This window comes from Anomalospiza imberbis, chromosome 7, assembly GCF_031753505.1.
Source record: "Anomalospiza imberbis isolate Cuckoo-Finch-1a 21T00152 chromosome 7, ASM3175350v1, whole genome shotgun sequence".
Lineage (NCBI taxonomy): Eukaryota > Metazoa > Chordata > Aves > Passeriformes > Viduidae > Anomalospiza > Anomalospiza imberbis.
Window position 1 is genome coordinate 2,966,075 of NC_089687.1, and position 144,179 is coordinate 3,110,253.

Below are 144,179 nucleotides of genomic sequence, written 5' to 3' on the forward strand. Positions count from 1 at the left end.
CTTTAACAGATCCCTCCAGTGATGACTTCACAAATAATGATTTAAAACTATTAATAGTAACAACACGAAGAGATCAATAGCTGTTCAGACCTAAAAGTCTAATTTTTTCCCAGCTGAGGGAGAGGTTGGAAGGTACCCCATGGTTTGACAGGCTGACACAAAAAACACAGTAGGTATCATTTTCAGAACAATGCACATTTTTAATTTATGAATGTTCTTTTATAAACTTGTATGTACAGTCACTTTTTTTTCCTCCAGTGCTACATAATTATAACTTGTAAAATGTAAATATTTATGAATTCACAGGATGTTCGCTGGAAGAGAAGAATGTTATACTTGCAGATTTTTCTTGTACTTGCAGGATTCACATAATATTATTTGCCATGATGATGTACTGAAAAATGCAAAAAAATATAATATTCTACATTTGACTTTTCTGAAAAATACCATCTGGTGTTATTTTTTGAGAGTTGAAGATCAGCTCTCTAATTGCTTATAGTTAGAGATAGACATTACTACATTTATTGACAATTTTATTCTCTACAATAATCTTACATTTAAATAGTGACTTTGTTCCTGAAGGATGCCAAAGTGATTAAACTGATATTCAAACTCTTTGGATAGCATCACCCACCACTAAAATGCAGCCATCTCTGGGGTGAGATATTGCAGCTGTTTAACAGCACTCAGCAGCACTGCAGAACAGCTTTGGAAATGAAAAATTCTGATAAAAACTGGGACTTTAGGTAGGCAAAATAATTCTCCAAATTGGTGTTTGGCTAGGATGTTAGTGCTCACGTGCCCATGCTTGGAAAATGATATTGGATCCTTAATATCCATAATTACTCAGGACCTTGGGTGAGCCGTTCCTATCGGAGAGGTCATTGCCCAAGTGAAGCCCAGCACTGGTCTGGAGGGATTTTGGGACGCTTATTTGGACTCTTTTGGATTTTTCCTGACTGTGTGGAAGAGATCAGCTCTGGTGAAGCCCTCTTTGTGCAGAAGAATTCCACTGTGGTGTCTGTGCAGGCTTGGAAGCTCTAAGTGGATCTAAATTGCTGGTCAGATAACTTTGATTAGGAAAATGGATCTTGGAATATTTTATCTGAGTTTCACCACACTTCAGAAGTGTGTGGGATAGCAGCTGAACTCATGTTAAGTACGTGAAGATAATTGTCAATATCTTTGCTCTGTTGGCCACCTCAGCTTTCACAACTTTCAGGAGACAGTGGTTGTGATGTACTTACCCATCACGTCACCTTCTCATCCTGGGCTGGCTGTTTTCATTTCAGCTGGTGTATCCAAGCTGGGCAAACGTTTCGGGAAATATTTCCTCCACAGAGTTTCACTAGAAGTGTTGCTGCCATGAGACTTCCATCACACTCCTGCTGCTCGTGAGTTAAACGGACAGCACTGGAAATGTGAGCTGTCAATCTGGGTGTAACAATACATTTAGCTTGAGCACATCATCCACGTTGAAAGAAAACACTTGTCAAAGTTACAAACAAGCAGCTCCTGGGTAAGTCATCCTCCTCCACCAAAGCTTCTGTGCTCGGGTATGCCAAGAGCTCCTCCTCACCCACAGCTGCCAACCACAGTGTATTTTTGCACTGCTCTTCTGTTTATCATCTCCAGCGCTTGTTGATGTGCAATTGCATCCAACCACGTGCCCCAGGAATGCTCTGTCTCGTTATCCAGTTGTCAGGGATGATCAGGATATCCTGCCTCTGGATTTCTCTGATTCACGTGTGGCAAACCTCGAGCTGAGCTTTGTCTCTCTGGAGATGTCTCGTGGAGGAGCGTCGTGGAATCATCACTCCTCATCAGATGGACAAATTCCCCTTCACCTATTTGAAATTTTTCCAATTTCTCTTCTAACTTCTTGGTTTTAGCATCTTTCTGAATAGACTCCAGACCGCATAAAGTAAGTTTTTCTCTAGACTGCATAGCAAAAAACAATAAAAATTCCCACTGTCACTGTGAATAAGTAGGGGTAGTATGGGACATGGCAGGAAAATATCCTCTCAGGAACAGTCTTGAGCATTGAAAACCACCAAGATGCCCTGCTAAAAACATACCTTTTAGCATTTTTGTTAATTTTACTTATTTACTTATAAACACACTAAAACATAAAAGTATAAGAAGACACCATCAAGATATATGGAGGAAAAAATAGTATCTTATTCTGAGCCATTTTTTGTTGAATTTTTGGAAATTCTTGGGGAGGGTTTGAGGGTTCATGTCCCAGATCCCTGCTTGGTGCTGCAGAAAGGTTCTGCAAAACCAAGGAGGAAAACTCTGGGGTAAAAACACGATCAGGGGATCCACGTTTGGGGCAAAAGTTGTCTAAAAAGTTCCTATTTTCTTTTCTGTAGTAGGAACCAGTCTGAGTAATTAACTATTCTTTGCTTTTGGTGTCTTTGGTGTATTACCAGCCTGACATCTGCTCTGGGCTGGAGGGATTTTGAAGGAAAAAGAAATTTCACTGGTGGCTTCTGGAGTCTGTGTCCCTGCTTGGCTTTGTACAGCATCTGCCATAATTCACTCCAGGATGCCTAAACCATAGTAATAAAATAATAAATAACTTCTACAACTAATCCAATATAACTTCCTTTTTTCTCTTCTCTTTTCTGTCTTCAGCTGCTCTTACTCCTTTATAATTACCAGTTAAATTTGTGTAAAAGGAGCATTTTATCCTGCAACTAGAAAATAGGCAGGCCTGTACAAAATTTTTTGTTTGTTTTCTAACAATTAAAAATAGACCTTTCTAATGTTTGTTTCATTACTACTTAAAAAAAGAATATTTGGAGCTATCAAAATTAAACCATAATTTCTGGGTAAAGAGAAGATGTCATTCCACTCAAAATGAAGGTCATCATTTATGATGGGATAGTGTTTTGGAAAGCTTTTTCCACAAGTATTTGAATAATATTTTGAGTGAGTTGTCATTTTAAATGGAAAAAAAAATCTTCCCATATGATATAAAATTTTTTGCACTTCTACACGCTGAAAAAAAAAAATCTGAAGCCCTGGGGAAGTTTTGGGATCATAGCTGTATTTGGGGATATGACATTGTCAAGCTCCAGATGTCGCACTCTAGATTTTCAGGACACAAGTAGAAGACCAGGATGCCCACCAGGAGCCAAATGATGACCTTTGGTGCTTATTTTACAGATGAATATTAATGTGGAATTCAACTATCAATATCACACTGTGGAGAAGATTATTCCCAATGAGCTGAGACATTATGGTGAGGTTTGAAAGAGGTTTTTGTCATTTAAAAACTATTATTTTGCCTTAATATTGTTCTACAATAACAGAAACATTTTAATATGGAAATTAGGAGTTAATGTAAAGACAAAGAATATTTTAAGTTTTTCTATGTTACAAAAAGAAAATCTGGAAACTGCTCTGCCTTGACAGAGAACGAGAAAGTCACTTCCATTCTGTATCTCTTAATGAAATTGCAAAAATACCCAGTGTTTAGATTAGACTTGATCCTGCATGGATGTATTGAAAAATCTATAGAATAATTTGATAAAAAAGGAAGAATGAGTCACCTCTAGGGGTAAAAAACCCTCATGAGCACTTTAAACAAATTGAGTACTTAGAATATAGGAAAAAAAATTGGTATTATAATTTCATTAAAACATAGTGGGTTTGCTTTTAAAGGGCAAAGCAACAAAAAATATAATGAAGTTTGCCAGAAGCAAAGGTCTACAGGTGGTTTCAGAATTTCAGCTATTTTTAAAAAATACTAAAAATACTTCTGCATTCTTATGAATACATCTACTAAAATGTCACCTCAGGAATGAATTTCTAAAATAAGATATCCTACAGATAAAGGTGTTCCCCAAAGTGAGAAGTTTTAGAAGTTGTTAAAACCAACATGTTGTTGGGTGAAGAAAATCTTTGTGCAATCAGATTTTACAGATGTAGAGGAAGGAAATGGGAGATGTTTTAAGAAACATTTTCAGAGGGTCAGTAAACTTCCCATAAGCCTGAGAGATACTTGTTTCTTTTAAAACTTTTTTCTAATGGTAACACTTAAATTAATTACATTATTTGAGTCTGGAAAAGTGAGCAAATGCTGGAGCTGGAGCTAGGTAAATGATTTTCTTCACAGTGTTGGGTTTCAGTGAGAGGTAAATGGATCCAGCACACCTAAAGGTTCACTGATGCAGGACCTGACGTGACAGAGGTGGATGGAGGGACTTGCCTGTGGAGCAGAACCTGCTCCTTCTGGAGGTGCTCTAATCTTACATTTAAATCAGCCAGGAAATATCATCCCAAGGCTGAGGTGAGCACAGGGATGAAGCATGAACTGAAATCCCAGCACACCTACAACTCAGATTTATTCTTATGCAGGTTGAGTGATCGTTCACCTACACCAATTTTATTTCTGGATGTACTCACAGAGATGTGTTTGAACCAAAAAGCAGCGTAGGCATAAAAAATGTGGAACAGATTTAAACAGTTCACAAACAAAGTAGAAATCTTTTAGCCATTTGAAAGATGATGCTCCCAAATAAAAAAAATGGCTCTAAGGTGAACAAGGAGCAGTTTAGGAAAGCAATTATAAACTGAATTTGATAGTGTAATGGATTTGATGACCCAGAAGATCCCTTTTGGTTTTGTTGCCTATGAAAATTGTAATAGATGAAGTAAGTCTGGTAACTATCTGACATGCTTTTAGAGATTGGTGTTTGCATTAATAGAAATATAAATGTTTTGTGCAATATGTGTACTTAGAAATTTCACATCAGTGTAAGTGGTGCTGGGGGGGGGGGGGGTCTTCCATGATTAGAATATACAAATTAACAACACATATAATATAGGTAAAATCCAACACCAAATCCTGGCATTTCTGCCACTACAGTGTCTGCACTGATTCATGGGGAACTGCCTGTAAACTCAGAATTATCCAGATTCAGTGTGTTTTCTTGCCTAAGGGTTACTAGTTAGGGTACTTCTCAGATCAGTGGAGGTGCTAGAAACGCTTAAGGGCTTTGTTATACTGGTGTAAATTGCTAAACTGAAACCCAAATTTGAACTCTGAAGTGTTTTCCTAATGTATTGTGCTGCTACAAATCTGGACAGGGAGACTGCTGTCAGCTGAAATAAATAAAAGTGTAGTGGAAAAGCAAGATGCTGATGCAGTTACAAAGCGTGCCTCTAGTTTAAATCTCACCCTATGACCTGCATGGGTGGCAGTTGCTGTCAGTTCTGAAATGCAGATGAGTATTTCCCTCCCTGCAGGTGCACAGGGAGTGGGGAATTTAGGGTGCCTGTGGGTAGCTCCAGATGGCAAACATCTTACTGCTTTGCTGTACCTCCACCTTTCTGCTAGGTCTTTTTAGGTTTTAAGCACCTGTTGGCGCTTTTTAGGGGTTAGGGCCATATCCATGGCTTGATTTGATAACACAGTGTCAGTGTTTCAGAATCTGGTTTTGAATGGCTTTTCCACTGTGCTCTGCTTTTCTGTTTAAACGAGGAACAGGGGTTTGATTGTTCATCTCTTTTTGGAAATTTTTGAAATTGTTTACCTTACAAGAAGGTTGGAGAGGGACTTTTGGCAATGGTCAAAAGTAGTGACAGGACAAGGGGGAATGGCCTTATGCTGAAGGAGGATAGGGTTAGATGGAATATTAGGAAGAAATTCTTCCCTGCGAGGGTGGGGAGACTCTGGTACAGGGTGCCCAGAGAAGCTGTGGCTGCCCCTGGATCCCCAGGAGTGTCCAAGGCCTTGGAGCAGCCTGGGATACTGGAAGGTGTCCCTTTCCATGGCAGGGGGTGGAACGAGGTGATCTTAAAGGTCCCTTCCAACCTAAACCATATCATGTTCCTCTGATAATTCTGTGATATCTGCACGGTTGGGTCACTGAAGTTGAACCTGTGGCTGGGGAGAGCCCCATTGAGCTCAGTGCTCCTTGTGTGCAGCAGTAGCACTGCCTGGGTGGACTTTATACAGGGAAGCAGAGTGACATTCAATATTTAGTTTTCATATTCTGGCTTCCTTTGCATGTGACCACCACCTAACTCAAAGGCTCCTTACTGGAGTCTTAAAATCAGAACAATGGAAGGCAATAAAACAATATAAGAAAAGCTAGAGTCTAATTATAATAATGGTTTTCAAGGTTCACTTTCACTGTTAGTCATTACATTGTTCTGTGGTATTTTTTCACATATGAAGAGGATGTCTTGGAAATTGTTTGAAGTTTGGAAGATTTGAGACACTTCAGAAACACTTCAGTGAGAGTTATAGGTAAACATAAAAGCACTAAGATGCCCAATTCTCTGCTGTGGGAGCTGTTTATACCTGTAATGGTGTAGCATCCTCATTTCAGTGAGGCTTCATTTGGTTTCTCACTGCATCAGGATCAGCTAAACTGTGCATATCTGTTTAACTCATTATTTGTATTGTTGTACAAAGTTGGATTTATTCACACGCTGTTGGCTTTGAAAGCAAAAATCCAGCCCAGTATCACTGAGGTCCCGTGTGTGGCTTATGGAATTACATATTCTGCCTTTTGAGAGTGTAAAATTATAGTTGTGTAAAATCACCTAGCAGTTCTTCATCCCGAGTTGCATTTTATTACCAATTTCAGATATAGCCATGAGGTAACAGCTAAAAAGGTCACAGTGCAAATACATGTGCAGAATTTAAATGAGGACTTATTCTTTCTCCAATAAACACACACCGGATGCAAAGGAGGAATTGGAACGTTTTCAGAAGGCAGCTCGGGCCAATCCAGCTCTCATCAGGGACCATTTCAAAGATTAGTTTCTGATGTCCACACAAGCATATTGTGTGAGCCTGTTTTTAGATAATGGGCCGTTCCTGTGCTCTGCCATCCCCTCCGAAAGCGTTGCGGCTGCACAGGTCTGATTGCTGGATTTTGCAGCGTCCTGTGAGAGCTGCAAAAGCCTCGGCAGCCCGAGCGGACTGGCTGCCTCTGGAAAGTGAGCCTGTAAAGCTTGCTTTCCTTTTGGGAAAGGAAACATATCTGCATATTGCCCAGATTTCCAATGACCTGCCCCAGGACTGAACAGATTCAATGGAATCTTTGGGAAGGGAAACGTTCCCTGAAATGAAACCTCAGGTGATCTGGTTTCTATTCTCAGCTCCGACACTCGCGGGTTTTTTGTCAGCCTTGATAAGTGATTTAGCTGTGCCTTTCCCCTCGTCTTGGGATAACAGGAGCATTGTAAAGCCAAAATCAATACTGCTGGTGAAATGCTGAGGGTCACACTTGCACAAAGGCCCACACAAGTGTGGATGTGCTGTTTAAGACATGAAAGACTGGGCAGTTAAGCCCTCCACTGGGATCTGGTGTCCTTAACCCAGATCCTGAGGATGGGGGTAGAGAACAACCATCAGAACATGAGATTTGCTTTAGCAAACCATGTAGAGCCCTTTTTGGGGGGGGTCATACCAGACAGATATAGGGAAGAAGGTCTCCCTACCCTGGTAGGACTCATAATCTTTCTGGCTGGTGAGTAGGACATGGCAAAGGCTTTTCCCAAAGGCTGTTAGCACAACGTGGTTTTCTCAATAAGTATTAACAAGAATAGGCTGGAAGAGAGGTGAGAAAAATCCCACTTTGCTCCCCCTCCTGTTCTTGGGTTGGGTATCTTGGGAGTGTTTGGCTGAGTCTGCTGGTGCTGTAGAGATGTTGCAGGAAACCCTCAGAGCTGCATGTTCGCAGAATTACAGAATTGTTTGTGTTGGAAAAGCCCTGTAAGACTGAGTCCAACTCCTTCCCCAGCACTGCCAATGCCACCACTGACCCATGTCCCCAAGTGCCACGTCTGCATATCTTTAAATCCCTCCGGGAATGGGAAGTCCACCACTGCTCTGGGCAGTCTGTGCCAGGACTTGACAACCTTTTTGGTAAAAAAAATTTCCCTAGTATCCATTCTAAACCTCTCCTGGTGTGCAACTTGAAGCCATTTAGTCTTGTCCTAGAGCTTGTTGCTCGATGGGGGAGTTCAGCTTTTACAAAAGTTTAAATGCTCCAGTGGCCACATGTTGGTTGTGGGCCTTCTCCATCAGATCTCCATGGCCAACTCAAGGTCCCTGAGGGAATGTTTCAAAGACTGAGACTTTAGAGTAGACAATAATGGAATTTTAATTGGAAGGGACATAAAATTATAAACTAGTTCAACTGCCTGACCACTTAAGGGCTGCCGAAGAGTTAAAGCATATTTTTAAGTGTTATCCAAGTGCCTCTTAAACACTGACCACCATGGAACATCTTTAAGATCCTTCTCAAACTTTCTTTAAGTTTGACCTGGAGATTAATTTCCAAAAGCCCAAACCTGTGGCTGTGAGAATCTCTGTTTTGTAAGCTGTCTGTTCCAGTTCCTCAAAGCTGAGTGACTGCTTTATTGGGACGACGTGTCAGTCCTGATTACATTTGCATGTTGGTTTAAACATAACACTACATGCCAGAGCTTCCTAACTGGATGTGATGCAGCATCAAAGTGATGTTTCATGCTCTGGGAACTTTAAGAAGTCATTGAAGGGAGAAAAGAGAGATGCCTATGGGAGAGATGACAGAAATTTGGTGTTGATTCTCCACGTATCAAGGTAAATAGTAAAACATATGCTGACTGAGTTGGAAGCAAGATGGGCTCACAATGACTCTGACAAGGTATGTGGTGCCTTAGGATTTGTCACCCCTAAACTTCTGGGATGTCCTTCTACTGTTTTTTAGAATTGCCCGTTTCTTGTAAATACATAGTAGAATAATAACTCCTGGTGTTTTATTTATAAAAATGCTGGTGGAGGTATTTATTATAAATGAAATTAATTTTGAATTAGCCTCCTTTTCTGTTCAGCAATGATTTTTGCAAACAATGCTCTGCTCTTATTATTCACTGTGTAACGTGGAAGGACACAGCTTATGTCTCCTCTGTCTCCCCTTGCCACTGTTTCTTCAAATCCTTCCAAGCAAGGACGGAATATTTGGCAGAAATTGCTCTAATATCACTGAATCCACCTTATCTTCTCCAGACTGCTTTTTTGAAGGCCTGGAATAGTCTGTGAAATTTATGGAGTGGTGGTAACACAGGCTGGGTGAAGGTCTGCTGCTGCATATAGGCAGAGTGGGTTATTCCTCAAAACATCTTGGATTGTCTGCCAAAAAACGGGTACCCTACACCTCTGTTCTCAATCTCTAATGTGCAATAAACCCTTCAGATTTTCTATGAGCTTTGTGAATACAAAGCTTGTAAAACTATCCAACATTTTACCTTATAGAAAACCATGGAAAATTACGTGTTCCCTGTGTTAGAGCTGAGTGGACAGCAGTAAATAAGGTTTGGGGACATGGGCGAATACAAAATACCAGTATCTGATGATGTGTAAAGGGTCTTTAACTAAAATTTGTCCAATGCCATGACAAAAAGTGGATTCAGCCAGCCAGGGCAGGCAAGCTGTGGAGAAAGAAAAGGTACAGAGAGGAGAGAGGGCAAGACTCCAGCAGACAGTCACTTTCATTAATTGTGGATTATTTCATTCCTGATTTTGCTTTTCTTTTTTTTTTTTTTTTTAATTTTTCAACATCTGCCTGTTGTATTGAATTAGTGGACACTTTCCAAGACTCAAGGTAAATGTTTGACCTAATAAAACCCTATTTTTCTTCTCTAATCTGGCAAAAGTAGCACTTACTGTTTGAATTCATGTTTGGATTCAAATATAAATCTAATTCAGAAATCAGTCTCTGTTACACACCCCACATTTTTTTTTTCATCAGAACAAATGTTTTCATACTCTCTGTTGTAAATACCATGATTGGCTTTATGCTTTGCTACAAAAAGGGGCCAAATTCTGGCTCATTATTACTGTGTCCATTAGATCACAACTTTGGAAACCACATTTATTAACATCAAGCATACGAGTCAAGCCATAGGATCACCCCTGAAATCAGCACTGGACTGAAAAGTTTGTGCAAAGAGGAAATTAAAGTGAAAGCTTTATATCCAGGTTTAGGTCAGAAGTTTGTGGTTGCCTCATTCTGGCAGATCAACAGCATCCTTCAGGAATGAGAGGGGATCACTGGAGTACGAGTTGAAAACATGAGCCGTCCCGTTGGATTTCTGTGCAAGATGACTGAAATGCTGTCAGGGACTCGGGGAGAGGATGGGGTTTGGAAAGGGGAGAGTGGGATACAAGATCCCTGTGAAAAGTGTGTTTTTATCAGTGCAGGCTCTGCTCTGTCTTTAGGAGCTTCTTATTATCAGAGAAACTGCCGGTGGTCATGGACTTTCAGTCTATGAAAAGCTGAGGCTAATCTGTAACTAAGGAGAGACCAAGGAACCAGAGATATTCCAGAAGTTACTGCGTGTGGATTCATGGAAATGTTGGCATATCCTAGAGAGGGACAAATTTCTACTGAAGGGTGCCCTTGGATGGCTCACAGATCTTCCTTCCCAGGAACAACTCTCATGGTGAGATCTGTGTGCTGGGTGTGCCACTGCCTGCTTCACCACAGTCCGGAACAACACAGCATGGAATCATCAGCTTGGAAAAAAGCTCCAAGACCACCAAGTCCAACCTTCAGCTGAACACCCCCACGGCACCACGTCCCAAACTGCCACATCCACTCGTTTCTTGAGCACTTCCAGGAATGGCAACTCCACCACCTCCCTGGGCAGCCTGTGCCAGTGCTGAGGTACTCTTCCACTGGAAAAGTTTTCTCCTTGTGTCCAACCTGAGCCTTCCCTGGTGCAGCCTAAGGTTATTTCACCTTGTCCTGTCCCTGGTAGCCTGGGAGGAAAGGCCAATCCCCACCTTGCCCCAGCCTCCAGCATCCCCTGATGTACAATCCCACACACGGGATTTGTGTGTGTGTGTAAACACACGCTTGATGTTTTTCTCCATTCTCATCACATGTTTCATTCAATAGACTTATTAATCAACCATAAGAAATGAGTTAAGATGTTGAAACAGTCATGGCCTTTGTTCTGTGTCAGTTTTGTTGGCTTAGCTGACATATAGCTACAAGGCATGACGGATCAAAGTAATTAAAGTTCCAATCATTTACCTTTCTATGTTCAGTGTCAAGACAGCTCGCCTTCACCCCGGGTTCAGAGCATTTTCATATTTTTTTAACATGTTAGAGCTGTGCCATTTGCCTTGCTGTACTTAAGCATTTGACAGCATTTCCATTATAAAGTTTATATACGAAGGCTTGAGATTCCCTCTGGATTCCAACTTTGCACATAGAATTGCAGACTACAGGCAATCCAAAATGAATCCAGTAGCTTGGGGATTATTTTTGTTGTTTGTTTCTTTTTTGTTTGTTTGATTTTTGTTGTTCATTTACTTTAAGGTAACATAGGTTTTTACCATCAGAGAACAAAAAAATTGCCTGTTCTGTTTCACTTAGTTTCAAGGTACATTTTTGTGTTTATGAAACTTTAATGGAACTTATTTTTGTTCCTGTCATGAAATACGTTAGGCAATTAGTTCTAATCTTTAGTCCTCCATCATACACATTAACTGATGGTAACTAAGAAATCACATGTGTCAGATGCAAAAACAATATATTTTCATTTTAAAAAAGATTGTTTTGCAGCAATTGCACCAGAAATATGGATAAAGAGGAAATATTGTGCTGGACACATCCCAGTCAGATGTGCCAAGCAGGGATTTGACACCCCGTGCACTGACTCCATCCCTCCACCTGTGAAAGCCATCCTCCAGGCACTTTCAGGCTTGAAATTTGCAGAAATCCTTTGCAAAAAGTAAGTAATAATTCTCACACTTAAAGTGTACCTTGGATTGCAGAATCAGTGTTTGAGTTGTGCTTTTTCTTATTCTTTTTAAGTTAATTTTTATAGGAAGTCCCTTCAAGATGAAGTTTAAATAGTCCACACTGGATTTCTCACAACTAATTTAATGCCATCTTCCAGTCAGCACAGCTAGTTCAAGACCCCTCTCTTCCATCATTTGAAGCTCTGGAACATTAAACACTGTCTTGTGTTGTAGTTTGAATATGAGATTACTTAACTAGCAGTGAATATCTCTGTAATATATCTGCTCTACAAAGGGAGCTCACGTTTGGATGTTGCCTGGAATATTAATATTTTATGGAAAATTATATAGAAAGCCATTCATTAACCAGCTATTTTTTCCTTTGTGCAAAATTTAAAAAAAATTGATTCTAAACTCCAGTTCAGCAACTAAACCAGTGATTTTATTTGAAGAGAAGCACTAAAGAGCTGGCATTAAGAACATTTAACTCTGGTTTTGCATTTTAAAAGTATGCTAATATCGTGAAGGATCAAATTGCCAGAATATTTTTATGAAATCAGATTTTTTTTTCTCAAAGTTTATAGAGTAAAGTTGGGTATAAATAGGAAGAAATCAATTAATTCTTTTGAGCTAATTCACAGATTTGAGTAAATTCTGTGCCCCATGGAAGTTTTGCTTTGATTTAAATGCTGTCCAGGTATAATCTCCTGGATTTGGCACACTTTCATTACATGTTCTAGTGCAGAAACTTCTCTTGTGGACCTGTACAATTTCTTCCAATATTTTCTTACATGGGTGTGCATTTTTTGAGTGCAGTGTTATGAAGTGGTGTGTATGTACATGTATTTCAAACAGGTTTGATATTTGAATGTATTATTATTTTTAGGCCAGGCTATCATTACTCAGTAAAATAGGTTGTTAATTTGGTATAAAATAAAGGAAGTAAAATCCCCACATGATTCCTTGATTCAGGCTTCCTACCCAGTGAGTAATAGCGGAGCAACCTGATAGCAAAGTAGGAGTTTTGCATTTAAATAGCCTCTAGTAAGGATATAAATAATAAGGATACGTTTGTTATGCACAAACAGAGCTGGAATTTGTCTGTATTAAAAGTGATCTTTGTGGCCTTCTCTGATTTTCAATTTCTGTCGCTGTGGAAAGTTAATCCAGATGATACATTGATAAGGTCTTTGCTAATAGAATAGATAATTTCTGGGTCACTGAGGTTGGAAAAGCCCTCCAAGCCCATGGAGTCCCAGCTGTCCCCACCTTGTCCCCAGCTCAGAGCTCTGAGTGCCACATCCAGGAATTCCTTCGACACCCCCAGGGATGGGGACTCCAAACCTCCCTGGGCAGCCCCTTCCAAGACCTGACCACCCTTTCCATGGAGAAATTCCTCCTGATGTTCAACCTAAAACTCACCTGGTGCAGTCTGAGGCCATTTCTCTCATCCTGTCCCAGTTCCTGGCTGCCCGCTCCTGTCAGGGACTCGTGGAGGTCTCCCTTGAACCTCCTTTTCTCCAGCTCCTTCAGCTGCTCCTCATGGGACTAACCCTCCAGACCCTTCCCAACCCTCAGAAATAACCCATTCCTAATATCACACATTGCTAATGACTGACATCAGCTGGGCATTTTTATCCTGAAAAATAATAAGTGCACGAATCAGTAGGAAATATTCGGATGTAACCAAATTGTACAACGCAGGGGCAGAGTGATGAGGCAGAAAGGTCTGTGAATGTCAGGCTGAAGGAAAACTCAAGGAAATGTCAGCTCTGTTCCCACTGTGACCCTGGCCTGCTGCCTGCCCTCGAGCAACTTATATCAGGAGTCTGTATCTCAGTGGGATCACACGGTGCAAGACGTGGCTTGTTGTAAATGCTGGTGAGCTCAATGGGAAGAATGATGATGTCTGACTTAGTTCAAAAAGCTGAATGATTTCTTTATTATTATTATTATGTTATAATACATTAGTATACTTTATAAAAGAGGATACTAAAAATTATATGTTAATTTCTCTTACTATTACATCTAACCGCTAACAACTTGTGAACCTGTTCTCCAGAGTTTAGACACAGGTGGATCCTATTGGCCATCAGGCCTAAACAATCTACTATGATCTAAGTGCTCACTCTAGATAAACCACTCTCTAAACAAATTTTACAAGAGAAAAATAAGGAGTAGAAATAGAAATTGTTTTCTCTTTCATTTCTCTCTGTGCACCTCAATGAAAAATCCTGAGAGAGAGAAAAATGTGCTTGCCACAGTGGCTTCCTTGGAGAAGTGTTTTAAGATTGACAAATGAAAACCTACTACATAATGCACTACCAAATGTGATTATTATTGAGTTACCAGTTACCGTTATTGAGTTATTAACTTGGCAAAAATGTGTCTGGAGCAAAAAGGGCAGCCAGATAAAAGCAAATGCTGATAAAGTTTCTGCTCTTCCCTCCGTGTAGACATGAGATGGTGAAGGAAAGAAAATATTCATGTGTTGCCTGAGGCCAACAGGGAAATAGAAATGCTTCCCAAAATGAAAAACCAAAAAACAAATGCAAGCAAAAAATTCCTAATATTTTATATTTGTCTAAGAACTCCTGAACTCCTTTTAGACAGGTATATTCTTTCTTGGGGCAAATGACTTAATTTAAATTAATGTTATATGAGCTATAAAAATATTGTTTCAGGTCTCTTGGCCTTTTCAAATGAAAATTGAACCTTCTAAGTTCATTCTCCATAACATATTAAACCTACTTTTAGTGTCAAGAATGTCTAGGAAAGAATGTTTTATTCACCTGTAAGAAAGTTTGATATTCAAACCTTGAAGAAAACACTGCAAAATATTCTATATGGCAGCAGTGTGCTCCAGTAAAATATAAACATTGCTAAAAATTATTCAGTGATTTTGAAGACAGGAAAGCTAGAAAATGAAAAGAGCAGAAATAAATATCTGCTGCTAATCCTTAAGGCTGAAAAATAAATCTTTGTAAGTAACAAAAACTTTGTAACTGTGATATTCTTTCATTTTTGATGAAAATAATGAGTAAAAGGCAGTTGATATCTTTAGATTAAGAGCATATATACCTGTTTCTTTTGAAAATGATGCAAATCTGTCTTGAAAAACAGAAGTGGTTTCATAAATGGTGTTATAAATGATACTGTGAGTTGCTTTCTTTTTATTCCAAGTGTTCTTTGTGGCTCCAATCTATCCTACACCACAACTTCATTGCAGTGAGTGAGGAGTGACTCACATATGTTGAGTGTTTTTATTAGGAATTTGTTTTGATTAGGGTTGCAGTTGATTCCTCAAGCCAACTGCCTACATAAAGAAAAAGCATTAACTGTAGGGATCAGATTGATTAGTGAACATTCCTGTCTGGTAGCATAAGGAAAGACATCAAGGAGGTGGAAAAGAAAGACGTGGATCAGCAGTCAAAGAGGAGGCAGCAAAAGAGAGGTCACTTAATGCACCCCTGCCTCCAGGTAAGATCAACAGTACCTATGTCGGTCCCAACAGATGTTTGCTTAATTCTTTTTAAATGCCTGCAGTAACAGAGATTTCCAAACTTCCTCGTAATATTATTTCAGTTGGGAACTATCCTAACAGTCCAGAAGTTTTGCCTGACTCCTTCTCTTACCTTTATTTTTTCTGCAATTTTGTTTTCTCTTATATTCATAAGAAGTATGGAAAAGTCACTCCAGTGGCACCACAGATACCTTTCATTATTTCTGAAAATTGCTACTGCATCTTCTGGGTGAAACAGTTCCTCTCCTTGCCATTCATTGTTTTTCCATTAAGAGTGACCATAGAAGCTCTACAAAGCAAAATTTCTTCCTCCTTGTTAGATACAGAAAGTTGTTCATGTTTATCCCTCATCTTATTCAGATTCCAAAAGAAGCCCCAGGAGATCTCACGAAACGACATTCTCACCTTTACCTGAAGAGGTTACCTATGATTGTGTTCTGATTATGGTTAATATTGGTTAGTATGCAAATTTGAGGGTAAAATTGGTTTTAGAATCTCTGCCCAGAGAAGCTGTGGCTGTCCCTGGTTCCCTAGAAGTGTCCAAGGCCAGGCTGGACAGGGCTTGGAGCAACCTGGGACAGTGGAAGGTGTCCCTGGCCTTGGCAGGGGTGGGATGAGAGGGGCTGTGAGGTCTCTTTTAACCCAAACCAGTCTGGAATTGTATGATTCTATGAAATAGTTTCAGTAGCAGCCAGGATTTGGGTTACAGATCACTGATTGATTATATGTATATAAATTTAGCTAAAGATACTTGTCAGTGACTGAACTGAACTGCAGAAAATTGCAGCCAAAAATGACAGAGTGGAACATTGCACTCAACTCAGTTGCTCAGTTGTTACAAACTTAACTTCAGCATTTGTGTAGATCACAACTTACACCAATATTAGCCTATTTCATTAATTGAAGGTGAAAGCCACTGTTTATTGGCACAAATGTTTTTCTACCATCTAAACAAATAACTTTTGGTATCTTTAGGCTCTTTACTTTGTTTCTCACAGTCAGCTATATATTAGTATGTCAAGGCAAACCATGCCACTTTCCAGGTCTCACAGTGTTTTTTCTTCAGTTGTAATTTAAAAGTTTGAATATTCAGCTGCACGTATGACCACGTGAAAATATTAAGCACTAAAATTGTTCCAAAGGTGGAGCTAATCCTGTGTGTCACACAATGTACAGATAATAGGGGTCAGAAATTACACTTAAAAAAAGCAAGTGTTCTTCAAGGTGAAATATTTCTGCAAACCTATAGGAGGTTTCACAGACAAGTGAAAGTCATTTGGAATAATTTCACCCAAACTGCTGCAAGAGATAATTAATAATCTTTAGTTTACAGGCTGCTTTATGAAGGGGACAGTCCTATCAAAGTTTGCTTTGCTTTTGTATGATGCAAACCACACAAAGTTTGCTACCAGGAGATGCCAAACTTCTCCAGGATAGAAATCTCTTACTTCCAGAATATCACTGTTGGTTTTCCCAGCTTTACAGAGATGGGGTAACTGAGAGGCATTTCAAAAGATTTTATTCCATTATCAGTCTCGATGAAGGGTGAGACACAAGAGATGTAAAACTCAACTCCATTCCATCAGAAGCCACCCTATTTCCTGGGTACAATCCCTTATAAATGGTTTTCAGCCCTTTAGATTTTCCCACACAATGCTGCTAATACTTCTAACACCAAACACCTATAATTTTTCCCCACGTGGTCCTGCTACAATGCATCTTTCACAGTCCTAATTCTCTAAACTACCTGGTCATGGTGTGAAAATTGTTGGAACCTGTTTCTAGTTCAATCTCTCTCTCTCAACAATGCCACCTCTACTCCATTCCTTCCTCAGTCAGCACACCTTATCTCAGAGTTTCCACACAGGTGTCCAAGGCTGTGTGAGCTTTCAGTCAGGTTTGGAGAATCCTTTACAGCTCCATTTCCCACATCACCCCACATAATATTTCCTAAACAATCCATAAATAATTCTCTTGTGAAGAATTATGGGCAAAATTGACCCTGGTGGAAATCTCAACTGTACAAAAATCTCCTGCAAGAAAACCTGTGGTGGTTTTGGGAGGAGAGAATATTTTATAAGGAGGGCTCAGCAGGAAAGCCAAAGGCTGTGCTCAGGTGTAGGATGACCAGGAAGAACTCAACTGACAGATTCCCACGTTTCAGCTCCCAAGGGATTCACTAACCCCTCGATGACCCCTGCATCCATGGGATACACAATAGCAGGAGCAGAAATCTCAGCTGCCCTATCCTCAGATGTTCTCCTGGGACACCGTAGATCTTCTTCATGGAGACAGGACCCATTTTCAGGTCATTGCACCAACCCCAAAGTTAGCTTTTTTTTTTTTTTCTCCCCTGCATTATCAGATTTTAATTAAGGCACAAATAAGACTCTTCTCCTCTTTTCCAGAATGGCTGTTTTTATTGGGTGTTTAAAGCTTTATTTACACAGCTCCATTTCTGACCTGTACCTCAGCCCTAGACCTGGAGGACAATCAAATTGATTTTCAGCTAATTGCTTCTATTTCATTTGTGGTGTTTCATTTCTAAAATGTCACAATGTTCTGTCATTTTTCTTGGTTTTTATTTATTTATTTAGTGAATTTATGCAAAAAGTAACCAATTCTTTATTCTTTAAAATTCCTAAATTTTACCTTCAGGATCAACGAATAAAGTAAGCGAATATTCAATTTATTTGGAATTAGTCTCTTGTCATCCTTGACAGAAACCTTGAGGCTTTAATAATTTTCCTCCTGAAAATATACACATACGCTTTTTCTTTCAAATGCCATTTTATTTTGGGACATAGCTTCTCTGGAATTATATTATTCACTAGGATGCAATGTATTCCTTAAGAAAAGAAAAATAATCCCAATAATTTTCTTAGAGGAGTGATTATAGATTTTATTTTTAACAACAAAATATTGTTACAACTCAATTAGGAAGGATAAATATCCATAATATTTAGTGATATATAAAGCAGATACAATATATTGCTTTTCTCCTGTTACAGGTTAGGCCGTTTTTGGTGAACTCACATTTAAGGAGTTCTGGATTCAGGAAAATTTCATTTCAAGGTATGATTCCCATTCCTTCGTCTCTTTCAGCTTTTCATCTGGTTTTCTTGAAATGATAAGGTAAAATCTCTGAATTTTCTTCCTCATAAAAAAAATCTCTTATTAGTCTAACATATATTTCTGATTTTACATTTTCAAGGGCTTTTGAGCAAAAAAGTATTCTTTTCAGTTCTTTAAAATATAGCTGGAAAACTGTATTTATTTGGCAATATTGCTGTTTTCTTCTTCCCATTGCCATCCTACTTATTTCCACTTAATTTTAGACAAGCACATAACACAGAACAGAGGGGAGAAGAAATATTTTTGGCTGAAGACATTGGAGTAAATCACAGCTCTTGTGAGAAAATGTCATGAATATCTACGTAGAACAGACAGAACTTAGATTTTATGAGACAGAGATAGGGAGAAAAGTGCAAGGATTCAATTTATCTGCATCTGAATGATAAAGAACTGGCTGAACCCTTCTGGTATTGAAATCTAGGCTTTTGGAGAGAGTATTTTTAATTTTTTAAGATAATGCTTTGGTCACTAAACGATTTGTTAATCTAATTCAGAAGGAGCCATTGCAGAGATAGTTTGACCTGCACTTATAGACTATAGGGCTCCCTAAATTAATTCCCTCTCAAAAAAAATAGTTTATTTAAAAAAAAACAAGCATACCTTTAATTTGAACATGTGTTGATGGTAAACCTACAATGCTGCTAAGCTGTCACAAAAATGTTGTTACTTTAACTTTAAAAAAAAATATTTTTACCTTATTCACATAAAGCAAATGTCATTATTTTTCTTTGTTTACCTACATTACCCAAATATTTTCAATCTTCTGTAACTATAATTAATTGCAAATAAAACAAATTATAGCTGTGTAAGGAGCACTCAGGGCATGCTTTTAGGAGGACATCACTGTGCCAAGAGTAGTGTTTGACAGAGTAGTTTACTAATAGTTTGCAACTTAACGTTTATGAAACACGGTGAAGTTAGGAAGTCCAGTTTGAGAACTGGTAAAGCACAATCTTCAGGAACTGGGAAATTGGGATTTGTTTGTCTCAGTCCTACCCTGGCTTCTCTAATTGCCTTTTAATGTGGGATAGAGCGATTTTTTTTTCCCCCTATATGGTAGGAATGGGAAAATCCAGCACACATTTAGTCTAGGTGCCTGGAATATATTCATTTGAGTATTGTGCCCATTCAGCCCTCCATTTCCACTTGGATAGATTACCAACTTTTTGTGGAAATAGTTCTGTTTTGCCTTTTTTTTTTCCTCTTTTCCCCCAAAGGACAGAAAATAAGGGCTGTGAGACCTCCAGTGCTCTGCAAAGGGAGAGTGTTGGGGTGTTCTCAGGGGCTGAAAGGAAGCTCTGAGCACTGAGGGAACAGAAGGGCTGAGACACTATCACCATCCCAGATACCTCACTAAGCTGGATAATTTGTCCATCACGAGACAAGTCTGACTTAGGGAGAGGATTCGTGGGGCTAACGCTGCAGGCACTGCTTGCTGACACATCTCCTGTGTCATCACTGCATTGTTTTTCCCCTCCCTGCTGCAAGGTGCTGGAGTGGTCCAGCTCTCCCTGTGCTGCCCCTACAGAGCTTCCTGCTGTTCTGCAGCAGATCCTACAAGAGCTGGGCTTATCCTGAAGAAGCTCCACAGAGAAGCAAACACCACCCCCTCCCTACTAGTTTCAGTGGGAATAATAGTGAGTACCACACTGATTTCACATCTGTTTCCTTAATGATTTTCCTTGGAAAAGGAGATTTATTTCACTGTGGCATCTCACCTAAAAGCAGGTTGCCTATTCCATTTATTTGCCTGACCTACACATGGATCTGTGCTGCAGCTGGAAAGTTCTCCGTCTTCCTCAGGAAGAATCCTAATTTTTATGTCAGTGGGTTCTGTCTTATACCCAAGCTAACCTTGGAATTCTATTCCCTTTCTCTGTTTTCCAGCAGAATGTCCACCAACCAGTAGCTTAAAATCTCCTTTTCCACCACACCAGGCAGAAAACTCGTGGGTGTAAGAAAATGTTTTTGACTGATGTTGAAGATTTGTGCTTTCCAGAAATACCTTGGGTTAATAGCCTGCTGTACATAACCACTCATTCTTATATGAGTGAGTCTTTGTTCCCTGCATTTGCCATGGGCATTCTGGTGCTTCAACTTTATCTCTGACATATCACTGAGAGTGTGTTCTTTCGCTGGCAGGTTTGAAAAAATGCAAACTAACCACCAACAGCCCACAAACCAAAAGCAGAAACTCCTCTAACGTGTGTATCGCCTCAGCTGTTTTAACATAAGTGTGTGAATTCCATTTTAATGCTCATTAAGAGTTTTGCCAGTTCCAGGTCTGTGGCATCTTTTTAGATTAAATATTATTTGCTCATTTAATTAATACAGTACTCTGTACTCTGAACTTTTTAACTAAAAAGCGTTAGCAAATAAGTTGGCTTTTCTCTGCTTCCTGGATGCTACAACTGCTCATAGTTTTCTCCTCTAAGGTTTCTCTTGCATCCTTTTGGCTCTCTTTGAAGTGGATGGAATGGTTTTAATGTTGACCCAAACTGAATTGGTTACAGGAGATAAGAAAAACATTTTAATATAAATAGTGCATAGACAGAGATGATAAAGACAATTTCAGGCATATAGAAAAGGCAGACAAGGAAACTGAAATCAAGCAATTTCTGCATGAGTCTGGTAGATGACTGATTTCACACGCTTTTCAGCAGAGGAATGTGGATGTTCATGAAAACTTGATCAAGAGCCATATCCAAAAGAGCATTTGCATATCTGAAATAGAGTGTACAAAGATTTTTAAAGGCCTACATCCAAGATTGTCATCCAAAACTGCCTTTGTTCAGACACACTTAAGCCTGGAAGCACTGCTGAACTTGGGGGGGAAAAGGAATTCTCAGTGAGAAGCTGCTGACCTGTCCCAGCCAGCTGTGGGGACTGTGTCCCATGGGGACATCTGTGCTTGGCACTTGTCACACAGAACAGCTCCTAATTACTTTCACAAGGGAAAATCACTAGAGAAATGAGACAGTGAGTGTGCTGCTCCTCACCTGAACCACAGCAACTGCTGAGGAGGAGTGGAAATGTGGTTTTATATGATATCTTCTGTGTATTGAGGCTCTAAGAGGCTGCACTCAGCAATTATTGATGAGCAGGAGCAAGGAAAGCAGGCTCCAGAAGCTGAGGGGTTTGAGTGAAACCAGTTCAAAGGAAGTAAGTGCTCCGTTGTCTGAGGAAGCAGTGGAGCGAGGAGGTTGTGTTCAATAAAACATTGGGTGCTGAGGATGGGATGCATGGAATTAAAGCACTGAAGGATTCAGATTAGATGGGAATTAGCTGCTGTTAGGAAGGAGTGCAAACTTTTAAAGTCATATAGAAACTGCCTGGTCGCAGCTGACGTAGTCTAAAAGTTGATTTTCAGCCTTATGAATCATCTCATTGGTGGTTTGGATGAGGATTAGGTGGGATGGAGCTGGGATTTGTAACTGATCGTGGGTTCATGGAAACAGCAAACCATGGTGGTTTTTTTTTTTTTTTTCTGGAAATTATCTAGGTTTTTCCAGGTTTTTGATCTTAAGGAAGCTCAGGAATCATACAGATCCAAAACCATCATTCATTTGGCTTTATCCTGTGCTGGGCATCCCCTGGAAGCAGGCAGCCCTGGATCCTGGAGACCCAAACCATTCCAGTGTGCCTTTCCCCAAGGAAAGTGGGTTTCAATGGCTGATTTTTCACATGGCTTCTCCAGGCCATCCCAGATGCTGTTTATTTGCAGCAGATGGAAGAAAAGGGTATTTGAACAGGTCAACATGATTCCAAGTTGGTTCCCACCTTCCCATTTGCAGGAATTTCCCTGCAGTCAGGAGGAATTGTTCCCTGGGAGGGTGGGCAGGCCCTGAGAAGCCCCTGGATCCCTGGAGTGTCCAAGGCCGGATCGGACACTGGGGCTTGGAGCAAACCAAACCGTTCCCAACCCAAACCATTCTGTTTTTCTGTGAATCTCTTTGTTTTGTAGTGTCTCCTGCAGTTACTGCCTCAGAACTTAACTCCCAAGAACTGGAAAACTGAAGGGAATCTGTAGCACTCTTGCAGATTTGTTTCACTTGGATTTAAACCTCATTCCTTTGCCATACAGCCAGCACGAGGCAAGCTCTCTCTGGGATGATCATTTAATCAGGAAAACCCTAACAATTATTTTAGGTTTTTTTGCACTGTCCATGTAAAACCAAGGGATAAAGTTACTCGTGCATTTAAAAACGGGCCGCTTTTGATTTTACTTTCTCCATTTTTTTTTCTTCCATGTAATTCTTTTCTGATTGGTCAGGGAGGGTAGAGTTTGGGTCTAGAAAAATATTTAGTATGTGGTCAATACAGCTGCTGAACTTATTGTTCTTTTTATCTCAAAACTGAGGATTAAAATGAAGAAAAACCTTGCATGGCAAGCTTAAAAATTCCAATCAGAGCTGTGTATATTCCACGTGGCTGCATGTACTGGAGTTAGATGAGGCCTTGTCTGCCATCTCACAGCTCCTGACAGCATTGCAGATCTGGTTTTTAGTGGAAATTCTGAAAACTTGTGAAATCTCGTATTTGTCCTTTTTCTTTTTTTTTTTTCTTTCTTTTTTTTTTTTTTTTTTTGCCTCTGCTGCTAAGTCATTATTCTCTCATCTCTCAAAAAACATATCATCCAATTTCAGAAGCAGACTTCATATCCATTTTTCCGAGGAGGGATAGACAGTTTTGATTGCATTTTGTGTTATAAACAGCAAAGTGACTGTAGAAATGGCTGGACTTATTGCACTGAAAACCCCTCTGTGCTGAGGGCACTGTTTGCATGAAAAGCCTTCTCTGTGTAATGTGAAAGTTTCTACGAATGAGAACTGCACAGTAGTAGTAGTTAGGGCTTTATTACTTAGTTCTAATTTGTATTGATGGCCTAAAAAAAGTAGCATGCTTTGCAGTTCTATGAAAGAAAAGATTATAAATGGAGATTAATTATAATTTTGCTAGCTCAGTACTTGTAAAACTAAAGCAATTTATATTCTTTCTCTTAATGATCTCCATTCCTGATTGCAGTAATGTAATCTAATTGTGATTATGATAGTATCTGAATCATGTGGGCCTCTATGTGATTGGAACTACTCTTTGCATTAAAAAGTAATTTTGGAGTAATGATGAAAAGTTACTGTGGAAAATTGGCAAGTAATATATTTTACTCTGTATCTTAAGTTTCTGCTTTCATTTTTGATTATATCTTATAGCAAGGATAAGTATGATACTATATCAAGGATTTATTACATCAAAGACTTATCAATGATAACTCTGAGTATTGAGGATAAGCATGATATTATTGGAATAGCACAGATATGGTCGAGGCAAGAAATTGAGGTTTTGAGATACTGGGCTGGGGTTTGTGGAGAGGAAGGGTAGATGGAGGAGGAGCCCTATCAGTATTCCTGGGAGATGAGTGTCTTCAGAGGGAAATGCTGCCAGTATTTTGGCTGACATAGCAATGTCAGTGCTGATAAAAGTTAGGCACAATAAAGGTAGTCAGGTGGCTTTCTGAAGGCTTCTTTGAACTTTTAGGTCTTTGCTTACAGATGAGAGAGGCCTTCAAGAGAGTCAGAACTTTGATAAAATGGCTTTTAATTACTCCTTTATTGACTGCGAGAAGGTAGAACGAGGGAGGGAATACTCACGTCTCTAAAGCCAACACAGGATTGCCTCCAGTTCCTTGTGGGCCTTATTGAATTGTCTTTCAGAAACTATTTGAATTAATTCAAGGGTTTGAGCCAAGGGTAATAAAGGGTGTTGAACTGGAGAGGTATGAAAGATCCAGTGATCTTGACATCATTTGATTTAAAGTATTTGTTGAGGAGCAAAAAGCAATGCAAGCCTTACAGCAGGCTGACTTTCAGGGAGTGCAGAGTGTGCTAAGGAATTTTTATCAGGATTTTATTATAATGTATGGTAAATCTACTGAAGAAAATTGGAATATATTTCAGAAACAGTTGGAGGACATTTGAAATTCATCCTGGCTTAAGTCTAAAGAAGGATAAAGGTAACAATGCCCAATGTGGCTGAGTAGTGTTGTATAGTAAAGAGTAAGATAAGCAGTAAGCACAAGGTGTTGAAAAAAAAAAAAAAAAAGCCAAGTCTGGTAAGGTGGAGCAGTTGAAAGGCTACAGAAAATAAGCAGAAGCAAACTGAAAGGCTAATTAGAAAAGCAAAGAGAAAATGCTGAATGCTAACAGCAGAAAAAAAAAATGTAGTTGAGATGATAATAATATCCTGTGAATATACTCCAGCAAACTGAAAGGAAAAATAGATCCAAAAATCACTGTAGTGTGGACAAAGGCATGGCGGATTTGTTCAGCAGGTTTTATTTTTGTGTGTGAATACACAGAGGCAGATGGGTGGATGGCTGGGCAGATGGAGAGCTGCTGAACAAAGGAGGAGGAGTGCTTTTCCTTTCTGTGGCAACACGTGCAGCCTCACCTGAGGAACTGACAAAAACACGACAGATATCACAATACCCAGCTCAAAATCGTTTAATGTGGTGTGATTGGCAATAAGGGGTGCAAAAAAAGTCACTCTGATTTCCAAGAGTCAGTGAAACTTTGAAGAAAACCAGAGCTGTGGGTAGCATTGCTTATGGCCATAGCCACAAAATCCATCAGGGTAGCCCAGAACTCTGAAAAAAAAGTGTGAGCAGAAGGAAGGGTGGATATATTCCAGTGCAGGAAATGAATTTGTGGAGAAATTATAACTCTTAAAAAACAAAACAATTGAATTTCTACCCTCATCACTAACTCAATCAAAACAGAAACACTTATAATGTATTGTCATTAGGAAATAGTTGGCTTCTGATTGTGTTAGTGTGAATTATAACATCAGTATTTTCTCACCCTTCACATGAGACTGAAAATGGAATGAAGGTTTTTTAAATGCCTCTCAGTTGCCCCATCTCTGGGTCAGAAAAGGATATAAATATTAACTTAGTCATGTAACTGATTGAGTCTCGGATCATTTGCTCCTGGGACTGTATTTGGGCCAGGGTTGTGGCACCACCAGTGCCCTTTCTGACATTAAATCTTTGGAGGTGAAGCACCAGAGGTCTCCTGGCACGGGATGGGCTGCAGTTCCCTCTCCTGCAGCACAGCATGCAGCTCATGTGAAAATAAAAGGCAAGCTGCAGATATTCCCTGTCCCTTTTTTCCTTTCAGAGGGAGTTCCAGCACTCCCCTCGAGTTAAAAATATCCCAGCTCTCTCCTGACTTCTGTCTCAAACTTGTAATTACATCTCGCTGCTGTTTGCTTCTGCTAAAGCTTTGCGCAGCAAAGGTTGGGGTAACCCTGCAGCTCGAGTTTGGCTGGAAAAAAACAAACGCACAGACGAGTTGTTTTCTCCAGAAAGAGTCTATTTCTTTGCAGAAGTGAGTTTTTAATAGGCAGGATCACTGTGAATTCCCCCCGACGCAGTGATTTTTGCTCCCCCTGCTGTCACGACAGCAGCAGATTAACCAACCCTTTTGCCCACTCAGACGTGTGTTGATAATGTGGATGCACAGGATGCTTTTGTTAAAATAACAAACTCTTGCAGCAAAGGGAGGAGGGAACAGTGCAGTATTTATATAAAAAGCCAGCCCAGGGAATATTCTACTTTTAAGACTTGTGTGCTGAGCGAAAAACTACAATAATTGATCAACTTGAAAGATTATTTGCTCCTCTGAAAGGAGAGCACCAAACAAGTGAGAGTTACTGAAAAAATAAATAATGGGTTACATTGCTAAAGCTCATTGTGTCTGGGAATGCTTAAATCCAGGCTGTGGAATAACTTGGAATTCCTGCCCTGAAATTATTACTTAGACTGAGCCCTTTTCAGAGGTGTTGCTGCAATAAGATTTTTTTTTTCCTTTCCAGGGATCAAATCTGCTTTTTTTTCCAAAATTAATTTATTTACCTGGTTCTGAAACGCTCCTGGAGATGCCTGTGAGGCTGTGGGGTGGCCCCAGTGTGGGAGGTGCAGCCTCTGACCCACCTGCCCACCAGGAACCAAATTTTTGGGAGTTGAAGCCTCGATCTGCAAAGGGATTTTCATTTCCTGCAGTTAGCAGTCCTGCCTTTTGCTGCAACCACCTGTGTAATTTAAAGAATGGGGTGTGCACTAAATATATAGATATTAATGACCTAAAGTTGTATTATACAGAAGTACTATATTAGTTATTATATATTGCTATATACTGAATAGTATACCAATAGTATAATGTATATATGTGCACAGTAGAGATATATATTCCATATATAATATGTTTATATTATATTATTATATTATTATATTATTATATTATGTTATGCTATATTATGTTATATTATATTACATTATATTCTATTTATGTATACTATATATGCTATGATACATACTATATATAGATATTATATAGAATATATAGTGTACATATACACACTATAAATACAGTATATGCTTTAACATATACTATTATAAACATAAAAAGTATAAATGTATATATACTTATTTTATACTTATTATATATATGCACACTATTTATAGTATATATATACATACTATATAGAGATATATACCATAAATATAGAATATATATACACTACCTATAATATATAGTGTAAAGTATATATGATGTATATATATGGAAAAGTAGATATGTTTTATAAGTTTATATACTAATATATACTATATTAATATAGTATATGTTATATAGGTATATACAGGTATATATGAAAACATAGAGATTGAATAGATATACGTTTTTATGTTTTTACATTTATTGATCTGTCTTTATACTTTTATATCTATCTATCTGCATATATCTACACATTTATTTATTTTTCAGCAGAAAATCTTTATTCTCTTTGCAACCCAATTTCCCTGACTAGCTGCCCACTGATTTTTGAGGTTTGTGCGGCATTCCCATGAATTATTTTCCCGGTGCAGAGCGTTCCCAGGGCGTGGGGGGCACCATCCCATTGTCCCCAGCCAAGGCGAGCGGGGACCACCTGGTCACCAGGAGCATCCCTGCTTCCGAGGGGTGACCCAGCCAGCCTCTATTTCTCAAATAAAAGGAGAAGTGAGGTTCTGGGCAGGAGGCAGGAAGGTTTTTCAGGAAGGTTTTTCTGTCGCGGGAAGTTCCGCGGGCGCCTGCCGGACACTGAGCGCTTTGTGCGGGCCTGGGGCCGGCTGTCTGCCCGCTCCCTTAAGGGAACTTGACAGATCTTAAAAAAAAATCAATTTTAAGCTCACATGCCCCAGTGGGTGCCAAAGCCACTTCAGAGAGGCTGAGAGATGGCTGAGTCGACAGGATTTGACTCCCCGAGGTAGAAAGGTGACAAACTCCATCATGAGAAAGGGGCAGCTCGGGGCCTCCAAGGCCGAACCTGCTCCCAGGATCCGGGGCCCAGAGTTGTATTGAACCTATTTATCTCTTTCATGGGCCCAAGGTACCACGGGGAAAGAAAAGTTGTTCAAAAAAACGCTGGCAGAATTCAAGGGTGTAAATGATGAATTACTTTTCATCAGCTGAAAGGAAACATACTCCGGAACAATACTGAAAGGGAGCAGGAGCATCTGACCTCCTGCTTCAGAGCAGCCAATATCTTCATTCAAGAAGACAACCATGAAATTACACAGAAAATGGGATTGTCATGAACAGCCCCTTGAAATCTCAGTATACAGTCATTACTGCATGGGAAAAAGCCTTCATCCACACATCATAACTTGTAACAGACAAGGGAGGAAAAAAAAAACCCACCCTGAAAACCGGCCTTGGAGTTACCAGTAGGAATGTAGAAAATATTTGTTGATTCAAACTTTTCCCCTCTAGTCTCCCAGATCACTGTAAACAGACATAACAACGTTCCAACCCCGGCGTAAGCCCGGCTTTCTGGCCACAGACAGCTCATTGGAACTGTTTTGTAAATCAGAAGAAAGGAAGAGAGAAGGAAAGGCAGTCTATCACTTTATTTGTATTATCTGTCTTTGGTGATTGATTTATCATTTAAGTGCTTTGAGAAGAGAGTCCAGAAACCGTTGTCCAATTAGTGCTGCCCTCTGAAACCATGTACTATAAATATTCGTAATTATCAGAATCGCAAAAGAATCTTCATCAGAGCTCCACAGTCAGGGTAACAACTGATTTTCTGGGTTTGCCTTGCAAAGTTTATATTTATCCAAATTAGGCAGAGAATAAAAAGCAAAAAAGAGGCTGTTGCTTTATATGAGAATGAAACCAATCACAGAGAATGAGCAGCCAGGAATATGGGGATAAAAATAACACATTTAACTGTTTATTTCTTGATTCTTGTAGATTTCTACATTGACTTTAATTAAGCTAGCCCTGGGCTAGTGGGCACGGAGAGGGGTGGGTTTTTTTATTCCTCTTTTATTTTTTTAATTCCTCATTAGGCTGTTTTTTCCTTGGCTCTTGTGGCTTTAATGACTAGTCCCATTAAATAGGTCAATGGGCTGCTTTTATTTCAAGTTTTATATAGACTCATATTCCACTGAATCTTAAACGTGGAACACCCAAAGCCTTTCTAGGCAAGTTCCTACATTCCTGCAGATAAAGATGCATTTATTTCTCTTTTCCCTTCCCTCCACAGCAGCTGACCTTTCACTGTGATGCAGCTGGGGAAAGATCTGGAAGGTTGGCACCATTCTGGGCCAGCCACGTGCAAAAATAACTCCCAGGTAAGTGCTTGGCTGAGGTTTCCTCTTCCATCTCTGTGGGCAGCAAGGAGATGGAAGAGGAGTGGGAGCACCTGCATTCCCTTCCATCACCTTCCCTGACCTTTCCCTTTCTCTCTTTCCCTCTGTGGGCAGGAGCAGGGGACAATGGATGAAGCCAACCTGAAGAGAGCAGGGGACTGCCTGGAACAAGGGTGGTGCACAAAAAGGCCATCAGGACATCAAGGACGTCACCCAGGGATGAGTGTCCTCTCCTGGGGGCCTGGACCAGCCCTTTGCAGGACTCAGACCAAAGCAAAGAGAAATATGAAAGGGAAGTTGCTTTGTGAAAGCATCAGAACAACTTTTTATCTGGGAAAAAGAACAAGGTATTTCTGGTCTGAGAAAGGGAGAGGTCTGAGAGTGGGGAGGGAGAAAATCATCTGAACTAATAATTTCTTTGCTCATTGTAAAGAATGAAAATGTTTAAGTGACTTTGCCTGATGTCAGTCTAGAACAAAAATTGATGCTCCAGCATTGCCCACGAGATGCCCCCAGCTCTATTTCTCTGTTTCCTGTGTTATTCTGTAACCCTACAACACGATTTTCTGTGTGTAGGTGTTTTGGAAACATATCTAGGAAGCTGGTACTCTTCTGGACAGAGGTCTCCATGGAATTCCTCCTTCTGAGACACGAGGCTGGTGCCATGGGTTTCTCTGCAGCAGAGCAGGGTTTCTCTTGGAAGTATTTCACATGCAAGAGAGAATCAACATGGTTGACATCTCTAAATGCTCCCAGCCTGCCTGAGCTGCTGTACCACAACCATATTAATCCAGCAAATGTCCTATACTGGGAATTATAACTCTTCATCTTCTCCCGAGTCTTTATCAGGTGCTTGAAATGCATTTTTTTCATGCAGTCTTTTAGCGAAGTAGCCCATTCTAGCACTGGATTGGCAGCACAAAATAACAAATGTCACTAATGTGTCAGATAAAAACCTGGCAGAAAGGTGCCTGGGAAAAATTGTGGGCTTCATTGGTTGCCACAGGTAGAAACACAGCACTGGTGCAGCAAATTAGGTGATTATTAGCTACTTAAAGATTCAAATTCAGACAGCCCTTCAGACACAATTTAGACCATTATTTTAAGTGCAAACTGGGCTAAAAATAATTGGATTCTCAGCTCATACTTCCTAATCCTGTACTCAAGCCTTCTAAGTGGAGAATGAATCAGCCCATTTGGAGTTGTGAGTCCCAGGCTGGAGGTGTCTGTGTCTCTGCTGCCCCTGAAAGGAGCCCGTGCAGACTTTCCTCCCCAGTCTGGAGACTTTCCTCCCCAGCTCAGTGCCTCAAGCAAGGGGAGATGGATCTTATCATCAGGCTGCAATTTGTAGAGTAATTAGGACCTTGACTGTGACAACCTTTAGCCTGTCAGCAGTTGTGGTTTAGCTCATAGTTAAAATGACAGTGGAAACTCTATTGCAGCTACTCTAAATATATCCATATTTTAACTAGATGAGGTGATATGTGGGTTTGCAGTGATTTGTTTAGATATACAGGGGAGTGTCAAAGGACTCTTTAAACTGGGGCTGAATCCATTTGATTGTCTGAAAGGTGATTTTGATTGCCTTTTCCTCCTTTAGAGCTGGATGGTGATGAGAGCAGCTTTCCTGCAATGGGAAAGCAGGGAACCCCCAAAGTACAATCAAGGAGTGGGTACAAACCTGTCACATTCTCTATTCCACATCAAAAGATGCCTTTTATTCAGATTTAACAAATTAGGCAGGTAGGGCTAATCAAGCAATTTGACCACTGAACAATTTTTAATGCTCCAACAAACTGACTTCAAACTACACAAAGGTTGTGCAGCTGAAATCTAAACTCCTTTTATATACATAGATATTTTTCTGTCATGCCTACATTTCAGCACACTTTTAAGGATTTGTCATTATCCTAATTATAATTAAGCCACTTGAAATAAATTCAGAGATAGTAAACAGTGTAAAAATATCTAAATAGGAGAGTTGGTCCATTGATTTTATGGCTAAGTTATCACCTCATGTATAAAGCTACAATTGATAAACAATACCTTTAATTCAGCAGTCAAAATGATGCTATTAACTTGGAGAACAGATGAAAAAAAATGCTAATGTGAATACCTCTGTTTCTAAGCGGAGTGACAAGCATCACTGTTCCATACGAGCCAATCCAAGGGCAGATTGAAATTTTGGCACACAAATCAGTGGTGGAGAGGAGGAATTTCCTTCTCATTGGGAACGCTGGGTTGTTCCTCCTGGAGCAGGGAGTTTTCTATCAAAATCACAATATCTAAAGTATTAACACCAGAGGCAATTAATGGGATTTCCAAGAGTGTCTGGGCCCTGGATGCCAGTCGAGTTTCTAGGTGATTTTTAAATGATGTCTAGAACCCATCTGCATCCTTTGGCACCCACAGCCCTTCAAACTGTTGGGTTTAGATGTCTGCCTTGATTTGTGATGGATCTAGTCTGGAGCAAAACTAATTGTGACTGACAGCACAAAAAGACAGGTGCAGAATTGAAGCACAGGTCTAAAGCCCTGGGCTCGTGGAGCTGATGGACTTTTAGTGTATTTTTAATGTTTCACTGGCTCCTTAATTAAATAAAAATATTTTAGATAGAGCAGCAGAAATCAACTTCTTTGACTGATATGAATCCTGTTTACTCTCCAACTCTGAACTCAGCAGGTTAAGTAATTGGGAGACAGAAAAGTTCCTATATTTCTATTTCCAGCTGGTGGTACACAAAAGGCAGGAAGTTATCTCATTAATGGGGCACCAGCTTTATGCAAATTATAGTAACAAAAAGGCTTCCCTTCATACTTTTCATAAATTACCTAATAAAGTAGGAATAAATGGCCATATTCAAGAGCCTTTGTTGTATTTTTAGCACAAGACTCTTTCTGTTACTGCAAATATGACTAAATGCGCCTTGTTCAAAAGGGGTGTTTATGAAATAAGGCCACTCAAAAGCTTTTATTCCTTAACAGCCTTCAGTTACTTTTATGGCACAAAATTAACATAATTAGTCACAGAGAATAGATGACATAAGCAGCGTGCCATGCACAAAAGGGGAAACCAGTATCTAAGGAAGGTATTTTGAGAGATCAAAAATTTTCAAAGTGCTCAATACTAGAAGGTCCTTTTTATTTGTGCACAGCCTTAAGATACTTTCTTACTCCGTGAAATTCCCATAATGAGATGCAGCAGACAGATGACATTAGCGATGAGCCATTAGAAAGAGGTCAGTTTCCTCTGAAAGATAGTCACTGTTCCTGCTCGTCATTAATTTGCAGCTTCAAAGCAGCGAGCATATGATAGTCTGGCATGTTAAGCAAGTTGCAGTTATCTTTAAATAACCATTTTTTTCCAGTTATTAGAAGCTAAAGTTTTTAAACTTCTGACTGAAAGCAAAATTAAAGCACGCAGCAGTGTAAAAAGGCTACGGAGAGATTAGAAAAAGGAAATCAAATGTGTTTTAGAAATGAAGTTAGCTTTTCCCCAGGGAAAGGCTGCCTTAACTTTTAGTCTGAGAATTTGGGGTTGCATATCGACCTCAGAGACTTGATTGCTTGCTGGTAGAGGACAGAAACTCACTATTTTTAGCTGTTATCTCCTTGCTGGTTAACACGTCCCGATGTAAATGGCAGAAATGCACAAGCATGGAAATAACATTTACCAGAAGCAAAGATACCTGAGTTTCTTGAGCAAGGTGAGAGAAGGTAAATGTATCTGCTGTGCTTGTGATTTGGTGGGAGCTTTGGTTACACCTCTGCTTTGGCAGTGAAGTATATTTGGATATTAGGAAAAGCTCGGGAGGCTCAGATTGTGTCTTTTCCATGAATTCTTAGGTGCAGTGCAACAGGCAGGAGGCAACTCCAACGTTGGTGGAAAAGGTCTTGTCACACCTCTTAATCGTGTCCCCTGTCCTGATGGGCATTAAAACCCCCTTCTGTTTGGGTGAATTACCCAATCATGTTGAGGCATAAACCCACTGAATCATATTCTAATTTATAATAATGTTCATAGGGCCAATTAATACTTCTGATTTCCTCAAACCCACGTTGACTCCAGTAACTCTGGCACAGCATGAATCCACTGGCAGTGCTCTCCTCTATTCAGCGTTGTCCAGGCAGCAGGACCAATTCTTGGCTTGAAGAATCAGCCAGGATTGCTTAAACCAGAACCATTCTGAAGCTTCACCCCTGGCAGACTTGGCACTAAGCATGAAGTGAAGACCAGAAATGAAAGGTATTGTTGGTTGCTCAGACTTCAGATCCTCGAGTTTTGTCATTTTCAAGACCTGTGCCTGCCATTATCAATGATTTCTATCAATACCAGTCTACTAAAAGCAATTTTGGAAGATGGATACAAAGGGGATGTAGTGAAGATTAAAACTGAAAGCTACAAGTTATTCCCTGAGATTCCTGTGGTAAAAGGAAACCAATGGAAAGGAAAGGAATACAGGAAAAGTAGATGCTGGTAATTTCTATATGCCACATTCCAGAATGGATTATATCTGCTTTAACTAATAAGAATCTATAGAACAGAATGAGAGAATTATGAATTAGATGTTCTTGTTAAGGTCTAGTTCAGTTTTAATTAAAACACGAGCAATATGTATGTGCATTTGTGCACACAAATTCTGGGTTATATATCACAAACACACACACAAACCAATATATAAAATGCAGACACCCTTGTTCATTATACCTAAAGTTTTGCTTTAAACACAGAGCTTTATACATTATTTTAAACATATTTTTAACACATGTTAATAATATTCATGCTGCTGCTTTGAAAAATCTGCGAGATGTGGTTAATGAAGAGAAACTGCAGCATAAATTGCATGTAAAATATGCAATCCACAACAACATATTTTTTCTCAAGCTGCAGTTTTTTTACATTAAGCATCTTTTAGCTTGTTTAAATTTATTCCCTATTGTTTATAAAGAGCATCATCAGCCACCACTGCTTGAAACAACTGCAAGTAGTAAACCAGGCAATCTTCTTACTTTAATAAGATTCCTTGGTTAAAAATAGATTTTAAGTCTATCTCACATTAAAGGGTGTAAATCCTAATGAAATTGCACAAAATGTTTCCATTTTCAAGAGATGTTTTCCATACAGTGAAATACTTTTTTTTTTAATTATTATTTTTCCCTGAAATTTCACCAAGGAAAATAGCCAGAAGTTTTTTGGGTTTTTTTTGTTTGCATTTTTATTCCTTTTGTATTTTATCCAGACTCTTCTATAGAAGAGTTGTTGCCCTATAGAGCAAACAATTCTAATTGCCTTTCCTTTATTTTTTCCCTTGAAATTCTGATTTTCTATATATTTATCATTCCCACTCTTAGTCTGTCTCCAATTTGTCCACATCTTTTTTGACCTGGGTATTTCATGACTGTTTATAGCACTACGGGTGGATCAAGTATTATCAAGATCAAGGAATGCAGAAAGATATTCTACATTATTTCCAGTTGTATCCATAGGCTTCCTGAGGTTTTTCTGCATCCTTTTTCTATAGTAGCATAACATTTAAGATTCTGATTTTTGAAACTGTCTTACAGTGCTGTTGCCTTACCAGAACATCCCCAGTTCTTCATTTAACACCCTGGTAATTCCTAACTAACCATAAAAGGTGTATTTTTCCTTCTTTAATTAAATGGGAATTTTAAATCTTTTCTCCAATTTGATGTGGCATTTTGAATTTTAATCCTACAATTTAATGTTCTGCTGTGTCCAGCTCTGGGGTCCTCAGCACAGGAAAAACATGGATCTGCTGGTGAGGTTTCCAAGGAGGGACAAGGAGATGATTAGAGGGGTGAAACACCTCTGCTGAGGAAAAGCTGAGCGGGATAAATGGGATATTGGGAAGGAATTCTTCCCTTTGAGGGCACCAATCACCCAGAGGAGCCGTGGCTGCAATGTCCAAGGCTGGACTGGGTTTGGAGCACCCTGGGATGGTGGAAGATGTCCCTGTTTATTGTAAATTACTTTTTAGGCCCCTTCTAACCCACACCATCTGGGGATTCCATGTACTGGAATTCCACTCTGCTTGGAGAGTGGGTGAGGAGTTTTCAATTGCAGTTTCTACTTTTGGTGTCCAGAAATCCGTTCAATCCTTCTCATCCACAAGAGATGAGACAGTAGTTGGAAATCAATCCAGGCTTTTACAGCCTACAAGATTGGCCTACCACAAGGAACTGTTTTCCTTTATTATTGTTTTTTTTTATTAACAAAATTGCTGGCGATCACAAGTCTATAATTTATATCAGAATGCTATTGTGGTATAACCTCCAAAAGCACACATGAAGACAGGGAACCTGACTCAAATAATTTGGTGAAAAACTAGACACAATATTGAGCATGACAAGGAATGAGTGGTGTCTTAGATTTGTAGATCAACCTGTCAATCATGTTATATTCATATCATGTATCAAGATTTCTATTCATTTTAACAGGTCTCAATTATTTTAAGATATGGGCCAATAAATGAATACATGTTCATCTCTCAGGGAAGCTGATTTCTTACTGCCACCATGGGAGTCACAGATATGGAAAAACGGGAAAAAATGGCCTTGGACCAGACGTGATGTAAGTATGGATGAGGGGAGGAGTGGCAGGGAGAGGATGGATGTCACCTGAGGGGTGGCATTGCTGAAGGAACAACGGAAAATAAAGAAGGAGAGGTGCAATGCACTGAAGGTAAAGCTGGAAGAGGGTGTAAGGATAGGCAGAAAGGGATGGTCAGCACCCAGGGTTTACCCAGGTGACACAGAAAAGGAGAAAGAGCCAATCCCATGGGTGAGAATGTCACTGAAAATTTCATTGAATTGACCTGGAAGCCTGAAAATATAAATTGGTAGAGAAGCATAAGCAATTTTATTTCTGTTGGTTTTAGCTCATAACATTGTTGTTCGTTTCCATGTCTCTATTAACACAAACCATTGATTTTCCAAATCCATATCAAATTTATGTTTCACCCACACACCTCAAACTTGGTGAAAATGCAGTTGCTGAATGAATAATTTCAGATTTGAGTTGAGGCCTATCCAGTGTGAAATTTTACTGTGATTTTCCATTACTTCTTTCAGTGATTCTCTGTTTGAACTTGTGCTTGCTTTTTCTTCCAGGTGTGAGTTTCACTGTATTAACATTACTCCAAGGAACAACAAACTGCACCACCTTACTTAGCCACAGATTTTTTGGTTCTGCAAACTGATCTCTTGTTGCATTTGCTATTTCACTTGCTCATTTATTTGGAATCTTTAAAATTCATTGGGACATCCCTGAATCTTGTAGCTATTAGCATAGAACCATGGAATGATTTTGGATGGAAAACACCTTAAAACTCATGCCATACCAAGCCCCTGCCATGGGCAGGGACACCTTCCACTGTGCCAGGCTGCTCCAACCTGGCCTTGGACACTTCCAGGGATCCAGAGGCAGCCACAGCTTCTCTGGGCAACCTGTGCCAAGGCCTTACCACCTTCATAGGGTGGAATTTCGTCCTAATATCCAGTCTAAACCTACTCTTTGTCAGTTTGAAGCCATTTCCCCTTTCCTGTCCCTCCAGCCCGTTGTAAATTGTCTCTCCCCGCCTTTCTTGCAGTCTCCCTTCAGGTCCTGGCAGGCCACAGTGAGGTCACCCCAAAGCTTCTCTTTCCCAGGCTGAACAATCCCAGCTCTCCCAGCCTTTTTTCCCAGCAGAGCTGCTCCATCCCTCTGCCCATCCTGGTGCCTCCTCTGGATGTTCCAGCAGCTCCAGGTCCCTCCTGTGCTGGGGAAACCCAGAGCTGGATTACTGCTCAGCTCCACATCCAGCAAGGCAATTTGCTGCCCTCCAGAAATGGAGATACAGCTGATTTTCAGGTTTTAAGCCAGACCTTAGGCTCTGCACCTCCCTCAGGATCATATTTGAGCTGTTTTGGCCATTTTTTACTATTTTTAACCATATTTTGGAGTTATAAAGTAACACTGTCAGCTTCCAAAAATAATGCTTTGTGAAGGAAAGAAAATTAGTCTTATTTTTTTCATCTCAGTTAAGGAAGGGAATGAGTGTTAAAAGCCACAATTCATAAATTGGTGGAAAACATTGTTCCCAAGTGTCCCAACTTTGGGCTTTAGCTCAGTAAAGCACATGCCCAGCTGTGAGTAAGTTTATGTTTTAATGGGCCTTGGCATCAAGCACCACCTGAGCAGGTCAGAATTCCACGTTTCCCCCACTCATGGTGGAGTTTGGTGCTACGGCAGAAAACAAAAGAATTGGAAGAAGATTCCTATTAATTCTGGCTGCTCTAATGCAAAACCGGGTTTCATTTTTAGACTTCTATTTTCCACTTTAATTATATAAATCTGAACATACTTTCGAGATTATGAAATAAGAGCCGGGAAGCCAGTTATTTTTCATCATTTATTTTTAAAGCAAATTTATCTTTGAATTGTCATCTGTTAAAATTCCTGAGAAGCAGACCACAAATGAGTACAATATGAACATGATTTTCCATGCCAGCCCAATTCGAGTAAAAGATGTAAAGATTTTTTTTTTTTCTTTTTTAGGTTTTCCTTTGAACACAAAGTGTGACCAGCTCCACCTCAACAAGCCTTGGGTCCCTTTCCAAGTTTACAGTGTGTATGTGCACACTTGCACATGTACATACAAATAATACCAAACTAAGCCATGTATTGGCAACATAAACTCAATTAAATCTTCAGTTTAATGGATTCTGAAACCTTGAAATGCTCTGCAAAGGGAACAGCAATGGGAACACAGGAAAGAGCTAAAAAATGCTGTCTTGGAAATCACACAGAGGAGGATCCTAAGTGCTTCCTTTCCTTTGTGGTAATGGTCTAACATTAAATGTTTTGATAAGAAAAACTTGAAATTCTGTTTCATATTTTGGATTTCTAAGAATTTTAGATTTCTGGGAATTTCTGGGTACTTTGCTTTGTGCCTATAGGGTCCTTTTCTTTCTGAAAGCCCTCCCAGCTATTTTTTTTTTTTTTTATTCTCTCAAGTTCTGGTCATCAACATGTCACGTATCAAGTCCTGATTGTCCTATGTGGACAAGTCCTTTCTTCTGAAGGTGCTGAAAACTGAAAAGCTGGGAAATTCCATCCTCAAAACTGGTTCCTTAACTAGAAACTTGATGGACGCTTTGGTTAAGAATGGAAATATTTGTCTTCACTTGTTGTTCACTTTATTCTGCTGAAGAGCTTTGGAGTCAACCTCTTTTAGCCAAGTTTATCATGTCCAGGCTTTGGTTATGAACACAACCACGAGGCTCTTTTACTACACAGATTGTCAGTAATAGCTGTGTAAAATATCTATTTTTAATAATCCTTTCTGCATTAATAAGGCAAACCTACAGGTATCTCACCTGGATAAGAATCCTCAAATGCAAGTTCAGTTATCCTGGAATTTTGCTTGGCCCAGGCAAAAGGTTTCCTCTTCTTTGGGTCTGCTTTAACCTAATTCTGTGCAATAATATGATCTTTCTAGTCAAGTGTGTCTTCTCCAAGGATACTTTGCTTCTTTTCAGGCCATTTAAAATGCTTTTTCTTTCTCTCTGACAGAGAAAGAATGATTGTAACTATAAAGTATAGCCTCCTTCTTCCTTTGTAACTTGCAAATTTGGCATCTAAACTATGCCAAAAATGATTGCTTTTGGAGGCTTTGGTGAAGAATTCTGACTGTGATATAAAGAGGAAGGAATATAAGAAAAACAAACATTTATCACTCTGCAATTTGCATACCATGCTTAGCTCAGCTATGATTTAAATCAGCACATAAAGCCCCAAAATTGGTCTTTGAACAGCAAAGTTGAGCTTAACTGCAGCAATGCTGTAAGCATTGTTAGGATATATTGGAACAAAAGGACTTAACATTCATTCTTGGCTTCTCTTTCAAATTTATTAATTTCTCGGTATATTTTTGCATGAACTCTGATGGACTGAGCCATCCATATCTATCTACAAAGGTTTACAGCGCCAACTGAGTGCTTTGAAAAGGTTTCAGTGTTTATTTAGTTGCTCTTTAGTTTATCTCTGCTGCTAAGTATCTTCCCTTGAAGCCAGAATCCATATTTTCAGGTCTCCATCTATCCAACCTTTTGGGACAAAGTAAAGTTCCTGAAAGCTTAAGCCCAATGTACTGCAGCACAATTATGAATTGAACAGGGAAAGGAAATTGGAAGGAGCAACTGAAGATATTTTACTCTTATGAATTAGTACACAAATACAGATTTATAGCCTGCATGTGTGTTTTGTTTTGGCTGATGGCTGTAACTAAGGACACCTGTAAGCCAGGGGAAAAGGGAGAGAATGAAAACTAAAGGGAGGGGAAATGTAATGATATGCGGCATTTCAGAGCTGATTTGGAGACTGTTACGTGAGCCTTAAAAATTTGTTTTTCTTCTCCTGGAAAACCTGTATCGTTTAGCTAGTGTGTCTTGGTGTAAAGTATGAAATGTAATGATTTTTTTAAAAATTCTTACAGCGTTTCCAAAGGAAATGTTGAGCTAAGTGTAGAATTTGTGGAATCAGTTAGCTTATAAATAATGATCCTTTATGCTGGCATTGGGAAATCCATGTTCCCACAGCTAGTTCAATAAAGCAATTAATATCAATGAATGCTGAAGAAAGCAAATCTCCGTTCACTTTTGTCTGGATTAGTTAATATAAGAAAAATCCCATCCCTCTCCTGGAGTATCTAACCTTCTCCTAGGAAGACATCCTAATGAAAGGTAAACAAAATGTGCTGCTTGACATGTGTTTGCCATTCCTCCCTGTTCCTCACGTCACACACTTTCTCTCTTACAAGACAATTCACATTTTTTTCCTCTGGAAGTCTTCACTGCGGTTATTTTGTTTCATGCATCCCTCTGTGCCAAACCTGTCTTGTCATCCTCCCTCGGCGTTCCTGCTGGTGTTTCTAGGCTATTCCTGCTCAGCTGAATTTCATTAAAGAGGGACTTCACCTCCAGAACTCACAGATAATGTGTCTCAAGCACACACAGAGCTCAAATCCGCCACGTAGAGAATTCCTGGTTTACTTGGCACCGCATTCAATCCAGGGGCAAGTGCTTCTCGTCACTCAGGGCATATTTCTGTAGCCCATGTAAAACTGTCCACTAAAGGAGAAGGAAGGTCTGTCGAGGGAATGGGTGTGGTTTCACTGACCTCATCCCACAGCCACGAATTTGTGCATTCAGGCTTTGGAGATGAAAATTTTTGATAAAACAGAGTCGTAAAACCGCCCTGAACTTTCCCTGCATTTGGCTCCGTTATCTGAGATTTCACACACAAGCAGTAAAAAAAAAAAAAAGAAAAAAGAGCTTAAAAGATTTTTATCTCAGAGCAGCCAAGAAGTGTGGTAATAAGGTAAAGGTTGAGAAGCGTTGTTGGCATAAGAAATCCCCTCCTTCCCCTGGATTTATAACACACCCAGTTTAGTAAGGACTGGCGCTGCCGAGCATTTTCTGACAGTGTTGGGATAATATATTGCAAAAGGCAGAGTGGCCAAGTCTCACACCTGAGGAGCAAGACACACTTCATCCTGCCCATAGAGAAACCTAAATCAAACCTTAACGTTACTACAACGCAATTACTCCTCTCCTAGGAGCTCCAACTGCTCAGGGTTGATGTGTAAAACTTGTGATTTTGCTATACTGGAAGAGTTTATTAACCCCTTAAATATTTGAATGGCCTCTGCTTTTGGAGGGCTAGGCTTTAAAGTTTACTAGAAGCGTTTCAAAGGGAAGCAATAGAGTGTGATGCCATGGGTGTGAGGCCAAAGCAGCTTTGGAATGGAGTTTAATTTTTTTAAAAGTAAATAAAACAATATGTGGAGCTGTGGGTTGCTTTTCCCGTCATCAGTGAGTGCTGTGAGACCTCCACCACTTCAATAAGGAATTTTGTTTAATGAGGAAATAGACTTTCAACGTTTGGGAGATTCTGTGGAAGGCTGGGGTTGCTCTTTCGCAGAATCACTGAATGATTAGGGTTGGGAAAGACCGTCAAGATCATCAAGTCCAAGCTGTGACAGATCCCCACCAGAGTAATGAGTGCCATATCCAGTCATTCCTTGAAGACCTCCAGGGATGGGAACTCCACCACATTTTCCATTTTGCATTCCTCTTTCCATATGTGAAACTCTGTATCTTGCCACAATCACTTCTCCTTGCTGTTATTAATAAAAACCCTCTGTTTTTATAAAAAATCCTATACATAGGTGTATAAAGGTGTATAAAAATACACAATAGAAGGAAAATTTTGGTGTGAGATGTGGCAGAGTCTCAAGAAAGGAGCATGGAGTGTGAGTATGTAATGCTGCTACTTTTGCATGCTGCCTTTTTCTTCACATATACTCTTTCAAGAGATCATATTTCACTCCACACATATTCCAGAATCTCTCTCTCTAGTTCTTATCATGACTTTAATAGTTCATTTCCATTCCATACTCTGCGTTGTGTTACTTTTCTCATGTACCCTGTTTGATACCTCCAGTGAAAGCAGAAGAGGAAAAACAGAGACACTGAGTTCAAGCCTCATGTTCCGTTTATTATTATGACTGTGGGAAGTTTAACTCCAAAAAGAACATTATATCAGGAGATAAGAAATAGAAGCAGACATAATAAGGCAAGAGTTAAAATGAAAAACTGGTAACTGTTGTTGTAGTTTTGGGGTATCATTCACATGAAGACTGATACAGCTGCTCAATAATTTAATTCTTCTATTTCTTCATAGAATTGGTGGAGTTTTCTGTTTGTTTGATTTATTTTTTTATTTTTTACAACATTAGTATTGCAGAATATTAGAATAGGGAACACAAGATTCAAACCCTTACAATATTTGCTTCTGATTTGGTCAAACCCAATAAAAATTTCAGTCTGTCATCCTGAACAGGAATATTTCATTTCATATCAGTTGACAGTCTGATGGGCTGGCTTATGGTGATCCTTTTACAGACTTGTAGCTGAAGTTCCTCAGCCTTCCCTTTCCTGGTAAAAGCTAAAATTTGATGTTGGGTTATAACTTTTTATGATGATCAGCCCAGCAGAGTTATTTTATCGTAGAATGGAGGTTCTGTTATTTCAGGGCAACTTAGTCGTGTCTGACATGTTAGTCTACAGGAAAAAGCTGGGTCATGAAACTGCCATCAGATTTTCAGTGATTTTCTCCTGACAGCTCCAGGGAGACGTTTAACGTGGCCTCTCCTTTCCTGCTGCATAGAGAATTAAACACATTCTTCTCTCATGGACATGGACATGGTGTGTCCTCTCTGGCATGGCCAGGTGAGCAAGATCACCCATCTTGGACAGGCAACTCTGCGTGGTCTCTAAGAGCTCAGCTGAGGTATCTTTTAGGAACTGGCTGATTATTTGCATCTTTTGAGCCACATCTGACAGAACTGATGATTTAGGGCAGGCAAAAATGCTCCAAGTGCTGGAAAAGTCCTGAGGTTCTCCTTTGGCAAACCAGGAGTAACCTCCTTAATGCTGCACAGGACAGTGAAGGGTATGAATGTAGCTCAGTTTGCCAACTCTTGACTTGAGACATGTCTCAAAAAAGATTCTTATTTCTTTTAGCCAGCAGGCATTTGCATTTCCAACCCTGCTGGAAATCAGGGAACAGGTTTGGCTGGAGTGCAGACAGAAACAAACACCATGTACCATTTTCTCCTTGCCCTGTGACAGCTCTGGTGAAAACTGCAGCTCCTGCCTTATGGAACGAGTTTAATCTCAAGCAGAAAAGAACAAGGAAAAAAAAAAAAAAACTTTTAAAATTGCTGTAAAGCACCTTAAAAAAAGTATCCTGCTGCACTAAACATATTTTTAATGATTCATTTATGCTGATTTCAGATAAAAATGTGCCATTAGAAGTAAAAGAACCTCCTGCAGATAATACAGGTAGCCACAAACTTTGGCTGTCCTCTAATTCCCAAACACTTATCCCCACATACACTTCCTTTTCCCTGACTCTCATCAGCTGGAAAAGTCATTATCTGAAGGGAGAGCTTTGCATCTGTCAGCTGGGAAAGTGATTACTTAAATTGATAGCAATAGCAGTTGTTTTAGTTTGAAATAGACATTTCAAACATTCATTTTTCTTTTTCTTTTTTTTTTTTTTTAATTTTTTTTTTTTTTTTTGCAGGAGGGAGGGGGAAGTTATTATTATTTGGTCATTTTATTGTTGTGAACATCAAAGCATTAAACATGAACATCTCAGCTTCTTGCTGACACTCAGATGGGCAAGCTTTGGAGATAAACTGGCCTGGGCAAAATAGATGGGAATGACTTTTGGAGAGTGTACTTTGAATTTGAGCAATCACATCAATAACAGAAAGTGGTATTTTTGCTGCCCTTTCCTTCATGCCCCCTCTTTAAATTGTCTCTTCTCCACCATTTTTTATCCTGACATACAGGTGGGAATCAAATACCATCCTGGGGACCCTCTCCTTGTCCTTTAAATACCTCAGAGTCAAAACTGGTAAGAACTGGGAGCACCCTAATTAAGTTGAGTTGATTGCAAATTGATGTTTCCTTACAGGAATTGAAGCCACCTCCCCCCTCCCATGCCCAAATCATCTTTTCAGTTCTGTGAATTGCCTTTAATTGCTACAAAGGACATAATAAATATCTGGTTCTTCCAAAAAGTTATTGGAAGTCTCAAAGTCTCCAAGTTTTCTTTAAAAATGTAGGCCAGCTCCAAAATGCTCAAAAGTGTGACTTCATTGAATGCTCTTAACATCCATATTTAGTTCCCAAATAAGTAGCCTAATTTTCCGTAACACTGTGCAATCAGTAAGTCTCATTGACCTCACTGAGTGTCTGCCTTCTCAGCAATTCCAAAAAAGAAAGCAGTTTATTTAGAAGTCAAATATACTCAGAGAGTCTTCACTTGTTCATATTTTCTAAAGAATGTATTTTTTAAAAATGTATTGAGCTTTCTGTGTTCATGTGTTCTTTGAGGGGCAGAGATAGGATGAATACTTTTTATGTGTTTATCTTCAGACACTTTTATATTATTTTATTCTAAAAGGATATTAATCTTTTATTAGATTTGAATAACATGAGAAGATTGAGATGTCTTGGGCTGTGTTGGAAATAAAACAGTTGTGTCCTCTATCTTCTTGTGGATTTGGCTTGGAAAATGCTTCATGTGGAAATTTCCACCCTCTTATTTCATATGGTTTCAGAATTCAAATGATGGAGCAACCTGGCTTTGGACTCCAATGTTGTCTGAATGTCTGATCCTTTGAGTTTTGTTATTTTGACTCTTATCTCCCATATTTTTATAACCTGAATAACTTGTTGTCAGTTCATTATTGAATGAACCATTTATTATCCTGAGACCTGCTATACAAACACAGTTAACAATCCTGTTATTTATCCTGTGAAATCTCACAAACTGTTATGAGTATTTTATTAAACATGAGGCATCGCAATAAATCTCATGATGGATCTAATTCACAACAAAAAATGAACCATGCAAAGTTCAGAATATATTCCTGTAATACTTTTTCCAGACAGGAGACCTGAATTTTAACTCCTCCTGGCAATCAAAGGGTGACAGAGTTATCTGGTATTTAAACTTGTGTGCTGGGGTTTTTGTTTCACTAATACTTGTCAAACTTCACACTTAATGAGTCCTCCCTCCCTCCTATATTTCTTGTTAAAGGTCTGTTTAAGGTTTTTGGTTTGGTTTTTTTTTCCATTAGAACCATGGTGAATTTTCATTAAAACAATAAAGAAAAGCTTTTCAAAAGTGAACTGCCCAGGCTCAGAGCCAGCACTGGTGGAACTCATGAAAGATGATGGTGCAGACTGGAAGGTTGGCTGCCCTGGTGCTCATTTTGCAATTCCAGTGTCTTCTTCTGTCTCCTTTCACACATCTCTCCAAGTTTCAACTGTTTCACTAGGAAAAACATTCAACAGCTTTAACATACACTGAACCAACCACTTCCCTTCCATTTTGGTCGATTTTTATTTTATGGTCTCTAGAAGATTGTATACAATTACCTATAAAATGCTAAGACATCTCTTCAGTTTTTCTCTGATTGTTTCATTCTTACTGCAAGTATTTTTATGACAACAGGAGTGGACAATTCTGATGTGCTGCTGTAAATTTCCCTAATGAGTCTCCTCTTCTACAGCCTTTCATCTTTCCCATATTTCCCCCTCATCCAAAGAATTCCAGGGTGATACCAAGCCAGGACACTTATATTTGTGTCCTCTTTTCACAAGTGATTTCCTTGAATGTAAGAGCTGGAGCTGGAATGGAAGATCTGGAGAACGTGGAATGTGGAAACACACAGCATCATGAAGCACCTGCTTATTTTACACTTAGAATTTGCTGCAGAAACCAGTTTGTCAATCCCTCTTGCATGTGCTGCTTGTAAAACCTCTTTGTATGTTTGTTATTACTATTAAAAATCATAGTTTTGTGTGGTGGAAGAATCATTTTAGGGCAAGGAGTGGGGGGTGGTGCAAGGAGCTCTTTTATAAAAACATGATCTAGGGTGAAGTTAAATCAGATGAGACAACATCACATCTGAGAGCCATTTATTGGGAAGGAAAAGGGAGCTGCCCTACTACTGAGGAAGGGTAGAGAAGAGAGAGAAAGAGGAAGGAAAATGCAGAAGGACACATGAGGCTCAGAGGGCAGCAGTGTCCACCAGCACCCGGCCAGAGGGTGAGTGAGGAGTGGCAGTACAGAAAGGACAAGACACAAAAGCTGCTCTGGTTAGAGACAAAAAATCCCACAAGACTCAAAAATCCCTGTATCTCGTGCTGCAGTTACTTCTGTACCCCCTGGCCCCTCCCAAAGTCCTCCTCCTGGCAGGAGAGCATTGTGGTTGCACTGCAATCCATCGGTGCAGAACTTTTTCCATCTGATTGGAGAAGCTCTCCAGAAGGTCCTTGGTGTTCTTCTGCTGGCTCCTTGTCCCATGCAAGACATGAAATGTTTGCCAGCAAAGCCTTCCCAGAGCCAGGGCTTTCTCCATCCTCTGGAGAGGATTCTTTACAGGATTCTTTACAGCCCTGGCTGCCTCCTGTACCTGGCACATGTGCATCCCTCCCATCCATGCCCCTGACAAGAGGTGTTGAGACACATCAGAATTACCCCAGTTCACCTGGTGTGACAGGTGTGCCCCATCCCGGCAGCTTTTTAAGCCCTCCAGTGCCAAGAAATGGGAACCCAGCTTTTAAAGCCTGTTTTCACCCAGGGGATGTCGCAGAAAAATGGAGATCACAGGCTGTCCCTAATGTATCAGGAGGTACTTCAATGTCTCTGGGTCATGAAGAGATTATATTGCCTATCATAAACAAATTGAATATTTCTAGTAAATTCAAAATCACATTTAAATAGAAACAGCTTTAGGAGGAAGAGCAAGGAGATGCTGCAGGTAAGAAAAAATTTATTTATGTGACTCCTCAATAATTTATTGGTTACCTGCATCCATATGGTTTGGGTTGGATTCTTTTTAGGCTATCAGGTGAACATAAACATAATTGCCTAGCTTGTATTCTCTTTCTTCTGGTGGTACCTGAATGTTGATTGAGTTCTATGCTTTAATGAAAATCCTTCCTTTCCTGGACTCTTTACTACTCTTCAAGTGTTAGAGAAGAAGTTAGAGAGTAAGTATTTTTTCATAGTAGTTCTTTCACTATAAGGATTTCATAGTAGTTTTTCATACACCACAAGGAAACTCCTTAATTTTACCAGTTCAGATGTATACATTTTATATAATCTAAACTTTTTGGAAGATAATAAACTGAGCAGGAATAGCAGACTGGACTGGGGATTAATTGAAAGGGCATCACATCCAGCTACTTTAAACTGAGGGACAGAAAGCAAACAGGCTTTCCCACCTCAACAGTTTTGACAAGTGGTAAAGTGCAAAAATGGACCAAAAAAAGTGTTTCTTTTTCATGTATATCTAGACTTCAAAGCTTAATCGTTGTCTGTGTGACTTAAATCCACATTTACTGGCTGATCTCTGCAATTTATGAGCCTCTGCTATAGTTCAGGACTGCAGACATGCTCAGGGAGGGCAGGGCCAGGAATTTTGATGGACATGGCATGGAAGGGTTGGCAAATGCTGTGTAATGAAGTGATTACAGCATCTCGGACATATTCTGATTAATAAGACAAAATTCAGTTGCCCAAACGAAAATCAGTCCTGACCAGACAAGAAAACTGCATGAGAGTGTTCTTTCTATCAGTTCAAATAGAAATTGCCCTGTGATCACTGTGAGTTTGCAGAAGATAACTCCTGTTCCATGTGGCATCACTGCTCTTGGCATCTCACCACGAAATGCAGTCCTGGACTCGGGCCAGATTAAACAGCTGAGTAGCTCTGCCTTTAGATCCAGAGGCACAGGAGAGCAGGAAAATAATTCTCCAATGTCAAAATCTATTTTCTTACTTTTAGCAGTAGCTAACATTTTGTGATATATATACACAAGCCCATATAACAAAACAGTTTGTTTTATGAGGCTACAAGGACATATGTGGGAAAAGAAATACGGTGCATTTTAAAAATTCCTAGCAATGGAGATTATTCATACTTTATGTGGTGTTGGAAGTTAATGTTTGTGATCTTTGTTGCTGTTATACTGTGCAAAATGAGCGTTGGTGTAATTTAAGTAACCATGGATCAGAGACATCCACTGACTCCCAGAATTTCTGATTTTCATCATCTCTAGTTCTACCACAAGAAGGCTGTGGGGATTGAGACTTTGTTCTGGGTTTTGGGGAGGTACTTCGAAACACTTCTTGCCTTGATGTTTTGAGGGAGGTTCAGAAGACTAAGGGACTTGGTAAAGCCACCAGTGCAATAATTTGCCAAGAAATTTTCCAAAATCTTCATTTTGCAGTGATTGTCACCCCACAGAAAGTTCACTTTTTAAAAAATTCAAATTAGTTGAGAAGCAAGTTGAGGTTTTTATTGAACCAGGCTACAGCTTCAGAACTTTCACATTTCCCTAAATTTTTTTTTTCCTTTGCAGTAGTAGATAGTGCTCAGGTGCAAGAAGGTTGCCTCCAATGGACGAGGGCCACGTAGACGTACAAAACTTTGAATTTTATTTCCTACCCTATATTCTGGGGTGAACTGAAGCTGCACCCATGAAGTTTATTTGTTACAAAACTTTGAAGGTTATTTTTCTGCCTCATTTTCTGGGGTGAACTGAAGCTGCACCCATGAGCTGCCCCTGAACATTCAGAAGGTCTGAGTTTCCCATGGACTGGCAAAACCTGTAGCCACAGGAGTATCTGAAGTAAGTTCTCAATGACAAATCAAATGGAGAAAAATGTTGTCTGGTGTGCTAAAATAATACAGGCAGCCAGTAATGCCTGCTAAGTCATGCACTGCATTAAAACCCTACCAAAAAAAAAAAAAAAAATTCAAGACAGTTATAAAATAATTGGGAGGTTCTCTCTCTTCCTGTGAAGATCATCAGTATACAGTAAGTCTCTTAAAGACCAGTGTTTAAATTATTAAGGCTGCCAGTTTAATGAAAAAGTAACAGCTTAATTCAATAATTCATGATAACAATTTGAGGCAAAGCACACAAAATATTTTTAGCGTGTGTCTCAAGAACAGTTAGACACAGGATCAAAACATGCAGTGTTGCACACAGTATGTTCTTATCTGTTAGGTCTAGTAGAGGGAATAAACATTTTTTCCTGATGAGAAAATCAAAGTTTTGTGCCATTTCAGTGAAGTCAAGTTGACACCTGCAGAGAAGCGAGTCATGACATTTTAGCTGACTGGGTTTCCCCCTCCTTCCTCCAGTTGTGGTTTGTTTCTTCATTTTATTTACCCTGATAGACAGAAGAAAAATGTGGAGATGAGGATTTGGCGTATTTTCTAATTTTTTTTTTTTCCTTGTTCTTTTATTTTTTCCCTTCATTAAATAAGTAGCCCATACATTCTGGACTAGGACAGTTCTACTGAGGAGGAAAACACTTAAACATATTAATATTAAAACAGTGTCCCTCTTGTTGCCCCCCCCTCACCCCCCCCCCAGATTGCTCAAACTTTGCTACATTTATCAAGATAATAAGCTTCAGATTTCATAATAGATCTATTTTCATGTCATCCTGGCATAGACCTGCCTGACTGAGCCAGGAAGATCCTTAAAAAAATATGAATTTAGGATCAATAATATTTATAGCTCCATTTATAAAGCTGAAGTCAAAGGCATGGATAATGCAGAATTTATTAAAGGAAATTACACTGGGGATTTTGTTTACTGGCCTCTAATCCTACCTCGAATTTTTAGCATCTCATTTTGTCAGGAAAACATAAGTTGCAGGTGTTCATAAATGTAAACTGGCACATAAAGAAGCTCACAAATTTTATCTGTTGTGACCTAATATTGCAGTATAGGGTGCTCTTCAACGGTGTTTTTCCTGGCTGCATATTATTTTTGTTAACTCTGGGTACCATTAAAGTCTATGATAAAGTTATTGTAATGGAATTGAAATACATTTTATTACACCAATATAAGTTCCATTTATTGTGCAATGTGACAGTGCTTAATAATTTTATATTACAAGCGTAATTATGACATCAAATTAGTAATTTTCACAAAGTACTTGCATTAGACACTCATATGATACGATGCAGTGTATTTTAATTCTCTGGGGTGCCTGAAAACACACATTTTAGCAGGGAAAAAGCAGAAATGTAAAAGGAAGCACCTCATGACTCCTTTGAGCAATTTCCTAAATTTTACCCAATTTTCTAATTAGGTAAATTTCCTAAGGATATTTACCTTCCACTGGGATACAGGTATTATCAAGATTGTTTTTAGATTCCAATACACTGTTGATAAAACCAGGAAGTTACTGAAGTCTAAAAATCGTGATAAATCTTCCTCCTTGGTGATCATGCCAAAGGTCCCCAAAGCCACTGCCTTGTTATTCTGAGCAGCCTCTTGGTTTGATAAATTCCACTGGACCAATAAGGCTGTTCCTGGTGGATAGGGTGGTGGGAAGGATTAGAAACTCCAGCTCAGAGTGGGAAATTGGGAGCTAGTGGAGCAGCAGAGCCCTCTTGTCAAAAGGAATGAGTTTGTGTCCCAGGGAAATGAAATTCCCTCCAAGGTAGAGCACAGCGGACTTGTCTGTGCTGAGCCACACTGGTTTTGAGGCAGGAGCTCAAGATTTGTATCCAAGTGATGTAACTGTGGAATCTTTGGGGTTTTTTTTCCCCTCTCCTTGGGGTATTTGCATGGAATTAATTTTCTATTCAGGTGCTGAAAACTTTTGCATTGCAAATTCGTCTGAGGGTTTGGCTTTTATCTGCTAAAATAAATGACAGAATGCAATGAAGGTTCACGAGCATCTTAATAAACCCTTAAGAGTCTGCCTCAAATACCAGTTTTCTACACTAGAAAGCTCATCAATATCTAGACAGGCATGCAAACAGCGAGGAGGCCAGTCCATTAATGAAATGTTAATGACTGAATTAGACCTGTAATAACAGAAGTAGAATGCACTGCTGTGAGTCCATTAACATCAGCAGACCCTGCTGGGAAACAAGTAAACACAACATACAAAGGGAAAACTTGTGCTAATAAACAGTTTTTGTGCAGTAAAGGTGCTCGGAAGCTCAAGCTGTAAATCCCATTCATTGCTGTTTTAGTGGAGATTTTTTTGGAAAAGTTTATCCACAAGCCACATACCCAATATACATTTCACAGTGACTTAAAAAGAAAATGCTCCACGGCAAAGTTCTTGCCCTGAAAATTAGCCAAAGACTGATGCCATATATCCTGACAAACATTCCTGTTGTGATCTGTGGTAAGAATAAGCAGTTCAATGGCAAGTGCAGCTTCATTTTTGTCTTTAGGGAGAATTTCTTCCCTGTGAGGGTGCTGAGGCTGTGGCACAGGCTGCCCAGAGAAGCTGTGCCTGCCCCATCCCTGTAAGTTTTCCAGGCCATGTTGGATGGGGCTTGGAGCAACTTGGGATAATGGAAGGTGTCCCTGCCCATGGAATGAGGTGGCACTAGATGATCTTTAATGTTTCTTCCAAGCAAACCATTCCATACCTCTTTCTGCAGTCAGTCCAGGTGGGTAGCAGGGAGCAGCAGTTGTCACCTGATGGATGGCTGACTCAAGTGAAATGGAGTTTATGGGCCCTCTCTGAGGCCCTCGTAGCCATCACAGAAACTGCTGCTGCTGGCACTAATTAGGAGCACTGTTAAGACTTTATCTTGTGCCTTAAAAGTTGATTGTGCTTTGCAGAAGGTGTTAACCCCAGCAAAGGGGATGGGAAATACAACACTGCCAGTGGCTTTGTGGGTGACCCTGTAACCCTCCATGTGAGAGTTCTTGCCTTGGGATGTAGGAATTAATGACTTGACTTTTTGGAATGAGAGCTTCTCCTTTCCTCTTCCAAAATATATTACCTTTTAAATTTTTTTCAGTAAAAGTGATATAAAAATAGTTGAATTCTGGTCTTGAAAACCTCAGCAATTTCCTTACATAGGAAAATCCAACATGTGTGGATCTTATCTAAACGTCTTCCTTTTTGGTAAGATCTAGAAATGTACATGAAGCTAAATATCCTCTTCCTGCTCCTGGAAACCTCAGCCTCCCAAGGGGCTGTTTTTCTCCCATTGCCCTCACCTGTGTGCAGGGGTTTGATTTGTATTCTACTCTGTAGTAATACAAGTATTTTCCCTGAATTTGCCAATGCCATTAGAAAGGATCCACTGTGGTGTTTCCAAGGAGGACTTACTGCACTGAGGACAGCTGGCTCTCTTTGGAAACTCCTTAATTTTACCACTTTGAATGTTACATTTTCAATCATCTAAACTTTTTGGAAGATAATGCACTGAACAGGGATAGCAGACTGGACTGGGGATTAATTGAAAGGACATCACATCCAGCTACTTTAAACTGAAGGACAGAAAGCAAACAGGCTTTCCCACCTCAACAGTTTTGACAAGTGGTAAAGTGCAAAAATGAAGATGGGGAATATCAGTTCCCAGATCCCAAGGCTGGCACAGACTCCGTGTGTCACCTTGAGTGAACCAACTGCACTCTGCGCTTTGGGTCTCTACCCCTAAATTAGGAGTATTTTTACCTCACTATCCTACAGGGTTGCCTTGAGAGTAAAACCATCAAAGAAAACCACACTGGGGGGCACATACACCCTAAAATTGAAATTACATACATTATTATCTTCCTGTTAGTACCATTTAAATTTAAATTTGGGCAACTCTGTGTCTGAGTCCATGGTGGCCTTTTGGTTTTATGGCCCTGTCTTTGTTTCCTAGGACTGTATAGAGGAAACTAATTTATTTAGAAGGAATGCAGTGATCTGATTATGTGCATTGAATTAAAAAATACAGTATCTGAATACTGAAAGAAATGGTAGAATTAACTGTAAATGATGTGAACCACAAGCTACTCTTCTCTCTGCACAAAAGGACTGAGCTAAGCTGGACTTTTGAACCACCTTGCCAAATAAAAGTACCAACTTTTTCTTTTCAGAAAAAGCAAATTTTGATAGGACAATTTAAGCAAGTTGCACTGTGTATAGTTGACTTGTCATTTTTTGCCATTTTTACTTGTGTCCTGAAGCATTTATCATCTTTCTTGCAATACAAAGTTTTAAGTCATTACTAATACAGGATGGTGCATGGGATGCTTTGCCTATGTGAACGTCTGGGCAAAGTGAGGAACTTTCAAAACAAACTTTAGTTATATTTTTTTGCTTTGTAATCCTCAAGTGAGTCACACCAATTTCAAATTAGATGTGATACAGAGGGAAGGGAAATAGCAACACAGATGTAAGGTAATGTAACAGGCTAAAAGGAATAATTAGGAAAGAGTTTGTAGCTAATGGAGATGAATTAAAGAAAAAAAAAAGTCTATGTTTTCCCATAGACACAAGGAAAATCTGTTCTCGAGAAGGGCTTTGGCCAGCTGTGTGAAGTGAGGACAGAGGTTTAAAAATTAGGTGGAAGGAGGGGAGGGTATGTGAAAAGCAGAAGTTTTTGAAGTAGGTAGAGGTGTTTGAGAAGCCAGATCTGGAATGGAACGAAGATCAAGAATCTTGAATGCAGTGTGGGAAAGGCAGAGGAGATCAGCAAAACGGAGAAGGTGTGGTGAGGCTACCTTGGCTTTTCAAGGATGATCAGTGGCTGCAGTTTTATCCAGAGTGTTGTAGACATTTGAGGTGAAGGGATGAGGGCAGCCATCGGAACCACAGCTGGAAACCTCTGGAACAAGAATTTTTATCTTTGGGTACAGACAGAAAGGACTGGAGAGGTGCATGTGGGAATTCAGCACCCAGGGGCTCCTGGCCCTGTTGCAACATCTCACTTCACCTCTCACCTCTGAAGAGCTGGCTTAATTTTCTAAACCCACCTGCTTCTGAGGGTTGTGTAGTGAATATAAAGAATTGATTACAGCCTGTTCAGAAAGAAATTACATTTGGGTTTCCTTCTTTCCTTTGTCCAGGAGTTCCTTGATGCTGCTGGGAGCCTCCCTGGTAAACCACCCTGCCCTGAAATCCCCACTGAGTAAAGACTGTTGCTTTTTGCCCACTTTTGACATACTTCAGAGAGTATAACGATTTCAGCAGATGCATTTATTTGTCTGACTTTGCTGCCTGGTGTCACACAGTGAGGTCTTCTGAGGTATTAACTATCACTTTAAATTCTTCTCGCTTTGAGTTATCCCATCCAGTATATAATTTGAACAGGTTTTTGTATAATTATTTCTCTCAATAATTGCCATTATACAATTGCTATAGCTGCCAGTTTTGTTTTTCTCTCCTGCCAGAGAACAGCAGAAATGTATTACACGTTTGTGTAACTTATGATCTTGGAGTCATGTTTAAAATGCATGGAATATTTTTCATCTTCTGTTTGAGGCAATACCTCATCTGGGATCATATCTCACAGTGTAAGTTTACACTGAGTAAATGGATGCCTTGTACTGCATACAGTGAAAGAGAAAAGGATGGAAGAAATAAATAAAATCTAAATTTTAAAGGCTTTGGAAGGCCAGTGAATATTAATGGCTACAGGTAGTGACCTGGCACATCTGGACAGTCGTGCAGAGACGTTTGTGTATGGTCTCCTTTTCCCTCTTAAATAAATTGGATTTGGCCATCACTGCAGCCCTTCGTTGTTGTTTTTTGATGAGGATTCTAGGAAATTGGTTTGCTGGCACGTGTGGTTTACTGGCAGGGAGAGCAAACGAATTTGCAGGCACAAGTGCTCCTAGTGGATATCTAATTCCAGAAGTTGTGCTCTCCAAGAAAAAGTTCCTTAGCTTTGAGTTTTCTGTGTGTGTTTGGTTTTACCGCCAGGGTAGATGAGAATAGGGAATAGGTAGGATGAAGGAAAGGGCTGGGAGACTTTTAAAGTATTTTAAAGTCTGGGAGAAGAAGATTTTTGGTATCTAATCCACCTGTAAAAAGCCAATGCTCAGCTGGGTACACAGAAGTCAGGAGGGGGACCCTTGTAAGGGACAGTGAAATAACAAAATGATGGCGCACTGTTCTAAATGAATCCGTGCTGCTTTTTAAAAACTGATTTATGGCTATCTCCTGACGAGGGTAATTAGAGATAAAACAGTTTAATCTCATGAGTCATGCTGAAATTTTCTTTCAGTGACACTTAAAATTGGAATGCAAAACAAAAGAGAGAGAAAGGGAAAAAAAAAAAAACAAACAGAGAATATTTGGTGTATGTAGGTATGAACATTTTAAAGAGATTGGGACCAGGATGCAAGTTTGCATAATGACAAACAATTAATAATTGCAGGTAGCACAGGATGATTGGAGGAGAGCAATCAGGTCCTCTGTGTCCATTTTTTATGTCAGGCATGTGGGAACTTGGGCACCAAACTCTTCTTTGCCTTTTAGAGTTTTAAGGCAGCAAACAGGCTGAGTGTGCAGATGCATTTGATTACTGCTGGTCATCATAACATGAGCAGCACCGTGATTTATTAGAATGGCTGTTGACTGGGATTCCAAGAAAAGGTAATTGTTTCAGAATTATCCCCACAATTAATTTCACATGTGTGAAGTCCATTAACTGCAACTCCAGGCCACGGGATCCATGGGATGTAAATGTTCACAGCAAGAGCTGAGGTGTGGGGTGGGAAGGACAGGCCTCCTAATTTCAGGGGAATCTGAGTGTGGATTGGGTTTTTTCTGGCTCTTTCTGACTTCCTCCAAACCCATAACTGATTATTCCATCCCTCTGAAATTCCAGTGTGCATCAGTGGATGGAAATGCTGATGAAATGGAAACATCAGTGATGCAAAGGTGCTCAGACTGTGCCAACAGTAGCTCTTGAACATGGTAGGACATGTTTTAACACATTATCATCATTGATCCTTAGTCATCCTTCTGTTTTAATGCTGCTGGTGCTGTTGCTTGACAGTGGAACAGGGATAAGGTGTCAGACTATTGTAAGAAATCTCTGTTAGCAGATCTGCTGCCTGTACTATACCATGAAATGGCCACAAACACCATGTGCCAAAGCCCAGCAGTTTGCACCCTCAGCAAAGATAAAATACATGTTATGACTCGTGATACAATGAATTTTGAGCAGAATTAATCCTTACTCAATCATTCAGCAATGAGAAATATTGAGTTGTTTTTCTTAAGGATTAGGAAAATTCTTTTGGAAGGAGACAAACATTTGTCCCTGCTGGAAGCTCCTTCAGCTGTAATGCATCATTGTGCCTGACCAGCCCTAGAAACCTTGGAAAGACAAAATATGTACAAGCTGGTTGTTAAGCATATGTGATATGTTTTTGCCTCGTCACCTGGCAACGAAAAGGTTTTTCTAAACAAATTTCACACATTGCCAAAATTCCAACTTTTTTGAAACACATAAGCTGTTTATTTTTTATTTATTTCTTTCCCCTTTGTCAAACGCAACCCAAGGTACATCTCTCTCAGAAGAGCAAATGTTAGTATTTCTACTAGGGAAGGAAATAACTTTTGTAAATTTAATTCACTCAGTGTTACATACTTCATGTAACAGCACTGGGACTGTATGAAAAGATAGAAAAATTGCTGTCTGTGGGGTGATTCATAGTCTGTCCTACAAGTGTTTTAAAATTAACAAACAAATCGACACCAAGAAACCTTTGATTGACCTGAATTCAGCAAATGAGCATAAAATTAAAAGAAACCAGCCTGGCTGACTATAAAATTTAAATAACAAATAAATAATAAAAGCTATGAGGATAGTGAAGGGGAAGCTGTATGATGAGTAGCTGAAATCACTTGGTCTGTTCACCTTGAGAAGAGTGAGGGAAGCCCTGTCCCAATCTTCAGCTTCCTCAGGAGGTGAAGAGGAAGAGCAGACACTGATCTCTTTTCTCTGGTGACCAGTGACAGCATCCAAGGGAATGGCTGGGGCTGTGCCAGGGGAGGGTTAGGCTGGATATCAGGAAAGGCTCTTCCCCCAGAGGGTGCTGGGCACTGCCCAGGCTCCCCAGGGAATGGGCATGGCCCTGAGGCTGACAGACCTCCAGGAGTGTTTGGACAGCGCTGCCAGGGATGCCAGAGTGAGATTCTGGGGTGTCTGTGCAGGGCCATGTTGAACTTGCTGATCCTTGTGGGTCCCTTCCAATTCAGGATATTCCATGATTCATAATTTCTGTATCTATATATTGTTTTGAAGGAATATGAAGAGAGGTGAAAGTTAATGGTTTTGTGCGTTGCAGAACATTTAGCCTAGAAATGATCAAATCACTGTCTGACACAACTCAAAGTGTTTAGGTTGGAGGGTGAAAAAAACCCACTGAGATGGCATTTCTTAGTTTGAATGAAAGGTTTTAAGGACAGTATTTCAAATTGCAGTGGAAAAGCTGCATTGCTGCGCACGGGCAGGCTTTAATAACCTCATACATTTGGGTGCCTCCTTAATCTGCCAGTTGTTTTCTCTAGGTCTGCTGTTGGTCATCAATGTATTTATCTTCTGCCATCTTCCTCCCCTGTGCGTGGCAGGGTCAATGCTGATCCAAGCCAGTGCTGATGGGATTCTAGCCCATTACCACGATGAGGGGGGCTGGGATTTGGGTGCACAATGGGGTGTGACACCTCTGAGTGAGGGGAGGCAGCTCCTTGTAAATGACAGCGCTCCGGTAATGACACGTGGAGTTTGGGAGCCAGTGCTGCTGAGGAGATCTCTTAGATGGGAGGTAGAAAGGTGGCGTCCGGGAGATAAAGATGGATGATTTCCATGTGGTTCATGCAGGATTTCACCAGTTCCATGCCACCACTACTGGCACCAGCATGACAAAAATGATTGCTTGTCACTGGTTGGGTGCTCCACAATGTAGCCACAAGCACTGTTGGCATTGTGCTGCAAGGAAAGGTGTTGAGATTTTTAATTACATTAATGGTGAACTAAAAAGTGCCTGTGTTTCTAGTGCCATGAAGAGTGCATAAAAGGGCTGTAAAATGCTAAAAAAATGGCAGGCTCCTCGCTGAAGGATGCAGCACGTCGTAATAATGCGGCGCGTTTCGAAAAGATCTGTATTTTTTCAAAGGCAAACATCAAACAGAAGGAAAAAGGTTATGTCACCTTCACCCTCACAGTACTGTCATTTATATGCTATCAGCTCATTAAATTCACATTAAGATACTCCATGGGACTTTAGGAGCTATTAGTGCACCTAAAATGGCATAACAAAATCTCAGTTCACTTTAAGAGAGATGGCATTGCGACATTTTGTATTTCATCACTGAATTATTATAGTCTCAGATGCATTCTGCTGTGATGGTAATGGAAGGAGGAATACTAGAGAGGAAAGCTGTCCATTTGTTTATCCCCAGGGAGAGAAAAAAGAAAGTTTGATAAAAAACTAGAGTGAAAGTAAAGCATTAACAATTTAACCCCTGTAGCAATGCTAAAGAACACGCAGGATTTTTGTATTCTGCTTTTCAGGATATTTAAAATGAAGAAAGAAGGGAAATTTTGTATGTAGGGAGTTGCTCCAGGCAATAGAAGGTGCAGCAAATGTACTGCATGAATGCAGACATCTGAGTCCTTTATAGGTGAAGTCTCTCATGACAGCCATAAACTACCTTCCTTTGAATCAATTTTAATGGTAAAAATGGTTATTGTGATTAAAGTTGATGTTCTTGTTAGTTTGCTGTTGTTTTCCCCCCCTTTTCTTTCATCAGAAAATAAGTGTGCTCTTCTAGGTAAATCTACAACCTTGTGTCTATAAATCCCACGTGGGATAATCCCCAGGCATCAGGCTCAGGAAAGAATAAGGAAAAGTGAAGCCATACCAAGTAATCATTAAAGAGTTAATAAATATTTATACTTAAATACTAAAGAAACACTACACTGCTTGATAAATAGTAATTAAAAAAGATATCTGAATTAATGAATATATATTTATGGTTTGGATCTGGAAAATAGCTTGATTTGAGAATGTTTTTTCTACACAATAACAGCAGCTGTACATGAAATACATAAATAATATGTATTGAAGGGTAGAGAATAAGTTAAATTCAGTTTTTGATGCAAAGGTAATTTTCTTATAAGTGTGATTAATCAAAAAAATCAGGAGTGAGATGAAAAACGTTCAGTCACTTTATGTGTTATATTTTTCTTAATACCTATTCAGAAAACATAATAATTCCTTAGAAGTGCTTCCTTCCCTCTCCAGTAAAAAAAAAAAAAAAATTCCACGAGCTTAGCCTCACATGGAATAAAAGGCATCAGAAGAGGAGGGAAATTTGAGAGTCTAAAGCATTGTGGAGCTTCCAAATGTGCACATTCACTGGGGGTGAAACTCATCCCTGTGTGAGAGTCAGCACCAGCCCAACTTAAAACTTCCAAAATCCCTTTTAACTGCAAGAAACTGACACAGAGCACCTTGCTGGAGCAGAAAGGAATCTCTTCAGTGGAGAGGGAGCTCAAAGGCTTTGGGAGAGCATTGCAAGAGAAAGGTTTTGAAAAGAGAGGAAAGGAAAAAGGGAATGATAATAATAATAATAATAATAATAATCACTGAATACCTGCACACTGAGCACCTGCTTAATTTAATGTTTGACTACATTAAGAGCATAATCTCTTCAGCACAGTGATTCTGCTGTTTATTAGACAGTTCACCTGTTGGAAAGCATGAGAGCCTCCAGTTTTATCATTGTTTTGGTTTGAACAGACAGGTGTCAGCTAAGGAAGGCAGGAGCCTCCCCTGAAATGGAGAATGTAAACCTCCTCCCCCCCAGTTGTTATAATTTTGAAATTAAGGGACTCTCAGGCAAAGATATGGGAGCAGGAATAACAGTTCTTTACTAGGGAAGAAAATAAAAAAAAATAAAATTAAAATGCAGTAATACAAAACAGCACTGGCAGAGTGAGAACAGGCCCTGGCAGCCTGTGGGTCAGGGTGGTGGCAGCAGTCCCATCCCATGGTGGCTCAGCCCTCCTGCAGTGCCAGCTGTGCTTCTGCTGGAGCAGGGATCCTGGACAAGAGTGGAGTTTTCCTCTGAAGCTCCAGGGCTGCTGGAGATGGGCCTGGGCTTCCTCTGGGAATGCAGTGGGGAAGAAAGCTGCTCCTCTGGGAATGCAGTGAAGGCTGTTCTGGTGTTCCAGGCCTCAGATTGTATCCAGGTAGGAATGCTTGGCTCCTCCCCCTGGGCCGTGAATCTCGCCATGGGATGATGGAATTTTCTCAGCCATGCAGGGACACTCTCTGTCCATGGCCAGAAGATAATAATTAATGGCCATGAACAGAAGGGATCTCCTGGAGGGAGGTTTGGCTGTGGGAGAGACAAAGAAAAACTGCCCAATGAACAGCAGAGAACATCCCCAGCTCTAGAGATGGTGATAGAACACACACCCCCAGCCACATCTTGCATTTCCAACCTAAGGCAATCATCAGGAAACACCTCTGGAGTGGCGATTCAATGCTGAAACCACACCGTGGAGAGAGTTTTCTGTCAGAAGAAAAGATGTGTTGCACTTAAACTCTTGGGTTTTACCAGCTCTTGTTGGTTTGCCCTTCCCTGGCGTTGTGGGATCCTGATGATGTTGGACGCTGACCTGAGCACTGGGAGTCTTGGGAAGCAGCACAGTTTGTTCCTATAAACTAACATAGAGGAATGAATAGGGAATTTTGTCCAGTCTGGGGCAGGATTTTTAAAGGTCTGATGAAGATTTACAGTCCCAGTGTTATTGTTAAAGAGCACCAAATTTTAACCTCTCTTCAGGCAGTGGTAGAGTTGAAGCCATTAGGAGTTGTTGCACATAAACAGGGGAACTTAATGTTTAGAACCATTTGAGGCAAAAATCAGGAATAGTTGTGCAGTTTTGGGGAAACTGTGGGACAACCTGAGGGAAGATGTCAAACCCAAAGAATGTAAGGTGACTGACAGATCAATCTGGTCAAGGGTGGCTGAAAATGTCTGTATTTTAAGGGTTCTGCTCTAGCCTTAAAATGCAAACTAATTAGAATAGTTGGAGAAAAAGACAACAATATTTAGGTTTATTTGTATATTTATTTCCAAGAGACAAGAGTCAATGTGTGAAGAAAACAAAAGGTTAAACTTTTTTTGGTACTTGCCATGTTACCAGTGACACATTCAGAGAAGCATATTTCAAAGTCAATTTTTGTTTTTTCCAAGGGAAACCTCAGTGGTCGGGAGAAGAAATTCAAGCCTGGAAGCTGTGGCAAATTTAATCCAAACACTGCAGGAGCAGTTGCACCAAGCTCACAAATTTTAAGCTCCAAGTCATGTTTTGTGACCCCTTTGTCATGGATTATGGGCATTCACTGGCTGAATCCATGAGAACATGACCATCTATGTAGGAATATGGTTTTATAACCCATTACACCATTTATTTTAAGATAGATTATATATCAATTTAGATTTTGTTTACATGTATTTATTTAGATAGAAGTAGTTCTTGCTGCTCTTCAGTGGCAAGTGGTTGTGTAGAAGTCACTCCTACCATCAATGGATGAATTAAAGCTTGACTCCTTGTGCTGGCTCAGATGGAGGATTGCTTCAGATCCACAAAACTTTAAATGCGGAAAATAATTTCTTCCTAGAAGAGCATATGTTGTCAGGGAATATCCTGCAGCAAAGGAGCTCCAGCACAGCAAATTCAGAGCAGAAGAGCCTCCAGTGCTGCTGAGAAGACTGGGAGAAATCTTTGTTGTGTTTTTTTCCCAAACCCAGCATAGCAGTCAGGTTACTGAGAATCACATTTGGTCCAAAATGTATCAGAGTTGACTAAAACTGTCCCTTCCAAAGGAAATGCCAAGGGCAGATGGACCCACTCCTACTCCAGGCTAGGAGCATGGGCTGGGTGCTGAGGATGAGGACATGGCAGAAGAGTTGTTTTCCATCCTGTCACCCTTCAAAAACTCAATGTGAGCCTTTTATCTGCTGTGCTACAGCTGAAAATGCCAAATAGAAATAAAATAAACTTCGACATCGTTACCCTAAACCAGAGTGGCTGATTTTACACCAAGAGAACCAGTGACTGTGGTATTTAATAGCATTCAGGGATATCTAATTTGCAATTTTTCATCAGGTCCAAATAATTCATGTTGTTTGCTATTATAAAGTAGCTTTTATTTCACTTCTCTCTTGGCCACCCAGGCCCTGTTAAATGTCTTGCACTGTGTCTTACTGATTTTTAATATTTATTTTATAAGGTGAAGCACAGTCTATCCTCTGTTCTTGTTTAACCACCTAAGCCAAAAATCCCCTTCAGCTAGTAAAGAGCTTAATTTTGCACCTTAGTTTTTTGTCACACCTCATGACACGGAGCAGATAATCATTACTGCCACTAATGGCCCTGTTAATCCTTTCACAGGTATTCACTGAAGCTGCTGGAAGTAACTGTTGCTTTGGCTGATCTAGAGCTCAGGATCTGGGTATTATGTGGTGTGCCAATGAAAAAAATAAAAACATGGGATGTTCTCACTGTAAATTGTTCTTACAGACCTGCACAGCTCCATGGCATCTCCAGGGGGGTTCAGCAGGACCACTGTGCTCTCAAAAGCTGAAGTTAAACCAACCAGAAGTTAAGCCAGGACCTGCCTGGGCTGGTTTGCAGAATCCACCCCACTATCCCACTCTCCTAATGTTTTAATTTCCTCAGTAAGCAGTTGGAGAGGACTGGGAGTAGAATAAATTGAGCTGAATAAATTCATGCTTTTTTTAAAGAATCATATAATCATAGAAAAGCCTCAGTAAGAAGTGAGCAGAGAGATCATCTCATTCCAACCCCTCTGCCATGGGCAGGGACACCTTCCACTCTCCCAGGTTACTCAGAGTCCCATCCAACCTGGCCCTGGAACTTCCAGGGATCCAGAGGCAGCCCGAGATGCTCTGGGCAACCTGTGCCAGGGCCTGCCCACCCTCACAGACAAGGATTTTTCCTAATACCTAACCTAATATCTAATCTGCTGTCAGTGTGAAGCCATCCCCCCTTGCCCTGTCCCTCCAGCCCACTGTAAATTGTCTCTCCCCGCCTTTCTTGCAGGCTCCCTTCAGGTCCTGGCAGGCCACAGTGAGGTCACCCCGAAGCTTTTCTTTCCCAGGCTGAACAATCCCAGCTCTCCCAGCCTTTTTTCCCAGCAGAGCTGCTCCATCCCTCTGCTTATCTCTGAATTCCTCCTCTGGGCTGTCTCCAGCAGCCCCAGGTCCTCCCAGGGCTGGGGCAACTCTGCAGGTGGGTATTGTAAATGCAGGTGAACCCAGTGGGAAGAAATGCTGATGTCTGACTCCAGTTCAGAAGGCTGAATGATTTCTTCATTATAACTGTACTATAATACATTAATATACTATTTAAAGGAGATACTAAAGCTACAAACCTACTTTTTCTAACTACCATATCTAACTCACTCACAACTCGTGCCCCTCTCTGATAGTGCAGCCACAGGTGGGTTGGGTTGGCCATCAGCTCAAACAATCCTCACCAGAACCCAGTCAAGCAATCACCCCAGGTGAACAATTCTCCAAACACATTCCACATGGGAAAAACAAGGAGCAGAAATAGAAATTGTGTTCTCTTTCTTTCCTCTGTGCTGCTCTAGGAATAAATCCTGAGAGAGAGAGGAATGTGCCTGCCACAGGTGGGGTCTCACCTGAGCAGGGCAGAGGGGCAGATTTGCCCCTTCCCTGCCTCCCTGGCTGTGGGATAAGCTGTGGTCATGCTTTCCTGGTCCATGTCCAGCTGGGCCTCTGTGCCAGAGAACAGCAATGCTGTTTTGAGCACCTACAAAGATGGGTTTGGCACTGACACTCCTTCAGCGGGCAGGAGAGATCCTGACCTGCCTTCCTCCTGTGGCTGCACACGAGGTTCTGTATCAATAAGAAAATTATTTGTGCTATCTCAGTCAATTAAGGAGTGTATTTAGAAATAATGAAGTGAAGCCCAGAGCTGTAAGGTGTGCTATGTGCTTTAACAAAACAAACAAGCAAAATAGGAAATTCATCCCAGCCTGAATGATTAATAGCAACTTTAGTTAAATATGAAAGCAATAATATTCTGTGAAATGTAGACTAAAATTTAAAAAAGAGAACCCCATCTCAGAGTGAACCTCAAGTTAAATCAGGAAGGGAAAAAAATAGAGATTTGTGTTGTTTTTTTTTCTGGGGGAAAATAAATATAAAAGGTCACAGCATGTCTCTAACTTATGTGGACGTGGCTGGAGGGAAATGCTGTGTGCAGAGCTCTCCCATGGACTGCAGGCTGCAGCTCAAAGCAGTAATAGTGGGCGATCAGTCAGTGCCCTGCTTCTGCCTTGTGCACTTGTCTGAGGCAGAAGATCCTGGATGTTGGGATTCCTGGGGGAAAATCTCTGCCATTGGTGCTGAGATGCAACTCTGGATTGTAGCCAAATCCCCAGCTGGACCTAGCACCACCACAACAGGAAAAGTTCTGTGACATTTTATGGTGTTTGATAATGGCACATTAACATCTTTAGCCATGGTCGACTCTTGCTTGGGGTTTGGCTGTGGGAATGAGTTACTGTGGCTTGACAAATTAACAGACATCAGTTGAGCCTTAGAAACCAGTTTGGTGCACCCTCATGGCCTGTGGCAATGGGAAGGTAAAATGGATTATAAGAGAAAGAGAAAGAGAGAGAGAAGGAAAGAGAGAGAAAGGGAGAGAGAGAGAGAAAGAAAGAGAGAGAAAGAGAGGGAGAGAGAGAAAGAAAAAGAGAGAAAAAGAGAGAGAAAGAGAGAAAGAGAAAAAAGAGAGAAAGAAAGAAAGAAAGAGCTAGAAAGAAAGAGAGAAAGAAAGATTCTTTCTTCCTTTCTCTATCTTAGTTGGTTTATCCTTTTTTTGAGGTGGCCCAAGACCATGCAAGTGAGGCAGAGCAGATAGTAGTTTTTCAGTCTGTGGTACATTTGTGTCTCAGCTCTTGGCCTATAAATTTTCCTGTGCTGTGGTTGCCTCAAAATCCTAAAAAAAGCCAAAGGCAGATTAGTGTAGATGTCTGCAGGTCCCTGCCTTTGGTGGGAATGATGAGGGATGGGCCATCAGCTGGACTGGTGTAAGGTAATGGGTGAAAATCAAGCAGACAAAGTTAATGGCAGCTCTTGAATACATGATCCCCACAAAATCAGAGTGTTTGGCAACTTTCAGACAGATCCACATGAAGTTCTTAGCTCCTTTTTGGATTTTGCCTCTTCTGTAACACAGGGTCTCATGTCAGAGAAAGGGTGGTGGGGGCAGAAATTAAGATATTTGTTAAAGTTTGAAGTGATTAATTTCTGAGTGTGGATTTCTCCAACATTTTCTTTCTTTCTAAAGAAGCAGTGTGTGATATGACACATGTTACAATGCACTCAGACACACTGGTAATTTTGTGGGGGACAGATAAAGCAGATTTTTGGGGTGACTTCAGCTTTGTGTGCCTCACTTTGTTATGAAAGGCCATAAATAGCCCAACCTCAGTCTGACACCCTTCAGGAAATACTTCTTCTAGCACTGAAATTGTCAAATACACCAATTTCTGTTTTAATTACGTGTTAATTAGACATGTTAGACATTATGTTCCATTATGTATTGCTCTGGGAAGGGTAGAGGAAACATGGTGGTGCTTATTTGCATGTTGTGGGGAGAGCGATTGTTCATTTGGGGGGATGAAAATGCTTTTTTAAAGAGTAAACAGGCAAAAAAAACACCAACCTTTCCTTTTAGGTTATTTTCTGTAGAACCTCCTTCATCTCTCTTGGAGAGTCTCAGCACCTCATAGCACAATGATTTTCTCTTGTAGACCATGGTGTGGGTTTTCCTAATAATTATTAACAGTGGTTTAGTGTGATAGGGGGCCTAAAATGTTTCCTTCTAACCTAAATTCTTGGCTGCAGTATATGGGCATCTGGAGGGTGAGTGCTGTGATGGTCTGTGGTTAGACAAGATAATGGAATTTATGTCTTAAACTCTGCCACTATAAACATGGACTGCAGAGCCATGAGTGGAAGACCACTTGGACTAAAATCTTGGGGTAAAGCAAGTTGCAGATAGCAGAAAACAACATCTGAGTTTAGAAGAGTTTAAAATCCATAACAGCAGTAAAAAGAATGATTACAAATCTATACAATAAAAGAGACAGATTGGAATAAAATAGCATAGAAAAGTTTGAGAAAACCATGTTATAAAATCATATAAATCAAGATTGACCAGGGTGGCCATGGGTCCAACAGTGGCTTCAGGTCTTGCTGGTTGTACTCACTGCTAGATCAGATTTCAAAACATTTATTTGACCTTGACAAAACCCACCCTGCTCCATGTTTACTTGTATGAACATTTATTAAGCCATAAAAAGCAAAAACCTGCTGTCCTTCAGCCAATCCTGGTTGCCAGTAGGGAGCTGAAGTTGCAGGGATGAGATATGCTTTGGAAATATTGTTTTCTCAGGATGCTTGTTGGTGGAGTGTTGGGAAAACATGGTTTAGGAGGTATTTAACAAACCTGCATGTGAAGGAAAGCACTGTATTTGTCGGGGTTTTAATTGCATGTATACATTTTACTTTTATTTCTTTTAAAATAATGGGACATTTCAGTATCTGGCATGGATGCGTATGATCTGCTTTTAACTTAAATCTGCTCTAAGCACAAATAAGGGCTGCAGCCAAGATAAAATGATATTTAAAGCTAGACCAGAGTCCTATATACTCCACCATACTCTTATAACTATCTCTCTAAAATTATAAATAAATCTGATAGTGGTTAATTGAGAGATGTGGACTGTCCTACTCAGCCTGAAATGTTGACCTGGTACTGAGGTTTCAGTATCTAACCCCTGTCAGGTGGGAGGGTTTCAGGCAAGTCAGATCACCCTGGCTGTGTCTTATTTAACCCATAACTATGTCCTCTTGGAAACCTTGGGATTTGCTGCTGAGCAGGATATCCCTGTTTCATAGGGAATCAGCCAGATTTATAACTGTGGTTTGTAGCTTAGGAAAACATATAACCAAAAAAAAAAAAAAATCAGTGTAGAACACTGATAACCCCTCTAATAAATATTTTTATTTTTGTGGTTGTTTTGACTCCCAAAAACAAGCAGGAACATTTCAGAGTTTCACTAGGTCTGTCTGTTATTCCTGCTTTGGTTATATGTCAGACTTAAATCAAGATCCACACCAGACAAAACCTGCTGTCTGCTCTCCCTGCCTGACAATATTTGCTTGATGAGAACTTGGACTCTCACTGGTGAGGAAAGAAACTGTTCCTGAGCTCATCTGTCGGTGCAAGAACTGCCTCAAGAGCATCCAGCAGCTCTGCAAGGTCTGAAATGAATCTGTCAGTGCACTGACCTTGCCTTTGCCCTTATTCCAAGTATATGCATTGCTAGATATCAACAATCTAAACAGAGCTAAAACCCTAAGCAACCAAAACATAAACAATCAAAACAACAAATGCATTTGTTGCATTAGCTGACAGCACCCATAATGTCACTGGACAAATATGTAAATACTGACCTAAATCCCTTTTGCTGGAGACTTTTGTGCTCATTTTAAATGTTGGAACAGACAGCAGCTCCAGCATGCATAGCCCTGGGTCTGACCAGGAACCTCGGAGCCCATATGGGTGCAGAGCCCTTCTGCTCCTCCTCAGACTCCACAGGACTTCAGGGAGCCCTGCTGGAAAGAGGGTTTCATTCTTGTTAATTTTGGCACCACTCATTAGCATTCAATTAATTAAAACCAAGCTTCTAATATCTTTTGGCCAGGTTCAAAAAAATAGACATCTAAATGCGCAGAAAACTGGAGTGCTGACCCAATCCATCAATTAGCTGGACATTAATTGCATTTTTTCCCAGTGACTTCAGGACTGTGGATCAAACTAAATGTGGTAGTCTGGGTGGAATCATATTTTTGCTGCCGAGCCCAAAAGACTTTCCTAGGTGTTTCCTGAAGTGGGGTGATGAACATGGATGTTCCTTTCCATCAGGGTGGTGAATGGAAGCAGGATAACAATGCCTTGGTGCTGCCTGAGCAGGGAATCCCAGCCTCTCCAAGCTCAGATTTTGAAGCACCATGGAAATGGATATCAAGTGGTATCAATTGATAGCTCATTTTCAGCCTTTTGGCTCAGCAGGGGGGGCTCAGTTTTCCCAGCACTATCTCCTCCCCAAAGAACAGGAGGGGCTGATGATGCGGGTCAAGATGAAACCGAAAGGCTGGATGGATTTTCAAATTTTTAAACATCCAAGGAACGGTTTTTAGCAGTAAGGATGAAAATATCTGCACTGTACAGTTAGTTGGGACACAATTTTATGTGTCAGGACTGTCCAGGTTAGTGTATAATTGCCCGTGTCCACATAAATGGAAAAAAAGTAGCCACTTCATCATTAAGTATTCAAGCAAACCTGTCTTTATATTGCAATAACTTTCATAAAACAAACTTAGAATAGTTTTAAAGGTTTCTTTTCCCCTCAGATAACAGGTTTTTTTGGTAAGGATTAGACAGCTGTTGATGTTGACACCTCTGTATGACTTTTTAACTTCTTCTGGAGCACCTCTTCCTCACCACGGTGATGTTCACGTCGAGGTAGACAGCGTTCCCCGACTCCTGGAGATCTGTGATCTGCTTTATGCACAATATTAAGTGTTTGTGGTATTTCCAAATGCTTAACTCAGGCTGATTTCAGCAGGAGCCAGGCAGCTCGCTGCCTTCTGGGATCCGTGATGCAATTTACTATGTTTAAAACAGCCATAATGCCATTTACCTGCCTCAGTGAAATTTTATGAGGATAAAACTAAAGCTGGAATTGTCCTTATGAGTGTTTCAGACAGCACACTCTTCAACAGCTTTTTTGGGAAAGCATTTTCAGTCGCTGTGCTGTGAGGAGATGTGGAGGGAATCAATTTGTTGCGATTTTAAGGGTGCTGAAAACCAGAATTTAATCTTCTCTAGTGATGTTTGCAGTGTTTAGAATTTCTGTGGGCAGCATTTCTACTTGGAATAATTTTTAACAGTAATCTGGATGTTTCTAAACATGATTGGAAGTGATCATAGAATTCTAGACTGGGTTGGGTTGGAATGGACCTTAAAGCTCATCCAGTTCCACCCCTGCCATGGGCAGGGACACCTTCCACTATCCCAGGTTGTTCCACTCTTATTTTGGTCTGTGATAGTGAAAATAGAATAAAATCCTTTTTACTCTGTTACAGGGAGACTCTCCAGGGTTTTGTGCAGATTCATGTTTGGAACCTTGCTGTCAGTTCTCTGATTTCACCTCAGTTCTCCTCATTTTCAGTATCAGCACATGAAGGAAAAAAAAAAAAAAGGATTGCTTAAACACATATCTCTCCCACTGAAATAACAGGTAGTTTCTAAATAAAAACACAATAAAAACACACAGTATTTGAACACTTCAAATATTTGGTTTCTTATATGATTATGGAAGTGCAGCATGTCGCTGCTTCTCTATAATACTGAAAGTCACATTTTTAATAGAAGTTCTGTTATCTGCTCTTGTGTAATTTCTTCTAAAATACTAAATAACCAAGGAAAATTTTCATTTGTAATGTAATTTAATTCTGGATTTTATTTTGATTCTGGTCGAGGTTAACTTTGATGTTTTCAAAATGAATTTCAAAGACCATTTATTCAGCTAATTTTGAGGGCAAAAACAGACTGAAACTTTTATCCCAGTTGGTAAGCAGCTATCCCCTAGTTTTATTCAAGTTTTCACATAAAAATGCCAGTCGGGAATAAAACTGACAAATATATTCAATCAAAGATGGAATATTTTTTCCTCTTAAGTTGCAAATGGCTTCATTAAAATAAAAGCACCACCTTAGGGATTGCATAAAGCAGAATATTGGTACCTAAATGGTATTTATGACTCGGCTAAATGTAAAGTGAATTAAAATTTAAAGGATTATAGTCAGGTAGGCCAGAGAGGAATGTCCATTAAGAGCTGAAAGAACCTGCTGTCCCCAGCGACAGGCACACGTCGGGCTGGGGGTCAGACACCTCCACACTTAGTGGCACTGGAAATGGAAATATCCTGGGTGAACCCTGAGCTACTTGGGGGTTGTTTACTCCAGGCAGAGAAAAAAATCCTCCAAACATTCAGGGATGTGCTTAATTTTATGTACATTTTGTGGGTATGAGATATGGACTTATGTGAGTGTAGGTAGAAGTATATCTATTAATGAAATATGTAGAATGCCTATAATAATACATATTATTAATATATTGCTATTATTAATAATTATATAATATATATTAATATATATATAATATAATATAATATAATATAATATAATATAATATAATATAATACAATATATATTTTATATATATTTATATTGTTATATCTATTATTATATATTATATATTATAATATATAATTTGTATTAATGATTCTATAATAAATGTTTATATAAATAATATATATCATATACAGTTATATATAATTATATAGTATTTAATATAAATATTATAAAATAGGTTATAGATAATATATATAATATAATAACTCTATAATCAACAATCTCTATATTTTATACAGAGATTATTGATTGCAATATGTTAGCTATTATAACTATTTATTATATATGTATTTTAAATCTAGATACACATAATATGTATTGTATGTAATAGAGTTATCTATATCATATAAATATATATAATATCAAATTATACACAGATATGTATTATATTTGGATATAAAGTACTACTAGGACTAGCAGGAAATTGCTGCTGAAAAAGAAAACCACAGTTAATTATTTAAATTATAACCTATTTCAGGTTAAAGTCATTAAAATAAATTTGTTTACACACACCTTCATGTTTTACACATGCCATGACAAACTCTGCTGCTTCCACCTCTTAGTAAAAAGCCCAAACTGTATTTTAAGGGATTCATCAGATGCAGAGGGAAAAGGAGCTTTCACAGTCAGTCTGCCAAAGCACACGTGGAATTTTTGATGTGGGGAGAGAGCTGCTGGGTTTGTACTTCATCTGCACACACTGGCATGGATTTTTTATCTTTAAGAATAAAATAATCACAGATGGTTTGATTTGGAAGAACCTTAAAGCCCATCCAGCGCCACCCCTGCCATGGCAGGGACACCTTCCACTGTCCCAGGCTGCTCCAAGCCCCATCCAGCCTGGCCTTGGACACTTCCAGGGATCCAGGGGCAGCCACAACTGCTCTGGGAATTCCAGCCCAGCCCCTCCCCAGCCTTTCAACCAGGAATTCCTGCCCAATATCCCATTTAACCCTACTGTCCTTCCCTTTGGAGCTATTCCCTGTGTCCTGTCACTACAGGTGCTCCGTTCAATCATTGGACTGAATTCTGCCCTCAACAGTCAACATTTGACTCCACGATCAGCAAGTGACTGGCAGAAGTTCTTGGAAGATTTATCTTTTTCCCTTTGATACCTTGTGAAGGCTGCCCTAGAGCAGAGGCTGGGCAGAGTCACAGAATAAAGCAGGGATTCATGAAAAGGATCTCCTCCATGGATCCACCTTGGGCAGCACCAGAGCCCAGCCAGGGCTGCACCCAAGATGAACCCAAATGGTCCCAAAATGCACGAGCGCTCCCGGGGGCTCTCACTGGGATCAGCTCTGCTCCATTGGCACATTGCAGTTCATTGTCCAGTTCCAGCTTTAGGTGATCGAGTCCCATCCTGCTTGTTTTTCTCTCTCCAGCCCACGGTGTTTGTGCTCCTGGGCTGGGATTGGGATCATTTGTCCTTGGTGCCCAGCTGGAGAAGGAATTGTTTTGTCTCCCTGCTCTGTGCAGAGAGCTCAGCAACACTGAATGTGAAGCTCAGAGCTGCACACTAAAGCAGCTCAGAGCCTGAAAAACAGAAAAGCCAAACCCTGAGGCATCACCTGCATCCTGGTTTCTTCATGGAATAGCCATTCTTGAGTTACTGCACAGTGGGGAGCTGCTCAGGAAGCAGTTCCTCATTACTCAAAGTGCTCGGGACCAAACAATAATTGTTCTTCAAGCTGTGTGCTTTTAATTTACAAATGTGTTCTATGAAAACCAAGATTTTCAGTTACAGTTTTGAAAAAAGAGTTGAAAAAAATGCCCGACCTCCTTAAAGGACTGTCACTGTCTCACACCTGTCTGTGCATGCTCTTGTCCATATTAATGTGGGATTTTGGTCCAAGTGCTGGTCTTGTTGCTCTGAAAAAACCACTCACATCCTGGGTTCAGCCAAAATGCTCATTCCTGAAGTTTATTCACCAAGCACCACCCACCTGAATATTATACACCCAGGATCATGGCAAATATTGGTGTGGAGAAACATGTACCATTCAATTCACACCTTTTTAAAAGATGTGGCTAATTTTCATAGCAGTCATTTGCATAATTTTTTTTCCCCCTGTTTCTTCTGTCCAGCTACTTTCTAGGGCAACATTTAACTCATTCTGGAATGCCGTTGTGATATTAGCAATCGTATTTTAAGTGCTTCTGCAGAAAGTTTGTAGAGGAATGAACAAAAGAAAAAGGGGTTCTGGTGGGCAAAGTCAGCGGGAGATACATCACCAAACAACAAACCCGGTCCAGGTGAGTGATTCAAAGGGGTCACTGAACACTGCTTGGAATGAAGGAATGTGGGGAAAAAGGGAGTGAACCGAACCCACTCCATTTACGAGGATAAGTTCTGAAACACTGCACCTTTTGGACTGTTTTCAGTTGGTTTGTAGGATGATAACCATAAAACTGTGCTGCAGAGATTTGAATATAACATGCCACGTAAAAAAAAGGAGAGTGTATGAGAAACATGTCTTTAATCTGAGGCATGAAAACAAAAAGAATGGATGAACTGTGCTAATTGCCTCTTGCAATGATGGGGATCTGACTCACAGAAGTATCAGACTGACACCAGCCGAAATCACACACAAAAAAAACTAAACAGAACATTTGGAAGTAACTTTTGAAAAGGTTAATATTTGCTAAGGAAGGGGAATCATATCCTGGGAGAAGGATGTGCAAACTGCTCTGGGAGCAGACAGAACTCCACTCACGGGTGGGGCCAAGACAGAAACGTGGAGTTTGTACATACTGGGGAAGCTGCTCCACCTTGGCAATCCCTGGAAGAGGATGCCAGGGATACAGCAGGCACACTGGGAAGCTGGATGGAGACTCATGAAAATCACATTTTTATTTCAAAGGAGTGTGTTATGGGAGGCTTGTTTGAAAATGATCAATTCTGCCCAGCTCAAGGGGAAATCACTTTATTAAGCTTGACTTGAGTAAACTCTGTGATTAGAAGAGGTTTTGCTGTTGTAAATATTTTATAAAAAAAAACTTTTTTGGAAAGCTTTTGGTAGTAAAAGTCAGGACCTGAGGAAATTAGAAGGTTGGTTTTCCTGAATGTATCCACACATTTCGAATTGGTGAATTAACTTTTTAAGGAGTCGTCTGTCAGAAAGTTCCAAAATTCATGAACAGCATGTGCTGGGAAAAGGCAGGGGTGTGAAAAACTTCATGCAGAGATGGAAGCTAAACTCCTGCAGCCAGGGGTGGTCTGGACAGAGCTTTAAAAGGAGCTGGGAAAGCTCAGCCTCCCCCAATATCCTTAAAAAGATTTTACTGCAAGGTAGAAGCTAAAAACTGGACTGTGATAGGCTCATTCTCTGGGAAAGAGTATGGGAAGCACAGCAGGCACTGCAGGAAAAGACCCAGAAGATTGGGAGGTATAAGAGAATATGGATACAGGAAACAATTTCCATTGCCTGTAAGGACAGAAGCACCTGGGGGATGGCTGATATCAAACACTTCTCTGCTGCTGGATGCCCCAGAAGGGATCTGGCAGGCCACTGTGTACTTGTTCACATTTAGCAGGCCCTTTATTGAAGAGTTTCCACAAAAATGTCACTTAGGCCATGTCTCAGCACTTGAAGTAGGTGGTAAAGGGAAATAAAAGACATTTTTACTCCCTGGAGGTGTTATAAAGTGTGATGTTTATAGAAGGTATGGGCATGACACTGGTACATTTTTGCAAAAACAAATTTCTTTATCATGAAGAAGTTCACAGGACTTAAGGAGGAGAATGTAAAGAAGCCAGGCTGGGGTGGAAACTGTTGAAGCCGAATTCTGCACAGAGGAGCAGTGGGTGAGACTGCAGTCGGTGTGATCCCCAGCCATGAGGAGAAGAGGGTTCCTCCCTGCAGGGGAAAACCCTGTTTTCTCTCCTTACTTTGGGTAACTGCCAAGGGATGTGCCCAGAGAAAAGTCATCTCAGTTCAAGCTTTACTGCATCACTTTCAGCCACTTCATTTGCTGGGCAGACTGTACCTTCACACTCCCAGACATACATTTAATGTATAGATCTGCAGCGCTTTCCTCACCTCCCACCCCTCTCTGGGGTTACCAGAGAAACTGAGCTCCTGCAGATGCAGGTCATTTCTGGGGCCATCTCAAATTGATTACCACGTCCTTGCAGGGTGTGTGTGTGGCAGAAAGCTCTGTCCAGGGTTATGCAGAGAGAGGAGCCACTTCAACAGCTGTGCTTTACACAGATGAGGAGTCAGGGTAGCAATGCATAGGAAAAGCTTTTGGTTTTGTTTATTTGATAATAAAGAAAAAAAAATTCTGCTTTGAAGCAGGTCATTGGTAGAGGAAAAGTGTTTTGTTTGAGTGAGGGTAATTAATGCCCTCTCGAGGCTGAGACACACCTGAAGGACATTTGCTAATGGGATTGAAAAAGTGGTTGGTGCAGTCTGGAGCCTGAAAGTAAGGTCATCAAAGGTAGGAGTTCCTGGGTGAGGTCAGGCTGATGCTGCTCACCTGGGGGAGTGATGGCTGAGGAGCAGCAGCTGGGGCTGAGCTTCCTGCAGTGAAATCACCCTGGGTGCCATGGAAGGGAGTTCTGCTGTGTGCTTCCATCGCATCAGAGAGACATCCTGGAGAGCCACCACCACTCCTCTTCCTCCTGCTTCTGAGCATCATCTGCAGCTCAAAGTAGGTGTGATGCAGCTTTTGTCTCTTTGATGGTTTTGGTGCCTTGGACAGAGTCCATGGTGTTGTTCGGCTCGGTTTTGGGGGATTTGGATTTAAACCTGTCTGGTGTTAATATTGAAGAGAGGTTTGAGGCTTGGTGTGGCTCTGAGTTGGTCTGAGCTTTGGGGTGATTTTGACCCAGTGTCTCCTTTTTTGTCGCCCATGACAGCAAAAAGGCTTTAAATTCAGGTTTTATTGTAATGAAACTGGAAAGTGTTTTCAATAGAGAAAATTCACAGCGATTGTGGAAGGTAGAAATGATTCTTGCGTCGTTGAGAGCTGCTCCTTGTGTTTAGGCTTGGTTTTTGGCTGAGTAAGCGGCTGTTGGAGCTGTAGCATTTTCTGTGCGGTGTTGGAGAGACTTTTTAGATGTTTTATTTCCATTTCCATGTTAATGTCTGGCTTTTCTGTTCTCCACCACCACCCCTTGCCCCAGCATGATTGGCTGGCTGCTCACTGGTGCTTTCCAGAGGTTTCTCTGTGATGTGTTTCTTTAAAAGTTTATTTATTTCTTGTAGACATAATTTTGTCAATTAAGAAATTGAAATATCAATGACTTTTTGGCTGAATCTAATGCAGAGATATGGCAGCTGTTCCTGTAATTCATGGAAATGCAAAACCAGTGTTATAAATGAAACACAGAGAGCTTTGGGTATGAACTGAAGACCTAGGGAAAAGAGGTCTCTGTAGCAAAATTAGGATTGAGTTGCAAAAAAAAAAAAAAAAGAAAAAAAAAAAAAGAAAAATCTGCTATTCTAGACTTCTCTTCTCATTTTTCCACAGTAATCTGCCTAAATGTCAATGAGTATGGTAATGTACATCTAATCTGGTTTTTCTAAATAGTACAAAAGGGATATTTAATGATGAGGCAAATATCAGCATAAATTTATGTAGTTTCTTATGGCTTTGGAATTTGTATGTATCAGCACTAGTTCCTGCTAATTGTTTAATGGGAAAATGCATTCAATTCATTTCAAGTGACTGCTGGAAAACCATGTGAAATCCTGATTTTTTTTTTTGTTTTTTTTTTGCCAAGTACAAGTAGTTGTGTGTGCTTGTGGTGGAAGATAATAGTGCCAGTATCAGAATAAAGAGATTGTTCTGGAAGAGATCAACCTGTAAAACTTTTGGGTGCACTCAAGGGGAATAATCTGAGTGCCTTCAATTGTGTGTGGGATGTCAAGAATTTTTGTTTGTTGAGTTTTGGCTGGGGAAGGGGGCACAGGGCTGTGCTGGAATTTGGAAAGGTTTTGGCCATGTAATCTTCTAGTGACAAGCCAGATTAAAGCATGAACTTGGAAAATTTCAGCTTTTTTCTGTGGCAGTTTCCTGAAAGTGGGGTCAGCTTCTATAGGCTGTGGTATGAGATGCACCTGGGCTGCTCCAGCCGGGTAAATCCAGAACCTGTGGTGTATTTGCATCATTTTAACTGATTTTTTTCATGGTACTGTGCTGGGGTGGTTGGACTCTGTTTTTTTTTTGTTTTTGTTTTCTTTCCTTAAAACAAAGATGAGGAAGGCCTGTGGCAGAGCTTGTACAGAGGCACATGCCTGGGGTGGGAGAGAGCTGCTATCCCCAGCTGGGCAATTACTGCACTACACAGAACTCAACAGAAAACTTCTGATTTGCAGCAGCTGTGGATGTGGAAATAATTAAAAATGTGTTTTCTGTACCTGAATAATTTTCTCTGTGTATGAGTGGAGCTCACTGAGATTCTTGCTGCTGTTTGTCTATGCTGTGACCCAACTTATCTATCAGTAGCAGCAAATTGTTAGTATTTCTCAGAAGTACCCTGAACAAAATGTGCCAGCTAAACTGCACTAAGAGTGGGGGAAGGAAAAAGAAACACACACACAACAAAAAAAGCAAAGAAAAAAACCTTGCAACCTGATCTGGCTGTTATGGGAGACGGTTATTATAGTTCTTCACTTGCAAATTTTCCATTTGTGTTAAGCTGCTTCCCACAGTCTCTCACTGTCACATTCATTCAGGAGCCAGAATGGCATTGATAGAGTTCAGCATTTTGGCTCGTTCCCCCCAGTTCTGCCTGGAGACTGGACGTACAGGATGTAACAGAAATCTTCCCCCAAAATTCTGCCCTCCCTGTTGTCTGTTTTTTACTTGAAAGCACTTCTTAGGCTCTCCTCATCTTCCTTTTGTCCTCATTCGAATATGCTTTGAAAACAAAACAAAACACTTGAAATGGCAATTTTGGAGCTTCCCCCCCTTGCAAAGCTCTTCCTCTTTCAGATGATTAATAAAAGAAATAAAAACAAGCTCAAAAATGCTGGTTGAAGCTGCCCTCACTTGTCCAGAGGTGCTCTGAGGGCTGGAGCCCCTCTGTTCTGGAGGTAGTCTGGGAGAGCTGGGGTGTTCAGCCTGTTTAAAGGAAAAATGTATTAGATTCAAGAAGCTGCTGGAAAATCATGTGAAATCCTCATTTCTCCTTAGTTTTGCCAAATAGCAGTAGTGGGGTCTGCTTCTGGTGGAAGATAATAGTGCCAGAACAAAGGGACTGTTCCAGAACAGATCAAGTGTTGGAGCTGAGAACTCAACTATGGAGAAGAGAAGAACCCAGGGAGAGCTCAGAGCTCCTTCCAGTGTTTTTGAGGCTGCAGGAGAGCTGGAGAGGGACTGGGGATGAGGGATGGAGGGACAGGACACAGGGAATGGCTCCCACTGCCAGAGGGCAGGGATGGATGGGAGATTGGGAAATGGGAATTCCTGGCTGGGCTGGAATTCCCAGAGCAGCTGTGGCTGCTCCTGGATCCCTGGCAGTGTCCAAGGCCAGGTTGGACTTTGGGGCTTGGAGCAGCCTGGGACAGTGGAAGGTGTCCCTGGGCATGGCAGGGGGTGGCATGGGATGAATTTTAAGGCCCAACACAAATCCAGCTGTGCTTTCTAAAGCAATGCAGAGTGAGGCTCAATAACTTTCCTGAATTAATTAGTTTTGTTTGCTGCTGGTTACCATCCTGCTCTGGAATATCCACGTTAGGTTAAAAAGAGCGCTGTGCCTGTTGTAGATGTTTTAGTTTAGAGTTCCCACTACTGTTCCAGCAAGGACAAGGAAACTCACTCCCACTCCTTTCTGCCTCACATCCTCCTCCCTGCCATGATTTCCTCAGTGTTGCCCCTTCTCTGATGGAGAGGTATTTGCAGCAAAGATAACAGTTTTCAAAAAGAAACTTAATAAAAAGCGCACATATTTTTATTATTTTTTATTTTTAAAGGCTTGTGATTTCCTCCCAACAAAACTGTCGCTGAAGCTGGTAACCACGTTTAGCAGGGATGATTAGAGATGTGTGACAAATTTACAGCAAAACTGGGAACGTTTTTCTTTTCATCAGCTCTATGAGAAGCGAGGAGGGGGGAAAACATATTTTCCTCTCCCTTTCTGCCTGACAATATTTGAAAATTTAAGATAGGGGAGTATAACTTCTGCATAATGTTTCTGGTAAAGTATCAGCCAATTTTTTTAATAGAGAAAATACATTCTGGATGGCAATCAGTGGCCATTAACATCATTAATCAACAGGGATGGGGTATCTTGGCTTATCAAAACAAAAAGTATGAAAAAAATTCTCTTGGCTTTACAGCAGTTAATAAGGTAAATTTTTTTGAATAAAGGAAAAAATGTGTTTGTGTATAACAGTCAAGTTTAAAATACTTATGAAACACACAGTGATGTTTACATTTTGGTTCTGTATTTCTTGTCCCCACAAAAATGATGTAAAAATATAAATATAAGAGCCTATGCTCCCATGAGAGGGAATAAATCACTAAGTGCTTCAACAAAATAAAGAGCTTCAAGGTGTTTCTTTGTGGATTTAATCACTATCCAGCAGTTTTTCTTATTCTCTAATTTCTAATAGAATGCAAAATTTCCCTTTTCTAGGTCAAGGTAAAAAAAAAAGTATTTTTAAATAGATGGTGTTTTTTGATGGCATGGACTCTATCAACATATTACATGTTTTAGATGAATATTCTTAGAAACTGTTTTTAAACAGTGTTGAAAACAGGTAAAATTATGTCTCATAGATTGCATACAAAATCCTGAACAGAGTTCATGAAACACTGGTTCTCCCAAGCAGAGGTACATCCCATATTGGGATGAGATTATCAGCAGCAGAATGGAAAAAGATTAGGGGTAAAAGTATGTGGAGGTCTCAATCTAATGCAAGTTAATATTAAAATTATGTCTGGAAGTCATTTAAATCCCCCAGTAATGGTTAAGTAGAGGAAAAGCAACAGTATTTAAGTGTTAAAGGAGGATATTGGCCTGTTGGTTGTTGGGTGGAGGGAATGTAAAGGTGTTGGAAAACTTTGGGAAAATATAACACACACCTCCGTGATCTTAGATCATTAAATACCAGACCTTCCCTGGAGTTCCAGTACTTTTGTTGTGCTCCAGGAAAGGCTTATCAAGAGAAAAGCAGTGGTGAGGAAAGGGGTTTTGGGGTGATGGATGTCCCAGTTGATACTCTCATCCAGAAGTGAATTGCTTGGTTTTATACTTAGATTTTATTAAAATATATCTCAAATATTACAGTGGTGCTTTAAGTTAAAATCTGGTCCTGGATGTGCCACAGGATAAAGATGATCTGTGAAACTTGTGACAGTAAAAACATGTAAATTCTATTTTATAAACTGCCATTTTTTTTACATTTTGGGGGAAAACACTGAAGCATTGTGTCAGTATTTTGATTTAAACCTGGATTTTTTACTGTTTTCAGGGAAGTAACTTTAACAGCAAAAATTCTGTGTATTTTCTGTGAATCTCTAAGTGTTGCTCACACTGTGTCACCAGGAGTTTTATGATGATAAATTTAAAGTTTCCATTTGAACTGAGGTGTGTTTAATCACAGATACTACACAGTTTTACCCACATAGGTTTATATAGGTAAAGAAAATGACACACGTAAGGGGAGGTGACAAAAGGAAAGGAAAATAAAGGAAGAAGGAATTTGTGATGCACTGCATCACCATTTTGATGGCTTGGGGAAGGGAAAGGGGCTTTGGTTTTCATCTTCATGGAGGAATTGAAGAGATCATTACCCCACACAAAGGCCACACTAAAACGCCACAATATGTGCCCTTACCAAGAATCCTCCAGCGATGCTGGGGTGTGGGATTATTTTTGACTCTGTTTCCCATCCTGAAAACCAGGGTACTGTTCCTCATCTGTCTTGCAAGGATGTTGTATTTACCAGGGAATGCATGCAGAATGATTTCTGAAAGATGCTCTAGAGTGCAAAGAATTATGGCATTGTTTTTATTCATGACTTGAGCTGGGTTTTCGTTAGTTGCACGCCTTTGTATGCCGCGTGTTGGGTTTTTACAGCAACGCCTGTGTTCTCTGGGCACCTAAGCAGAGCTTTTCATTTTCAAACTACATCATTCAAATGCTGGTTTCGTACCAAATTCACCTCCTCCACACGTTTGAACCGCATTATTAATAATAATATGGTTGATTGCTGATGCTGTATATTTGTTTTGCAGAGAGCTCGTTGAGAAGCTGGGCGTGTTAATAAGGTATGGTGTGTTTCTCCTGTGTTCTCAGCAAGGCTCCTGCCTGGAGCACGCAACTGGCACTGCCCATATTCTCTTTCCACCACCGCTCCTAGGCAGAGCACGCAGGCGTTTTCAATTCACCAGATCATTCACAAGTTACCTCCAACCCAACCTTGTCATTGCAATTTGTCACACTTACAGTGGATGCTTTTATGTGCTGTATCTCGCCGGAGTCTCATCACGCCAGGCCAGTGCCACAGGGTACGAGACAACAACAAAGATCTCAAGCGTAGTTTAAAAGGTAGCACTATAAAAGGGGGGAAATAATGGCTGCAATTGCTGCTAGATATCCTGTTCCCACAGATCCTGCAGCTTTTCCTTGATTTCAGACCAAAGCTGAGTGGTAGGAAAGACTGCTTTCCCCACTGCCACCCTAAGCCTGATATATCTGGCATGGAGAAACCCTGGCATGGTATTTCTGGAGGGAATACACTGGGCACAGTTTTGTTGGCAAAAATGTTGGAGGAGGCCCTTCCGAATCACCTTTTGACTGACACTCCATGGAAATTAGGATGGTGTCATGAATGGACCTCCAGTTGTGCAGAATTCCCGGCTTTGCTGCAGGTTTTTGGGGTGTGCTTGGACAAACCGTCAAGGGTTGCTTTATCTCTTGTTGAAAGCAGTGAAGTTGTGCTATTCCTTAAAAGAAAAAAAAAAAAAAAAGTGAGAACAAAATAGATCTGCTTTTCCTCTGTTCTTCATCTGGAAAATGCAAGTCATAATTTTCTCATAATCCTTTCCCATCTGGTTTCTAGATACTGGAATCTATGCCTTAGCATGTTTTCATACAGCCCCAAGCATAATGGATTCTTGGTCTCATGACGACCCTCAGGTCATAGCAACTTTATGGTAATTTCTGTCAAGAGATGCTGTTGCTCTGTCAAGTGCCTTCTGCAGGGACTTCAGGACAGTCTGTGCACCACTTCCTCCCCTGGAGTCTCCAGTTGTTATTTCCTTTTGTGGCACTGGGTAAACTTTTGTTTTCTGTCAGCCCGGGTTAGTTCTGATAATGATTTGGTGACAAATACACCCCTGTAAGTTTTGGCACAAAAGGTGTGCAAGCCTTAGCATGGGAGGCTGCAATTCCAAGCCAAGGAACAGCTGCCTTGAGATTCCCTCTTAAATTTCTCCTTTCAGTCACCAGAATTGTGCTGAAACTGCTTTCTTCAGATTGCAATAAATTCCTGTCTCGGGAGAAAGACAGGATTTGAACTAATGCTGAACTGCATGAGTGGAGAGGATTTTTTGGAAGTGAGATCTTTTGTAGAGATCAGAGGAGGGTGGTTGTCCTCAGGAACAGCATTTCTAACCCCATCACCAGGGATATGGTGTTACAGCAGACCAGTCAGTGCTGGGGAAAGTGCAGGAGGAACCAGTTCATCAGAGATGTGGCTGCTTAGCCAGTGGATGTGTCCTGCTGTTAATGATGTTTAAAGCCATTGGCCACAGATATTGTGAGGAGGATGTGTCCTTCTGCCTCCCCTGTTTTCCATGCACACACTGGTGCTGGCAGAGCTTTTGACAGAGCTCACTGGCTACTGGGAGAGGAACAAATCCAGGTGTGCACACAGGGATGCACAGCCTCAGTCCTGCTGGGGCACCAGAAATCATAGAATTGGTCAGGTTAAAAATGACCTCTGAGATCATGGAGTCCAACCATTCCCCCAGCACTGCTAAGGCCACCACTCATCAATGTCCCCAGGTGCCACATCCACAGGGCTTTTTATGCCCTCTAGGGACAGGGACTCTAACACTGCCATGGACAGCCTGTTCCAGTGCCTGATCACCCTTGCAGTCAAGAAGATTTCCCATATCCAGTCTAAAGCTCCCTTGGCACAATTTGAGGCCATTTCCTCTCTTCCTGTCCCTGTTCACTGGGAGCAGAGCCTGAGCTCACCTGGCTGTCCCCTCCTGTCAGGAGTTGTGCAGAGCCAGAAGGTCCCCCCCGAGCCTCCTTTTCTCCAGGCTGAGCCTTTCCTAGCTCCCTCAGCCTCTCCTGGGGCTCCAGACCCTTCCCCAGCTCCGTTCCCTTCCCTGGACATGCTCCAGCCCCTAAATGCCCTTCTTGTAGCAAGGGACGCAGAGCTAAACACAGGATTTGAATTGCAGCCTTGAAAATTCCAGCATTAAGCTATTAAGCTTCACCCCTGGAACTCATAGCACAGGCGCAGACTGTCAGCAGGTGATGGATTTTGGGAACGTTGTGGCGTCTCTTGAATTTAATAAGAGTTTTGGGTTTGGTTTTTTTTTTTTTTTTTTTTTTTTTGTGATCCCAGCAAAGCTGGAGGTGTGGAAGTTCTGCTGTTCACTTTTTTTCTTGCAAGAAGGTTTTTATGCCTCATTAAAAAGAGGAGGGGTGGTCCAGGACACCCTGGGTTGGGTGTGTTTGTGCTCTGCCGGAAGCTCAGTGAGAGCCTTCTTTGCTTCCCCACCCACCTGGCATTTTGTGTGGGTTTCCCTCACTGTAACCGAGTGTTGCTGTAATAAGATTAGGCCTGGACTTCTCATTGCTGCCTCTCGAGTTTCTGTGAACATGTTCTCAGGTCATAGGCATCTGCTCAAATACAATTCCTGCAGACAGGCTCTGCTGCCCTCTCCCCTCCTGCAGAATGAAAGGATTGAAAAATCACAGTGCTGCCCGAGCCCTTGGGTTTCCTGAGGAGATGCAGGATCTCATTGCAGATAATATTCAGAAGATGCTTTTTTGGTTTTTTTTTTAATGATTTGGTCGACAATGGACAGGAAGAAAAGGTTAAATAGTAATGAGAAACTGCACTAATTGCACTTTTGAGGAGTGGTGCTGTAAGTGATTACACGCATGGTTGAAAACCATACGTTGGCTCCACAAATACAGCCTGACCTACCTGTATATTTTCAGTAAGAAGTAATGTCTCCTATTTCTAAGAGAAACTAAAAAAAAAAAAAAAAACCCTCACCCTGCTGTTTCTAGCTATATACAAATGATAAAAGCAGAGACATCAAAGTATGCAGCCTTTCAACTCATGCTCAATTAAAATAAAAGTTTTGTCGCTGTTTTAAACATTTTGGGCTAACTGACTGTGACAGCATCTCAGCTTTGCAAATGGGATGATTTTGGATTGACTTTTGATCTGACTGACAGTTTCTTATACACTTCAGTGTTGGTTTATGGTGAACAAGTCTGCATTTGAATCCACATGTGACTAATTAGAAACTGTTTATGGGCTGCATGCATACGTTCACACAAGGCTAAAAGGGTTATTTTCAAACTGGAGCCACGTTATTAATGAAAGAGTTAATTTAACAAGGTGCTTGATGTGCTATTTTTATAGTGTCTACAACAAAGATGTGAAAAATGAAAACACAAAAGAGCATATTTAGCATAAGGAGCGAATATATATAAATGTTAATGTCAGATATGGAAATTGTAACAATGAAAATATCTTCTAAAAATCATGTATAATTGTTTGGCTGTTAGAGGAAAACAACAGGTTGAGTTTTAGGCACGATTCAGAGTACTTGTACAGTTTATGGGTATCGTAGAAATTTCACTGTCTTTTCATTTTTTGCCTTTCTGTATAAAACATGACAGAAGAATGTACACTTATGTTGATCTCTTCATCTAACTCCATGGGAAGGGCTCCTCACACCTCAAGTGAGGAATCTGTGCTCCCAAATGCAGCTGGAGGGTTGGAAAAGTCTGTAAAGAGGAGTTCCAAGATGAGCACAAGCATAATAACATTTTCTTGATAAAATAATGCTTCCGTGTCAGGGAAAAGGGAGCTGTCAGCACTCCTTTGTTGGCCTCTTCCAGGCTTAAGAAAGGGTCCTTGACAGTTTCAGCATTGCCTTTAAATATCTTATTGAAATGTAGATTAAGACTGTACATCTTATAATAGTTGGAAAGCCTTTTCATTTTAAGTCTTGTAGAAAAGCAAGTATTAAATAAGTATTAACTTTAGCAGTTATATTTTAGCATTTTTCTCAGGTTGATCCCTGCTAGACCTAATATTTAGATTTATTTAAAGAGGCAGTAGATTACCTGCCAGTACAGTAGTAGAGCATTGTGCATTCCTCTGAGTCTCCATAAAGTAAGATTAGCTGTATCTTTTATTAGTGCCATCATCTCCCCTGGATTTCACAAAGGTGTCCTGTGTGTGGCTGCTGCTATAATCAATGATGCCTCAGTGTTCCTGGTTTAGCATTTTCAAGTGCCTTTACCATCAGTTTAATATTAACTTCTTTTAAATAAAATGCTGCTGAAATCTTTTCTATAAGTAGGGCTTTTCCAGACTCTCCTGTAACTCAGAAATCCTCATTACCCTGATCTTATAATTTAGTGATGTGAACACTAAACTGAAGCACAGTTTAGTGTAGACTGTATTTATCAGTCTGGACTCTGTTTGATATGTAGACTGTTTATCCACTTTCTATGTAAAACAATGACATTTTAGATCAGTTTGGGGGCTCAGTTTCTGGGTGCTAATTTTGGACTCTTCGACTTGCTGGGAAAAACTCCAGAAAATCCATTTCCACAGGTATTGGTGTCTCGTTTTGCCTTGGAAAAGGTGTAAATTACCTACAATAATTAATCATTTGTGCACCTCATGTTTGTAGATGTAAATCTCCACCAAAACCCTAAAACAATGACCATGGGCACAGGAACCTTGACTTCAAGGTGGTGACTTGCATGTGACAAGGTAACCACGTTATTATCTTTATTTCTTATATAACCCTTAATTCTTTCATTCATATCTAATTTACATCATGTTTGTAATGAAGTTGATTTTTTTTTGCAAAGCTTGGCTATCAGAAGGATAAATTCCAGCTGCACAGATGTGATGCAGAGCTAACTGAAAGCCAATAAACACACAATTTATACACTCTGACCTTTCAGGATGGGCCCCTGCCTTAAATGAGCGCAAGAAATACTGGGCTGTGCTGGTACTTGGGCAGTTCATACTTGCTGAATACATACAAATAAATATTTGAATACAGACAAGGAAATATCAGCCTGGCTCACACGGGATGGGGACCGGACAGCAGAAGGAAATGATTCATGAATGAAAAGAGAGACTGAGCAGTGCAGTAACTCCATTCAAAAGAATATTAAAATACTCCCTGGGAGCTGCTCAGTCTTGTGGTAGCAGTCCAGACCCCAGATGGCCAATTCATAAAATTCTGCAATTGTGTGGAAGATTCTGCTGGGTGTTTTCACAGCCTTTGAAAATATCAAGGTATTTAAATATTCTGAAGTCCCTTGTTTTCTTTTACTTCTGGCTGCTTGGATGGGCTTAAATAGGAGCCCTACCCTTGAGTTGGATATTTGGACTTTGATTCTGTCAAGAGCAGGAGGAAGAAAAGTTTTGCTGGGATTTTTAGTGGCCAAGTTAAAATTCCTCAAAGATGTAATGACTGGAAGGGATCTGCTTTCCTTTAATTGGTGGAATATCTGTCTCAGGGCTTTGGGTGTGAACAGTGTTGGTGTAGAAGAAAACAAGGAATTATCTTTATAGAGAAGTTCTGCAGATGTTTAATACACACCAGACTTATCAACTGAAAATTTTGGTGATCTTTTTCTGTTTTTTATTCCCTGTGTCTCCTTTCCTTTCTTCTACAAAACCATAGCCCTCCAAACTGCTCGTGCAAAAATACTGCAAATAAAATATTAATATTTTTTTTATTTCACAGGGATTTGGTTGGTTTGGATGGGAAGCAAAAATATAACAATAAGATACTGTGTTTTGGCTGAATTTTCTCCTTTGGGGAAAAAATAACCTAGAGTGGGATATTTCACTGTTGTAAAGCTGTTCCACAAGCTACTGGGGCTTTAGAGATCTTTGTCCTGAATAAAGAGCTGCTGGGTCTTTAGAGAACTTTGTCCTGACTAAAAAGCACAATTTTATGTAATTAATTTTAAATGATGGGAAGAGCACAATCTTGCATGTCCTTAGTCATGTGACTGTGTTCAGCCCTCTGGTAGGGATTTGTAAACCAAAGGATAATGCAGTTTTATGCACAGGAATGAGAGGAATGTTCAGCTCCACAGTTTGCAGGAGCTCATGGCGGAGATGTTTGGGTTTTTACCCTCCTTTCAGCCTTGAAATGCACATTAAACTTTTCATTTAAAATGGTGAAGCACTGGAAGAGCACCAATAAAATCTCCGTGATTATTTATATCTGGATTTATATCCAGTGATATGAGGAAGGACTTTGTCCTCCTCATCACGCTTTGATGTTCAAATCAAACCGAAATGTTGAAACGTAGCACACACAGAAATGCAGTGTTCTAGTTGATGTTGAGCCAAAACCATGAAAAATAATTGAATTTCCCATAGTTTTGATAAAAAAACATAAATAGTTCCAAGTTCGCTCAAGCTGAGTCCGGAGATTTCCGGCAGTGAGATGTGAGGAATTCCTGAAAAACTTTGGGAATTCAGCAAAGTTGGGATGAATGTGGACTGAGGTTTGTGTTTAATTACAGAATCTAAACCCAAGCAAATTTTGTCATCTTTTCAGTTATGTAATGAAGTTTGTCCCGGGTCCTCAACAGAGCTGCTCATTTCTGATGGATCCTGATGAAATCTGCTGTGATTATTTCATTTTATTACAAGTTCTGCATTGAACATGGCCCAAAATGCTTTGTGGCAGTTCCTAAAATAGGAAGTTACTCAGCATCATGATTAAGATGCCTATTTTAAGAAAGTTGCTTGATTTTCTCTTTGGTGAGACACAGCTTTCCAGCTCTTCATCTACCCCGCTGAATTTTGGTAGTTTGAGTTTGTTTTTTGTTTTTTTTTTGTTTTGTTTTTCTCAAAACAACATGATTGCTTTATATAATTTTAAAGTATTTTTTTTCCTGGTGAGGCCAGTGGGGATATTCAAGAAGAAAAATTCCCCAGTAATAATGATTGGGTATGAATAAGGATTTTTTTGGTAGTTCTTTAATGTTTTGCTGTGAGCTCTTGTGCTCCCTCTACTGACTTTCCACCTGGGAATGACAGAGAGCTGCTACAACAGAGAATTTCCTGACACCATCACTAGGAAGAAAATCTTATTTTAATAAAAAAAAAAAACAACTTGTTTTTCAAATTTCCTCTCTAGTTCTTGCAGTTTTGGAAATAAAAGAGGGGAAATAAGTGGATGTTTGCAGATAAATGAGAAAAGTATCCTCTTTTTTCTGATATTGGGGAGAATTCAAAAAAAAGTGAGGAGATAATAGAGGCAAGAGACTCTAACAATTGAATTTATGAGGTTTGATGGAGAGATAAAGGATTAGAGGATAATATAGTATATAGAAAACATAGAAGCCTTTGGAAGAAATCTACAAATGTGTCATTTGCTGCCTCTGTTCAGTCCCATGAAACTCCAGGAAATTCTTCAGAGGAAGTTATTGAAATCCATAGTGAAATTTGGGGTTGGAAATCTGGAAATTTTTCACTGCAGCAATAGAAACCCTTAGAATTAATAAGAAATGAAGACTGAAATAAAGGTCTCTTGTCTTGACTGGAGCTGCTTTCAGTCAATGAAAATGTTACGTGGAAAAAGGGACTGATTCTACAAAGACATATCTGAGTAGAGTTTTGATATTTTCCTTGATGTGGTCTAAAGTCTTGAAAGCTTTTTGATTTTTCACTCTGTTGGAATGAGCCTTGGAGACATTGGAAAGTGGTTTCAGTGCAAAATGTGCATTTCACTTGTGACTTAAAATTCAATTTCAGTAATTTGAAGAACAAACCACTTGATCTGCCTGTTTGGTTGGTTTTTTTTTTTTTTGTTCACCTTCATGTGTTTTTGGTGTTTTTTTCCTCTAAATTAGTGTCTGGTGATGAGATTAATTCTGGGAATAACAACTTGCATGTGGGGATGGGAAATATGTCCTTGGACCCTTGGTGGTACGTTTCATCTACAAAAAGCTGCAATTGTGGTGTATTTTTCTATTAGTTCATTAGTCATGGGAGTTAATTACCTGTGAGGCCAAATGAGACTCCTCTTTTCTTGGCAGGTCAACTCGCTGTGACCTGTTGGGTGTTTTTTGTGGGAGCCACATGGGTTGGGATTCACCTCCCTGACTTTGCCTGTGTGTACTTTACCACGGATGTCTTCTGGGATACCATTATCATGGAGCGGTTTGGGATGGAAAGGACCTTGAGGGTCACCTAGTTCCAGCCCCAAATTAGCCTGCAGAGAGGGATTCTGCCTTCTGAGGTGTGGTAAATAAAGTGAATTTTAGCCACAAATACCTGTTTAATGAGGAGCTCCTGCTGCATCCTCTAGTGGTGATGTGCTCCACCCATATTCCTGTGTCCTGCCACTTAGAGGACACACAGGTCATCTTGTTGAGCACCTGAATCAAGCCCTGCATTTCTTCCTTTAAATCAAATCAATTATTTCCTACAGGAACCTTTTGATGTACATTAACTTTTGATGGGTTTAGCAATGAGACACAGGTACCTTGTTAGGTGAAGGAAACATCTCCAGTGTCTGTGAGATGAGCCAATGAATTGTGTTGCTGTGTTTTGGGGTGTTTTTTTCTGTTTTTTGATGTGTCTTTATATTTTAGCTCTTTTTGATGATTCATTTTTCCTGTTGCTTTAGGGGAATTCTGGCACCCTAGTACCAGGTGTAAATATTTTTATTTCCAAACGAACCCAAAAACTCAAGAGATGAAAACATGTATCTGTAAGGCTGACAGTACCACAAGATGTGCAATTACTGGGTTCCTGTCATACTGCATTAATGTAAATGTTAAAATATCCCTAAAGTGGTTTTGGAATAAAATTTTAAAATATATATATTGCAAATAGAAGTATAGAAGTATATGAAGCTTCTGAATGACTTTGACATTAAATGGGGTTTTACTGGAGGATTTTTAAACACTTACGATGCTCCTGGCAACTCCAAAATATTTTCTCTTCAAAGACTCAAGCTGGGTAATGCAAATGTGAGGTAGAAAGACTGCGAGACCCTGAATCTCATCTGTCCTAAATTCTCCAGGTCGATTTTTCTAATGTGACTATGTCCCAAATCTTTCTCTTCTCTATCCCTTACATGCTGGGGCTGGAGAAAGGAGAAGGGACCACCCTGGGTGATTCTGCTCTTCCAGCCAGAGGTGAAAATTCACTGCAGATGCTGGGCCCGAGTCACGTGCAGTGACCAGCTCAAAGTGTGAATCTGTCACTTGCTGAAAAATTTGTCATACAAAAGTCATCCCAGATTGCTTTTCCCTCTTGCTACTTCTCCCAAAAGCCCTACTGGGAACCTGTGGTAGATTCCAGGACCCCAAGACTCACAAATGTATATTTTGATGTAATTATTTCTCATAGAAAAAAAGCAAAATTTTCTTAAATCCAAAATACTAAAAGTTTCAGAAAAATCATGTTTTTCTGAAATATTTAATTTTTAGATTAAGATTGCATTAGGATTTATGAATCTACTGCCTGGTTTTGATCTGAACTAGAGTGAGTTGTTAGGACCATAAATAATTTTTCTAAGATTTCTTGCTTTTAATGTGAAACACTAGTAGTAAGGAAACTTTAGCTAGGAAGAAAAATTTTTAAAAAAGAAGGATATTTCATTGACGTGCAAAACTAAAATGAGTTTCAAACAGCATCTCTGGGCTCCTCTAAATTATGCACCAGCATTTTGTTTTAATAGTAACTAAATAGGGAACACCTGCGTTAGTTTTCAGGATTACCAGGAGTTCTTTATTTTCATCCTTGATCCTTATTTTTATTTGTAGTGGATTTCAGGTTTCTCTTCGTTTGAAGCGTGAAAATGGGGCTGATTTTCTTTTATAAGCTGCTGGCTACCTTTGGTTTTTGTTTGGAGCTACTTCAGGTGCAATTTTCTGTCTCTTCCCATGGATGATGGATCCACCTACAGGAAGAGCTGGGAGCTGATTCATCCTTTAGCAGACTTGGGTTTAAGATTTATCTAATTAATAAAAAAAAATAAAAGAGAACTGCCCAGGGCTCAGAGTTCTTCAGCATAGTTTGTCTTTGCTGTTTTTCTTTGTCCTCTCTCAGTGGGAGAGGTATCAAAAATACATTGGTTAAGATTTGGGTCTACTTTCAGGAATAGTTTCAAATAAATTTCTCTCCATGTTAGATGCTGCAGATGAGATTTTCCTCCACATTGCACTTGGCTTTATATGAATGTAGCTGAGAAATCTCTCAAATTTCCTTTCTCTTGGAAGGATTTATTTAATTATAATTGTCAGGATGATTTGTGATGATCCTATTAGCTCAGGTAGAGCTATATTTGTTTTGACTCCTGTATATTTAGTTTTGCTGTATATTTCTCCTGTGTTTTTCGAGTATTAAAGCAGCAACCCAGTGATTCTTTATTATTACTCCCTCTGATAATACCCCTTCTGTCTCATAAATGATAGTAAAAAGTGAGTCATCGATACTTTGCAGCTTCTTAGCTACAAGGTGTCTGTAAGAGAAGTCAGTGCATTGCCTCAAGGGAGCAGATTAAAGGCAAAATGAGTGTGTTTCTGCTTACTTTCTTGGCTCATTGCTTTATGGATATGTGGGATCTAAGAAATAAATGGTGGTCAGAAAAGAACAAACACATTTATTAAAGCAGTTAGAAAAAGACACTGTTTTGCTGTTTGCCAAGGTCCTCCTGAACAGCTACCAAATGACATGGCCTGCACAGAGCTGATTTTGACAAAGCCTCTGGGATGTGTTAAAAAGTAAACCAGAGCAAATCACGTACTGGAAAGCATAACTCAATCAAGGAAAAATGTATGATTAAGGGCGACATGGGCAAGGAAAGCTTTGCCAGAGCTCAGGGTAAATATTTGTATCAGTGTGAAGTGAAAGCTTCACATCGCTGATGTCAAGCAGCTGGAATTTTCATTGTTTATAAACTTTTGTTGTTACAGTTGGATTTTGGCAGAAAAGGTACCAAAGAGGGAACCGTTTCCCAGCAAGAAAGTTTGAGTTTTGATAAAACAGCTTGAGCAGATAGGAACGTAAAGATGCAAAAATTTATGGGCCTTTTTTTAGCATCTCATGTGACCACCAGTTGCCTTGTGATGCGCAGCTGACTTGTCCTGCAGGAGTTTTTTGTGGGCATAAAAATGAAGGCTGACCACCAGCCTCCTCTCAAGAAGGTGGCCAGCAACAGTCAAATTGAGATTTAAATGCTTGCTTTAGTAATCACAGCTTTACCTTGTTCTGAGTCCAGAGTTCATTTATCTTCAGAGAACATTGCCAGTGTGAGTCAAATATTTTAATGAGAGAAGTATGACCTACTTGGGGATTCAACCCAATTTTTGGGTTCTATCCAGGAGCCTTAAGATAAACTAATATGCCTTTTCCCCCACCCCTTACCCTCAGTGCACTTAAACTGCAGCTATGGGCTTGTGTTGCTATATTTTACACCATCTTTTATTCAGCAAGAATATTTTGAGGATTTTAGAGCTAATGTGTGGTGATAACAATCTGGGGGTAGAATTTTTTTTTTTTTTTTTTTATTCTACAAGAAGTACAAGGCTGGTTTTGGTTATTGTTCTCTAGGTTGGGTCTGTCCTTGTAACACAGGAGGGAAGTGATTTATACAGAAGTTGAGTCACTGTGAGTGGACATTTTTAACACTAGAGGTTCTTGTGATCTGGATCTTAATCCCAAAAGTTTGTTATGGGGCTGGTGTTTAGCCTTTTTGAAGGTGAATTTACAGCTGAGAAACATTGAATCCTCCAAAGAAAAAGAGGCAAAGAGAGGTATTTAAAAGCCCATTGGGAGAAAAATAATAAAATAAAAAAATGAAAGTTTCTGGGGTGAAAACTCTTAGACTGGTGTTTAAATTCCCAAGTAATGAGTTACTGAGCCTTAAAGGAACCTGGGCTCTGCTGGGGAGTTGGATGTGTATGTGAAGTGTATGTGTTCTGTTACATATATGAAGACACTTCAATTTCAAGAGCTTTATATTTTTGTCAGAGTAAACCAGGGGCTACCCCTGCCAGTGAGAAACAGAGCTCTGCAAGAACCTAACAACATTACCCAGCTGCACTAAGAATAGAAATCAAGCCCCTGCTGGTATAATTAAGAAATCTTCACTTCCAGTCCCTGGGCTTTAGAGACCTGGATCACTAACTAATTCCAATTTAGAGAGCTTTTTTGATAAGAGCTTTTGTAAACTAGGAAATAAGCTGAGAATGAAAACTTTTCAGTATGAGTATTTTAGCTGCGCACTCAGCCTGTTCAGTGTTATTTAATGTTTGGTCTGTCCTGGAGGGAAATCAGATATATCAGCATTGAATTGAAGAAATACAGCACACTCATGCTCCTAAGGGTTTTGAAAAAAAAAAAAAAAAAAAAAAAAAGGTGGCACTCATCCATGGTCTCGGATCTTGCATTTGGAAAAGAGCGGCAATTTCATTCATAAGTGTAGGGCCTGGCCATGCAGCCTCATGGCAAAGTAACCTCCCGTGAGTCCTGGCTGCTTGGAGCTCTGGATGATATAGGGCTAGAAATTCAGGCTGGGCACAGATTTATTTTTTTCCTTAATTTAATTTTTTTTCCCCCTTCTATTTTTTTTTGTAACGTGAACTTCATAGTTGATTCTGGTCTCATTTGTACTGTGTGGGAGCTGTGGCAGGGAGTTTCTCTGGTTGACAGTGATGGGAAGATCAATGTCACCTGTTCTTTTATTCTCCAAACAAGATTAAATATATATTTATCAATATATCCTGTCCACAAATGGGAAGAATTTGTCAAGGATGAAAATCACCAGGAGCTTGACTGACCATCATCTACTTTTTTTTATATACAAGTAGTTACTCTTGCTTTGTTTTCATTATGACTTCTATTCTGCTCATCTCATTCTTGTTTCAGATTTTATTAATTTCCTTTACTCCTCACCAGTTGGCCACTCCTCCTCCCGCAGTTTCCTTGAAGCAGCAGGCAAATTTGGTGCTACTTCTGTGTGATTCAAACCTCGTAACCCACACATTGCAGGAGGTTTAAAGACACTGGTGAGATCACCCACCCACTCATTACTTATTATTATTTTATGTATCATGGTGTAACAGGTCAAATATCTGCCTCGTAAAAGTGTGCACGGAGAGGGAAGTGCTGCACAGGAGATGGAACAGAGTATTCCATTTCCAACACTCCTGTTGGCATCCAGATCCCTCAATCTTTCCCACTTGGCTTTGTCACCTAGGATGAAAGAATGGTAAATCCCTCTGTCATTTGGGAGCTATGTAAATTTTGGACATATTGGACCCATGAAGTGAGATAATAATAGTGTTCATTAAAAATTCTTGCAAGAGCTGGAGAGTTTTTAAACTCCTTGTCTGATCTTTCACATATGTTGAGTGGATAAGAGGGTTTTTCACAGAATCACAGAAAGGGTCAGGCTGGAAGGGACCACAGTGGTTCACTGGTGCCACCTCCGTGCTCCAGCAGGGCCATCCCAGCACAGGGCACAGGGTTGTGTCACGGTGGTTCTGGAATATCTCCAGTGAGGGAGACTCCACAGCCTCTCTGGTCTCTGTTCAGAGCTTGGTCACTGCACAGGAAAGTTCTTCCTCCTGTGCAGGGGGAATTCCTGGGATCAGTCCCTGCCCACTCCTCTGGTGCCACTGCTAGGTCCCCAAAACAGAGCCTGGCCCTGCTCAGTCCTGCAGACAGGGACAGATGGGATGAGCTCTCCTCTCAGCCATCTCTTCTCCAGGCTGAGCAGCTCCAGTTCCCTCAGAAGGGAGATGCTCCATTCCCTTAATTTGTGTTAGAAGGTCATGGAAACACCTAAGAACCTTTTACAAATTAATGTTTCCCCATCTTATTCTAAATGGAATCTTCCTTTTTTTGTCTTGTTCACCTCCTTTCCTCCTTCCATGATTTGATGTACCACCCTAGTTTGTGTCTTTCCAAACAATATTCCAGCAGGAATATGGATGTAGGAATTTCTTTAATGGAAGGGGGCTTCCACTTCTCACCAGACTTGGTGTTGACAGAAGACTGGCAACCAAATGGAGCCCAGTGATTTGATCTAGCACAGGGGCTTGGGTAGGCCTGAATGATCAGAAAGGAACACAATGTGCTCAAAGTACCTGTTTATTCTATTTTTGATTTCTTCTGTCACTTAAGACAAAGAGCTCCTTGAATAAGGGGCTCACATGAGGTCTAGGGGATGGCAGGAGATCGTGGAGTTGTTCAGGCTGGAAAAGACCTCTCAGATCCTTGACTCCAACCTTTAAGATGAGTGGAGGATTTGCCCAGAAAATGGACCCCACCTGTTAATGTTCTAGTCCCTTCTGGCTCTGGTGGAGGTGAGTTTTGGCTGTGGCTCTGTCCTGTTTGCCCAGTTGGTGGCATTTCCTCCCCATGGATGGTGTGGGGAGGCTTGTACTGGTGCCCTGCCCAGGCAAGCTCCTGAAGGCCAATGGCTGTGCATCTAGTTTATTTTAAGGAGGTATTTCCATCTCCTTCCGGGCAAAGCTGCATCCCAGGTAATGGGATGGGAGGGATCCCGTGAGCATCAGCATCAGAGCTGGAATTTGTGTCCAAGGCTTTTTTTGATGGTAGAAAATAAGAATATTTTCCTTGATGCCTTCAGGGGCTGGCTACTGCTTTTAAAAGTTACACCCCCAGTCATGTATGAAGCTTGATTTAATTTTTTTTTTTTTTTTTGAAGGAGGGCAAGAGTACAATTTAGACAAACATTTTTTTATGTATATTTTTTTTTCCCTGGAATGATGAAACTACTGCACTGCAATCAAGCTGCAATAAAAATGTGAAATACTGTCAGACGATACGAAGCTGGGGCAAATGAAAGCCAGTGATAGAGGCGGGATCCTAAAATAAATTCCAGGAAAAAGCAGGCTATTTACTTTCAAAATACAGAAAGTAAACTAACCTTAAAAGTACTGGCACAATGCATTAGCTTTGGCTGCATACAGGTTCAGCTGACACAGAAATGCAGGTCGCTTGTGCAGTGAAAGTAATTGTTGAAAAAACAAAAATAGAACTATTAAAAATGAAATGAAATAAAAATTCGGGAGCAGGCAGTGGAGGGAAGCCAGGGCTGGAGTCAGCTTTGCGAAGGGGACTGTAGGTGGAGCTCGGATCTGCGATTCCTCACTCCGGCTCCACAATGAAGCAATTGTTTGCCCGTCTCCACTCGGCGATCCCTCCTTGCCCCTCGGTGCTTTCTGGTGGCAGTTGTGTTGATTTTTCACGTGTACCTTTGCGCCAGGGCCGTCCCGGAGCGCTCGCATCCCCCGTGGATGCGCAGCCTTGGCGCGGCAGGAGGAGCGCGACAATTCCCATGGCATCCTTGGGCTTCGTGGAGCCAAAAAAGCCTTCTCAGGAACACCTAATCCTTGGGCTGCCTCCAAGCACCACAATCTCTCTGCATAACTGACACGGGCCACTTGGGACACTTGAGGGCTTTAGGTGTGTCTCTCTCTGAAGTCAACCACAGCCAAGCATGAGGCAAATGTGCCCAGACCAAAGAAAATAAATTATGTGGGCTCCAATTTTCAGCAGTTATGAAGTATTAAATTACACATCTGAAGAATTCGCTCGGGGATTAACCCTTTGGAACCTGCACGGAGGGTTCTGGTGGCTCCTCCTGCGGGGATGGAGCTGCCCCGTGTTTCAAAGGCATGCAGGTCATTGATCACAGGGCTGGAGTGCTAATTGAAATCTGTGTCGTAATTAATTGTTAACACAAAAAAGGGAGAGTTGGAACATGTGGAAGAGAGACCTGGTACCTGTGCAAAAGCTGGGGGGGGGATGAAGAAGCAGCTCTGGATTTTGCTGCTTCTCGGGCGCATCCCAAGAATGTCCTGAGTGCCACCTAACTTTTAAATAAAACTATGAAGCTTTAGCCTCTGTTTTGGAGCCACGAGTGCAACTTCCAACAAGACATTAGCAGGCACTCCAGCACAATTAACACGGTCTCTGGAGCTGCCCCTTCATTCAGGTTTTGGAGAAATGCTCGTGAGCCACTGTGATCCTGTTGAATTTCTTGCTGAAAAATCATCAGCTCTCAGTAAGAGATACATAAAGTACAGCCTGCCCTTCCTCCCTCAAGTATTTCTGGCTCCCCACCACCATCTGTAACATCAAATATCTGGTACGTTGTGTTGCTGAAACTTAGAAGTGTAAACCCCACACTGGAAAAACAAACGGCTAATTTTTTTTTCTTTTTTATTAGAGGATTTTTAATGGTATTTTCTTAAACAAATAATTAGCCCATGGAAGCGATAGTGATAAACAAATAGACAATTATTCAGAAGGAGGCTTTGGGCTTGTTCCCCCCACTCCTCTCTTGCTGCACTAATTAAGGTTTGTGGTCTTCTTGCAAACCAATCTGAAACTGAATTTTGTAATAACTCCAGGAAGCTGCTCTAGCTGTGAGTTCACTGAAGTTGATGCACCCTTGCTGCTGCCTCCTGGCACATTCAGCTTTCCATGGATAAAAATCACTGTTTGCAGTCATTACACACTTTATTTTATTTTTTTTGTTTTTAATCTCAGAAGGACCTGATCCTCAAAACGGTGAAAAACAATATTTTGTCAGCATGTAATGAAAATCTGGGAGATAGCATTTAGCTGGTCCCTGCCCTGCCTTGCTGGGGCCATGGGATGCTGTGTGGTGGCCCTCTCCCAGAAGGGACACACTGTGGGGCTCATGGATCATGAGGATGTTGGGCTGGCCACACAGGAGCTGGAAGTGGAGTGAAAGGGACGCATAAAAAATTTGGAGGTTGCTTCTGAGGTCTCAGGGAATGCTGTGGCCCTGTAGCCTGTAACCTCTGCGGCAGGATGGAAATGACAATGACCCCGTAAGATTTTGGGCTTGCAAAACACTGTGTGTATCATTAAACTGCTTTTCTGCCTTATGCACCTCTTAGAGATGACATGTTTACGTGGTTTGTATTACAGATGAATATCTCTCTGGCCTGAGAGTGTCTTTCCAAACTCCCTTATTTCTCATTTCCCGTCCTCAATGACATAATAGATTTAAAGTGCAAGGTAATTTTCCACCTCTGTATTTTTAGAAAGGTTTTCACTAAAGAATAGACCCAGTGTTTGAGGGGGTGGCAGCTGTAAGCATCAGTAAAAATGTAAGTTGTAGAAGATAAGGCATGGAGGAGGTATAAATACTATTTCTGTGTATATTGAAAACGGCTTCAAAAGTGACGATATGTTTCTTTTATAGTAGTATATTCTCCTTAAAGTCTGCTGTAGTAGGGTATGAATCAGGACGTGCATGTGTGTGTAGGGGGTTTCCTTTTTTTATTTTTTTTTTTTAGGGATCACTTATTTTTTGATGTTCCTTTCAGTAGTGTTACAGTTTTCCAAGAGTTTCCAAAAACAACTTAGTAGATTCAGTGTTCTGAGTACATTTTTTTTTCCCTAACTGATATGTGGCATTAAAATTCATGTAAAGTGGGAATATTTGAAAGTAAAGAAAGGGAAGTACACTGCTGGAGTGATACCATGAAAAAAGTGAATCTCTTCTACATGCACAAGCCAATGGGCAGCAAGAATAAATGACTGGTTTAATGACTTTAAAAGTAATCTTAAAAGCTTTTTGGCCAAAAATTGATAGAGCAGTTATCCTATGGCTATTTTTGAAGCATTTGGGTATTTTTTGGTGGTTTTTTTTAATAACTCTCAGTCTAGTTTCCCCTGACTGTCTTTGGACCACTTTGTAGGAGGCTGCTCTACACAAGCAACCCCTACACAATATTTTATTTCTGGGGTATCAAGGGGATTTTGGGTCACTGTGGGAGCTCTGTCAGAGCTCAGTGCCCAGCCAGGATGGCTGGGGGTGTTGCCCAATTCCAGATTTGTCAGGGGGACACAAATCTTGTGCTATTTCTTTTAGTTCAGCAGTCCAGGACAACTTACACATCAAAGCCAGGTCCTTATTTGTACCCCTAAAACCCAACAAATTGGAATTCACCCCTAAAAACCCAGAAAGTGCAGGAATTTTGACTTGCTATACTTTATTGGAGAAAGCTCTGCTTGCTGGGAGCAGTTTGTGTAACACTTTTGTAATCCCCTCACTTTCCACGTGGGGATCAGGTGAGGTCATGGATATGTTGACATCAAAAATACGACAGTGGAGTCATCATTGCTTTTAGGATCAAACATAAGGCATTTCTGGAATGTAAGAAAATTGGGGTTTTTTTTCTGCTGAAGAGAAAAGAGGATTTGGGAAGTGTGGAATAGAGCTCTGTGCAGGGGTTTTAACGTGGATTAGGACACCAAAGCATTTTGGCACGTTTGGGTCTGCGCCAGAACATGACTGGGATGAGGCCAGATGAAAAACCTCCATGTGTAGAGTCCCTTCCCAGCATCCCTAGTTGGCTGGATTAGTTCCAGCTTTGGGGCAAGCTGGTATTCCCACGTTCTGGTGTGAGGACCTGGAACACGTGGATTTTCTAGCTTACACATTTAAGAGACTCAGGAGATTTTCTGAAGCTTTCCTGATCTCCACTTTTGAACCTAATCAAGCTCTTTTGTGGAATTTAGAGTCAAGTGGAAAGTGCAAAAACTGGATTGTGATCAAGGAAATGCAACGAACACTTGAACTGGGAGGTAAGGGGTAAGGTGCCTCCTGTGACTTACAAGATCCAAAACAGCACTGAGGATATTCTCTCTCCTGTTCTAAGAAACCAGATCCAAGTGGTTTCTTTGCTCTGTTCCCTTTGTAAAGTAGCTATGAGGAAAATTACAGATAAGTCTCAGCCAGAAAATCCATCTGGTATGAGAAGAAGGGGCCAAAGAACAGCTCTTTGAACACTCAAAGCTGCCTTCTGTCTTGACTAAACTACCTCCTACCAGTGGTGGGGTCTCCCATTCCCTTTGACTCATCTCATCAGTTTTATTTGGCATGTGGGTAGTGAAGGTGCTGTGGTAAAACCATTCTTCAGATTTTGAAGGATTTAGCACTGTGTTTGATGCCCCTGCAGAGGTGTTCTGCCCATTTCTCTCCCCAAGGTTCTCTTGGATCGGGTTGTATCAGGGATCATTGGTATCAAAGTCTGGGGGCCAGGGGAGACTCCTTGGCAGGCAGGTCTGTTCTTTCAGCTGGTGCTTTCATCCACAGTTGGTTCCTAATTTTTTTCCCCCCAAAAATTTAACAGTCACTTTGGTTCACAATTTTAAGGCAAAGTTAGGACAGAAGAAAGCAGGGGATTTTGGTGAATTTTGTGTTCAAACTGTAAGAAAAAAAAAATAGAAGTTACTTGAAGTGAAAAGACTGTTTTGAAACTCTAAAGCTGAAGGGTTTCTTTCTTGCTTGGAAGGATATAATTTTCAGTTTGTGTGCGTTTATTTAAAGACAGGTTCACACATGCTAAGTCTGCATGTCCTTTTTTCTGAACAAAGCAGGATATGGCTGAGCTACTCCCCACCTCTAGCTTGTGGCTTCAGCAGAAGTATTGGCAGGGGGTAGAGCAGAGAGAGAGACCTGACCTCTCCTGAGACATGGTCAGCTCAGGAGTCTCCTGCAGCCTCTCCAGCCCTTCCCCTGCTGTATTGGATGGAGCTCCATGCTTGGGATGACAAGAGTTCCAGCTGGCAATACACAAGTGACTTATTTCCCAAGCCTGCACTCTGCAGTGGCAGTCACCTCTAATTAAATAGTTACAAGAATTTGCTTTCAGGCAGTTTCAGGGCAGCAAGAAAAAAAACTTGCTCAAAGGTAGGATCAGGCACAGCTGCAACAACATCTCCCTGAGGGCATTTAATGTGCATGGAGTTGAAGTTGAGGGTTGTGTCTACAGAGGTTTAAACCTCTCCTTTAGCTTTGCGACCATTCAGCTGAGGAGGAGATTATTCTAATTCTTACATAGGACAAGTTGTAGTAGGATCATCTCCATGACTTTCCTTTTATTATCTTCTTTCCTCCACTTTGCAGGGAAAAGGTCTTGCACTGGTGTCACCCAGAAGCTGGTGGTACTTGTTCTCCAAATGCTCTTTTTGCTGCGTGGCTGATGCAATCAAGGGCTGCCAAGGCATTTGAGTATTGGAGACCCCACACCTACGCTTGGGAAGGCTGAGAGAGCAGGGTTTGTTCAGCCTGGAAAAGAGAAGCTTTGGGGTGAGCCAATTGTGGTGTTTCAGTCTGTGGAGGAGCCAACAAGGAAGATGGAGAGAGATTGTTTATGAGGGCATGGAGTGCCAGGGCATGGGGAATAGCTTCAAACTGAGAACAGGTTTAGATTTAGAAAAATTCCACCCTGTGAGGGTGGGGAGGCCCTGGCACAGGGTGCCCAGAGAAGCTGTGGCTGACCCTGGATCCCTGGAAGTGCCCAAGGCCAGGTTGGACAGGGCTTGGAGCAGCCTGGGATAGTGGAAGCTGTCCTTGCCCATGGCAAGGAATGGGATAAGGTTTATGGTCCCTTCCAATCTAAACCATTCTAGGACACAGGTGATGCCAGCTGTAGGAAATGCAGCTGGAATCTGCAATGCTGGCCTCAATTTGAGCATGTCCATCTGTAATTGTGAGAAGAATCATAGAATCTCAGAATGGTTTGGGTTAGAAGCGGATTTAAATAAGGCTTATCTTGTTTCAAACCCTCTGCTGCAGGCAGGGATGCCTTCCACTACACCAGGCTGCTCAAAACCCCATCCAACGTGACCCTGAACACCTCCAGGGATGTGACAACCACTACCTTTCTTGGACACCTGTTTTGGCACCTCAGCCAGGAGGAGGAACTTGTGTTTCTGATAACAGGAGACAGGTTACTTGTATTGAGTGCTGCAACTGAGCATGGCCGTGGGTGTTTATGCACAGTGTGACGCCAACGTTTTTCTCAGCAGAGGGGTGCAAGGAGCTCCAGCAGCTCCTCCTTGGGCACAGACCTGGCTCCAGGCAGGGCCCCAGCTCCGGGAAGGCGCCGGCGTGTCCGTGCAGCTGTGGCAGCAGCCGATGGCAGAGAGGTGTAAAGGCCGCTCATGCTGCCCGCCCTGCCCAGCTCCACACTTTACTTCTGTGACAGCTCTGCTCACCCCCTGCAGGGACAGCAGGTCCTGCTTGAAACCATTTCAGAGCCACAGATGACACGGGGAATCAGGCAGCTGACATTTTCAGGGAGATTGGAATGATTCACTGTTCTCCAAGATGCGCTGCTCAGGGAGACCCCCGCTGCTGTTGCTGTTCGTGCTGAGGACGTGTTTTAGTTTTTTCTGTCCTAGATGCTGTGGAATATTGTATTGTATTTTGGCAGATTGATTACAGCTTGAAAAATATCGCCTTGGCCTTTTTGGTGAGGCTGCAGTGGTGGTCTTGGTGTGAAAGCATGCCTGGGACTTGGATAATGGCTGTTTTGTTAACTCTGTGCTAACACAGGAGTAATGTCTGTGGGTTTAGGAGCCAGAGCGAGCCAGGGGATGAAAAACTTCCCTTGCACAGTTCCTGTGGTTGTCCCTTCACGTCCCTGGGCCATGGCATATCCCATTGGGGTCATGGGCCCAGGGATGTGAAGGGACAGCTTCCTTTCCTTACCCTCTCTGGCCTCATGGCAGAGGCAGCAGTGATGCTGGGCTGTGCTGCACAGGAGGTCTCAGGAGAGATGTCAGATGGGGAGTCTGACCAGATGAAAGAGGCACAGGACTGTTAGTTGTGCATTTCCACATTTATTTATTTATTATTTTTTACGAATGAGAGGTGGAGCTGGTGTCAGAGGATGAGGCTCTGGAGAGGTTGTTAGATCCATGTAAAGGATGGGGACCTGGGTAAAAGGTTTGCTGTGTGCAAACAAAATCCTTGTCCTTGCACTCCCTGGGAAGTATCAATAGCTGCTCTCTCTCTCTTCTGAGTTATTTTAATTAAGCTAATTAGCAGTTAACTTCATTTTGGGTGCTGTGCATTCCCTTTTCATGCCCATGGATCTCACCAGGCCTAAAGCACACATCAAAAACTGTGAAGGTGATGTTACTCTAAGGCTCTGAACTGTCTTAACGATGCCAAGGAGACAATTTTGCTCAGTAAATGATGCTTTTCCACTTCCACAGAAATCCAGAGGATTCCATAACAAACATACTACAACAATGGATAACCGAAGCCGTGCCACAAAAGCCTAAGCGCTATGAAATACCAATAAATAAGTTGAGAAAGCAAGAGCTGATGTTGAAATCACTGGGAAGTACCTACGGATTGCAATCCATGGGGTTGTTTTTCACTTGCTTTGGTGCCTTTCATGGCATTGCCCTGCCATGGTTTATTTCAAGGAAAATGGTTTTATTGACATCGGACTGGGAATGGTCCCAGTCCAATTTATTGACATTGGACTGGGAATGGCCTGTTTTGAGAAGGGACTGGGGACAGGATCAGAGATGGCAATTCCTTATACTAAATCTCATCCCATGAGTTCTTTGCACAAGTGAAACAAGACATGAATGAAAAATACTGTTTTTGTTCTAAGTTATTTTAGTTTTGTGTTGCTGGGTTTTCTGTTTGGAGTTTTTAATAGAAGGAACATCAGTTATGATTAAAAAAAATTCTGACTTTAGTGTCTATATCATTGAAATGAAGGTGTATAAGGAAGTGGAGAATCATGAGATGCCACACAGAGCTGCTCCACCCAAATGCAGGGCTTTGCTTGTCACAAGCTCTGTGTAAGGAGATCTTCAAACTTTCCACAGTGCTGGAAATCGCTGTCCTGCCTGCAGCCCATGGCTCTCCTGGGACAGAGGCCCCTGCACATTCCCTCAGGAATCTCCATGCCTGCTGGAGGGGCCCTTTACTAGTTGCAAACCACACTGGGTTTAAAAGCAAAACTTGTACTGTATCAGGTTTTTAAGAACAGGGCTCATTTAAAAAAAGACAGAGTTTCTTTAAGGTTTCTTTAACCCCATTAACACAGCTGTTAAGAACATAACCACCAGACTGTGTTTATTTTTTGTGGGAATTCTTGGCAATCACTCAGGGGATGCTATTTCCCCCACTTATTTGCTTCTCCCTCCACTAGAGGCAGAAATTCAGCTTTTGCTCTGTTGAAGAGAGTCGGAGAGCTGCCATCAGGGCTCTGTGCCCAAGTCATAGGGGAGCAAAAACTCTCTGGTTGCTTGGTGATAAGATGCCCAAAACAGGTGTTCCTGAACCTCTCACAGGCTGTTTCCTCTAACTGAATAGAGAGGTTTGGTTTTTATGGACTGAGGACTGAGATGCGTGACTGATCTGGCCTATTATTGCATCATATACAGTTATCACAGAATGATTTGGGTTGGAAAGGACCTCAAAGCCCATCCAGTCCCACCCCTGCCATGGCAGGGACAGCTTCCACTATCCCAGAGTGTTCCAAGCTCCATCCAGCCTGGCCTTGGACACTTCCAGGGATCCAGGGGCAGCCACAGCTTCTCTGGACAAGGCCTCACCACCCTCACAAGGAAGAATTTCTTCTTCATATCTAATCTAGATGTCCTTTATATATGTGTCTTCCTCTTAAGCTGTTACACAAAATATTTGTCCAAACATTAATGTGGCCTTCTCTCCCCACTTTCCTCTTAAGTCAAATAAGAGTTTGTTGGGTCTTTTGCTTAATTTTCTGGCAGGTGCTCACATGAATCTCAACAGACTGAAAGCCATGTGTAAAACCCTTCCATCTGTCTCTGGGGATAAAACAGGACATGCCCAGAGAGGAAAAAAAAAATAATAACTCTTAATCAATAAAAATCTTTCTAGTGATTTTTCTATATCTAGAAGTTAATTTTCAAAATGTCTTAATACTCTCCTTCACCTTGACAACCTCATCTTTCATTGGTTTTGACTTCAGTCACTGTACAAGCTGCAATTGAAAGCAAAATCATTCAATCAGTTTTCCCCTCCTTTTAAGAAAGTCTTGTATACTGGGTAGACAGTAACACTGTCTTGTGAATTTCTTATTTTTTCTATCAAAATGTTTCTTGTGCTGTTTAACATGGAAAATGACCATATTCCTGAAATGTAATGCACAGTGTTTGCTTAGTAAGCAAAAAGAGCCTAATCTAAAGATGGCTTATTGAAAAATAAACATTAAAAATATTGAATACTCCTAAATTTTTGGCACCTGAGGACAGTTTGTTAAGATTTGGACTAAATGTGGTCTAAAGTTCATTTTTTCCCGTTAATATTTCTGACATCAAAGAGGGTGAAACAAGCCCAACCTTTTAAAATGTGATAGAAATATTTTTACTATGATTATTTAAGGTCAGTTCTTGGAGTAAGTGTGGGAGGGAAATGAGCTTAATCATCAGAGTAAGTAAACCTCATCTTCAGACCAGAACTTAATGTCACTAAAAATGAAATTATTTTATATATTCTTGAGACTGTGAATAGTTAGAATGTTGTCCCTTGCTTGGAGAAGGAACAGTGCTCTGCAAAAGGTGGGTTCTGCTCTGTTTCCTCTTCCTAATCAGGTGTTGGGGATGTTTGGCAGCTCGCACTGCTTCTTTCATTCCCAGTATGAGTTTAGGACTGCTGTGCAAGTTTAGGCTCAATTGTCTATTGCAGTTCAGCAGTTTGAACTTGGGAAATGAAAGACTTTTAACCTTAGAGACACAGTGATGAATTAATGGTGCTGTTATCACCTTAAAATGGCACAACTGCACGGGAAGCAGGTTGTCCATGGGCCACTGTGTCCCGCAGAGGTGGTGGCACTTGGAATTGCAGCTCAAGGAGCAATCTTGAGAGGAACTGTCTGAGATGTTCAAAAGGGCCAGTCAGTTAATTCACTCCAATCCTGTGGGTCAGGAGAAAGATGATAAAATCACTGCTGTTTACAGCTGATGGTCTTGTACTGAGTATAATTATTTTAAGCATTCAGCCACGCCTTTAGCCACACGGTTGGTGTTGGCATCTCCAGCTCTGCGTTGCGCCGACACCTTGAACCTGTGATTTATAGGAATAATGAAGGCACTTTTCATTTTTTTAAGCCTAATACCACTGAATCCTGCACGTGCATTCCATGCTGTTCTTCCCTCCTGACATTCCTCCGACAATCTTGCCTCGTCTCCTGCTCGCTGTTTTGTTAGCGGTGGCTCTCCGATGGCTCACGTTTTATGTCCACGTGGTTCTGGCGTTCCCTTACCATATGGTCATCCTGATGGTTGCCATTTGCCTCGATCATCCTTTTTGTAGCTGCTTGAACATCTTAATTGATCTCCTGAGCTATGTTAAAGATTTATAACAGACATTGGTGTAATTCATTTCGCGAGCACGTAACTGCGCCTTTCTGTCTGATTGGATGTCCACACCTCTCCCTCCTAAAAATGCACAAAAAGCTTGGCCTTGTGTCTCTGTGGTAAAATAATGGATGTCTTGAAGGGTATTAGAAACCTTGCACCACTCTTCTTCAGCCAAAAGGATAAGCTGTGGCCCCTCAGTTGGTGCTAATAAGGTGTTCTCTGCTCTCTCTTAAACAATGCCTCGAACTGGAGAACTTTTCCTTTCTCCACTAGTAGCAGAGATGGTGAAACTTTTTTTTTTTTTGTGTGTAAGATTCAAAGCCATGTGTTGATAATATTGTTAAGCTGATATGCATATATCAGAGTGGTGATAGTGCCAGGATTTGCTTTTGGCCAGGCCTGTGTTTCTTAGTATATGCGGCAGAGGCATGTGCAATTAATGATGTTGGCAAAAGGAGCACTGTAGGAAAAGCACACGAAATGAGAGGTTTGATGGTTTCTGCAAAGTACTGTGCCCATCTTTTCATGCAGAAAATGAGTAAACCATTACTCCACATATGATTGGAGCAGAACAGAACACTTTTTGATGGGGTTTGTCAGAGAGCATTCAGAAGAAGCTGTATATTAGAAGATAAATTTCATCACCCAGTTAAGAAAATATGTCTAAGGGTAGATAGGGAAAAGATAGGGCATGCCCTTTGTGCCATTAGAGGGGTGGATTTTTAACTATAAATGAGAGCCTAGTTTGTCTGATGAAGAATTCTCTTCAGGATATCCAACTATGGTGTAATTGTTGAAAATTATCTTTGACCAGATGCTTTTCTCAAGAGCTGTAGCCTTTGTGACTTACTTTCTTACCTGTGCCACTGCAACCTGAAACCTTTATTTTCCTTCAGCTTTAGTTCTGATTAGAAGGTGTCAATCTGGTTCCAGATTGTGCACTGGTTTGGGTAAAACCTCTGTGTAACAGTTCCTGGTCAGATTTTACTGTGCACTGGCCAGACACTGGCCAGCAAAGTAAGTTGGGTGAAGAATTTGTCTTGCAAAAATTTTTTAGGAAAATTTTTAGTGGATGTGTGAAACACATTTACTTCACTATTCCTTTGCTAAGAGTCTCTTGCTCCCTTTTCTTTGAAGTCATAACATATTTGAACATTACTTTGTGTCCATGCAGGTAATTGGTATTTGCTCAAGTTTTTTTTTTTTTTTTCCTGTTCTGTGATGTCACCAGCTGAAGATTTCTAGCAGTGGTTTCTTTCTCATTGGTTGTATCTGCTCTAGGCTGAACCACTTCCGGTCTAAAATATCTTGTATTTCTGTTTGGAAACCAAGGTGCCTTTAGTGGGAAAATCAAAGTACTCTAAAGCTTTATGTGATGTATAAAATTGGGATGAAGCACAATCCTGTGTTTCAATTCTCTCCCCGGTAAAAGGAAATAAAAACTCTACACATCAAAGGAATAATGTTAAAATATTAAGTTAGACTTGGTTGTAAAGTCAGAAACTATTAATTAATCTTCCTTACATATTTCAATAATCTTAAAAGCTGTATAAATTTTGGTGTTTTAAAATTTTTTTTCCCTAAAAAATAGATTGAGCCTTTGATCTTAGGTCTTCCTCCTGTAGCATGGTTGAAATGAACCTTCCAAGGTTGGAAGAATCTCTTTTTCTGAGCAGTACAGAGTAACTTACACTGTATCTTTGGGATAGTTGTTGCTCTTTTTCTCCACTTTGATATACTTTAATTTTTAGACATTTGTGAAGTTTAAAAGCAAAAGTGACATAATCAGATAAAATCATTTAATAAAAGCAGATCTTTCTTAATTGTATGACAGCCAAGGTACTACTTCTGATTCTTCAGTTCTGTTCCTCCTCATCTCCCCAAAACATTTGCTCTCCAAATAACTTTCTAGAGTGTGTGGCTGTTCCTTTGGGGACAGAAACAGTAAATTTATTTTCTGGGTAGTTATATAGGAAAGGTCCAACTTTAACTCAAAGAAGGTGTTTCATAGTTGACCAAATTCTTTATAAATTTTCTGCTTGGAAATACTGCAGAAAAATCTTCCCCGTTTTTGTTTCAAATAAACCTCATGAAGTAAATATGGAAAAAAAGCACCCCCAAAAAACCTCCAAACTCGAAGAGTGTCATTAAAATCAAGGAAGAAAGCAAGCAATAAGTGTGTGTGCTCACCTTGGCAGTAAAGTTTGATGATGTGTTGTCCATCACTTCTGCCTCTTCTGAGGAAGATGCCTGTGGGACTGACAGCTGAACAGGGATCCTTGGAAGCAGAGTGAGCCCTCGCACCAGGCCTGTGTGTGTGCATAGTGCTGGAACAGCTGGTTTGGATTTTAAAAATTCTGGTTTTATTAGAACACTGACTCTTGTTTATCGTTATTGATTTTATTGGGTTATTATTGACTGACTGCACCCCATGGGCCTATTAGTGAAGTGCTAGTAAAGCATTAAAGGAAGACTTGGGCTTTTCTGTGCTTTGTACTTACAACATTTGCTTTTATCGTGACTTTTAGCTGGCTGCCTAACTACAAACATGGGCAGCCTCACCCACCAGAGACTGAAAGAAGGACAAGAAAGCAAATAATTTTCTATTTTTTTTTCAATCTTTAGAAGAACAAAACAAAGTTTTGAGGTTATTTACTGTTTTGTTTGATTAATTCTCAGGGAAATGTTTACATATTTCTTGTCTCCCTAAGACTTCTGGCTAATATTAGAAATAGAACAAACTCATCAGTCTTACTCAAAAAATAAAACTTATTGCAGATTCTTTTTATTATTATATGCTATTTGATCTTTCTGGGTGGAAAGGGAAATTTATTTCCTTATTAATATGAATCAAATGATACATGATATTCAGTTTAAGCCAGATCGGAGTTGGGTGAACTCTGACTGGTTGTATATCAAAATCTAGAGGCCATCCTAATGAAATTTTAGATACCATTGACTCTCTCCTAAAACAGTGTGTCTTCTTATAGTACTGTAATCTCTGGATGCTCCAACTGATCCAGTAATCTTTTACCTGTCCCTTTAGTGTTATTTTTCTCTCCCCTGCTCCATAAAAATGAAGTAATCACTTTTTTCCAGTATACCCCAGTTAAGGGTTATGGACTTACTGAGCTGTGCCAGCATCAGAGGAAGAAGCACTGAGCAAATATTCATTGTCTCATTTGTGAAGATCCCATTCCAGGAAGTGTCCAAGGCCAGGTTGGATGCAGTTTGGAGCACCCTGGAATAGTGGAAGGTGTCCCTGCCCATGGAAGGGGGTGGGATGAGGTGAGCTTTGATGTCCCTCTCAACCCAAACCATTCCATGATCTTGCGATTTGCAAAATACTGGAATAACCAACCTCATGGATATATGAGGGGACAATTTTCACCAAAATGTTGCCTCATGAAACTAAGAATTTCGGAAACAACTTCCTCTTGGGTGAGGAGAAAATGAGGGGATAGTAGAAGAGAAACATAGGAATCCTAAGGAAAATGCAGAAGCCATAGGGAAGTGGTAGAAGTGCCCTGGCATTTGAGCACGATGAGTGCCACATGGAAGAATGAGTTTGTGTTCCCAAAACTGCAATCAGACAATCAGATTGGGATGGCAAAGAGGTCTCAAACAGGTCCACTTTGCTATTAATGATAGCCCATTGCTGCTCCTGACTGCTAAAAATGTGTTATGGGGTAACAGAAGTGGGATAAAAATGAAAGTCTTCTGCTCCTCTCTAAGAGCAACAAAGTCACTGCAGTTTAATTATGAAAGTCATATTTTTCCCTGTCAAATCTACTGCTGTGAGTAGTAATAGCTTCTCCTGAAAGCTGTCACAAAGTAAAAACAGTGACAAAGAGATGTTTCTGCAGCATAATTTCAAGCTGAACTGGTGGGCAAACTTTATTCTGAATGTGAATGGTGCATTTTTGGGGTTGTGATAAGAAAACAACATCTAGCATTGGATACACAGGGGTGAGGTATAGAAATGGTCACATATCCATAAGTTTTAAAGTTGAAAATTAAACAGATTTACTGCCTTGTCTCAGAAATAATCCACCAAGTTTATATTTGTATTTACTTACCTTTGCTGTGAACTTTGAGCATGGAAGGGATCACAATTCAGAAAACAAGTACTGAAAGTCAGCTTGGGGTCTGAACTTTATGCAGGAGGAAAACTCACCTTAGGATTGCAAATCCAAATACAAGTTTGTTTTTCAAAATGATCTTAATGCAGGTTCAGCTCACAAAGGAGTCTCTTGGCCACTTCCAGCCAATCCAATGTGTGAATGTGCCATTAAATGCGGGAAGAACCCTGGCAACTTTTTTTCAGATACGAACGCATTTTATTTTAAAAGCAATCTAATTTTGCCTTTGAGCTCCATGATGGGTGCAGCAGACAGCAGCCAGGCATCACCAGTTACTGTTTAATTTGCTGGTACAATCAAACAGTGAGATGCTCTCACAATTGACTGTGCCCACAATTTTGTGCTTGACTGCAGGTGCAAAATCGAGGATGCAAAAATCAGAACACAACTTGATTGCTTAAAAATTTGGTTCAGGCCTGTTCAAAAATCTTTAACTTCTATTTGTCATATAAAATAAAATATTTAGGATTTTTTTTGGTATTGGAGTTGTTCCCCAAAATTTACTTTGAGGGATAAAAAATCCACCTGCAAGCAGCTACCATATTTATACTGTAATTTTTAACAGAAATAAGAAATTATAGTGCTGTAAGTAAGGTGTTTTTGTAGCCTTTAACTAGCTCCCACCCTCACCCTCCAAAAAAAAAAAATATCCACTTATCCCAGGTAAATTGATGTTTGAACTGTTCTTTTTTTTTTCAATTCTTTTATACAGTGCATAAATAATTTTTTAAAAGTCTTATCATAGAAATAAACATTCAGAAAATTATTTTTAACAGTAGTCACCCCAGAAAGCTACAAATACTATGAAAAATTGGATGCTGTATTTTTATCTCACAAAATAAGCATATTAAAACAAATTTTGATGATGCTTAAACAAAAATATTGTGTTGTTCAGTAGCAGCAGCATTACACATTGACTTGTGTGAAACACAGAGCTCTTCTGGTAGTGATATATTTGGCCAAATTTGGCTAAACAATACCTCTGGGTTAGCCAAGTAACACAATTCAGGGAATGCTTCCTTATATATGATTGAAGTGCTTAATATTGTTATTATTTTATGGATGTCAAATGTTCTGACAACAGATCAAATGGTACAATTTAGGTTTATGGAGGTAATTAATTATTTCTGGATAGTAGTAAGTTGGATTTCCCAACTAGTCTACTTCAGGAAATGAGTTAATATTCAGAGAAATGCTTTTACTGTCACAGACTTAGATTTATGTTGTATTTTTGATAACTATAAAAAAGCACAATGCATTTCTGTAGCAATATTTTGCTTTCTTTAGTGAAACTGAGACAAATTTGTTGATCTACCTCTCCTCATTCATGTGCAATTCACAACCCCTCCTTTTTGCTTTGGGACATGTCTGCTTGTACTGTTGAAAGATTGATCAGGGATAGCTGGGGGAATGAATTTCTCAGTTTTGTGCTCAGTATCACAATAGGACAATGTAGGGCAAGGCTTGGTGTAAGCCAAAAACCAGAAAGTGAAGATGGAGTTTGTGTATTTGGGCTGTGCTTTGTTTTCCTTTTTGCATAATTCTACCCAAAATACTGATATTTATATTTTCTTTCATTTGGGGGATTGTTTTGTAGAAAGGGTGGTATTTCTCTATCCATATATTCCTGTCTGTCAAAAGGAAGTCTGGATCTGCACTTTGAGGGTTCTCAGAAATGTTTTGGAGTGACAGTCGGCGTTTGTAGGACATGACCAGTGAAAGGAAATATCTGCAGGAATCCTTCAACCACCCTGTTGTTTCCATGTCTCCACCTTCCCAGAGCCCAGTATTCCTTGTCCCTGCTCTTCTGCAGGTACCTGGCTTAAAGTGGAACTCTTGAGAGTTGTTTTACTCCATTTCTGTTCATCATTTTTTCCTCTGCTCCTCCTGCTACCTCTTCCAAGACTGCTGGAATGTTTAGTGGGCACTGCAAGTCTGTTCTAATAATTTTTCCTCACTAAAGAACAAACAACCAAAACAGCAGGGAAGGCGCAGGGGAATTTTTGTGGGGGGTTTCTGCTTTCTTTTTGCTTTCTTTCCTTCACATCATCACATTTCCTTTACCTCTTCTCCACCCCATTTCCTTTTCCCAGTCCTTTCCTCCCTTCTGTTGTTCTTTCCCTGTTCCTTTATTAATTCTTCTTCCTCGCATTATGTTCCTGCTCACTCCTCTCTAGCCCTAGCCAGTTTTTAACAGTCCATGATTTCAGATGGAAAATCTGTTGCCAGAGCCCCTCCTCCACGAACATTAATGGCCACTCTCGAAAGCCTGCCCTGCCCTCCGTCATCTAATTCCAGACACTGAGGGGGCAGACGAAACAGATGGTTGGCACAGGGCTGGATGATTCACTGCTTGAAATCATGGTGCAACATTGCTGAAATTGGTGAGGGAGAAGGAGGTCTGACATTTGACAGAGCCATGTAAAAATTGCCTGATCCAGGCAAAGTTCAGACTAATCACTTGACTGTTATTTTCCAGATGCACTGATCATATGACTGTAATTGTAAAGATTATATTGACAGTGCACTGTTTCCCAAACATGCTGCACTCATTCTTAACAAAATGATTCCCCCTTGGGATGCTCAGGTCAGGCTGGCTGTGGGGAATTGTGTGTTGCCATTTATTCATCCTTGAATTTTTTTATTTTTTTCCTTGAGTGGGTTCATTCATCTACTTTCTGATCACATGAAGTTGTAGGTTTTCAGGTACACAGTCAATAAAACTGAACAATAAATTTGAGCACTTTCTTTCAGGCAGGTTTCTTTATGAATTGGACTAATGTGACAAGATTTAAATGTGAAAAACAAAGAAGGAACATAAATAAGCAAGGAAAATTGGAGGACATCAGCTTTTCAGTGTGTGTCTGATGAAAGCTGAATGGATTACTGTAGTCATAGAAATAGATCTTCATAAAGATGGTGGAACTGAGTCAAGTATAGGATCATGTGGATTCTCTGGATAGTGTTTACAGTTAAAATTGTGGAAATAACTCCGGCCTCACAATTTGATTGATTCTTCATAAGTAGCTGCTCGCTGTTGTCCATTTTGGGTGTCCTCTTCAAAATAATCACTTTGGACTGAGACACCTTGAAGCAGCGCAGGAAATTTCCTGTAAAACTTTTCAATCAGTGAAGGGACAATGATCTTGAGCATCATGGTGGAAATTTCTGTAACCACAACAAAACCCAAACTCTTAACTGCATGAGTTAAAAAATGGCTTGGGGCATAGGAGAAAAAAAAATAAAAAAAGAAGAAAAAACGGTGAATTTTAGATCAGCAGTTACATTTTGGGTGCTCCTGAGAAACTACAAACCCTTGCTCATCCCTGATGTCATTTCAAATGTCTAAGAATCGAGCTTTGTGAAGTTGCTTATAATTAGTCTTGCTAATTTTTATGAATTTCAGGGAGAGCTTCCCAAATGTTCTCAGCCTTCTGCTGCTCCTATTGCTCTAAGCAGGGCTGCGAATCTCGCTACTTATTTAGACGTCAAAGTGGTAACTGAAATATCCTTAAATGTCAATGTGGTTTCTGTTTAACACCCTTGAAAATTAGGCCTTTGTTCACTTAAATCTGGTGCTGAAGAAGGAGACAAGAGGTGAAAGAACTTCATTTGCAGTTTTCAGTTGCTTTTTTGAATTCTGTGGATGAAAGTTATAACCACAATTATTATGGGTAAGGATGTTAAAGAATGGACAAAGCCCTAGATCATCTCCTGTGTTTTTCCAGCTGAAAGGCTGATTCTATTGTCTCAGATAAAATTAACACCTGGAGAGCTTCAAACATGAAGGATGTATTTCCCAAGGGGTTCAGATGGCTCAAACTCCTCGGGACAGAACAGGTCTAAAAACATAATGAGTTGCAAAGTATGAACATAAGTGAAAATACTTCATCTTAAAGAAGAGCTTGGGAGCAGATGTGGGCATCTCCAAACAGAGAAAAGCTGGAACGTGGGGAAGACTTTAATAAACTTGATAAAAACCTTGTGAGTTTATCCCACAAGGATAAGTTATTAGTTATCCTAGATAACTTCTAGGAAATAAGGGTTATGGAGCTTTCCTTCTGCTTGTGGACCAGAGAAACTTTTCCTCTGGTAGCAATAATAGTTAGAAAAAAGTAATTAGGACACCCCAGGAAGATTACACAGAATATGAGTATGGAAATCCCTGCACATGTTAATCCTCATCACAGTAATTTAAAAAATGTTTTACCTTTGGTGTTTGTGTGTGTAGAAAAGAGTCCAGGTAGGTGCTACCACTTGAGAAACTACTGGTCTTGTGGTTTTATTGAAGAGTTATGGAAATTATTGCTTCAATGCTTCTTTTTAAACTGAAACCCTGCATCTCCTGAGTTTATGAAGATTTCTTTGCTTTTCATTTGGTTGATTTGGGATTTTTTCTTTTGTTTTGGATTTTTTGGTCACTTGTTTGTTTGGGTTCTTTTTAATCTTCATGTGTAGCTGAGGTTTTCTGGCAAACTGATGGCTGGATTCTCTTCCAGACAGAGCTATCTTATATGATTTAGGTATTTAAAATCCTTCTCTAGCAGTGAGATCTATTCAATGCAATAAATGCACACGAGAAAGCATTTCAGACCCACCTAAGCCAGGCACCTGCTTTTTGCCTTCTGAATTTCTTTGTGCACTGCCTGAACTTTCTGACCATGGTGAACTTGGATGAGAACGAGCAGACGGTGAAATATCAAGGTGATATTTTGCTTCTGTGTCTCAATTCTGAGTCTTTTCTGTTCTCATTGGGTTAAAAAGAAGGATTCTTGGCGACAGGGAGAATTAACTTCCATGGGGCCAAGAGTGTGAGGATCTGCTCCAGGACAGGGACCAACTTCAGCACCTTGTTAGAAATTTCTTCTTTTAATTTAAATCTTTTTGGCTTGAAATCATCTTTGGAATGAAGGTAATTGAAGCTGTAGGGTTGTAATAACAACTCCCAAATTCTCATTATTTAGTGTAATTGATGGAAAAGGCTGAGAAGTAGAAAAGAAAAAATATTGACTTTCATGCATTTAAGTTTTATTTATGTGATGCTGGTCCAAAATCACCAAAATAACTCATGACACTTTATATATAAATGTGTGTGTATAACTTGGGTCATTTTAAAAAAAAAGCAAGTTTCTCAGTTTCCCAAAAAGGATCCTTCTCACAGTTTATGGAAGATCTGCAGACACACTTTTGTCCTGTCCCACTATTCTCAAACTTCAAAGGCCAAATAGAACTTTACATGAAACATAACGTAATGATTTTAATCTCTCAGTGAATTCTGGGACCCTCTCCTATCTGATGCTACTGAATTTGATAAATTTAGGGGAGTTTTTCCTCTTCCCAGCCCTTGCCTTTTGGGATGGGATTTTGAATAAACACTGCCAATTTCACAGTTTCAGAAAAAAAAAAAAAAACAAACAAACAAAAAACCCAAAAACCAAGGAAAAGAAGGCAAACGGAATGTTTGGATGAGAGAAACTGATAAAATTTGGTTTGGCAGCATTTAGCTGGGAATTTATGAAAGTCTGGTTTACTTTCTAAGAATAAGCATAACTGCCTTATAATTTTTTTAAGACTTTTTTTCCCAGGATCTTGCTGGTATTTTCAATTTTATGACTTGAAGAATAGGTCTATTTATCATTATGGGCAAATGTTAATACAAGTTTCGTTATTTTCAAGCCTTTAAAGTTAAAGGAGCTGTCAAAAAATTTTTAACTGCATTAAAAAATGTTCCACTTTTTGCTGGGAATTGTGTTCATACAGAGAATTTCACTTTATTCTGAGATATATAACTATTTCAATACAAGTAGTCTTTTAATGGCATATTATGTAAGTTTCCATTCCTGAAAATGTGTATTAGTTGATAGATTATGGGAATGTATCTTTTACAGGAGTTGTCAAATACAACTGAGGTTCTTGAAGGTTAGAAAAGTAGAGTTAGATCTGAATTTCTGAATTATTTATAAGCAAGAATATTTTTAAAAGAATATCCAGAATTTGCAGAAAGTGTGCATTGCAGTTAACTGCTCTGATTAACCACTAGATTTGTCAAAGAAAATGATAAATAAAATATCATTTGGGGGATACTTCTATTTCACCAGAAATTCTTCTTGCCTCTAGAAATCATCTAGATTTCTCCTTCCAGAATTTGTGCAAGACAATCCCAGCTAATTAGGAAAAGCAGGGCTTGGTATTTCTGTTTTATGGCTGGGTATGTACCAGACTTTTACTTAAAAAAATAATCACCATGAAACTGTATTTAAAGTAGGGAAAAGAGGGAGTGGAAGGGGGGAAATTGGATACCATTTTGATAGTGAAAGCAGTGACTGTCCTGGATGGAATCTTTATGGCACAATATTTAGTGGCTTTTTTTTTCCCAATTAATTTTAGGCAACTTTGCCAACTGGATCATTTGTTACCAAACTTGTTCACAAGTTTTGAGATTCATTTAAAGATTAAAATCAGCTTCAGCACTCAGTAATATTTCAGTACAGGAAAGATAATGAAGGGAGGTATAACTATATCCTGGTTTTCTGAAAGGAAATCCTGGAATCCTAGAAGGGTTTGGGTTGGAAGGGACCTTGAAGCACATCACATTCCATTAAATAGGCAGGGACACCTTCCACTGGACAAGGTTTCTCCAGAGCTGTTTTGCCATTTCCTCAGTATTGGATGGGATAAGTGGGATAACTTGGTCCTGGTTCAGGCTTTGGTGATTGTGCTGTACAAAATGCCCATGGAAGGCTCACTAGAGGATAGAACACAGAGTGGAATAATGGAATATCCTGAATTGGAAGGGATCCACAAGGATCATCAAGTCCAACTCGATGCCCAGACACCCCAAATCCCACCCTGGGCATCCCTGGAGTGGTGTCCAAACCCTCCTGGAGCTCTGGCAGCCTCAGGGCTTTGCCTACTCCCTGGGGAGCCTGGGCAGTGCCCAGCATCCTTCAGGGGAAAAAAAAACCTTTCCCTGATACCCAGTTTCACCCCTCCACCCAACACAGACTCATGCAGTTCAAATACAGTAGGATGAACTCGCACTATTTATCTTTGGATTTACGCATGTCTTCCTATTTTTAAGTACAATTTGGAACCGCTCATCCCATTCACCGCAGAAGAGCCAAGTTCAAAACTGGGCTCCAAATTAGCAAAAAAGAAGTGCTGGGATTTCCACAGCGAGCCCAGAAATCTGTTTCACATCACTCAGCCAGGCAGGGCACTGTTGTGAGCTGCAAATGTGCTTTTTTTCCCCTGTGTGGGCAGTGAATCAGCAAATGCTCCGGGAGTTCAGGGGGAAATGTCAGGTGGTGTTTCAACAGTCGGGCTTTCACAAGCTCCAGGGTGGGTCCCCAACTCAACGGGAGACTCACCTTGGATTTAGGGACCCAGTGGCAATGTCAACACCCTTATCTCTCCCCCTCTCTGAATTGGGAAGCCAATGCCTCCCAAAGATGTGCCGCCTGTTTTGGTTAATTGATGCCCGACCACAAACTGCTTAATAAATAAGTTCTGTCTGGAAAATATTATTCCCTGAAATCATGTCTGAATTACCCAAAAGTCAAATTAAGTAACTGAGAAAGCATCTGCTGTGTGGAAGGATGTTTGTTTGTTTGTCCTGTGTTTTGTGGTGGGGTTTTTTTTGGTTTACCAGGACAATCGCTGGAGCATGTCTGGGGAAAGGTTTATTTGCAGAACCACAGCCCAAATCTTGAGATGAGGGAGCATTACAAAGAAATGGCATGGCTTTCAAATGAAGGCTGCAAATATGTTTGCAACTTTCTTCTGTCTTTGGTAAATTACCCAAGTGAAGCCAAATCACATTCCTAAAGACAGTCCCCTGGTATCCTTCAATAAACAGATTTTGCCCTGTGTATAAAATGTTTAGCTCAGTGCTTTATGAAGTAAAGGTCATCTGAGCAGAGATGTTGCAATAAAAGGCTGCCTGAAAGTGCTTCCACCGAGCGTGAATAGCAGCAATATTGCCTTGAAAACTCTGGGCTAATTGATTAAACTTCCAACAAACTAATTTTAATTAGCCATACTAGCTTAACTTTCTTCTTCCTTTTTATGATTCTGAAGGTTTATTAATGGTGCATGTAGAGCCCCAGTTATTTATTAGAAAAATTATTAAGGTAGGAGAGAGATATGAATATCATGCAAACTTTGTCTGTTTTACATCAATGTTTTCTGCTAAAATGCACCTGCTTTCAGCTGGGAAGTGTTTTCTTTTTTCATTGCTTTTTTCATTGGTCCTTAACCATGTATTCATGTATTTGCACCCTAAATTCATGTATTTGCACCCTAAAATTGCTCCTAACTCCGATACCTCTCATGAAGCTCTTAGGAAAAAATCACTGCACATACCTAAAGTACATCTCTTAGTCTCTATTTATTTTCTATTTATGTCTGTAACAATTCAATTCAACACTATCCAACCTGACTTTGACATACTTGATAAGTTTTCATATCTTGTTGGAGAGTAAAACCTCTGGGTACATTGGATTTTTATGCAACAGCCTTGATTTCAAGTCTATAATTATAAGATTAAGTAAAGACAAACCTTTTGCCTAGGTACGTACATAAAGGTGGATTTTAGCTATAAAATGCTCATGGAGTGGCTGTAAAGGTGGCATTTTTGTCCCTCTTTAACCTATCTTTTTATGGAGCTATTAATGTTTGAGACTTCCATGGAAATGGGATCTAAGCTTAGCATGAGAAGTCTGGAGAAGGGATGTGGTGTGAAGAGACCACTGCTAGTCTGAAATTTCAGTGTAAGGGCAGTGTGGTTCTGTCACAGAGTTTAAAACCAGACCTGAAGCCTGGTCTGCTCCTACCTCTGAGACTGAACTTGACAGTGGGTGCAGAATCCCATAATTATTTGGTTTATAGGGAACCTTAAAGGTCACCTAGTTCCAATCACATCACATCACGAGAACACTGTCCTTCTTTTGGGTGTGTTTCTTCCCCTGATGGACTGGGGAAGTTGTACTTCGTGTTCTCAAGGCTAAAATGTTTTGATCTCCTGACAAAACACGTGGCATGAGCAGCATGCTGGGCAGTTTATGGTGGCAGGTTGTGTTTTTAAAGTCTGTACCACCAGGCAAGGGGATGCAGTTGAAAAGAAAGATTGTAGGATTTTTTCAGGAGCCGTTTGTGTAGAGGTAAAAAATGACAGATGTGCTGCTCCTGCAGTAGGACAGTGGGTCTGGTGCTGGGTGAAGCCCTGGGGTGCCAGGCTCCAACTCTGTGCGCACTAGTGGCTCTTCATTCTGTGTAGAGGAAACTCTGGGCTTCCTCTGAGGTGCTCAGACCTCCAAACTGCTGTTCCACCGGCAGAAAAGAGTGGGAGCAGCTCCTGAGCAGAGCTGAGAACCCCACATTGTGCTGGAGCCTCATCCTGGGGCTATGGCTGTCAGCTGTCCTTCCCTTCCACTCCTGAGGTCAAACCAACCCATCATCCCTTTGAGTTCAGCACACAAGGTGACAAGAGTGTGACATCCCTGCTCCAGATGTGCTGTGGGGAGCAGGGACAGCCCTGACGTCACGCCAGGCGGTGCCGCGCCACCAGCTCTGCCAAGCGCCCGCGGATGGCTCCTGTTTGTTTTGCTCCAGCCCATCTGCTTGGGAAGGAGCAGCTTTACCGAGCTGCTCCTCGCTCAGAATTGGTGTTGGGGACCAGGCTGTGCTGGTGTGCTGTCCCCCGGGCAGGGCTGTGCCGAGGGGCAGCTCAGGGGATGCAGGTGGACGCTCGGCCTGCGCGGCACCGCGCCGCTGCCAGCCAGTTGTCACCAGGCTGCTGGCTCGGGCTGCCCACAAGTACCTGCTGGAGACTGTGGAAATGCTTTAGGGAATCTGTGCTAGAAACAGCAGAGAAAGAAGCCTGTTCTGGGGGTGTTGTTTAATCTGAATTTCAAGGTGGTTGAACGGAAAAAGGAGGGGGTGAGGCGGGGGCGAAGCCTCCAACACCGGCTCTGCCGCGGGCAGTGGGAATGTCACTGTGGGCACCGAGGATGTTCAAAATGGGACATGTGGACAAAATAATCCTCAGTGCCTCTTTCCCCTGCTTTGCTTTCAGATGTGTCCCCTAATGCTGCAGTGGGGCAACAGCCAATTTGTTTCATGAGAGCTGGACTGAGGAAATGTTTTGGTTAACGAGAATTGCCCCGTTTATTTAGGTGTTGCAAAGCTGGGGCAAAGGCTACAATCTTTAAGTTAGACACTGTAATAGGTGTTGTTTGCGCAATGTGGACTTGGAGCTTCAGTGTGTGAATGTTAAATTTATTACAGTACCCTCAGAGCTGGGGGCTCACTTGCCAAATAGGCTGATCCACTAATTCACTTCGCTTCGAGCTGCTCTCAGAACAAAACCAACTTTCAAACATTTTCCATTTGCAATTGTAATCAAAGGACAAGCAGTGATACAAGAAATGAAGCAATGTGGGTGAAGTAGAACAAAATCATTTAGTGGGCTACTGGAGTAACAATTTAAAATGGTTAAACATGCCAAAAGGAAGGAGGGGGAAGACCAGGATTCCACTTTCGTGAACAATGTATCAGAAAATGAGTGAAAATATCAAGTGCTGGCTAGAAATCTAAGGTGAGGGTGTTCCGTTTTGTGTATTTAAGGATTTAACGCATTTGAAAACTTGGCAAGCAAGTTCCAGTGTTGGAAGCATGAACTGATGTTGTACATGGTTCCTCAGTCCAAGGGAATATCTAGCTTGGATGGCACAGGGAATGAAAGCCAGTTTAAAACAGTGTTAATGAGTTTAAAGAGAGCTGATCAGGGATCAATAAGTGTTCTTGGGAAGAAGCACTAAGGTGGTGAGGGGATTTTATCACTTGATGACTGGGTTAGAAACCGGTATTATGGTGAGGACTGGGATTTTACAGGACTAGTGGAATTTGTGGTGTCTCTTCATCCACACATTCTTTAAAATGTTTTTTAATGAAGTCTACAAAATGTTCCCAAATCAGCTTCTTTTTCTGTCTTCTCCTCAGCTCTTTTCTTCCCCTACAAATGTCATAGGAAACCCTGCAGCCTCTTCTCCAGGCTCAATTAGTGCTTTCAGTTCCTATTAGGTTTTGGGATCCATCTGACCCTCCCTGCAGCCCTCCTGGCCAGTGCCTTCCCACCAGCAGAACTCTGCTCCCTCCAGTCTCTCCCAGGCAAGCTGCCTTGAAGGCATGGACAGACTCTCCTCTTGCTCTTAATCACTGTTGATTAAATAAATTAAAAACTGCTTTTATATCTGATTTGTGAACATGTGACTGCTGCCTTCTGTCCTGCAGCCCAAGGGTGCTGCAGGTGTTTGATCCAGCAGATCTGCTCTGTGGTCAGTGAGATGTGGGAAGGGGTAGAGAAATAGTCACCAGGTCTTTTTCTGGTCAATATTACTGGTCTTTTTTTTCTTTTGGTTGGTTGGTTGGTTTTTTTTTTTTTTTTTTTTTTTTTGTTTGTTTGTTTTAACCTGAAGCCAATCTTTCCAAACAGTGGTGTAGTCTCAAAAATGAACTCTGCTGAGGACAGAGGTAGAAAAAGGGAATAAAGCAGATACAAACCTTTTCACAGCAAGGCTTGAGAAGTCATACTCTAATTTCATATGGGCTTTGGGATGTGCATTTATCACTGGATATTTAACTAAAGACCTTGGTGCACATTCACCTTGCTCCTTTCCAAATGTGGGAGAGCTTTGTGTTCGTGGCTCATTAGCACAGGTAGCAAAACTTGCCCATGTGGCTTTGGCAAGGGCAAGAAGAGACTTTCCTGAGAGATTGTTGAGTCTTTCTGACTGATTAAAAGCTGCAGAAACTCTTTTAGAAACGATGACTCCTTGGTTTGCTCTCAAGGTTATTGTAAGTTTTGTTTACTGGCACAGGCTTCTCAGGGAAGCTGTGGCTGCTCCATCCCTGAAAGTGTCCAAGGTCTCGTTGGATGGGGCTAGGAGAAACCTGAGATAGTGGGAGGTGTGGGATGAGATGAGCTGTAAGGTCCTTTCTGACCCAAACCATTCTGTGATACCTCTTTTGTAGATTCACATTGGAGATCACAAAGTGGAATGAGAGAGAAGCAGGAAAAAAAAAAAGAAAAAAAGTGTTGCCAAACTCTCCTTTTATCCTCCATGAGCATTTTGGTGGGAATTCTAGTCTGAAATGTGTCAATAATGCCATATTGTCACTTGAAACAATTAGATGAATGTTTTACTGCCCAGGAGCTCATCTTACCTGGGCAGTGTTGCACATAAACCCCCTTAAGCACCTTTTAACGAGGAATTGGAGTTAATGGCCCTGAGCTGCACTTGGAGCCATCAGCCCTTCCCAGATGGTCATTAATCCTCAGATGCTCGTTAAAGATAATATTTTGTAGCTTAAAAAAAAAAAAAATGCTGCACTGCTTTTCCTTTAGGACACTTGTTATTCTGCTTCCAAAAGTGTCCACCCTTGCAAATATTGGGCTTTTTTGCACCTTTGTAGCCCCTCTGAGGATCAGGCTGGAGCTAAGGTTTACAAAGCAAGACAGTTAAAAAAACATGTATACATAATATTGCATACATAATAGATAGGAATGGTTCCAAAACAATCTATTGCATAATTACCTAATTAATGCAATCTGTAATAATTAAAAATCCTTTGGAGAATTTGTAAAAACACTTTACTATGCATGTGTCATGGATAATTTTTAGACTTGGTGTCTCAGCTGTTTGCTTTTTATTTTTTTTTTCCTTTTTAATTTGGTCTTTCAAATTGCCAACAGTCTTATTGCTGCTTTGTGGCCCAGGCACTTAACAAATTTCATTTCTCAAATGGAAGGGACTGAATTTTCTCCCCAGTAGTGCAGTTCACAGGCAAGGGCAACATTCAGCACCAACTTTTCTTTTGCAGAGACAAACATAAAAGGCACGTTTAAATAAGTGTATTCCAAGGGCTTTCTCAACTGTTGGGGGGAGTTAATAAAGCAAAATAAAAATTTCAAAGTAACAAAAATTGCTTTGGGCTCGACTTTTAAATCAAGATAGAAAAATTGATTTTGCAGATGCATTATAACCCTACTCATCTCAAAATAGTCCCAGAGTGCAATTGTATCAGCAGTGCTTATTTATATTTATATCCAGCAGATATTCTGGAGCATTGTATGAACCTCTGCTTCTGTATCAGCTCCATGGCCTGTGGTGATGCCTGTTTGTGTATTTGAGATGCACAGGCAGGACATGAGTCTGGCCCCAGAATTAATTTTATCTTATCTGGAAGTGTCCAAGGCCAGGATGGACAGAGCTTGGAGCAGCTTGGGATACTGGAAGGTGTCCCTGCCTGTGGCAGTGGTGAGTTGGGATGGGCTTTAAGGTCTCTTTGCACCCAAAGCATTCTGCTTGGGGTCTGTTCAGCAGAGCACAGGAGCAGTGTTTGCCCCCCAGATGCACCATTCTAGCTCAGTTCTCCTTTCTCTACCTTTGAGACACCATGGGAAAGCTTTTATTTCCCTTTTTTTTTTTTTCCTAAGAACCCAAACAGGCATCACAAGTAAAGGGGAATGATGAAATCTGCTCTGTCCTGGACAACCCCTGACTACAACTGATCCAATGCTACAAGCAGAAGCTTTTTCTCAATTTTCTCTGTGATGTGTAAACTGAAATGGCTTTGATTATGTGTTAAATGTGGTTGAAGAGATTCTGTCTAACAACACTTAATATCAGGAAATTCTTTCATGTGAGGGTGAGCAGGCCCTGGCACAGGGTGCCCAGAGAAGCTGGGGCTGCCTCTGGATCCCTGGAATTGTCCAAGGCCAGGTTGGACAGGGCTTGGAGCAGCCTGGGATGGTGGAAGGTGCCCCTGCCCATGGCAGGGAGTGGGATGAGATCCTTTTGAGGGTCCCTTCCCACCCAAACCATCCTGTAATTCTGTAATTATTTATAATTTGTGCATCCTGGGATCTGTAACCTCAATTTTACTGTTACCAAACCACCATGAGTTCAACAGTCAGGCAGCAAACTTTGCAGACCCACGATTTTGTGCCATTAAAACCCACCCTGACTCCTTATCAGGGAGAGAAATTTCCTTTGAATAGATGATTAAGCAGAGTGGACAGCACTAAGTGTGTGGTCAATGCAGGAGGTGCTCAATGAATAATTATTAGAAAATAAAGGATTTTAGTTTCATCGAAGTGTGGGGTTGCATCTAATTGATTCTCAATTGTGAAATCCATTTTTCACCTCAAAAGAGCCACTGATAGTTTTGTCAGCTGCATTTGTTACTCAGCTTTGCAGGATCTGGAATCTTTAGTACCTGAAACGAAAAAATTCAGCTTCCTATACTTGTGCTTTTTGGAAGGCCAGCAAATAATTCACTTTCCAGGGAAAGCAGACTGGAGAATTTGGCCTCATTAGTGATCATTGCACTAATGGAAAATGACCAGCTGATGAAAAAAATCCCAAAATAACAAAGCAAAGGTGGGGGGGAGGGGTACATCCAAACCCAGACTTTTGTGCATCACAGCAGGAAGAAGGCAGGGGATGATGATGATGATGATGAGCTCAGTGTTGTGAGTGCCACTGTTGTTGGCTTTATTTAGTGTTAGCAAAACTGTGGGGGAAAATGTAACGGGGAGGTTTTGAAGCACGGTCTTCTGGAAGAGGTTTTGGGTTTATTTTTGCTTTCCTGAGGCTTTGCCTGAGTGTTGGCTGTGCTGAACACTGCCCTTGCCTTGTCAGTTGAGCCCATCCTCACATTTCCTTTCTGGAGATCGCCTGTTCCTCAGAGATGTAACTTAATTTGGGCTGTTTCTAGTGGAATTGTCTCTCCTGAACAAAGCAGTATTTTCCAACCTCCCTGATAAAAGTGCTTGAACATCTGTTTTGTGCTCAGAGTCGACAAACAAGGGTCAGGACTAGCCCAAATGTGTGCTTTCAGTCCCCAAGCCACAGTCCTGCGGGTCACTGGCCACCTCTGTGGACTGTGAGGAAATCCCCCTCGCTCAGTGCCACTGTCAGAGCTCCTGTGACAAACTCTGCTTCAGCTTTTGGCAGCAGGGCTCAGGCAAGTCAAGGAGCTGTTGTGTTCTCCCCAGATACGTTGTGTACTTTAAGATATTTAATTCTGGCTGCAGATGTTAAGTAACTTCTTGATTTTTCATAACTCGAGCAACTAAAATACTTTTTTTTTTTATCTCTGTTTTGCAATCACTGAATCATATGATCAGCCTAAGGATATACAGTTTGCAAATGAAACCAGATTATTATTAGTCTTGGCTATTTCAGCATGGGGAGGAAAGGAGGAAAACAAAAAAATGTGTGTACATTTTTTAGACCATTTGCAGTTTGTTTTACCAGTTTCTCAAACTCACACCATGGAAGGTAATGATCACATGAAATAAGTTTTTGTGCACAGGGTGGCAACTTGGAGTAACCCAAAATGCTACTTATAGTCCACAAAACAAAATATTAAAACAAAACCCAAAGCGTATTTTGGGTTTAGGTGAAAAGTAAGACACGCATTTCTATGATTTTTTTTTTTTGGTCATATTTTTTTCTTCCCCGCTGGCAGGAGATTTCTTGAGAGTAATTGTGCCAGCAAATTAGCATTTCCAGTCCTTCAATAGACATTCCTGGAGGTATTCTCTTCCAAGGAGAGCACTTCTGGGAATGACAGCAGCGTGCTTGGGAGTGCTCCAGCTGTCTGGCAGTGAGGTGTGCTCAGCAGCTCTTGCCTTTCCGTGGTTGTTGGAAGACACCTGTGTCTTATTTGCTGTGCTGCACCTTGGAAGTTTTGACTCTTCAGAAAAAAGAAGTTCCTGCCAGGGGGCTCCTGGGAGCCTGCCACAACTCAGCTGCTAACCTGTAACTCATCCTGAAGTCAACACTCAGGTGTCACAGACCACTTTCAGTAATTTTTTTGATAGCCATAATATGGGCATGACTAATGTTATCCTTTCTACACCCTTGTTTTTGTTTTCTTGTGCCTTTGCAAACAGTCACACTAATTCAAAATGAGCTCTGGCTGTTCAAATGGTTTGTGGCCTGGTGGTGGAAGAGGATGCAACACATCATCTGAAAGGCTGCAGTATGTTTTGTGACATGATGTAAAACATCCTGTGGCAGCTCTTACTGCACAGGTGTCATTGCACTTTGCATCAAAGGGCTGGGAATGTCTTCTGTCACTTTGCTAATTGCCTTGTCTCCCTGCCTGGGAGCCTCCTTCGCCCTCACCTTGGTGCCATGGAGAGGAAGGGAGGTTCCGCCCTCACACCCAGTGCCACCCTGCCCCACACCAGGCACAGCTCTGCTCTGATCTGTGGCACTCTCGTGGCTGGTGCTGGTTGTCCAGAGATTTTATAGTGATAAAAGCTGGGAGAATTGGGATTGTCCAGCCTGGAAAAGAGAAGATTAAGGGTGACCTTGCAGCATGTGAAGGGAGCTGGCAAAAAAGATGGGGAAAGAACATTTATAAGACCATACAGTGACACGACAAGGGGGATGGCTTAGAGTGGATTGAGGCTGGCTACTAGGAAGAAATTGTTCCCTGTGAGGTGGTGAGGCCCTGGGACAGCTTTCCCAGAGAAGCTGTGGCTGCCCCTGGGTGCCTGGAAGTGTCCAAGGCCAGGCTGGACAGGGCTTGGAGCAGCCTGGTTTCCCACACCATGTGTCCCTGTCCCTGACAGGGGGTGGAACATGGACACAGTGATCAGACTGTCCAGTGGGGAGGAAGAAAAATTTTTTTTTGGTTTGGAGGAGCGGTATAGCAGGACTTCTTAGGGCTTCATACTCCTGAAAACTGCTGGTAAAGTTGTAGAGCCCTTCCCACCAATCTGAGAAAATAAAACTGTGGATAATGACACCTTGGCTTGCAAGGAAAGAAGGAAGGCATCTGAACTTGAAAACTAAATGCTTGGGTTGTACTTTTTTTAAGTTCAACGCCTGCGGCTGCTTAGAAATGTAGTTTTACTTGTTGCACAGAGTTTACTCTGCATAATACTTTGCAGAGCCGCTAGATTTTTCATTTATACTCAGTCCTATCACATGTCACTGTCTCAAAGGCCTTTTACAACCTAAAGGATTCTGTGATTTTATGTCCTGTTGTACTCGGGTGGGTCTGTAAGTGGTACAGTTCAGAACTCTCTTCTGACTTCCTCAAGTCAAATAGACACACAAAAAGCTCTGAGAGTTTTTTTTCTCTGAAGCAATCATTGCATCAACCAAGGGAAGTCCATCTCTAATACACAAAACAACCCTGGTGCCCCTCCCTCCCCCAAGACCTATTCCTCAATTTCTAACTTTGTGTGAAGTTGAAACACTTGGTCTGATGTAAGCTTTGCAAGAATAAAGCCCAACATCCCTCGTTATGATGTATTTGTGTCTGGGATAGAAATCTTTCCCATCTCAGATTGGTTTGGGCATCACAGACACAAAGTGAAGCAAACAGAATAAATATGGATCAAATACAGCCCATAATAACCAGCACTGGCATTACATTATTGCTGACAATTTACAGTTACAGTGCATTTGCACAGTGCTTTGTGCTGTGATTATCCCATGGAAATTTGTGATAGCTATCACTAAAGCTTACATTGAAACTTTTTCATTTTTTTTAGGCACGAGAACAAGATAAGCTATTGGAGAATTTTACAGGTGTTAGGAAAATTGGTTAAGGAATTATCCTTGATTATTTATGACTCGTGTTATTCCCCACCCTTTTCCTCTGCGTTAGGAGCATTTTGCTGGTACCTTTTGATAAGAATTTGCAGTTAATTAGCAATCTGTGACTCCTTGCTCTTTTCCCTTTAAAAAATATGCACATTTAGGAATTTTTATTTATTTGCATTATTTGATACCCGGAACTTTATGAAAATCTTTTTCTTGGGATTGAAACCTCTGACTCAAAGCAGAATTTTTTATGCTTCTGGATAAATCACCTCTTGTGATTTTGCTTAATTTTCTCCTCACTCCTCTGAGATTATCTAAAAATATGAAAAAAACTTTGACGTGGTGTTTTTGCTCTTCCATACATGGTGTGATGGAGCAGAATCTTGCAGAGAAAATGAAGTCATGAAACCTCAGACAAATGCAAGTTAAAATAAATGACCAAAAAAGAAGTGAGGTGTGAAGTAGGTAAATTTTTAGTATCTCTAAAATGTAGATCCCTGGTATATTCATTGCAGAAGACATGATTCATATAGTTTTATTGCATGCAAAGTTTATTTTGCAAATTATGGATCCTTTGATGCCACTGCAACGGGTGCTTTAGGAATCCTGGAGATACTGGATGGATGCAAATAAACCAAGCAGTGAATAGTAATACCAGAACAAAACACTGAAGGGTTTTACGTTGGTCAGGGACTAAATTTTATCCTTCATTTTAGAATATTTATTACAAGAAAGTCTTTCTGATAGTTTTTTTTTACAGTGTGCAATGAAGCATTATTTAATTAAATGCCATATAAGCTGGACAAGGGCAAATTCAGTAGGGCAAGTGCACTTGGGATGCTTTGTAATTTGTTCCTTAACTATGAGTGTACTCAGTATGGCAGGTTTCCCAAATGAGGAATCACTGCCTCTGGATCCACGAGGAAATAGGATTTCAGGCAATCCATAGGTCCAAAAGAAGAGGGGACATAAATCTTCATCAAGGTTACTCCTTCCTTAGAAATGCAAGAAGGGTTTGAGGCTTTCCTCCAGGAGAAATGAGATGAGCCCACAGCAAGTGAGTGACACACCCTTGAGTCTGGGGACATCAGGATTGCTTGGGGAAGGGATGGAGGTGCTGAGAGGAGTAGCCAAAATTCCTTTTAACAACAAAACTGGGCTAAAATTCAGGTGGTGATGGTCATTTATCCAAAGATTCCAATAAAATGTGTCCAGTTTTGTTTACTTTAGTTCTGGCCGTATGGATTTGGCCATTTAGCCTCCAGTGTTTACACTCAGTGAAGGATGTAAGCAACGACTCCTGTGACAACATCCCTGAAACAGTCACCAGTCTGTTGCCTCTCAAGAAAACCCTCAAAACACAAATGAACCCAAAACAAAATCCCTTCCCATTACAAAAAATGAAAGCCCAATATGCTCGCAAATGCTGTTGGAGTGGTTGGATGCTCATCTGAAGACATCAGTGAGAGTGATGGTAACCAAAATTTGTAGCAAAACCCAGTGTGTGCTATGGACAAATGAACTGCACCAATAAATATTAAAAATACAGGTTTGCATTTAAATTGGGAGCTGAGCAAAGGCTTGTCAGGGTTAAACAGGTCAGGGAGCCTCTGGCTTGGGCAGTTTGATATCCAGGATGCTATGTGATGAAATTCTATGAGCTAAGTTTAATTTAAGTCATGGTTCTCTGTGAAAATGAAATCTTTACTTGGAGCACTTAGGGGGAGGTATTTTTCATGCTTGTTCATCTATATGTGTCTCATTTCATTCTGCATTAATTTGCTGTGAGTTTGACCACAGCCATGGGGTGGAGTGGAATCAGAGCACTGCTGATCACTTCAGTTGTCTGGTCAAAATGCCTTTGATGCCCTAGTTAGAAACTTTAGGGGTACTAGCACCTCCTAGAATGAAAACGAGAGGGGAGCTGGTGGGGATAGAAATAGTGAGAAAATCAGGGTTGTGTCAGAAGACCAAGCTATCTTGATTGAAATCCTGGCACAAACTCCTTAACTGCCCAGTTAGAACTGTTTTCTTTAGGGAATTATTTAATAAAACCACTTTTCTTAGAAAAATTATAACTTCTTTCACCTGAGCAACTTATTGAAGCTCCATTTTACTCCTTGCACACATGCAGAATCAAGTCTTGCTTTCCCACTGATTGAACACCCCTCCATCACTTTCTCATGCCCTTCTTACACCCCCTGAATTGCCCAACATCTCTGGGACATTCCCATCCATTTCAGAAGATCCTGCCCATGTACCCAGAAAGGAGTTTCATTCTTAAAAATCAAACACTTGAAACCAAGGGTTTCATATCAACAAACAGGGAAACTGTGCAGAGAACAATGCAAGTCCTAGAAATCAGGGTTGTGGTTGTCAGCAGTTTTAGGCAGTGGCAGAAGTTTTGCTGAACCACTGAAAGGAACTAATACTCACAAGAGGAAGATGAGCAGAAAAATGTATCACAGTAATCAAATCTGATTGTAATGAGAGCATTTAGAAGAATCTCTGAGTCAGTTAAGCAAGAAAATGTCTTTTCTTCTGGAACCACTTTTGATGGGGAAATGCTGAAACTGCTAACAGTGTGCTCAGATGTGGAAAGCCTACTGTCAAAAATGAACCAGGTTTGCTAAAATATCCCAAAAGCAGGATACATGTTGTTGCAACACAAAGTGTTGCCCCTTGTCACAAATAGATTTCTATGTTCTGTAAACCACAAGCGATCTATTCTTTTTTGGATTTGATCAGACCCTAAGAAGAATTTTTTGAGTCTAAATTGAAAAACTTAAAACTAGAAGAAAACTTAAAACTTAAAACTAGAAGATGAGCATAGAAGAATTTGAAGGAAAATTATAAAAGCTCATGTGTTCAGTGAAGAAAACACCCTCCCTAATGGTACACAGCATTTAATGAATAGTAGTGGAACTGGAATAAAGCCCAGCAGAGTAACACACACAATTTCTGTGTGGCTGGAGGTATGGGAAAGGAACAAACGAAATCCTGGCGCCAGCCAGGACAGAAACGGAGCACTTAGCTGAGCACAGGACATTAGACAGCCCAATAAAACTCCATGGTTCACAGGGCTGAAGGCAGCTGCAATCTCTAATAACATGAGTACAGTCAAGGACCCTGCACCAGAGTTAATAAGCAGATCATTACAGACTCTGACCAAGGCAGTCTCCACACTGACCTAATCGAAATCCAGAATGAGCATTATCCTAACGTGCATGATGAACCAATTAGCCCAGATCTGGGTTGCTTCCACCTGCTCTAGTATCTCAATTTAGAATGGCAAATTAAAACCAAAAAGAGACGAGAGAAGATGTCAGAGGTTGTTTAACGTGGGAAGATGGCTCAGGGTTCCTCTGAGGCTGCAGCTCAGTGCTGCCAAGCAGGCCAGGTTTTTGTGGGCTTCCATGCTCCCATTGAGATGGGATAGCCAGGCCCCAAAATAAAAGATGACTCATCAGGGTTTTTTGCTGGTTCTAGGGATGTGAATTAACAACTGTGATCCCCAAAGGTTCTGCTCTGTGGATCTCTAACTTTTCCTCCTTCCTGAGGATGTTTTCTATCTCCCTGCCCTTTTTCAGGAATTGTTGTGACCATCCAAGTCAGAAAAAAAATTTGCAAAGGTTTGGCCGAGCTTGGTCACTGCACATCAAGGGGTCTCACGGGAGAAGTGGGAGGTTGCTCATGACTCTGGATACCCTTTGGGCAGGGGCAGGATTTGAATCTCTCCTCCTGGAGCCACCTGTGTGTTTTGTTCTCATGTTCAGTTAGAAAAGAGATTGTGAATAATCTGGAAAACCAGGTTTGCTCTCCTGACTCATGGTCCTGGCCACTCTGGGGTGTGGTTTCAGTGAAATGAGTGTGTCATTAGCCAATGCATCCTCTAAGGACAGTAAGATGGAAAAGTGGAAAAATGTTGTGCATGGATTTACCACGCAAAGAATTTAAGACTTGGCCTTTGCTATTTGCAAATGCCCTTTGATCCTTTCCTCTGTGTGAGGATCCACCCATGAGCACCAGAGTTGTGTCAACAGAGGTTGGAAGAGTCCAGAGATGGGTGATTGGCACAAACCCCATGTGCAGACAGATTTATAAGGTCATGACAGCTCAGTGCAGAAAGTAAATACATGGGGATGTGGCAGAAGTAGACCCAAGCATAACACAGGTGATACTTCTTACTTTGTTTTAGGAAAATTGGTAAAAGGAAAAATAATCCATGGTCTACAACTGGCCTGGAAAATGCAGCTACCAAATGATGTTTTTAACACCAAAATTAGCTACTAAGTGTGATATTTATGGATGCATTGTTTTAGTACCATTCAGTAAGGATGAATTTCTTGCCTTTTTCTTAAAGTTATTTGTTGTCTTTCCTTTCAGAGTAACCACACCATTTGACTGTTCTGCACTCTGGGTTAGTAGGGTTTGTTTCTAATCTGCCATCTTCCTCAAGTTCTGGTGGGATATTCATTTGTTAAACCTTTCATTCAAACCCTTTAAGGATTTGTGCCAAGTGCATGAGTTCCTGTAGAACAGAATCCAGATTAATGTGTCCCAGCTCACCTCGCACACACAGCAAAGTTGTTGTCACCTGTGGGTGCATGTGCTTGATACTCATGAAGAATGAGTGATCTACTGGTAGATTATTATATATATTTTACATCATACTGATTTTGCAAAGCTCAGGGTTTTGTTGTTTGTAGCTTTTACAGTCAGCTGGGGAAAAGAAAGGGAGGAATGGCAGCAAAGAAAGATATTAACCCTCAAAATCTCATTCTTTGGACATTGTTCTGTAATCAAAGGGCAGGCATTCCCTGCTCTGCACACTGCCTGCACCAGTGGCCTCTTGCATCAGGCAGTGCTGCTGACTCCGGTGATTTACTGAGACTCTCATGACTCCGCACGTTTGTTCTTTTGTGGTTTTGGAGGAGGGTTTGAGAATAGAGTCTGCGAGATTAAACAGGAAGGAAGAAAATTAAAGTCTCTAATGCATTGCTTTGGAGGCCCCTGTGCTCTGCAGGGTGGGTTTGGGGTGGGCAGAGCATCCTGAGCACTGGTGGCACTCCCAGCACTGAGCACCAAGTGCAGATGGACCCACGTGGCCACATTGGTTGGAAGTGTGACAAAGGACACGAGCACCAGGATGGCTGTGGAAGCTGACATGTGAAATAGGTGGTGAGGAACAGGGAACACAAAGAAAGACTCCAAGCCCCCAAGTACACATACATATCCTAGAGTCCTGGCTTTAGCTGGGAAATGGGAAAGGTTTTAATTTAAAATTTGATTTAAGGGAGAGAGACTTTTTCATTAGCGTAGCAGTTACTCACTCAGTTGGGAGCTATTGGAAGAAATTAAAGTACATTTGGCAATCTATATGCTTCAAGCAGGAATGGGATCTATCTGTCTATTTATCCACCTTTCTGCCTAATCACATAAATTCCATGATATCCAGGGTTACATTTTCCCTTTTCTCAACGGCTGCAAAATCTGCCTGCCTGAAACCCCACTGAAAGGAGAAAGTTAATATCAATGTCAACCACTCTCTTAAGTTTTTGTATTACTGTTTCTTTCTGCTGTTAAGGGATGGGTTTTCTCTCCATCAGCTGGAAAACCACAGTGGAAAACATTTTGTTATTGGCTTTTTTTTTTTTCTTTTCAATGACATTTTTCAGGGAGGAGAAAAAAAAAAGGAAAGCAGGCAAAAAGAAAGAAATGCAAGTAAAAAAATCTAAGATGAAACCAGAGGAGAGTGGTTTGGGGAAGTGCGTGTTGTGTTCATAACCTTGTTTTAATGTGCAGTTACCTCCTTTCTCATGGAGCTTAGCATAAAGTTTTGTAAGTTGTGGGGCTTTTTTTTTTTTTTTCCTCTTTTGTCAAAAAAAATTATGAAAGTGTCGCTTTTCCTTTGCGGTTAATTCAGGAGAGATCCTCAATTCGAGCAGGGCACATTTTCATGCAAATACAGCAGCACAGTTTCCAGCCCCCTAATAGCTTCTTACAAATGATGTGCCATTACAACGAGGTTTATTTAAACAAATTTAATACATCTTTAATCAAGCTGGAGAGCATTTTCAAAGGTCACGCTCCAAATCAGGATCACTGTTCAGAGCTTATCAAAGTATTAGCTTAAGGGGGAGGGAGAATTATTTCTTGGACAAGTAATTTTAGGCAAATCTTTATTTACATTTTTATTCAGTTATTAAATTTTATTCCTTTCCCTCCTCCTCCTAGTCTCCATTTATGAACCTATAAGAAAGTCTGTAAATGGAGCCATAAGCATATCACAGCAGTTACTATTTCCAGGGGCTATTCCTTTGAATCGACTGGGCCCATAAAAGCAAGGATGAAGTCACTTTTTTTTTTTTTTTTTTTTTAACACAAGCTCTGTGTATCCATTTCATACAAAAACTCTCGCCCGAGGGTCTGATATTAGGATAAATATATTGGATGGATTTTAAATTAACAAAATAAGTTAAAACCAAAATCTGAGCATAATGGGTATTTAAAGGTGCTCGCCTGTTCCTGGTGCAAGAGGATAATTATTGATGCTAAGTCATTAGGACTAATGGGAGCTGCAATAATGGAGCCCAGGAATGCACCCAAGCTCACACCTCTGGTGTCATTCACTGGGTATTTATCTGTAAATAGGTCACAGAGGGTTTAACTGGTGCAGAACCAGTTGTCCCTGCACAGGGTGTCTCTGGTGCTGGCACCTCACCCTCTGGTGAGCACAAAACTCAGTCCTTTGGCCTCTGCTTTACAGGAGGAACCAAAAAGGCACCAGGGTCAAAGGGGGAGTGAGCCCTTGAAGTGCACAGACAGAAACACCCCTGAGATTTTAATGCTCATTAGACTCGGGAGATCTCAACCTTTTCATTACAGGGAGGTGAGACTGGACATCTGTGCAGGTCATGAAAAGAGCTTGTTCAAGCTCTGTTAATTCTCTTTTTAGGGCTCACCTTGCAGACAGGATTTGGGATAGGGCTCAAAAGGAGCTGTGCTGAAGTACACACCCAGGTACTCCTGGAAAACTGGTGTTTGCAGGATTAAGGAACTGCTTTGTACCCAAACCTCCAAGAAACCTTTGCATTTAGTACTGATATCGTCCACATGGCAAAATAAATAAGTGGACTCATATCACCCAGTTTTCTCTGAATGTGAATATTTTAAAATTTGAAATATTAATATTAAGAGAATAATTTATCAAGAAAACCTTTTTTTTTTTGACTTCCAAATGCCACTTTTCTGTAGTGTTTGTGGATTTTTATTTATTTGTCTTTTAGTAATCTTAATGATTTTTTAGCAATGGTTTTTGTAGTTGATGTCCACATTTTGCTGCTGGTGACATAAAAGACAGGATATTGTTTCCTTTCAATGCTCAGAAGGGTTTTTTAAGAGGAAGGACTTGAAAAAAATTTGAATTTTTGAGCAAATTTACAGAACAACATCAGATAAATAGAATTAGGAAGCATCAAAGGACTTTTAAGTGCCTGAAAGGTCTGCACTTCTTCTTTCTCTGTTGTTCATGGGACTGTGGATTCATCCCTTGGTGTCTGAGACACTTTATCTTTCTTTTTTCCACCTGGATAAAGAGAGGGGAAAAAGCAACAAAAAGAGGGGGGTAATTAATGAAATATAATAATTATGCACAGGCTTTATGCTCAGTTTTATCGTAGCCATATGGCATGTTGGGCTGTTTGGGCAGAAAAAGTTAATAAAGCTTGGTAAACTTCAGAATAGATTAAATAAACCAGAAAAAAAATACATTAAGGAGTAAAGGTTGAGGGAAAATAGCTGCAGGAGGCATAATTTTGGGGCTGGAGAGAAAGAAATGAGCATCCAAGGACTTCTGACCATTGCAGGTAATCCCAAAATGTGGGTATTGCACTGAAGGGTAAATGAAATTCCGTTGGTTGTATTTACAACAACACATCTTCACTCTGATCAGCAACTGATAGTCCAAAATTCTTGTACCTTGGGTTGGTGTTGGTGGTGATCCATTTGTCTGCAGGGACACTGAGATTCCACTTGCAAATTCACTGGCAATTGTTATCCCTACAAGCTCATTCATCCTTTTCTTTCTCTTAACATTCAGAAATTTTAAAGAATTTCTGTTTTAACACACTTCTGTGACTCTTTCTAAATTACATGGCTGGCATGGGGTTTGCTTTTATTGCATATTTGTGCTATGCCAGTTTTAGTTCCTTTTTTTTTTTTTTTTGTTACATGTTTGTTATTTGGAAATTTGTTCTCAGGAATATTTTTTTTTTACCATAATGGGTTGTTTGACCTCTTTTGGTTCCCGGTTCAAAGCAGGGAGGTGGCACTTGTGCTCATAGCAAAGGTTTCATTCCCCTGGTTTGACAGGCAGTGGCTCTTCCCAGTGCATAGTTGGGGGTATATATTAAAATATTTCTGCTCAAATGTTAATGTGGATGAAGCTCTTACCACCATTTGTAAAATATGAGGAGGAGAAAGTATCAGCATAGGTTGGAAGTGAAGAAACTTTAATTCTAATCTCATTCTTAAGGTTCTACAGAAAAGAGGGAGTGATCAAACTCCAGACTGAGCATATACGTATGAAAATAAAATAAATAATAGCAAACAAACCCAAACTATGATGCCAGCTTATTCAAAGTTCATAATGGATTTATGCAGTAGAAATATGCTGTTAAAAACTGGAAATATTCATTCTGAAGGTGCTTACTGGTGTGTTGTTTGTGTTAAATTATATTTTTAAAAAGAAATAGATTTAGCAAGTTTGAAGTTATATGGAATATTCTCTTCTGAAGTTGACTAAATTAAATGGAGTATTCAACCAATCTAATTCTGTTCTCAGATTTTGTGTCCAAGAAATTGTGTCCTGCTTGGGGTAGAGGGCTTTTTTTTTCAGAGCTCAAGATTTCAGGATGAGATGAGAAATCTTCTCATCCTTCATGTTTTCTTGTGTTCCTTCTATGCTATTAGAAATACCTAAATACAACAACTTTATTCAGCTCAAGGTAACTGTCAGCTGGTGCACTTTCTGCTCATCTCCAATTTTTAATGCTGCAGAAAAAAATCCTTCTAATTTTTTTTCTGCTTTTTGCATTGACAGCATAGAATTGGTGTGATTTGGGTTTGAAGAAAGGAAATTTAATGGCGGGGATGGCATCGTGGGCACTCCCTTGATGTGTACGAATCACATCTTCCAGTGGGCTCAGTGAGCCCGACAACGTTCCTAAAATTCCTTTTTGTTTTTTTTTTTTTTTAATGCTATGTGACAAAACTTGATAGGAATCAACCAAGTTCCCTCTTGATCTTCTGTTGAATAAGTAGTGGGCTGAGCAGAAAAACAAACAACAAAGGGCTGTTGACACTGTAAACCCTAAGGGTTCCTTCTGAGAGAGACTGAGTTGGAGCAGAGTAAATAAATAGGACAGCAGCTCTGCAAGCGGCACCCAGGCCCTTCCAGGACTGCCTGACCCACCAGGCAGTCAATAATTTTGGCCAGATAGTGCTTTGATATGCTCTGGTAGAGCCAAGAAGACCCTTTCTCTGGAAATAGCCACCATAGCAGAAGTGTAACTGGCCCATTTGTGCTCCGAGGGTCGTGTTCTGTCGTGTACTGTGGTAAATGCTGAGCACGTTTGCTGTAATGCTGTCATTTATTCCTTGTAATAATCCGAGGAGGTGATGGTTGTTATTAACTGAAAGCATTGAGTATCATAGTGGGGGATTTGGCTGACATCTTCTAAAAACGTGCAAAAGGGAAAAAATGAAAAACAAAAACAACAAAAAAAAGTGTTCTTCACAGCTGCGGTGTCAAATTTACACAGCTGGAAATTTCGAAATTTAAAGAATGGAAATTAATTTGTGCATGCCAAGCAAGGCACATGGCACAACACAAGAAAAAAAAATAGATGTCTAACCAGAAAGAAAGCAACAGGAAATGAAAATAATGGATAAGATTGGAATATATATATTTTGATCAATGTACCAAGCATTGTGATATCCAAAAATAATGTTGATCTGGTAAAAACAAGCAAAGCCACCTCTGTAATATGGTATTGATCTTGTGACAACTTTTTTTATATTATTAGTGACTTCATTTTTTTTTTTTTTATGAAGTTCAAGTTTGTAGCCTGTGCTATAATGAAAATTTCAGGACTTTCACCTAGTTTCCTTATACTTTATTGGGAGAAGACTGCAATTATTTTCCTCTTTCAGCATGTACTTCCAGGAAAGACAGAGAGAGATGGGGATGTAGAAATGAGTTTTAGCATGTGAAAATAAAGACTTTTTGGTATCGTAACCCCAACCAGCCAAGCAAACAGTGTTTTTCATAGTTACAGTATTCAGGAATAGTTCATGTTCTTTGGATCTTTTGTCTGGAAGGTCAGAGAGTTGCTTTAGATGAACTCTGGATTTTTTATGGAGCAGCCTTGATGTCCTGATGTTGGGATGCCCACTGACACATTGGTGTAGAACGCACTTCACAACTTGCAGGCTGCAATTCCTCTCCAATTTCAGCTTTGGGTCCTGCTCTGAATTCCCACAGTACTTTATTGAGAACTTATGATCATGTTCACCATACATATGGGTGTAAATATTGAAATATGTCTGCTGCAAATATTAATGTATATGAAGCTCTAGCCATCCTTTCTAAAATATGAGGAAGATAAAGTATACGGCTGTCCTTCAAAAAAGGAAATTTTTGCTTTTCACATCTCTTCCCCTTCCTTGAAGGTCAGAAACCAGTGTGGGTATCTGTCCACTGATAGTGATTATGTAAAAGTATTATTTTTATCTGATATATTGTGATCCTACAGAGGAGTGCTAGTCCAAACTAAGTGCAGTTTTTATTTCTGTAACCTCACCATTGTTCTTCTGCTTTTTTTTCCTGGCCCAAGCACAATTCTAAAGTAACCCAGAGTACCCATCTTTTCTGTGCCAGCACTAAGATCCAACCTCCACACTTAACCTAAGTTGTACTCAGTTTCTCTCTATATAGTTGCACTGTGATTTGGGGGAAAAGTTCTGTTTTCCTTGAGTTTTTCCTTATAGAGCTGCCCTACACTTCTTACCATTTTAAATCTCTGGGGAGATTGTGTCAAAATTTAAAAGTGCCCAAAACTTAAATTACTCAGTGTTTGAAGTATTTTTTTTTTTTTTTAGAAAGCTGATGCTTGTTTTTTCTTTCTTTTTTTTTTTTTCCTCCTCTCCATGAATCTTGAATTGCTGGGTAATTTTTATTTTAATTTCTAGTTTGAGAGTGATAGGCCAGTTGCCTGTCTAGTGATAAGCACTACATTTTCAAGATTATGCCATGAATAATTATTTCTTAAGAGCTTTTATTTTTTCCCCTTGCAAATCTCTCAGCACTGTTTTCTTTCCCTCTTGCTCCTCCTAGCACTGTGTGCTTTAACTTTTGTTCTGTGCCACTCTGCCAGCAGGACAGTGCTGGCCTTCTCCCATCGTTCAGGTGGAAATAATTTACTCATCCTTCCCTAATTCCATAAATCCATCCTTCCATAATTTACTCATTCCACTCATCCTTCAGGTGGAGATAATTTCCTTGGTGGGCTTGTGAAGACAGATGGGTGGGACAAAGAGAGGCAGAAGAAGGAAGAAACACAGGTTGGAACCTGGTCTAGTGGAAGATGTCTGTGGCAGGGAGTGCAATGAGATGAGTTTGAGATGCCTTTCAACTGAAATCATTCTGCAGTTCTATGAGTAAATAAATCCAGACCGAACTCTGTGTGTGTTGCATTGGCAGTGATCACAAAAAAAGAGGTACTGACAAGTGCTGCAGTACTTGGTGTGTAGTCTGAAAGGAAATATTCTGAATTTACAGGCCAAAACGGCTGTAGCAGTGCCAGCCTGAATGGGAGGTGAGTAAGAAATGGCTCCAAAAGCCCTCAGGCTGGCAGGGTGGGAGCTGTAGACACAGAGAAAGCAGAGCCAGGAGAGGAGGCGATCAGTTAATGTCCTCATGGCCTCCATCTCAGCACCAAAACGCTCTCGGGGAGGTGAGTGTGCTCACCAGGAGCTCAGGGTCCCACGCTGAGGCAGAGGATGTTAGCAGGCACTAACAGGACCACTCAAACTCTGTGCTCAGGCATCAGTGAATGAGGGAGGGAAAATCTGTCCTGAAACACCCAGGAACTGGCTGGCTGCAGTCCTCAGGAATGAGTTGACAGTGGGAAAAATTCCCTTTGCTGTGAGCAACCCTCCCATCTGAGGTTCCTGGAGTGTCCCATGGACACAGGCAGGGATTGAGGAGACCTTGGAATGGCTCTGATGGAGCCAGAAGGTGGCTTCCCAGCTGAGGGAGCATGAGAGGGACCTCAGAGGCAGGGAAATGAGGTGATACAGAACAAGAGGAATTATTTTGGAAAAAAACCCTCATTCACTCCTGTTTTTCCTGCAGGGAGGTTGGAGAAGACAGCCCAGGAGGGAGGAGTGACCCATCTGCCATTCCCCCTCTCTGAGCTCCGTGGCTCACTCCCTGCTCCTCCAGGGAAGGCACCCCTGTCCTTACTGTACGTGGAGAAACATCCCAGTTTCCCACATTTTAAATCAATCTCAGGTTTAAGTGAAGGTGCAGCCTTAAAAGTTATCCCAGCTCCACTGTTTCCCCTGATAAATTACATGAATAACATTTGAGACAATGCATTGTTAAATATTTATGTCTAGTACTATAGAACCAGAAAAAGCACAAGAACCCCTAGAAGAATAAATATATTTACCTAAATAAATTACTAAGACAAATATACTCCTATGTGCTCTGTACCAATAAACAGTAGGTATTCACTAAATTGTGGAATATAAATGGCTCATTTCCTCTAAATGTACACTGAAAGATCTATAACATGTTACACATTTCCTGTGCTTTGCATATATATTTCAATATTCATCATGAAAGGCCTTGCTTATGTGTCAATATACATTACTTTGCATGTATTAAGAAAATATTTTTTTAATTTTGCCATTACAGATGTGCTTTGCTGTGGGGGGGTGCTGCTGAAAACAGAGGTTTTATTTCATGATTAACCCTTTGGTGGCTCGTCCTGTTTTATCAACGTGACATTTGCACAAAATGAATTGCTTGCTTAGACACAGCTAACTAAATAAAAGCAGGCCAGAGCTGATAGTATGAAAAATGGATTTTCATTACTGTTTCATTGATTCTTGTAAATAAGGGCCTGAGGCCTGCTCCAAAAAGGCTGCAAACAGTAATAATTTAATCTGAGGTGACATAGACCAAAATGTATGTGGACAAAAATCATCCTTGAATATTAAACAACAGCCTCAAGACAGAGAAAAGTGTTGCAGGCGAATTTAAATGTATGCAGATCGGTGGGTAACATATTTAAAAACAGAAATTAAAGATTCCTGTCATAAATCACATTTGCTGCCATGGATATGCCTTGTTATGCTGGTGTTTAAGGAAACCTGAAAGGTTAAGGCAGTTGGTGCATTAAATCGTACAAGGATAATTAATACTTTTCTTGTGGCTATTTATAAGAAATGGAAAATATAGTTAGATCAGCTGTGGCACTGTAGTAATTTGAGGGGGAAGAAACGAAAGTATGAGTCAATAGTTTTAACTGGACAAATGTCAAAAGCTTAATGAGGCAGTATCCTAATTTGGAGACCTTTTAAAAGTTACACGCGAAAAAATGAGACAAAATAGTTTGTTCTTGTATTGCATATAAGATTTTTTTTTTTGCCTTTCAAACATTTAGAACCTGTTTAGTAAAAATAATTGAGAATAATTTCTCTGACGGAAGTTTAAAAGAAAAGAAAATGGAATCTGTTCCATGGAAGCAAAGTGTAAATCAGGTCTTGACTCCAGAATCAAGAACTTTGCTTTTCTTATACATCTTCTAATTAAAAAGACCAGTATATTTCGCTATAAAATAGCCTGAAACTACGTGTAAGAACATTATTTCACTTATAGTAGTTTGACTTATTACAGTAGCTCCTAACGTTCAGGATGGCTCATAGCAAGACTAATGTAGAAAATAATTTTCCCCTTCAACCTGCTGAAGCATTAATCCTTTTTCTTTCTTTTCTTTTCGTTTTTTTTTTTTTTTTTTTTTTTTTTTTTTTAACTTGGGGTTACATTCAAACAAACCCTTCCAACTACTGTAATTCCCCAGAGGAAAATACTCCTTCATCACTCATTGAGCTCAGGTTTATGATCAGCCTATTATTTAAAATTCTTATTTTTCTTTTCTTTCATGAATAAAAACAATAAACTTTAGTGGTATCAAACATTATTAAAGGGTCTCAGAGCAACAAGACAGAAGGTTTATATGACCAAACTCTCTTAATATAAAGGAGTTGTATATTTTCAGATGTCACTGCCATTCATCTCTTCTCTCTCTCTCTCTCTCTGCCCCCCTTAAGCGAGGAATAAAGATTCTATTTAAAAAATCTCACCAGCATGTAATAACTTTTCACCTGTTTCATGAAAAGTTAAACACTTGGAATACAATTTGCCTCGCTGTTATTTTTATTCTGAATGAAAACAGGAAGTATTTTTTTCTTCAGAAGGGATTAAAAGAAAAGAAAGACAAATAATCTAAGAAAATTATTTTCAGTCTAAAGATGACTTGCTGGGGGGGGCGGGAAATTATTTCTCAAACCTCATTTAGTTTCTGATCTGTTTGGAGAACATTTAATCTATCATTTTACCAAAACCAGAAAAAAATTAGATTTTTGAAACTTTAATCCGGTTTTGATTTTCAAATATTCATAAAAATTGCCATGGCTTCATGCAGATCTTTGGAAACAAATATTAGTGATTTTTTTTTTTTCACAGCTCTAGCTAGAACACGCTGTCTTTGGCAAGTTTCTGTTTGCAACAAACAAAATGTGATACTTTATAGGTTTAATATTCATCATTACCCCGATGTGTCATTGCTATGTGGTGTCACGCCCTGCTACTTTCTGGACAGTGTTTCCCATTTGATTATGACAAACCTTTCCTTAAGAACTTCACTTAAAAAAAAAAAAATTATAAGAGATTCCACTAATCTAAAATAAAGAAATATTTCCCTTTGGAGGGTTGCATTGCAAATAGAAGATGTGATGTGAAGTGTATTCAGCGTGCTGACTTTCCAAGAATTAGCTGGAAAATAGTCAAAATCCAAAGGGGAAAAAAAAGGTGTGAAATCAGAAAATTCAAAATCCAAAAATCCCAGCTTTATAAGGCTTCTGTTAAAATGGAGAGAAGGAAAAAATATTTCTTTGTAGTATTCCTTAGATAACAATGTGGATTTAGTAAATGTGGTTCTGATGATAGCAGTGTTTTTTTGTTTTGATATGATATTTTCCTTCTGCAATGATATGAATGTCTGAATATCAGAAGCTGAGCTGGTTATGGACTTTTCTGGTTAGTACATTAAAAAAAAAGGCATAGTATAATGATCTGTTAAATAAAACCACTTATATTTAGTCACACCCTCCTAATTCATGAACCATATCTTCATAGCTGAACCATCTCCTACACTACAAGCAACCAACAATTGCTTCTGGAGGTTGGAGCCTTGCAGATATTTAATATATATTTTTAAATAAAAAAGAAATTGCTTCACAGCCACTCTATCAATAAAAACAGTCTAACTTTTTATCTCTGGTACAAAGCACACTTTCCATACAATAACTATAAACTGTGGGCAAAGTTCTTCTGACAGTGGTATGTTCAACAGAAGGAAAATGTCTCAAACATTATATTTTGATCTGGATAAACAGGCAAACTGCAAAGAAAGATGTAAGGCTTGCGTTCGCAGAGCAAACAATTTTTTTTTCTCTTTTAAAATTTTTAAACACGTAAACATACAGCATAAAGTCACAGGATCCAAAAAGCCTGTAAATCTCAGTCTAGAATTTTAAAAAGTGGTTTGAACCCAACTGTGTTTATCTTTATTTTGCCTAGACATCTGCCAGTACTTTTTAGGCTGCTGCTGCTCGTTAGGCCTGAGCAAATAACTTGCAATTATTAATGTTTTCCTTGAATTTGTACTACATTTTCTGTGTATGAAATATATGAAGAAGATCATGACATTTTCAAATGTCTTTGTTATTGGAAGTTATTTATGAATTTTTCCATGGCATATTTTTCCCTGTGGGTGGTATTCACTCTTGTGCATGCACAAGGACTAAGCAGTACTTAGACCCCACTTAAATCTTCACAATATGTCTTGTGCAGAGGATTGATTTTCATGCAGAGGGACTTGTATATTTGATCAGAGGGATATTCATTTTGCTATTCAAACAGATATTTCCAGGAGATAAGCTGCGATGCAGCAGCTCTGGATGTGCCGTCCAGCAGCTCTGGAGGAGCCACATGTAAATCAGGCTATTTCTATAAATAATGTACACTTCTTAGAGGGAAAAACTTAAAAAATGCAGAGCAGCAGATTGTGCCGGTGTTGTTCTTGGGTTAATTCTCGGCAAACACAAAGCTTCCCACGAAATGCAAGTTTTTATTAAATAGCTCCAAGTTTTCCTCCCCCTTCAAGCCCAAACTGCAGTTTTTGCTGTGTCATGAGTGGTTGTATTAGGAAGCCAATGCTGTAATAATTTTTTTTTTACTTTTTTAAATTAATGTTCCTTTTCACTGTGTAATTGGAAGACCTTCAGATCAATTGAGAGTCTACGACTCTTGGGCTCGGAAAATAACAAACCCAAATGGTGCTTTGGACATTTTTTATGAGGAGAAAAACAGGTGGGCTGTGCGTGAGTGGCATGGAGGGGCCCAGAGCACTGAAAAACGAAAGCCCTTGGTGCCACTGCCCTTTCCAAAGGCAGAGGTGATGGGGAGGAAGCACAGTGACAAGGGAGAACTGGGAACTCCAACTTCCATGTGGCAAATCCCCAAATCCCGCAGCAAAGGGACTATGGCTGCCAGAGCCAGTGGGTTCATTCAGGGGTGAAGGGGGTAAAGAGATGCATAGAGCAGGAAAAATTGCTTTTGCCCCAAAGACTTGAGGTCAGGCATGACTTTGGCCATGCTCATTTCGCTCCTTGCTTAGGCTAACTCAGGCCTCAGCTTTTTCATGCCAAATACCAAGGCCTACACTTCTCCCTTTAATCCTTTCTGGCAGTTTTTTCCTCTT

At 40.4% G+C, this 144,179-nt stretch overlaps 4 long non-coding RNA genes across 15 annotated transcripts in view; all 4 read left to right on the forward strand.

The window, feature by feature from the left end:
• Positions 1-2,586, forward strand: part of LOC137476788 (uncharacterized) — a 20,663-nt gene extending 18,077 nt beyond the window's left edge. For 3 of the 11 annotated variants that reach the window (XR_011000595.1, XR_011000594.1, XR_011000586.1), the window contains 3 exons: positions 10-169; positions 307-1,924; positions 2,436-2,586. This is a non-coding gene — a long non-coding RNA (uncharacterized lncRNA). Of the gene's footprint in view, positions 1-9; positions 170-258; positions 1,925-2,435 lie in introns of all 11 variants that reach the window. The other 8 variants (XR_011000588.1, XR_011000592.1, XR_011000587.1 and 5 more) reach the window with 8 other exon arrangements.
• A 512-nt stretch (positions 2,587-3,098) lies between these two features.
• LOC137477579 (uncharacterized) lies at positions 3,099-4,739 on the forward strand. The gene is made up of 2 exons (XR_011001059.1): positions 3,099-3,250; positions 4,127-4,739. It is a non-coding gene; the product is annotated as an uncharacterized lncRNA (long non-coding RNA).
• A 22,681-nt stretch (positions 4,740-27,420) lies between these two features.
• On the forward strand, positions 27,421-62,683 carry LOC137476790 (uncharacterized). 2 transcript variants are annotated; one of them, XR_011000598.1, is made up of 5 exons: positions 27,421-27,733; positions 29,010-29,097; positions 33,232-33,360; positions 35,574-35,706; positions 62,633-62,683. It is a non-coding gene; the product is annotated as an uncharacterized lncRNA (long non-coding RNA). The 2 variants fall into 2 exon arrangements; XR_011000599.1 differs by having other exon boundaries at positions 27,727-27,848.
• Positions 36,781-38,043, forward strand: LOC137476789 (uncharacterized). The gene is made up of 2 exons (XR_011000597.1): positions 36,781-36,984; positions 37,672-38,043. It is a non-coding gene; the product is annotated as an uncharacterized lncRNA (long non-coding RNA).
• Positions 62,684-144,179: the final 81,496 nt, after the last annotated feature.